The sequence below is a fragment of the Platalea leucorodia genome (assembly GCF_965183815.1).
Source record: "Platalea leucorodia genome assembly, chromosome: 8".
NCBI lineage: Eukaryota > Metazoa > Chordata > Aves > Pelecaniformes > Threskiornithidae > Platalea > Platalea leucorodia.
The window spans coordinates 27763330-27885225 of NC_138830.1; the positions used below are offsets into that span (position 1 = coordinate 27763330).

Consider the following 121896-nt stretch of genomic DNA (forward strand, 5'->3'; position numbering starts at 1 on the left):
GGTTTTCCTCCAGCTTTTGTCCATCGTGGTTTTTTTGATACACACTCACCCTGTTCAATCCTAACCTTTTCTGCTTCATCTTGCATTCTTTAATCATAGTATTTTCTAAATAGAAATAATTAATAATGGTCATTTTGCCTGGGAAGGTAAAATGTTCTCCAGTCTCAAATGACAAGGGTATATGTATACCACCATGTTGTACATATAAGCTATTAAAGTTTGCCAATTTGTGACCACAGGTTCTCAAAAAATCTGAGTGACTTCTAAAGAAGTGTTCTCTTTTGAAAGCATCACCTGCTCTTCTCCCTTGCTTGTGTGTGTAACATGCACAGGCATCAGGATTGCAACAGATTAAACCTTGATATGATCCATTCATCAGTGCCCACCACAAGAGATACTTGCAGCTCAGTTGGCTACAAATACCTATTAATTTTTGAAGCACCTAATGTTTGGCATTTCCATAAATGAGTTCAGCCAACTTTCTTTCCCCATATTAACCATGTAACATCACCGTAAGACAGTGTGAGATAAGGTGGCAGGCTGGCTGGGCCGGTTCCCACTGCAGGTCAGCCCCAGAGTTTCTTTTCACCTTAATCCCATAGTATGTGAGGTTTGGGTTGATGTCTCTTACTTGCCTTTCTGAGGTCAACGATTTGCCTCCCAATCTCCTGCCTCCCCAGATGTTGCCATAACTTCTAGATTATAAGGAAGATGTTGTGGCTCTCAGTTTCTCCTTAAAATTTTTCTACTCTGCAGTAAAAACGAAACAAAGAAAATTGCTGAAGCAGAACTTTCTTCCTGACCCTCTCTGATCTCACCTATCACTAAGCTAAATCTCTCTCTGCGAACATTTAATTAGTTATGGAAAGCGGGACAGCTTCCAGTCACTGCGTTTTACTCCTGAGCCTGATGGCAGGCACTGCCTTAAGCTGTGGGAGAACCTTCCCCTTCTCTGGGGGGGAAGTTGAACCAGGCTCTTCACCCTGGGCTCGAACCTTCGTTTCTCCTCTCTCAGATGAATGCTGCGAGAAGTTCACAGTGTGAACTGACAGTGGAGAATCCTTTCCTTTCAGCTTGGAGTTAGCTGCCCCACACATTTCCTACAGGTCAGCTTAGGAGAGCTAAAATGTAAAATAAATATAGAGCAGTCAGTTGCTGAACTAATGGGGTTAATCATGTCCAGAAGAATATTTTGTCCTAGGTTGTTTTCACATGGGTTATCCCAGTTTATTAAGTCAATCTTTTTAGAGTATGAGACTGCATAATAAAATAAAACCTGGTGTTGCTCTTGAAGAGCTGCACTTAGTTTACTACTGTTTCCTTGTGCTGCAATACACAAATCATATCAAATGCATTGCTGTCTACTACTGGATTTAGATGGTATTAAAACTACAGCCTTTAAGGTACTTACATGCAGATAAGTTACTTGGTGCTTAAGTTGATCAGGGTATATCTTTAAAAGCAATTTGTTTTTCATGTTGTGTGACATTTTTGTTTTAAAATGTGTGTCAGTTATTAATTCTTGCTCATATTTTGCCTGATCTGAGACAGTGAAGTAGGATTTAATAAAATTAATTTTAGAAGAGCTCCCACTTCAGGTGCATGTCACACTAATGAATGAGTAATGTAGCATTTTATGTAGCTGTTTTTATTACAACGATTAATGGATTTTTTTTGTGCACATACAGTGAGAGGAGACAAGTTGTGGAAGGGAATCCAGAAGACGTGTACAATGATGGATGTGATTTAAATATCTTAATCTGAAGTATGGCCAGACACAAAACTTGAGGAGATAGATATTGTCTAAAAATAGCCAACTCAAAATTGTTAGTGTTCTCAGTCATAATGCTGCTTTGTGTTTGTTAGTCCCCAGATGCAGATATCTTGGTTGGGCCAACAGAAGCTAGAAGATTTAAATCGAAAGGACAGGACAGGAATGAACTACATGAAAGGGAGAACTGGTGTAAGGCATGCAGTGTAAGTGTTCAGAGCATCCTCATCTCCAGATCAGAACCATTTTAGATGACAATGCCACATTTTACATGTTACCTTTTCTGGGTTGTTGCCAGTAATTTCTGTGACATTTTAACTCTTGTTAATGAAGGCAGAGTAACAGCTTTGTAATGTTGGAATGGACACCGGGCCATGTGGCCCTCTAGCCCAGCGCTCTCCCTCTAGTTGTGGCCATAAGCAGGTGCCTAGTGAACAGGGCAGACAGACATGGCGCAATTCCCCATTATTCTCTCCCAGCCTTCAACTGTTTCCATTTCAGGGGTTTTCCATGACTTGTCTGTTAAGTAATTCCCCATGAAGTCTTCCAATTTATTGTCCAGTCTTCCTTGTGAACCTGTTTATGCTTCTTTCATCCACATCATCTTTTCCCAAGGCGTCCCACTGAGCAGCTAATGGAGGGAACACGCGTGGGCGAACGCCAAAGCATTCTGTTGTACAAGGTGCTATGTGCTCTGGTGCCGATCCAGCCAAGTCTTTCAGCTCATCTTTCAGGATGGGGGCCAGAGCCTCTACCGAGACCAAGTCCTTACAGTGTTAGAAACTGGTCTTGGATTCCCAGGGATTTACCAGTGATCCTGGCAAACAGTGTAACTCCTTTTAGAAGAAGGGCAAGCAAACACACTGAGGTTATTGCCCTTTTCTTGTTAGGGACAAATTTAATTACTATTTATATTGATATTACACGGGACTTCCTGCTTCAGCCTCTGCAAGTCCTAGGTTTGTTTTTATGTATGATTTTTTTCCAGTTAACATTACAGAAAGCATGCTGGCTTTATTCTCAGCACAAGCTTTTATGTGAAGGCATTAAGGGATAGAATTTGTGCATTCTTTTTAATGTCTAAGATCATGGTTGGGAAATTTAAATGCCTGGAAATGACTTTTTCTTTCACTTTATTTAATCAGACGAGGTCTAATGGAAGATGACGCTGAGCCCATCTTTGAAGATGTAATGATGTCCTCACGAGGTCAGCTAGAGGATATGAACGAAGAATTTGAGGACACAATGGTCATTGATCTGGTCAGTAAGTCTTATTAATAGCAAATTTTAAATGGATGAAAGATAATTTAAGAGGAATTTTAAAAACACAAAAATTTCCAAAATTTTGAGCCTGATTTCCTATTGTCTGAACATTAAAGAGCGGAAATGATCTGAATACTCCCTGGAACCTACAGCTGCAGACTTGGACCCAATTGATTTTTTTCATAGAAAGACAAGGAGCATTGTTTAGCACTCTTCCTCCCTAGTATTCTGGACTTGGGCCTTAGCAACTGCCTGAAGTACCGTCATGCACCTGGGACTTGTCAACCTGTGAGAATCAGGTTATGATTTCTAGTGTATCAGGTGTAGCAGTGCAGCCCTCTTAGATGAGCGTTAAAGTAGCTGATCTGACTCACCATGCAGTCAGCCAAGGGCAGGAGGAGTGCTGGAGGGGGATGGAGGTGAGACCAGCTCACCCCATCTGATTGAATGTTACACGAAGCTGCCGGCTCGGCCTCAGGAAGTACAAATGGACTCCCTAAAATCCAGTAACAATGTTTGATTCCAGTTGTTAGTTGGCATTATCATGAGTTCAGAAACAGTGTCATCTAAAGGTATTCTAGGTGTTGTTGCCTTCCCTATGCTATTGTCACAGCCATCACTCACTCTTTTGCTGACATGGCTCTTTATGCAGCCACAGGGCAGTCAAACTGATACAGCCAAGTTGTTTCTCATTTTCTGTTTCCTGGTTTGTTTGGTTTCTGGGAGGCGGGGGGGATAGGTCTGGTTAGTTTACAGCCATACAGAGTTGTGCTGGCACAGCAGAATGGAGAGCAGGCAGTAGTGGGTGGGCGTGAGGCAATACCTTACACTGGAATTGCTCCCAAACAGGTTGTATCATCAGATGGCAACCTCAGGTCCTTTCGTGGTAATGTACTGACTACAGGCAGGATTTCCTTTGTAAAGATTATAACCTTACTAGCCTCTCCATTCAGAATGAATACTTGCCTTGTAAAATGGGAAAAAGGATCAGCTTGCATTATACACTTCACCATTTTTATGCTTTCCTATTTCTCCTTTCATATCCAAACAATAAGGCATAGGTTACTTTAGGACTGGGCTATAATGTCTTGGAAAGAAAATTTAGGCAATAATTCAGTTGCTGCTGCTGAATACTGAGGTTATTACTGGCATTGAAATGATTATCAAGTAAGTAAAATCTCTCTCTTACTGGTAATCCAAGGCAAGGAAATGAAGGAATTGATCAAGCCAGTGAAGCTCACATTTACTCTTATGTTCCTAGGGTTTAATCCTCAAAAACATTATGAAATCTTAAGTACCTTTTTTTTTCTAAATCCATTTTTTGACCATGTCAGAGCTGAAGTTTCACCATAAACTGAAAAGCATAAGGACAGTTAAAAGACAGGTTTTTATGCAGTCTGGCTTACAGTCCTAATGCAAGAACATCGTTAAGTCAGCAAGAGCCTTAAGCAAGTCCTTAGCTATGACCACAGACTTAAAATTACTTTAGAATCCATCAGTTTTTACCCCATTCCTTAAATAAAACGTGAATTTAAGAAGTACTCTCCTATGTCAGGGCCTACATTTGTATCAGAGCTTTTATGAAAATCCATGCAAAGCTGCTTTGTAAAGGAACGGGTAACCATGTTAGCAGCCATCAGCTGTAGAGCCACATGAATCCTTTATACCCGGGTAACTGATGCGATGTTCTAAAATGGCTGACTCCTCTTTTTAGCCACCTTCAAGAAACCGGCGAGAACGGGCTGAACTGAGGCCAGACTTCTTTGACTCCGCAGCTATCATTGAGGATGATTCAGTAAGGCTTTACTAGTATTGTTTGCTGTTTACCTGAGGTTCTTTTTGATTATCATTACACCTAATTAACTACTGTCTTTCAAATCATTTTTCTAGGGATTTGGAATGCCTATGTTCTGAAGTCTGGTGAAGACATTTTACAAATTTGGAACTCTATTGTTTAGAGCTAGAGGCCTATATACTGTGATAGCTTGTATGAAAACCACATTTTTGATGTGATACGGTTTGATTTTTAACCAAATGATTGAGGTCAATCCCTTTTTGTAGTGACAGAAAGAAGAGGAACTTCTTAATGACACAAAGGAATGTTGGCCAATCCAGTCACCTCAGAAGGGCTGACCTAAAAAATCATTTGTATCCCTGTTCTTGACTGTCCTAATACAGATTTTTTTTTTCTGGATGAGGAGGAAGTTTTAAATTGTTAAGACAGCTGTCAAAATAAACACTGTTCTACATGTTTTCTGAAAACAACATTGAGTGAAAACAGAACTTTTTAACTTTATTTTTCTGCTGTACAATTTAAAACAGTTTTAACATTTGCCTTTTTATGTTTTAAAAGCTAGCCATTTTTATTAAACCTATGCCTATCAGCCATTGACTAGCAATGATGCTATAAGCAGGTCATTCTGGCTACAGAAAAGTGTTTTTGAACACACTGGATTTGATTAACATTATGGTACGCTTATATCCTCTCATAGGCATTGAGAAGAACACTGTTATAGAAGAGGTTAGAATTCTAATGACGTGCATCTCTGCCAAAAAAATTTCAGATTCTGATATGATAAACCCAGATTTTATACTCTTGAGAAGATTTATTTTTATTTATAATGGGACATAAAGTAAGAGATGTCCATGAAGCCACTTTTCCAACAGATGCTGTGTAACATTCATTTTATATAGCACATGGGGACACAAAAACAGTAAATTTTCTATTGGTACTTGCTCTGTGCATTTTTAGCAACTTATACCAGCAAATAAAGTATTCTCAGTAAAACACACAAATGGTTCTCAAGTAATCACTTTGCTGTTTTTACTACCTACTTCAAGCCCTGCCAACCCAAGGTACATAAACAGCAACTTTCCTATTAAAAAAAATAATTCAAGGGTGGGGGAAAGGAATCACTTTAGCATACTAAAAGCAATTTTAACTGTACCATAAAAAAAGTCTACTTTCCATGCCGTAAATACCCTTTTGCGCTATTTTTGTAAATTAATTTTGCCAGTTAGAAGTACTGTATGTGCTGCATAGAAATTTGTGCTTAGATGGTGAAGTTCTTAAGCTTACAATGGAATACAGCTACATTTTCAGTGTTAACTGTGCATATTAAGAGTAATTCTTTGGAAAAAAATTATGATTTTTCAAAAAAGTTAAAAACATCAAAAAAAACCAAAAAACCCAAAACATTCTCAGCTAATTCATTGTAATAAGAGATTTTTCAATGTCTTCAATAATTTGGAATTTCATTATACTTCAATTTTATGACTCTGCCTAGTAGCTGCTACTTAGTTAAAACTGGCCTGATATCAGAGGTGCTGGCCATCCACAACTTGCACTGACTCTAGTATCTCTAAGAATCAGCCCCAAAACGTTAATCTTCCTTTCTGCATTCTAATATTAGCATTTGAGATACAAAGCAGATTGACCCACTTGGAGCACAGCAGTTTTAGAGGTGCTTTTTTTAGCAACTGCAAAATAATCATGGAGCTTTTTTCTGTTACGAGCTTATTGAAAAACAAAACATTAATGCCCAGTGCTTACTTGCTGGGAGGGAAAAGAATCTAGTTTTAAAAACAAACCAGCGTTTCACTCAGCTGAGGTTTGTTTCTTACAACACGTGCAGTTCTCAGACATGGTTGCCAAAAATGTTTGACTAGGTAATTCAGCCATTCCTTAGACGTCAGTTGGGTAACGTATAAAACCTGAGAAGTAGCTGGAACTTTATAAAATAACGTTACCTCCCTTCCTCTTCTGTCCGCCCCAAATGTAATAGGGGTGGACAGGAATGGCTGCATTAAATTGTCATCACAATAATTCTGTGAGCATAGTAGCATAATAAATGCTGCCTGGTTTGAGTCATAGTCTCAGACGAACCTTGTGCTTCACAGTCCTCTGTGTGGAAAACTGATTCCTAATTTAACATTGTAGAATACTGTATAACAAACATTTATTATCACGGTACCTGCAATGGGTTTCCAGTTCAGTTTGCAGTCAATAGGTTTTTGTATTATGAGTGTCTCCTTGATTGGTTTTGCTAGTAATTCTGTAAATTGTACATTTACAATATGAGGTTTTTTTTTCCTTTTGTACAATTTAAAACTGATGCTTCACCTTTCATTTAATAAACTATTCAAAATCATGAGTATGATGAGCACCCTCTTCACTATAACTTTCTTTTAAATGCTCGTTTGGACCATCACATCTTGTCATCCCATTTATTAGTAGCCAAAGGAAATACTGAAAGGTAGTTTGCACATAGTTCAGGCTTCACAACCAGATTCCATACAGCTACCTTACCCATTCAGCCCCAGAGCAAAGGAAAACCCTGTCTGGTCTTTTTTTTTTTTTTTCCCCTCCACTGTGGTGTATTTTTGGTTTTTGGTTGATCTGGGGGGGGGTTATTGTGAGATTGCTGTAAATGTGGTAAGTCATCACACAAGTTGGGAGAGTTGCATTGTTAAAACTTACAATTGTTTGAATTGTCACAAATTTTGAGAAAAATTTCACTCTCCTATCCTGTACGTCTGAACTGAACTGGACCACGTGGGAAGAAATGGTCATGGTAAAGGCTTGGAAGGTCTAACAGCCAGATGGGCTAAATGAAGTTTTACAGATTCCTGAAACTAAATGTCCTCCTGTTATTCCCATGTCTCAGAGAGAAAGGTGCTATTTTTGTCCATCCCATGAATGATTTCATCTCTGTAGCGCTAAAGAAAGAAAATTGACTTATCACCTGGCTCGCTTTCTAAAGAAAAATCATCCGAGTCAGAAAACGTAGCAAGATGCAGCAGGTGAGGAACAGGGATAGAATTCAAGGTCTGAACTGCACTCTAGGACTACTCCTGAGACACAGCCCGAACGCTGAATCTCCAGCTGCTTCTAAGTTATGCTCAACTCCTGATGCACTGTGGAACGCAGTAAGTAACTTATCATCCAAGTTCAAGGGCTGCTCTCTGTTGAAAGGATTTTATTTTATATCTATTGTTTCTGCAGGTGACTGGAATTCAAGTGAGTCGTGAGCAGTGTGGCCAGAGCAGCTTTCCAGTGTGCTTCCAAAGCGTTGTGCTGGTAGAGCAACTGACGGCTTGGAAATCGAGAGGCTATAAGTCAAATTCTTGTGCTGGCAAGGGATAGAAGAGAGGATGAAGTCTATAGAACTAATGAGGTTAGGAAACAATTAAGAAAGGTTGTACTTTTTTTCTTTGTGACAATAAGGACTGGGTTTCTCATTTAGTGTCTCCTGACTCTGGGCAGGCTGAAGAAACTGTGCATATTGCTTCACTTAACACAGCTCTTGCCTCTAAACTTGGGACAGCCACCAGCCACTCTCTCAGCTACTCATTACCTTTGACAAATCCTCTTGGTCCTTACAAACTCCGACTACACCTTTTCTCACAATTAACTAAGAACTCACTTCATGGCAATGACCCCCAACGTAATAACATTTCAGTTTACCTTCCCACGTTGTTGCAGCCAGCTCTGTTCCCTGGGGCAGTACATACAGGCACCTGCTCAGGGAGGGTTTCTGCTGAGATACAACCAGGTATATTCATGCAGCTAGCTTAAATGTGTTTGCAACCAGGACAGACAGCATTGCCTCTAGCTATTACAAAAATCTGTGCAGCTGGGACTCATACTTGAAATGCGCCTTCTGTACTGTGTTTTCAGATGATTTTTAGTTGTTGCCTTTTGTTTATTGTTGGGTTTTTTTCCTCCCCCCTCCCCCCCCAGGTACAGGCTCCAAGCTCCATGGCTGTACTCACTAGGGCACCAGCTGCACCTGTCTGGGAAGAGATGCTAGCTGGAAAGTCACCATCTTATCTTTTTTCCACTTCAGGCACGTGCTTGGGGAGTGAACAGAAGCAGCTGCCGTGTGCAGGTAGGGTAGTTCTCTGTCTTATAATATAGTGCCATTAATTACTGAGGTTACTTACAACAGACAGGTCATTACAGGACTTCACGTGCTTGGTAGCTGTTTGCAGTAGCTGTTACTCACTACCTTCTAGTTACTACTACACTGTAGTTAAAATGCAGCTTCTAATGAACAGAGTGAGCACAGGGCCCAGGGCTGATCAGTAGTAACATCTACTGCAGTGGTTCCTTGCAAGTCTGGCGTATAATCGTGCAAAAAAATCAGGCTGGAAGGGGCCTCTGGAGGTCTCTGTTTAACAGCCCTCTGCTGAGGGAGAAAAGCCCCCTGTGCTCAGGGAGAATATTTATGTCCCACCAGAATTGCCCTTTTTCCAATTTGGGTGCATTGTCTCTTGTTCTTCAAGAGGAGTCTGGCTCCATCTTCTCTATCCCACCTGCGCCCACAACCTGGAGGTCATTGATACCAACTTGAGACCTGGAATTGCTGCAGCCAGCACATAAAAGTTGCAACTCAGGACAGTCTAGCAGAGGAACAGAACAGAATAGTCTGAGATTGGCAAAGCCTGGCTTGCAGTGCGCTGAAATCCAAGCTCAGGATTTTTCTCTCTGCGCATCTGTGGTGCAGGAGGTAGAGTCAGACTCCAGAGGTGGACCAGGACTAGACTTGAACTCCACAGGGGTCTGACTGCTCAGCGGTGAGAGGTCGTAGCAGCTCTGCTTGTCCGAGCCACCTCCAGGGGCTACAGAATGAAGGAGCCAAGGGAGCATTTGACCTTAAGCAATTAGTAACAGCTCGCCTGCAGCAGGCATTGCAGGTCGTGTTGATTATTAACCCACCAAAAAGGGTTTATAGAGATGAACTGATAAGACCCCAAATTAAATGAGATATGTACTATGATTTATTGATGGTCATTAGCAAAATCAAAAGAAATATTTCCATTGCAAAGTAGACCTCCACTTCAACAGAGAGTATTTCTGTTCAGAATACTGCCATGTCTTCCAGCATGGCCAAGCCCCTCCTCACGCTCACAGTGGGATATTAGCATGTTTCTTCCAGGGATTGGACTGTGTTTTACTAGCCAGCACATCTAGGTCATGGCAGATGCGCATGCGGGTGCTTGAAGGTTGGATGATATCATCAACAAACCCTGTAAACAAACAAACAAACAAACAAACCAACCCCTGACCAACCACGAAGTGTTTGCCCCTCAGCCTTCCATATCTAGGTTGTAATGTAAATTAGCAAAATCAAAACAATATTAGGAATAAACAGTTCAAAAGTTACAAATTAACTTAAGAAAATAATTTAAAATAGCCTGAAAATGAAATATTCCTGGGTCAATAGTTTTAAAATTAGAAATATTTACTTTTTTAATTTTTGCAAAAGTTAGCAAGACAAAAAATGTTAAGGAGGGAGCTTTACTCACTGAGTACTGCACCTGTTACTGCAAAGTTTTAGACATGCCATCTCCTTCCACCTACTACTATTAGTCTGATTTAAAGGTTCAGGAGTGTTGATTAGAAGAGACATCCCTTGACTTTGCACGTGCAGGAGTCTGGGTTTTTTTCTGGCTCAAACAGCAGTATTAGATAGTCTACTGCAAATCCAGAGGGAGCAATGCTGTACTTAGTGGTTGTGGTGGAACACAGCTTGGCTAAGTCTTCCCAGCTCTGTGGCACTATTAACGGGATTTAAATGAAGTACAAAACCAATCAACAGAGTAAGCCAGCGTGACTGGAAACAGAGAGAGCTGACTCTAGATACAGAACTGCCTTCTAGAGCACACTTAATGATTCAAAGCTAGAAGTAAAATTCAGAAGTAAAAACAGTGGAAAAATTTACTCCAAAGAGTCCTGGGGAAGGTCACTGAACTGAACTAGACTCTGACTCTTCAGGCCACTGGACTATATCTAGGACTGTCAAATAGATTGTCAAAGCACCTGTACTTTTAAGGAAAGGCTAAGTTTTGAGATGCTTTCCAGTATCTACAAAATTGAAAACATGCTTTCCAGTGCAGTCCCCACATCTCACCAGTCTCTTTCCATCTGAAGATGTCTTTTGTGCCCAGATACGTTCTTCCTTCACATGCACAAGCTATGGTCAAGCATAACCTTTCTGACTCCGATCTTGCCTAAAGAACTTATTCATTAGCAAAAAGTTTACTGAATAGCTACAAATGTATCTACGTGCAATGGCAAACTCAAAACAGGGGACACAACGTGTGAGATAACCATACCTCTCACGGCTGCGGGAAAGGGGTTTGCAAACTTATCCACATATTCTGCCTCTGCATCTGCCTCTTTTCCTCTGAAGATGATCTGGACAGCACCCTAGAAAGGTAAAGCCTACAGGTCGGTGACAGTAATTCAGCCCGTACAGAGGAAACCTTTCTGCTCTACCAGCCCCTTCCCTCCACCACAGTACACAAATGTGCATTCAGGGGAGCTGCTGCAAGGAAAATACCAGTTGTCGTCATCTTGCTAGGCCGCCTCTGTGCTGCTGTAAAGGCGCTGACGGCTGCTGCACACCAGTGTGAGAGTCAGCCTGGATTTACCTTCGCACCCATCACTGCCACCTCTGCAGTAGGCCAGGCATAATTTGCATCTCCTCTTAAATGCTTTGAACTCATCACATCATAGGCGCCCCCGTAGGCCTGGAACAAAACCCAAGGGATTAATTAGTGTGAAGTGACCTTGCAGCAGCAATAGCCTACATTCCCCTTGCAGCTTTTACTATTCCAAAGACAAGCAAGCGGGGCTAAATTTTACCTGGAAGAGAGCATGAGTGTCTACGTTTTGCTACAACAATCTCCTAAGACTAGATGTCTCTTCAACTAGAACCACAAAAGAGCAAGGAAGGGGGCTGCTGGTAACTAAGACCACTCTTGATGGCAGATAAAGAGGATTCTGCATATACCTGGAACACCAGGCCTCACCCTGCACATGCACACAAACAAACAGTCGGCGTGCTTCTGGAATTTGCTGGCCAGAGAATGCAGCACTCGGACTCCGCAGTGCTCCACTCTGGTACTGGAAGTGGTCCAGACAGCAGTGATGAACGGATACTGCAGAACTGCAGAGCAAACTGCAGTAGAGTCTGTTTCAAGGCATTACTGTAAACTACAGCAAGGCTGCAAGCTTGGGAGGGACGGTAATATTCAGAAGAATCAGAGAAGGCAAAGGGACAGAAAGAGGGAACGTTCTTTTTTCTTTTTTGCTGTGATAAGTCAAAAGCCTATCAGAAAAACAAGCAGGAGGGGCAGACCGGCAAGGAAAAAGCTAAGGCTTTTAGGACCCAGAAGGTCCCTGGAGCTTACAGCAGCATGGTGTCAGGTACCTTATAGAAAAAGAGAAAGGAATAAAATATAGTAGACTATAGAAAAAGTATATGGAAGAAGAGAAACCACGCAAGCGTTAAATCTGCAGACAGAGCAGAAGAAAAATACAGTCAGCACTGGTTTTGGAAAAAGAGACTGAAGCGGCAAGAATAGAGAAAGAAGATCGCAAGGATTTGCTGTGTGCAGACAGATGGCGTGTCCTCAGTGAGACAAGCTGGGTGACAGGGGACAAATACTTGACTGAAGGCATTCCAGGGAGAAAGCAAAGAGCAGAAACATGCGATTTCAGGAGTGCAGAGACAAAAGGAATGAAGGAACTGAGGTAATAGTCTGAGAATAGAAGAAATGGCCTCTTGTAACCTGACATGAAGAGGTGTTACCAGATGGGACAAACGGAGATGTGACAACGATAGAAAGCAGAAGTGGGACAGATGGACGAAGCTTCGCATATCTAAAATTGCTGCTAGTGAAAACAGGAACTCTAAAAGAACACCACGGCATTGTGCCAGCTTACCTTTCTGGTGATGACAGTAATTTTAGGCACAGTTGCTTCTGCAAAGGCAAACAGTAGTTTTGCACCATGACGTATGATTCCACCGTACTCCTGAGCTGTACCTACAAATGACAAACAAGTTTTTTCACTCCAGGGAACTCACAAAAACCCCATATGCAGTTTGGCAATTGTCATCATCCATTACCAGCAGCAAACCTAACAACCAGAGCCATGTTAATACCCAGGAGAAGGTAATATCCAAGCAGTGTTCTCCACAAGATGCTGAGCAACTCTGAAAAAAAAATCTCTCGCCAAAGGCGGCATATATTTGTATATAAGGTCACAGAACCTAACACTCACCAGATGGTATCTTCCTAGGAACAAAATACAGTGACATCATTTTCAAGACTCCAAATGTGACTAGCAGGGAAAAAACACAACCTAGATTCACTTCCCCAGAAAACCACTCTTCCAACCCCTTTTTTTTCTAGACCATACTGAAAGGCAGCTTGGCTACCAGACCAAAGACCTATTCTGGTCTTCCTTCAAGCAAGCCCAAGATGATGGGTCCTGAAAGGCAGAGCCCAAATTCCTCTATAAGGATTCTCACAGCAGGTGCTTCTGGAGAATGGTCACACATGCAGCAGATACGAATGCAAGCCATCCATTTTATAGGATGTTCAACAGAGTTCTGTCCCAAACACACACAAGCCTAGCTGACTTGCACTTGGAAACAGCAACCCCGTGCACTTTGTTTCTAGGACTTCTGAATTTCAGACCACTGGATATAACTCTACAATTACTTTCTAGCAGTTTATCCACCTACTGTCTCTTGCTTTCAGCACCTGAGATAACCTCTTAAGAGTACTTTGGGATCTTTTTAATGGATTAAAAAAAAAAAAAGTAAGATTTTAAGTAAAAATTATTTTGTGAGACTTTTTTAATAACTTATTTGGTAGTCTGTTTGGTGGCTTGACTTTAATGCTTCCTCTCAAGTGTAATTTGAGTGTCTAGTAATTTATGCCTACACTTAAAAATGTCGGTTCTCAACTGCAATTTCACTTCTGGTTCTTGTATTTCCCTCCAGCCAGTGGGACTTGCCAAGCCTGCAGAACCTTCCCAGCAGCAGCAAACAATCGAAACAGCCACATCTTCTTATCCCAAGCAGCAGTCTGAACACAGCTGGGATGCTCAACCTAGTCCCAGAAGCTGGGAACACTCACAGACCTTATATCTAATCACAGCCTTAGTTTCTAATAAGCACTTAGAGTAGCCAGTCACTTAAAATGCTTCAAGTGTGAGCTCAATTCAACTGTTATTTGAACTACTTACACTGTCATCCATGGCCAATTAACAAACTCTTTTTCTGGCCATAGATTCAGTCCTGAAGTTGTTCTAAATATGTGTTTTTATCCAGCTACAGGATATGAATGCCTTAAATGTCATCTCTGTGCACACCTATTACATTGGGGCTATTTAAAGTGCTTGGGTCACTAACACTGTGAGATGTTTTGTACACCTCTGTGAGCCGGTGTGACAGATGATTGTTTCTTCTTTACTGAACAGGGAAATGAGGTGATCAACACCCTGAGAATTTATTACTTGATCTGAAATTTCTAATGCTAATGTACTTATCTTGCCAAACTCCTTAAGATACAGCAGTTTAGGATCACTATCAAACCTCAGATCTCATAGAATCATAGAATCGTTAAGGTTGGAAAAGACCCTTAAGATCATCGAGTCCAACCGTTCACCTACCACTGCCAAGTCCATCTATACCATGTCCTCGAGCACCACATCTATCCGTTCTTTAAATACCTCCAGGAATGGAGACTCAACCACTTCCCTGGGCAGCCTGTTCCAATGCCTGACTACCCTTTTGGTGAAGAAGTTTTTCCTAATATCCAACCTAAACTTCCCCTGGCGCAACTTGAGGCCATTTCCTCTCGTCCTATCACTTGTTACTTGGGAGAAGAGACCGACCCCCACCTCGCTACAACCTCCTTTCAGGTAGTTGTGGAGAGCAATGAGGGCTCCCCTCAGCCTCCTCTTCTCCAGACTAAACAACCCCAGCTCCCTCAGCTGCTCCTCATAAGACTTGTGCTCCAGACCCTTCACCAGCCTCATTGCCCTTCTCTGGACACGCTCCAGCACCTCGATGTCCTTCTTGTAGTGAGGGGCCCAAAACTGAACCCAGCACTCGAGGTGCGGCCTCACCAGTGCCGAGTACAGGGGGACGATCGCTTCCCCAGTCCTGCTGGCCACACTATTCCTGATACAAGCCAGGATGCCATTGGCTCTCTTGGCCATCTCCTCTCTTTACCTTTCTCTATTTTTATTTATCTTCCATTTATCTACTTTTAAACCAACATTCTATTATGCAATATTAAGTTACTACTTTTTATGGCCTGTATGGAAATATCTTTGTTCTTGAATTCTCAGCAACTGTCCAAATCTCGGTTCCCGTAGTGGCCCCTGAAGTGAACTAAGCTGCTGCTTGGTCCACTTCAGGCAAGCAGGAGAGAAAGGAGAGAGGGAAGAGGAAGCTTCTGTTAACGCCTTCTGTATTGCCTTATTGTTACAACATACAAAAACGTTGTATTAAAATAACCGGAATGTTGACTAGTGCCATTTTGATGCTTTGTTATCTGTAGAGGCCTTGAGGTAAACCTTGGTTTATACAACAGTTTTAACCGTATATCCAACTGTATGAAAGATGTAGCATGTTTATCAGCATAACAGTTGTATTCCTCTCTCAATCTGTTTTCTAATAGGTCATTTTAACATTAACTGCCTATCAGCCTATGCTGTCTAATCTCAGACCTTTCCTTACTGATTTATCCAAAGCTTCTAAATCATGGGCATATTTATCTGAAAAAATGCCATGGAGCATGAAAGAACCTGAGCTTTCAAAGATACAAGGAGGGGGTTTGTGTACAACTGAACCAATGTCAACCAGGGACATACATTTTTCCCCCTATAGCTTCCTCCTTTTACACATTTGGGCACAAAGTACAGTAGATGATGCTGGCGGATGAGGTAGTTTCTCTCACTGCAGCAAAGCTTGGATAGCAACACAGGCCTATGTCAGTTCAGTAACTCCAGTGCTGAGCAGATTTTCTTGGAACGCATCTTCACGGTGCCCTCGAGTGCCCCTCCTAGCGCTGCTTTGAGCAGTGGCCTCCCTGCCCGCAGGAGAATCAGCAGTGCTGTGCTTCCATGTAATCCTGTCCAGAGGGCTAAGAAACTGTGTGGGACAGCTTTCCACTGCAGCTCAGGAAGCCACAGTCTCTGCAGGGCCTTCTGGTACCACACTATCCAGCGTATAGGCATATAAATAAGACAGCATCTAAATAAAACAGCTGAGCATTTCAAGGGACACAGAGACTCGTTATAATAAAGAAAACAGTGTAACTTCCACACCATTTACAACAAGGGCAGCATCTCCAAGGAATGCAGGGAATGTTTTTTTTCTTGGACAGGCCACAACCAACAGCTTTGCAATTGTGCAGGGATTCCAGACAGCAGGACATCCAGAGCATGACATACCCACACTCGGCGCTGGCAAACATCATCCCAGCGTCTCCATCAGACCGCCGAACACTTCAGCATTCACTTACTGCATGAACTGGCCCTCTCCTCAGTGAAGCCCAGCAAAACTTTGTGATCACGGAGCACGCTGATATCAATATCAGTGGCATAGTTAGGCACTTATTTCATTTTTCTGCAATTTCTTGCACATTTCAATATCCTTTTGTGATGACAGAGCTTCTGTCCCAAAAAGTGACATTTTAAAACCTGGCTTAAGTCTAATACAGTAAAGGTCTTCTCAGAGAGCTTTTAAAATGGGCTTTTAACACCACCACCCACCCCCGGATTAGCTGAAATATAAAGGCAAGGCATACCTGGCAAAAATCCAGGAACATCCACAAAAGTAATCAGAGGTATGTTGAAAGCATCACAGAAACGAACAAAGCGGGCTCCTTTCACAGAAGAATTTATGTCTAAGCACCCTAAAGTTAAGAAAACAGGGTAAGGTATTAACCATTCCAGTGAGCTGCTGATGGCAGTAATTCAAGGCAACATCAAAAATCACATTCTATTTTAGCTGTATTGTCTTCTTAAAAGAAAACAAAAGCTTATCTGTAGATAACGTGGACATAATCTGCTGTGAAGTTTTGCTGATTTAGATCTAAGATTAGAGTACAAGCTACATTCAACAGGCACTCATTTAATTTTTCTGAGCACTGTGCATAGAGGCTTTCTATCCCAAAAAGTAGCAGTTTAAATTATATTCTTGTAATTTAAAGTATTTTTCTGTAATTTTCTCTTTACTGACATTTTTTCAGATCAGTCATATTGAAAGGCTAGAGAGTTCTCCATTTAAAAAAAAAAAAAAAAAAAAAAGTAGTCCACTAATATTTTGAGAAAGATCAGCATTTTTGGTAAACATGCTGCGAAGTATTTATGCTGTGTTTCAGTGCCATTTAGAATTATAGCAGGTACTATTAGATTAAACCCAAATGCATTTTGTATAAGATCATCTATATCTGAAACATTAAAAATTATTGTTAAAATTGAGAATATCAAATGAAGACTAAGGTAATATTAAAACCTGCTGTCTCGTATCTTGATAGTCATATCTTGTAAAGATTATCAAAAGAATAAAACATCATAGTAGGTCATCCGATTTTCCCAAACAAAAAGGCACAAACCTTAAAAGCAAGGAGCAAAACAGAAAGTCGTGATTAGTGAAAGTCACTTCAGTAATTACCTAGTTTGGAGAGAAAGCAAAACCCCTCGACAGTTAGAAATGTAAGGATGATCTTAGCTATATCTCTACATGTTGTACTTCATATCTAAATTATTTGAAGTCAGGAGTCCCACGCTTATGTGTCTGAAAGCTTGGCATTTTTCTAGCTATAGCAAAAAACCATAAGTTACCTCACCCTACAGAAGAGTTTTAGGTGTTTTAATGCTGTGGCAGTAAGTATGGAGTTTCCATATTATGCCTAGCCCAGTTAATTGCAGGCTGCAGCCAAATAGGTCTTCTGCCCACCCTGCTTACGTGCTCCTGGCACTCCTCTTGCGCCGGATACAGCAGTCATTTAGTTACCTGTGAGCAAGATCACCTTGTTGATCCTCTAAAGAAATGAACTGGTTTTCAGTTAGTTCTAACACATCACAGCTGCATTACAATGAGATTCAAGATGAAGAAAGTGGTAGAAAAACATAGTGAGAATAAAGTGGAGGACCATGCAAAACAAAGCGTTTCTCTCATAGCCAGCCAGCCTTACAAAGCATTAAAAAAAAAAAAAAAAAAAAAAAGACAAAACGGAGAGGAGGCACAAACACTGTTAAAAACTTTCACATCAGGCTTGTACAGCCAGCTCTAACCTGATGCTACTTTGGGTTGGTTGCCCACTATCCCAACAGTTCGTCCATTCATCCTGGCAAATCCAACAACAATGTTTCTGGCATAGGAAGGCATGATCTCGAAGAATTCCCTTTCATCAACAATCTGCACAGGTGAGAGTTAGGCAGAGCCCTTATGAGGACATATGTATATTTATGGATATATGTATATATATGAGGACGTATATGTATATTTATATACACAGGCAAACACAAACCAGTTATGTTAGTATCAGCTCTTTTAAAACATTTCAGAATTTGCAGAATTAAAAAAAAAAAGAAACCTTTTAGTCGTCTTTGCAGCCTTCATTCCAGGCAGTAACTAGTGCTGCATTTATTATCAAAACTGCCACTTAAGCATTCCATCAGAGAACACCTTCATGACATTTCCTCTGTAGAGAGCCTTTTTTCCTAGCTCATAACAAATTAAAACTTCAAATCAGAACTTTCTCACAACTTAATTATTGGCAGACTACACTTTTAAAGAACAATTTCCAGTGATAAAAAGCAAATAATGCTTTCTGGAGCTCAGAAACTCTCCACGACAGGTTTAATATATACTCTATTTCTTTGCAAGTTCAGAGCACTTTGTTAACAGAGACCAACGTGGCACGCTGTGCTGTGCGCGTCTCCCCCAGAGGGGCATGCGGTGGAGGAACTTCCCGCTGCACTAGAGGAAGACCCGCAGTACATCAAACGTCTGTCTGGAACCACGAGTCCCTGGTAGCTGCGCTCCTCTCCGGGGCTGAAGTTCCAGCGTGTGCTCCGCAAAGTGACATCCACTGGTGTATCACGCAGCATCAAAATTCACATGTTCAAAAGAGATCGTAATTATACGTGGAGCAGTAGCGACACCTATACATGGCTGCCTGGCGTTTTCCACTACAATTCCTTGTTTTCAACTGTTTATGACAACTTACTTTGCCTGTACAGACTGCAGTTTGCCAGTCATTTCTGAGACTGAGGCAAATGAAAAGTTGTGAAAAATATAAGTGTTATTAAAGTAGGTTTATTTCCTTCCTTAATACCCCTCAAAGTCTGCGGGAAGGATTTTTTTTTTTCTCCTAATTCATTTAGCTTTTTTTTTTTTTTTTAAATGCCACCTTTTCACTTGGAACAGGTAGTACCAAAATTCAGAATGGAGGAATCCAGAGATTAAAAACATCCTGAGCTTGCTTTCTCCACTAAAATGAGTCTAAATGCAGCCCGTTGCAAACTGAAACGTATTAGCTGAATGAGCATGTGGGGAGAGACGGTCAAATAAAATAGCAAAAGGCAGAAATTTGTGAAGGTCCTACAAAGCCAGCTGAACTCCCACCACCACCACTTGTATGTGCTGCCTGTGAAACGGAGTTATTCCGAGCTTCATCGTCCGCCTCAGAACCCTGGGTCATCTGCTGCTCAACATCCCAGTGGCCGAAGCAGCAGCTGGAAATTTTAATATGCAGACTTCAGACTCTGGGGGTGCTCTGCAGGGGGCTGTAACAGTCTCACGTGATAAAACTTCTTACAAGCACGTTCTCTGCCCAAGCGTTTATCGTGTGGTAAGTTGTTACAACTGGAGAAGTGAACTCAAAGTTAGGGAGGAGAATTATCAGCATTGCCTATGCTGCTTTAATAAAACCTCCATTATTTATACATTGCAATACTGGCTTTCAGTTTTTTTAAAAACCAGTAAGATATTTCCTTCCCTGCCAGCCTCCCAGGAGATCTGCCTCACTTAATGAAACTTTAATATTGGAGTTTCCAAGCTCCTGAGTGCTTGACTTGAAATTAAAAAAAAATATATATATTCTTGTATTCTCCATGTACATAACCGTCTCTTAGAATAAAGAGAGAAGGGTAAGTCTTTGAATGCACTCTACGTAGTTTATCACCTTCTATAAAAATGTGATAGAATTCAAGACAGTCGTAACAAGGTGCAGGGAGGGGGGCGAGTGATACAACTCAAAGCGGGAGCTTGTTTTGAGCCCAGAAAGAAACCTGAATTACAGCATCTTTCGTCTGTGCAGTTATGCATGCAGCATAAGAAGATGTATCCTGAAAACAAACCTTAGGATTCCTTTCATCTGCTAAAATCTTTTTTTTTTCCTGCAGTTTTTGTTGTCCCTTCATTCATGGCTACTACACAGGTAAAAACAGTAACTTGTGAAGACTAAAAAAAAGGTATCTTCAGTGCCATTCTATTTGTTTCTTTCAATTATTTACACACAGAACATAATATATCCATATTAATCTCAACCAGTGCTCACAGTAGCAGACTTACGGAGTGTATGATATCCAGCATATCGTAGGCTTTAGTAGATTCAGTTGGGACAACCGTGTCCAGCTCAGGAACCAAGCGGTCACTGCAGAAAGTAAGTAAGTGTGAGCAACAATGATGAATGCCAAGACAAAAAACTCGGGCAAGGAATGCCACCTCTCTGAGGCTTCATGGGAACTGCTTCCCAAATATGGGGAACAGAAACAGGCCTCTTCGTCTGAGGCCAGCCGTGCCTCAGGCCACGCAGCCCTCGCACACCAGGACGACAAGAGCCTGACCGATCTTCTCCTGAAGGAGACATCTCTTCTGTAGGCACCTCTGCTTATGAAACCATCTCCTGGAGTACTATTTCTCCTCTCTGACTAGAAGAGCCTAATATTGCACATGCTGAACACCAGCAGGGAGCCGAGAGGCAGGCGATGCTCCAAGTGGCAGTCTGCAGGGGGCACGGGAGGCATGCTGGACACCGCCTTGGGGCACAAGTCGGCAGCGGGGGGGGGGGGGGGGGGGGGAAGGATTTGGTAGAAGAAGCCTCAAGCGGCAGAAGAGCCTGCTTAGCCAGCGGCTCCGGTCCCTACAGCTGGGCGGGCAAAATGGTTTCTCCCAACGGCAGAGCAAGGTTCCCTCTCATACACCTGGATCTACCGGGCGCAGACAGTTTAGGAGCTGCACGTTTACAACTCTGACCCTTTCCCTGCCCACGTTGTGCACTTGCGATTTTGAAAACACTTAACCATAGGAAACCTCTCCATACTTATTTCCCCTGCCACCAAACGAGCAGAGATTCAGGGTGAGGAAAATACATCTGCCCTCAGCTTCTCCTTTTTACTGGCTGTGCTTACAGAATCTTTATTGCTACTCCGCTTAACTCAACGGTGATGCACTTCACATGGAGCTTTACATTTAACAAAAATGCTGCCTCCCTGTTAGCAGCTGACACCATCGGTGACCTCCATCTTTGATCATATTAGCTTCGTTAAGGACCTAAAAATGTTAGCATTCACTGAGTCTTTGGCCTCATTCACAGTCCCAATGGGGGGTGTCAATTTTTGCGAGTCACCACCGAGACGACTTCAGGGAGTATTATATTTGTGCTACTCCATAAAAATACTGATCTATATTTGTTATAAATGGTGTTCTGTGGAGTTCTTACCGAATTGCTATTTTAACAAGGCCGTGATTTAGTACATTTAAAACAAGACAACACAAGGCTCGAGACACCCCATTTAAAACTGAAGGAAGTGATCTGCAGTTTGCCAAAATCAGGCAAAAACAAATACCGCAAGCCCCAGGGCTGTGTCTGTGCTCCCTCACGCACGCAGGACTAGAGAGGCACAACTCCTTGCTGAGATAGTAAGATACATCTATTAATAGAATAAAACTGACAGCAACACTTCACGTATTTTTTCCACATGATTGATAGTATTGCATGCAAATGTTTCCATAAAATGATATGAGACCTTAATCTGATGAAAGCAAACAATTTTAACATACTAAACCCCAAGCTACAAAAGACTGTAAACCTTTTTCTTGTCCATAGAGTAGAAATGAATGTGCTCTAAGTTCTGTCCATTACCTGTGGTATCCCAAAGGATACGTAAAGTGGAAAAATTAAATTATTGCTCCCATAAATTCAGTGCTGTAGAGTGCTGAGGGAAATTATAACGGCATTAAAATGAATAGCCACCATCAAAATGAAGACATTACCCAGGATATCACAAGTTTCAAAATCTCCTTCAAAGCACCACAGATAAGGGACATCTGGAGCTTGCTAGCAGAGTCACTGGACTTAAGGGGCTGAGAACTGTGTTTCTTACAGCAGGACCCCACTCATCAGGAAGGAACCGCTGCTGCTCATCATCATCAGAGCAGTCACCTGAAGCCTGCGACAGCTTGAGACGCTCTCACCCAGATCGATACTGGTTTTCATTCAATACAAAAGGGAACCTGTACTCGGTTACCAAGAATTGATCATAACCTCCTCCAGAAATTTGTATGCATACTTCAGGCTTTAGAAGGAATGAAATTTTTTTTTATAGTCAAAGACACATAAAGGTAAAGTCACATCACACAACGTACCAAATGCAATGAGCTAGACACCCCTCAAAGGCAGAGTCAACTTGGTACTATAAGGAACCTTCTAACTCTAGAACCCAGGCCACTGACATCAAAAACTAACCGACAGAAGTTTCAGCAACCAAGACTGACATTTTTCAACACCACAAAGAACCTACCCACCTAGAGGGGAAAAAAAAAAAAACCAACCAAACAAACAAAAACAAAACACACAAAAAAAACCAAAAAAAACAAAAAAAAACCCACCAGCCTCTGGACTTCACAATGAAGACAAAAGTATGTTACATTTAATTTGCATTATTCGTGAGAATTTTTTTGTGGTGTGAAAATGATGCAATAAGAAATTAAATTACTCTAGAGGAATGGGCTTTGACTGGAGCAGCAGTAAGGATCAAACACATCAATTCAAAGCAAAATATTAAGATGTCGGTATGTCCAGATGAAATATTACTAATGTAAGCATTAAGACCACAAATGGGAGAAATATTGGAGATGCTGCTATAAAAACAGGCAAATTTAACAAACAGGTCTGCCTTCACATGTACAAAGACTATTAAATTGAAGTTCTTAGTACAAATTATTTAGCATTTACTATACTGTGATCCTCTAATGATGTATCTGCTGCTACATAAAAGATTATCTCCCTTAAGAAAATAAAGAACTAATCTCATACATTAGCAGCTACAAGGTAACTGACAGCTTCTCACAAGAAAATAAACTGCCTATTATGAGATACATTGATTTAAAAAAAGACAGTTGTTTCTATAATGAAATTAAAATATCACATTCAAGTCTATAGAGGGTAATTATCCCAGTACAACTTGTTGAATGCTTAAAAAGAACACGATAACCTCAGAGATAATCCTCCAAATTTACCAAATAATACAAGAGTTTTGTCTTGGTTTGCCACTATCAAAGCAGAACAGTCTTCCACTTTAATAAACTCCTAAAGACCAACATCTTAAAAGAAATTAGGACCAGTAACTAATTGATCTGTCTGACCATCCTCTAAAAGCAATTGGCAAATTTATTTCTCTAATAGTGAACAATGTATTTCAGGTACCAGAGCAGCGATTTGTAAAACTGATCCAAAAAAACCTCCCCAAACAAACTGTTTCAAAGACATTGCAAAGAACAGTGAAGCATGAAGAGAAGATAACCTTCCCAACTCACATGTTAAAATCTTCATGCGTGTAAGAACCACAAGACATAGATCACACACATCTGTAAAACTGAAAGGAACAAATTCAGGAGCAGCTCCCATACCGGAGAGGGCAACCACCTCTTATGGGCTCCCTACAGAAAGGGCTGAACTGGGGGTGCAGCTGGATCTCAGGTCAAAATGCTTTTACTCCATTGACATTCTGTCTTTCACACTAGTAGCAAGGGTGTCTACTCACAGCCCCGTGCGTGCTCTCTGGCTGTCCCTCTATCTCTTGCAAAAATTCTCTGATAAAAATCCAGACGGTCGCTGTTTTTCCCCTCTTGAAATGACTCAAGTCCTTCCTTTGTTATGTTGCCAACTACACAATGAGCCTGATAAGACAAGTACCTAAGCATAAAACTTTCTGCCCCCTTTGCCTCCTTGTTGCTTCCCCACCTCTAACCTTAATGAGCAGAACTTACCCAACAGACACATAACTGACAAAGCAGGGCAAGTTCTCCCCGCTTTTGTTCGCTGTGCTATCTTCTGCCTCACTTGCTTGTTTCAAGGGACTGTGACAGCCCATCTGTAGAGAGATTACTTTTCCCCCTATTCTGTACACAGCCTGCATAACATTGCTTTCAGAAAATAAAAGAAATAAATCTATCAGTGAGCATGCATGTATGTACACATGCATGTTGAAACACTTCCCATATTCACACACCACAATGCAGAATTATCAGCCAAGATCCCAGGCACAAAACACTCATTTCTTTACACTGCTTGAGCCAGAGAAGCCATGAAATTCGGTGGACAGAGACCACAGATCTCAGCCAGTCTCCTCTTACCTGGGATCATGGCATTCACAGACCGGAGCTGGATCACGGTTGCTAAGAGGTAAATAATTAAAGAACTCTCGGAGATTAAGCAAAGCATCTATGTCGTTCTCAAAGGCTCTGTGCGCAACTCCTGGAAAGAAACAGTTAAGCAGTTATTGAAATTATTTTGCAAAGTTTCATTTTCACGTATGTACCAATAAAGATACAAAGAAGTAAAAGCAAGAATTTTTAAACCCAAGCTATTAACAATCAGGAGTTTTAAGCCACCAAATTTGACCAACTAAAAATATCTAGAAAATGTGTGGCTGTATCAGACTTCCTCCTTAAGAGATCTGGATTGTTGATCTCACATTTAAAATAATGTAAACTGGTGTATCAGCTGTCACAGACCTAGCTGGATCCCAGCCTTCTGGAATTCAATCCAGGTTACGGTGCTACACTCAAGCTTTGGACTACAAGTTCTTTTATAAATGCTGGACCTGAGCAGTGTCTGTGTGTGTGGTTTTGGTTCATCACCAGTTCAGTTCAGATAGAATTTGAGATTCCACAGTCACTTTGAGCCTCAAGAAGATTCATGAGTCACCAAGTCTTCCCAGAGGGGAAAAGAAAAAAGCGCTTAATCTTACACTGCCACTCAGTTATAGTTAAGAAGTTCAATCAATCATGTTAGCAAGCAAACAAGGGATTGTTAAGAATCTTTCAACCCATGCAAATTTCTGGACAACAAACAGACAACGTTACACCACCCCAAGCCTGCTTTGCTAAGCCCTGCCCTCCAACAACCTTCCCACTTCTAGAATCTTTTGTGGATTTGCCACTTCCTCTTCCAAATCCCAGAACTCTCCCACACTCCCACTTTTCCTGTTTTGTTTTCCATTACTAAAAAGAACCAGCAAGAGAGCCCTACGCAGAGTAAGACCCTGTGCTTAAGTAGAGTTTTATCACTTAGACTCACGAGTACAAAAATCTGTATTAGACAATCAGCTCTTTAGCTAGAACAACTATGTCATTTACTTTGAAAAATGATGAATATGTTAAGTAAACTACGCAGCTCTCACCAGATACAGCAGTGTGCGTCTTCGCACCCCCAAGCTGCTCTTGGGTGACATCTTCATTGGTAACAGACTTAACTACATCCGGGCCAGTGATGAATAGATAGGATGTATCCTGAGGGAGGGAAAAAAAGCAAAAACACATAGTAAATGCTAGACCCAGACTGCAAAAGCACCTAAGGAAAAGCCACAGTCTCTAGAGACTTTCCCCAAAACAAGAAAACAGTAGAAGTTAGGGACAAAGTTCTTAAAAATCCTTAATGCATTATATTTAAAAGCCACAGAAAATGCAATTATCCACAAGTTATTTGGGAAAGTTTTTCTTGACTTTTCATGAAAAATAAGCTTAATGCAAAGCAGAAGACCATCTCAAAAAAAAAAAAAAAAAAACACAAAAAAAAACCTTCATGTGGGGTCAGTTTGTGTCTGATCAACGTTACCAGCAGCAGGTCAGGATATACTCCACCCTTACCTTCACCATGAATGTGAAATCGGTTAAAGCAGGTGAATACACAGCTCCACCAGCACAAGGACCCATAATGAGGGAGATCTGTGGAACTACCCCAGAACACAGAACATTTCTCTGCAATAGAACAGACAGATATCTAGTTTTACCAAAAAAGTGCATCTTTAAGTCCGTCCACAGATTCTGCAAGAATTCACAATCACAGACAGGAGAGGACAGCTTGCTTTATTTACTGGAAGACAAATATCTGGACAGAATGTCTTGACGCAAATAGAAGCAGAATAATTTCATTGCTACTGTCTTGCTTCTTTCTGTTCCCATACATTTGATTTCATATACCATGCAACGACTGCAATGGAAGATGGAATGTGCGACCTCAACAGATGCTGCAGGGGCAAAAACTTCACTGAGCCTGGAGTGGTAAGAAGTGTATGACCTGAAATTTAAACATATAGGTATGCTATCGCTCAGAGGTAGAAGTAAGCTTTACTAACCAGCTGTGGCAGAGATTCTTTTAAAATCAGATTCCTGCACTGGCTTGAGTTTTACACAATGGTGAATTACTGCTGTCCAACAATATAGATGGCATGTTGTCCAAAAAGATGTTTACGTTGCTCATTGCTCAACTGGATTACAACTGACTTCTGTAACTGTTCAACTGCATCATCCCAGATTGCATTAATCCAAAAGGTTGTTAGCATCTAACCTGTCATCCCACCTGCTTGCATTCCCACTGAAAGCACAATCATGTTTATGTTCTGCACACTTACTTTAAAACTGTGTGTTTTGTAGGCATATAAAATAATGTCGTCTCGGGGGGGGGGGGGGGGGGGGGGAAGATCAGTAGTGTGTCTAGATGAAAAGTTCTTGCATTAGCCACAAAAATATTGTAGAAATATAAAACTTTCACCAGTCCAATCAGTACTGGGTGTCCCTAAACAGTAAGGTTAACAGGTTCCATTGTACTGCATACTGTTCTTTGAATAGAAACCTCTGATTTGCATCTTCTTTTCTTTTTTTTTTTTTTTTTTTTTTTCCCCCCTCAAACCTTATTTTCCCCACTGACCTACCATCTGGACAGGACAGGCACTTGGTGCTTCTGATCTGAGTTTCTCAAGTTTTCTTCAAGTGCACAGTGTCTGATTTACTTTAAGTCCCTCTTTCTGCAGTGGAAATCTTTCACTTTTTATCAGCCCTATTGAAAACAAATCTGCTGTGTGAAATTCTCAACACGTCTGTATTTCAGAGGAGACGTGGGGACAGCTGGTGGTGGATCACAACCATCAGTCACCTAACAAAACACCCTCTGAACTACAGCATGCCCACCTGTCTCAGACAAACAGATAAACACTCAAGAGAAATTATATCCCAACACTGGCAATCTATACATTAGTGTGAATCAGAAAGTTAACTGAAAGAAAACCCTAAAACAACTGTTTAAGTAAATTGCCTATTCTTTCATTCTTATGACAAAGCTCGCTATATAGCGCAACTCCTACAGAGCTTTTCATTGGACCAGTGTTTTACAAGGCTCAGCATTACCCTTGTTTAACAGATGCGTAAATGGAACTAAGAGGTACAGTAATCTGCCCAAAGCCAAGAAGAGAACCAAGAGGACAGTTCAGGTCTCACAAGCCCTCATGTATGCTGCTTTATCCACCAGGTAACACTGGCTCAAACAGGATGACGATAACCTAAAAGTTTACTTACAAACACCAACTTAAGTAAAGAAAGACTTTGTCCATCTTTGTGGATGCCAAGCTTCCTGGTCATCCAGCAGCCTACTTACCAAAAATATATCTGCATAGCCAGCCAGGGACTCCACTCCCTCCTGGATACGGGCTCCTCCAGAGTCATTCAGCCCAATCACGGGTGCTCCAACCATGGCAGCTTGATCCATGACCTGGTGATGAATACAAACTCCTCATTATTGACCTAGTTAAGCTAAAATCCCAAAGCAACCAACCCCCAAAATGTACATCCCTTAGAAAAAAATCTGTACATGCCAGAATTTGAACTGCCTACATAGTGCTCAGCTTCTCCTTTATTTGTATTAACTATCACAGTCATTAACTGCTTACTGGGCTATCACATGTTTTGACTCATTCAGACCGGGGACTAAAAGATACACATTTAATCCCTCTCATGACCTTTAATATTTATCTGCCTTACTAGCTGTGCATCTCCATACTCACACTGCATTATCCAAACCCTGTGCCAAGTCACACAACCACAGGAGTTTGGACCAGAGAGGTCCAATCTATCTCTGTTCATAAGAGGTCTCAACTGCACCTTAAACACTCCCTCATATATGTCTAATCTGATCGTAAAAGTCTATTGCAGTGGTGATTCTGTAATCTCCCTAAGCAGTATATTCTAAAGCTTGATTATCCTTCCTAGAAGTTCTTTGAGAAGACTAAGCTAAATCTTTCCTCCAGAAATTTAGAAACATTACTTCTTTCCTGATATATAGTAGACGGGGAGAGCAATTAACTATTTCTTTGCCTCTGCCTTCATAAACATTCAGGTACCTCAAATCTCCCTTCAGTCTTCATATTTCCCTTCATGTCTCTAGACTAAGCACCATCAATTCAGTCACGCCATTCTTTCTACATCCTACTTACTAGCCCTCTGATCATTTTGGTTACTTGCCTCAAGATCATATGCAATACTCCAGCAGAGGCTTAAGTGGGAGGATTGAATTCCTTACATTCCTCACATAAAATATTCCTGCTTATTAGATCCCAGTAAAACATTCGCCGTTCTCAGAACACTACAGCACTGGCATATTACGTTAAGATCTGCTTTAACATTAAGATCTGCTTTAGCTCCTAAATAGTTTTCTGTAAAACTACACATTGTCAGTCAATCCCCATTTTGAATTTCAAAGTTACTTTTCCCTGCCTGGTATTAGCCCTTTCAATCACTGTTACAGAATTATATCTTATTTCAGACAACCTTTAAATTATTAAGATTTTTAAAACTTCAGTCCTGTCTTTCAGAGCGCTTGCAGCATCAGTCTTGAATTTTATATTGCCTAGAAACACAGTAAGCATACTCAGTCCCATCCAAATCAATAGTATCCCAGCAGTACCAAAATTCCAGCCTGAACGTGAATCAGTGATAACTCTCTCTGTAGAGTTCTAAAGCGGCTTTGCTCCTACTTGCAGCCATTCAATGTAAAACAGGGGTTCTTCATGCTTTGTGCCTGGACATCCATTTAAAATTTGAAATATCCCTGTGGCAAACATGCAGAATGACTTTACAATTTAAATACAATCCCACATTTAAAAACCATCTGTGTGGATTGCAAACAAAGGCTCTGTGACCCATGAGTGGCCTCATTTGCTTATGTGAATGTTACATGAGGCATTATCAAATGCCTTATTAAAAAGGAGTTGAGTTGACATTTATTGCTTCTTCCCAGAAGGCCTGTCATCCTAGGAGGATAGGTTAGCGAAACAATCTCACTGACACATTTTGCTATTTTCCAGGGTCTTATATATGGAATAATTATTTATTTCAAGGCTTTTCCAGACACTGAGGTTCTTCCTAAAACACACATCAATATGCACATTCAGACTGCTGAAAATGCGTTCATATATTTAAGACCAGACATTTTTTTGCCATACCAGTGTTTGTAGGGAACATTTCAGGATTCCTTCTCAAGAACACTTTTCTTCATCTCATGGACTCAACAATTGTCTTGAAACATGACATCATAGATGCACACATAGGCTTTAAAAAGTGTTCCCCACCACAAGTGGGCACATACTATTCTCAAAGGAGCCACACTGAATCTCTACCGCTTCAGGGGAACCATTACAGGCATTCAATGTGGTCTGAAAGGCCACAAGGCTCTTCTGCAAAACAGGCAATCTGTAGCCCAGACCTACCTAGCTTGGAGCTCTGCTGCAAGAGGCCGAATCTTGCTACCTCTCTGCAACTCCAGGACAAAATCCCAAATGGGAAATGATTACCACCAAAGGGGCAGATCTCCAGGGAAGTCCAGCTAAGGGAAAGCAACTTCACTTCCATGTTCCGTGACATTTTACATCCCTTAAGCCACCAATAAGGTTTGCAGGAGCCAAGTTCACCTCTCTTAGAACAGCTTTCTGCTTCCCAGAATTCAGCCCAATAAGAACAACTAAGAGAAGTGCGACAGATACCGCACTACCCAGCCAGTCTTTTTTTGAGCTCTCCACTGCCCAGGCTGCAGCCTCAAAGACTCTGAGCCCCAAAGCAACTGATGCATCCTGAGCCTTCAAACTTTGGAGCCTACCACTGACATTGATGCCAACCAAGAACAGTACCGACTAGGAAGGACTCACATTTTTCCTAGTTCGGCTACCAGCAGTCCCCCTGCTTCTTTAGAAACAAGAGATCAAAAAAACACAAACAAACAAAACAAAAAAAACCAACAACAAACAAACAAAAAAACAAACAACAAAAAACAAAAACAAACAAACAAAAAAAAAAAAGTAGAAAGCATCCCAATATTCCAGTACCGTTACATCCCTCCCCAACACAAAGAGACACTGCATAGCTCCAATGTGAAAGGGTAATATCAAGTCTTTCCCAATATCAAGACTTGGTAAAACCAAGTAGTTATTATCCAGCCCAAAGTCTTCGTGTTTTCTAGTTTTATACCTTCTCACTGCTGAGGAGCCTATGCCAAAAAGTAGTTATTTCCATCAGGAGAAAAGGCCTTGCACACCAGAAACCTTGTTTCTGATTCCGAGAAAATTCAGGAAGTTTTCACCAGCCCACACCACTGAACACACATGCATGAAACAGTTCTTGTCCTCCCCACCCCAGGGATCCAAACACCAGCTTTTCCAGTGAAACAAGCAGACAAATGAGAATAAATAGCCACAAGTGCCTGATAACAGAAGCTCTGAGTATCAAGTTGACCTCCAAATTGTAAAACCGTTTATCTTCAGAATGTTTACTTGTTACATTTGTTTTTTATAAATATTACACACTTCCACATAGCGCTGCTTGTAGGAAAAAGTTTCTCCCAAGTCATTTCACATTTCTCCAGTAGGCAATGGCTAGTTAATTTATATTTGTACTTTGCAAGTCTCTCTTGTCTTTTGTAGCACAGCAGAAAAGGCAATTTAATTTAAACAAAAGTATGTATTACTTGGAAAAGCTCTCTTATACTTGAAAAGCTTCCAAAGGGTACCTCTCTGCTCACCTCTGCTTTCACATCTTAACTGACATGAACGGGCAGGCATGTTCAGGTTGCCATGACATACACCAGAGTCCACTAAAGTCAGTCACAAATCATTTTCTCCGAAGTCATTAACAGAACAGACTGAAAAAAAAAGGATGCTGACAATTTTTTGTTTTATTTTCTCCTGTGAAATATTACCTTGCAGATCTTCTGGGCATGAGCTCCAGATAAACTACCTCCAAATACAGTAAAATCCTGGAGGGAAAACAAATTTTCAGGTTAGGGAAAGAATCATTTCAGTAAAATGTTGTAAAATGTTGCAAGTAAACAGTATAATCCTACAATGCTCCGTATTCGGTATGCTGCTCCAGAACAACCTGACTCCCTTAGTGCAGCCTGCAGATCAATCCTGTTCAATGCAAGCCTTCTTTACAAGTAAAAAGATCTTTTATATGCATTTGCCAGTGGATTCTGTGTTAAAATCACAAACTTACTATGTCACATTTGCCCCCCCCCCCTTCTCTCTTTCTACAAATGTATGTTCCTCTTTCACACACGCTATCAACACTGGAGTAGCCTTGAGAAATTTCCCGTGAGGAGGGTCCCACTGCAAGGGGCAGCAGTAAGATATGCCTGCAAACAGGCAGAAATAAAAAACTGAAAATACACCATTGTTCTATATTCATGAGTTATGCTCCAAGAGTTGATTATTCTTTTATGGGTGCTGTAAGGACTATGTCAGCCAAAACTGACTGTTGGTGCTACCCCTGGGCCTAAGCAGTAAGATCTTGAACAAGCAACACGAGGCCCTGGGACTAATCCAGAAGAGAAAGGGGTTATTGACACCTACTGGCACCACTAGAGCCCAGAGCCAACTTCTGATGAGCTTCACTGATGCATTCCCACTGAGTCTTACTCTCAAATAAGTCCTAAAAACTGTGTGCACAGGGAACAGCATGACTATGAGCAGCAGTATATATATATATATATATATATATATATAAAAATATATATATATATATTTTTAAAAAAGAGGTGTAACATGAAGGTGCACATTTAAATTATTTTAATACAAAAACATTTAAATTATTTTAATATAATATATGTGCTCTTCTAAAATTAAGGTCTGTGTTCAGCTCCTATCTTATGTTCAGGCCCACATAACCGTGCCCTTCCTTGGAAGGACTACATATCCAAGACAAAAAAGGCAGGGTGTACGACTTGCTCCAAGGTCACACAGCAACAATCATTTTAGCAATGATAGCAAATTGAACAAAGGCTACTTTGTGGCCCAGAACAGAGAAGCAGTTACCAATGATCTGAAAGAAAGCCTTTCTTTCACTGTATTAAGACTAATCAAGATAAATCTCTACCTATGGTGTTTCCTCTAAAATATTTTTATTTTAATACAAAAATTGTATTTTAACATAAAAAAGTATATTTTATCTATCTATTTATATGCTATCTATCACAATCCCTTCAACTAATCAGAGAGTTCGAATCTGAGAAACAATTCAAGGTTGCTCAAGTGCCCTCTACCATGAATTTCACTCATTGCAATTCCAGTTGACATCTCCAGCAAACAGCCCCCATTCTGCAGCATGAAACCCAGAAGATGGTTCTCAGGGCTCACAAAGCCCTCCACTGACACTTGCAGGTCTCCACACGCCTGCAGCAGCTCATCCACACACATCCAACTGCAGGGACCGAGTCAAAGCTTGCAACTGGATTAAGTGCTCAGTGACTTCTCCATTACTTTACTTCTTGGTTATCAAAAATGTGGTTTTGGGGGACTTCTCCAGTCTCTCAGCATATCAGTATCCAATGATAATATAATACTGAAGTGCTCAGTGACTTCTCCATTACTTTACTTCTTGGTTATCAAAAATGTGGTTTTGGGGGACTTCTCCAGTCTCTCAGCATATCAGTATCCAATGATAATATAATACTGAAGTAATAACAGTTTGTTTTTTCAAAATATTCCCACTGTCTCTGCACTCTTCACTCTTTTCATCTCACCCTTGTCACAACTGCATCTATCACCCAACAAAGTTTTTAGAAATGCTTTTTTGCTGGTTCTTGTCTGAAGGTGCCCTGCTTCCTCCCACAGGATGTTATGCCCATCTTACGCTTACTGGTAGAAGGTACACAGGTACATTACTACATGGCCACACTGAACTACTGTGAATTTATTTCAAAGAACAAGTTCATGCAGTTTAAAAAACAACAAGCAAAACCATACCTGACTGAAAACATAAGCCAGTCTCCCATTAATCCGTCCACGGCCAGTCACCACACTGTCTCCAGGATACTGCATTAAAAAACAAACAAATTCATTAAAAATAATAATTTTAAAAAATCAAAGCAGCAATGATGTCCACTAAAAAACCCACAAACTTATACTAAGTCGAGGCAAAGTTTGATTCTCTGAGAGGACTGGTCTTTCACGATTGCAGTGGGGGCTCCACAAAGATTTCCCCCAGCCCTGGAAAGGAAAATTAGAGGTAATATCACATATTTGTTGTGTATTAGTGTAAAGATTAGTGAATTTTGCAGTTTCCCTTCAAATTTCAGCACATCTGGAGCCAATCATGCAAATCAGCAAATCATGTCCTTAGAGACAGGATGTACCTTTTATTAGGACCACCTGATGTTTTTGAAAGAATGGACACAGCACACAAACCTTTCTTGAGGTGTTGATACAGGGAAAAAAAAACAACCCTGGAGAGGTCAAAAAATATAATTACAGCCACCTCAAATACTTCAACTTGACCTGTCCCATTTTTCACCCTGTAAATAAGGGAAGAAGAAAGAGCTGGAAGAGGAAATGGAGCCTGTGAATCTTAAAATCTGCTTATCTATGTTGTCTCACTTTTTAGTAAAGGAAATAATATCTAGAAGTCTTTCAAGACAACAGTAGAAAAGGAGCTTTACTGGGCTGTCATAAAGGAATTCCAGGCACTTAAATGCTTTTTGCTGTTTGGTATTTTAAAAAAAAAAAAAAAAAAAAAAAAAGAGATATCGTGCAGGGCCCCCTCTAAGAGCCATTTATGCTCAAGGTGATCTGTTCTCAGGAAGGTCATACCACTCTAGGGACTTTTCTCAGGCTGCACAGACAGCACTGCTACCAACTCATGGTTCTTGGCATACAGAACAGCAGGAAACACACCTGTAGTTCCAGCCACTGTCTCACACAGATGACTCCTAAAAGCCCAAGCAGCCTGCAGAGTGTCCTGTTTGTGAGTACAAGTCTTACCCTACCTTCAGAAAGTTCCAGGAACTCAGAGAAATTCAATGCTAAGCTAATATTCCAGCTCACTGGCCACAGTTAGGTCATCTGTTGTGAAACTGTGCTCTGTAAACACAATCTGCAGCTCACTGAAAGGTGAATTCTGAAGGACAAGGAAAAAATTAACCCCCTTGTCACTCTCAGGACTTTGCTGCTCCTCATATCTTCAGAAACAGCACTTTGTCGTCAGCACTGTGGGATGCAGCGTTGAGCAGCATGATGAGAGGCAACACAGTAGTTATTTGAGTTTGCTGGGGAACAGAGTAAAAAATTACTTAGAGAAGAAAAGATGTTTGCTCCTACACTGATTGAGAGGGGAGAAGGTCTAACACGACATCCTTCCCAGCACCAAGTCCCATCACTCTCCTGGCTACCAGAATGAAAACAAATCCTTCACCGTTGCCGGTTCATGGTGGAAGCCTGCTGATCCCTTCCTCATCCGTAGGATGCAGCCCTGCAACTTGAAGGACTGAAAACTGATGAACTGATTTAATAACCGTATAAACAGAAGTTGCAGTTGCTGTACGCAGCATGGGGCAGTGGCACATATGGAGCAGCTTCTCACCACACCCCAAACCAGAATACTCCACAGCAAATATAGCCTTTTGCTACAGGAATATTCACATTGAACAGGTGCATCTGCACTAGCCACCTACACATCCCAGCATGTCCGTTGGTCCTTTCTGTACTAAACCACAACAAAATGCTTTAGCAATTTATCAGGCATCAATGTTATGGTGAGAGACTTTGGGGAGCCACAGATTTTTTTCCTCTATGTGATGAACTACATTTACCATGCTGGTTTAGGATACATGGCCATATATCTGAAAACTGCATAAGCAAGCAGATTGCAACTTGCTAACAGACCAGTATGAATGCTTGAATTTCCAAACATATCAGATTTTAAGGCCCTAAAGGATTTTATGACTCTATAGTTTGGCAGGCATAAATATGTATCTGAGTTATTTCATCCTATAACTCTAATGTTACCTGTAAGGAGGCAGAAGTATCTACCCGTATTTGTTCTTCATATCTGACTTGATTGACAAAGTTGTAACAACAAAGCTCTGTAGCCTCCTCTATTATTTAAAAGACAGACCTAAGACAATATCCGGGGAGGTATTTGAACAAAACAGGTGACCTTATAAAAAAGGTATCAAGTTTAGACAATGTAAAAGTAAATCATGTAAGCTGTTAAATGGAAACCGAGAGCAATAAAAGGAAATTTGCAAAACAAAAAAGAAAGAAAACAAAACAAATAAAAGAAGTTACATGTGAACAGAGGAGCCTGTTTTCAAGGAGCTGGCTGGCTAAACAGCTGAGGACAAAGAAACAAGAGTTGTTATATGAAATAAAAATACCTTATTCTTATCAGAGTCCATCCCAAAGTCAGAACATCTGTGTTCCACAAACATGTCATATTCATCAAAACTGTCAGGGTCCAACAGCAGAAGTATTCGTTCTCTTGCCGTCAGCTTTCCCTGAAACGAAGCAACAATTAATATAGCCATTAGGTGGTTCTGGCTCTGTTTACTGACCACCAGCGGATGTAGTTTAATCAAACATAACCTCACTTGATCTGCTGCATTTGGCCCATTAAGCAACTGCATGCCCCCAAAGCTGGAAATAGCCTATATAGTGATTATCCTCCTTAAAAACAAACATAATGCAAGCCAGACTTTGAAAATAAGGCCAACTATTGGAACAGCACTACCATAAGATCAAGGAAACTATCTCAGAGTCTTTTCAACAAGATATAATAGCATCACAGCTATTTTTGCCTACACATTTAAATGCCGCTATTAAGGCCTTTGTTCTATTCTTAAACATGGAACCCTTCCACAGCTAAATGAGTCCTTACCAACAGTTCAAGGCTCAATTCACCACGCTCGATATTTGGCTGCAGCAAATCAGAGGAAAAAGGAAATATGACAGCCTACAAGGATTTTCTGAAAAAATCCTTTTGTTCCTTTTTTCTGTTGGACACTGGTATAGGCAAAAGCAGAGTAAGGGCCAAGAACATAACCAATTGACCAGATATGCATATCCCTTGCTCAGTACTGATAATGCCATGCAGTAATAAATGACTGCAAAGTTCTTTTTATCTTAACCTTCCAAACAAATTTGTTATTTCCAACACAGGTAAGCATCTGTCTACAAAGGTCAGGACACCTCTCTTGTCTTCATAAGGGGATAGTGTGACCCTACCTCAACATGATGTTAAAACACAGTTCGGCTTCTCTACAAAACTTCTGACCAGCAGGTCAAAAAGTTCACGAAAAATCAACAAGTGCAGGAAAGACTAATGTAAGCCATAGATTTAATTTATATAAAACATAACATAAGCTGCTTGGGGCCCCCAGACATGCAGATATGGTTGCATATTGATATGTCAGTGTCCTAAATGTACCTCAGTGAGCCTGTAACTCTTTTCAGATGGTGTATAACTGGGGGAGGTAAGCTGCTGACGGGCGAACTGATCATTCATGTAGTCTTCATGTGAACGGCTATTACTATCTCCTTGATGCGTACAAGTCATCGTGGTACCGCTAGGTACTAAACTTCAGGCACTAAACTTAAAAGACATCCCAGCACAAAACAATAAATAGGGAAACTATGTTGTCGCCCCCCTCAGCATTGCCTAAATTCTGAACAATAGAGGCAAGAGACGAAAAATCCAGCTGCTGTCATCCTTCCCATTTGTCTTTTCCTCCGCCTTATTTCCACTCTCCTAGCTCTCTGCTCTCCGAGAGCAGAGAGACCAGCTCAGATTTCCAACAGCAGTGTAAAAGACGAAGCTGTGCTGGATGGCATGCCTCCAAGCCCAGTGCAGTGTTAAGCAACCTAAAACTTACCATCACACGACAGGCAGAAGTTGCAACTTTTGCCTATGCTACCCCTCGTACACACGCATTACAGCCAACCTGGTGACAAAGCTGAGGTAAATCAATTACTCTTTTTCCTGCCCGGCGCAACAGGTAGCGCAGTCTCTAACGCCGCTTCAGTAAAGCTCCCCCGCAAAAGGGCCTCTGCAGCTGAAGCGCAAAGCCGCCCCGGGCTGCCAGCACTCCCGGGGTTTCCGCCTCCGACGGCGGGAGCTGCCTACCCTGCCCACGGCGGGGCCGGGGCCGCGGTCCGGGCGCCGCTGGGACCACCGCCCGCCGGGCCTGTCGCGAAGCGGACGCGCCCCGTTACGGAGCGGGGCGGCGGGCCGGCCGGGCCGGTGCCCCGCCGCGGGGACAGCGGGGAGGGGGCTCACCCGCTTGTGCTGCGCGTCGATGCGGCCCCGGCCGCCGCCGAGCAGCGCGGCGCGGCGCTTCTCCTCGATGCGCTCGGGCACGGAGGGCGGGCGGCCGCCCGAGGCGGCCCGGCACAGCGCCCTCCCCGCCGCCCGCCGCAGCAGGCGCAGCGCCGCCATCTCGCCCGCCAGCCGGCAACGGCGGCAACGGCGCCTGCGCGCGGCCCGGGCCCGCAGCCGCCGAGCGAGGCGGCGCTGAGCGCCGGCCTCGCTGCCCGCCGCCGCTCGGCTTCGAGGCGACCGCGGCGGGTCTCACGCGGGTGACGGGCCCCCGGGGGCCCGAGAGCACGCTGCCCTCCCGGCCGGGGGGCCCGAGAAGGGGGAGCCGCCGGCGGCTGGCTGGGCGCTGCCGTCCTCGGGCCCTGCGCACAAGCAGGCCTGACGCTGCCGGGGTTCCTCAGCCCAGTTGTTGATCGCTTTTGTCTTTGCGCAGGGAAGCTCCCCGACAGACCGCGGCGAAAACGCATCGGCTCTTCCCAGTCTCGCGTCCTGTTTTGTTGAGATACTGCTTTGGCTTTGGAAAAGGCATTGGGACTTGGGAAAACTTGCATTTCGGTAGGGAGGGCGGCAAGCAAAAGCGTTCAACTCTCGAGATCAGCTGCCCTCTCTTGCTTCTGAGTGCTAGAAAGTATTTGTTATGAAAACACCATCCTTGCGATACACAGGCACCGACTCTCTGCCGCCTCATATTAGCAGGCAGTTTGGCTCTCGTCATAGCACACTTTCATAAGGATGAAGAAAATAAAGACCCCGTAAAAACGGAGTGGATTACAGTCTTTGGGGAATACACATTGCACAGACTAAGTGACCCAGCTGCAGCGTATCTGCAATCCAGAGATGTGATGTCACCAGTTCCCAGGCAGTTCTCTGGTTTGCAGACACAGCCATCTGTATATCAAACCGTTTGTTACCCCTGTAGCCCACCTCAGATGCTGACCACCAAGAGATAACCGGTCAGTTGAAAAGAACTGGAGTAGTGCCAGGTGAACACTGCCTTATGTGTCCATATTCTGAACACGAAGAAGGACATGAGCACGGCCCTGTAGATATCACAAGGGTAAGTCTGAAGAAGAATCTCCAAGAATGGAAATTCTTGGATTACATATCATATACTAGCTGTCATATAATAATTAATTTTGGAAGGGCTCTCAGGCTCCAGTCCAGCCTCCTACTCAGAACAGAGTCAACACTGAATTCATACCAGTTTTCTTAGGGCTTTGTCAGTTGGAAGTCCGCAAGGACAGAGACTGGCGCACCTTTCCCAGTCCCCGTTTCAGTGCTTGACTGGCCTGATGGGGAAACTAATCCCCCTCCCAACCCTTCTATTAAGTAGCAATCTGGCCTGTTTCAGTTTAGGACAACGGTCTCTTGTACTCTGACTATGCACTTCAATAAGGAGAGGTTAGTGAGGAGACAGACAGGCTCTTCAGTACCAGAAAGCAGCCATTAGGGGGGGTCCCCAAAGTCTTCTCTTCTCCAGGCTAACAAAGATAAAGGCAGGTCTCTCAGCCTCTTCTCCTGGGGCAAGTGCTCCAGCCCCTCACCATCATGTTATCCCTCCTCACCATGATATCCCAACCCGCATACAACTGTACGGTAAGAGATCATGTCAAAAACCTTGCCCGAGTCAAGATAGACGACATCCACTGCTCTTCCCTCAACCACAAAACTAGTCATCTCATCATTAGAAGGCACTGAGGTTGGTCACACACGATTTACCCTTAGTTAATCTATGCTGGCTATTCCCAATCACCTTTTCCTTCATGTGCCCAAAAAAGGCATCCAAGAAGACTTGGTCCACAGTTTTCCTGAGAGACCAAATTGAGGCTGACTGCCTTACAGTCCCCCAGACCATCCTTCCCATTCTTTTTGTAGATGAATGTAACACCAGCCTTTCCCCAGGCATCAGGGATCTCCCCTAATCCCCATGACCTTTCAAAGATGATCGTGGGCTCACTATGACACCTGCCAGCTCTCTCATCACACTTGGGTCATCCCGTCTGGTCCCCCAGACTGCATGTGTCAAACTTTCTCAGTAACTGCTGACTCAATCGTCCTCCACTACTGGTAGCCCCTCTCCTTGAACCCTGCCCATAGGCACAAAGGCCTGGGGAGATCGTCAGTGAAGACCAAGACAGAGAAGGCACCAAGTACCTCAGCCCACACTCCACCTAACATCTCATAGAATCATAGAATCGTTAAGGTTGGAAAAGACCCTTAAGATCATCAAGTCCAACCGTTAACCTGTCACTGCCAAGTCCACCACTAAACCATGTCCTCAAGCACCACGTCTACCTGTCTTTTAAATACCTCCAGGGATGGAGACTCAACCACTTCCCTGGGCAGCCTGTTCCAATGCTTGACCACCCTTTTGGTGAAGAAGTTTTTCCTAATATCCAACCTAAACTCCCCCTGGCGCAGCTTGAGGCCGTTTCCTCTCGTCCTATCACTTGTTACTTGGGAGAAGAGGCCGACCCCCACCTCGCTACAACCTCCTTTCAGGTAGTTGTAGAGAGCAATAAGGTCTCCCCTCAGCCTCCTCTTCTCCAGACTAAACAACCCCAGCTCCCTCAGCCGCTCCTCATAAGACTTGTGCTCTAGACCCTTCACCAACTTCATTGCCCTTCTCTGGACACGCTCCAGCACCTCCATGTCCTTCTTGTAGCGAGGGGCCCAAAACTGAACACAGTACTCGAGGTGCGGCCTCACCAGTGCTGAGTACAGGGGCACTGTCACCTCCCTGGTCCTGCTGGCCACACTATTCCTGATACAGGCCAGGATGCCATTGGCCCTCTCGGCCACCTGAGCACACTGCTGGCTCATGTTCAGGCAGCTGTCAACCAACACCCCCAACATGAGGCTGTTTCAGCCTGTAACGTTTCCAGCCCCCAGCCAGACTAACTGCAAGATGTTAGCTGCTTTCCTGCCTATCTGCGAGACAGCTGCTCCTCTGCCGCAGCTAAACGGGCACTTGACACTCCCCAGTCAGGCTCAGCCAAAAATCACAAAGCGCACAGGTTCTCACTGATCACAAAATAGCCCAAGTAAGAAACAGACAGCAGGGGATGTTTGAAGCAAAAGCCTCCACTGTCGCTCAGTGGGAAATACTTGTATGCTGCAGGTTAGTTAAGTATCATTCAGGCTGGCTACAATAGCTTCTTCACTAAAAAAAAAAAAAAAAAAAAAAAAGCGAAGAGCAATTCTGCAACTTTAGAAATTAAAATGACCACTATTCAGAACACGGGTCACGTGTGAAAAGGTTAGAAATCTGCATTCTGGGAACAGAGATGTTTCAAAAAGACCCCATCCTGAAAGAGAAAGTTGGCATGCCTCAACAGCATGGCAATGGGAGTTACTAGAAGCAAAAAGGCATTCTTCAAATAGTTGAAGTTCCGCCCAATAGAGGGAAACCCAAATTGTAAACTATTGCAGGTTACATGTAAAAAACAGAGTGAAGAGGCTGAAAAACACTTTTAGGAACAACTCGCTAGAAGTATGAAAACTAGTAAATTCTTTTGTCAAATACATGAGGTAAAGGAAGCATTCCAGAGAATCTGGCAGTGAGACAAATCAAGATTAAAGGGATTACTCAGAGACTATACAACTATTGCAGAAAAAAAAAATTGTTTTGTTTTACATCTGAATTCAGTGCAAAGGAACTCGAGAAGATTTCTGTGCCAAAAAAAATTGTTTGTTATTTGATGAAGGGATACATTGGAGGTTCTGTTTCTCCCTGAAGAATAGGAGATTAAGTTATAGCACAAATCGTTAACACTAATACTAACAAGTCTCCAAGACCAAACTGTTTTCACTTCAGTGTTATAAGATAATTCAGAGATGAACTGGCTTAAATATCAAGTCTCTTGCTAAAAACTCATATGGTAGGTGGCTATTGCAGTGCCAATTTTTAAGGCAGGCATTAAGGGATTTAATAAAACTATAAACCTGTAAATCCAATATGAATTATGAAGTAAAATAGAAAAAAAAAAAAAAACACCAAAACACTACACCAAAAACCTACACCCAAAACCAGTATTAGCGAGCACATAAATAAATAGGGCATACCAGGGAGGAGTTAACACAGGTTTTGTACAGAAATTCATGCCATGCAGATCCAGCAGCATTATTTAATGAAGTCAAACATAAGCAAGGGAGATTCAGTTCATATAATTACTAGGATTTCCAGAGGCCTTTGAGAATGTCACTTATTAGAAGCTCTTGAAACTAAGTTGTCATTGGATGAAAAGGAAGGTCCTGTCATGAATGAACAGGTTTTTTTAGGAAATAAAGAGTAAAAAGTGAATTTTCACAGTGAAACAATTTTGCCAGCAAGCCCCACAGGACTCTTGAGCTGGAACATCTTCTCTTCCTCAAGTTGGGACCTATTCTGTTCATCACGATTGTGAAAGGTCTGGAAAAGGGAATTAGTACAAACAATCCCAAGAATACATACATGTTGGACCCTTGAACTATCTGTTACCAAAAGGAACAAGTTCACAATACCTCTGCAAAAACATCAGCTCAATTTTCAACAGCAGTCAAAAAGCAAACAATATTAGCAAAGATTACAAAAGAGAACAAAACAGAAGACACATTATGGCACAGAATACCTCTACAGTAAATTTACATCTCTAATACTGCGTGCAGTTCTGGTCTTCCATCTCACTTTGTGCCCCACTCTTGAAAATGAGATACATATATGATTTTATATATTCTCTAATGTATGTACATACCTATATATACACCCAGAAAGACAGAGAGAGAAAAGAACAGAGTTGATTGAGTGTATGAAGTGACTTCTATAAAAGAAGCAAATGAGTAGTCCTCAGCCTGGAAAAGGGACAGCCAAGGTAGAATGACGGACACCTGCAAAATCAGGAGTGGCATGAAAGGGGTGGCTGGGGACTGACTGTTCACCAGCTATTCCAACACAAGCATTACAGGCTTCAGCTGGAACAGGTAGATGGATCATCTGTTACAAAGAGGTACTTCTCCATACAACACAGCTGAACTAAGGAACTACTTACCACAGAACACCCTGTGTGCCAAAAGGGTTTGGAAAGCACCTGGACAAATCAATGGAGGAGAAATCTACCCGAGACTATAAAACACAAAGGTATCACTGCTGTCTTTGGAGATCCCCGAGACACAAATTGGTGGAAGCTGGGAGACTATGCTAGAAAGATAACACTATATGCTTACAATATTATTAGTGTTCCCTACATATTTGTCATTGCCTGCTTTTGGAAGTGGGATACTGTACTTAGTTCTGACACAGTCATTCTTACAGTCCTGTATTACTAGAATTGTTAAGTTAGATATTGTCTCAGAGATGCAACAGAAAGCAAAACTTCACCAGGCAGTTTCTCAAGAAGCCCCCACAATGCAATTCAGTGAAAGAGGAAAAAGGATTTTAAGGTCAAATCCAGCTTACAAGAGGACTTTAAACCATGAGAAAACAGTATCCTGCTATTCAATTTTTCCATGTTCAGTCAAATAGTAATTTGCGTATATGTTTGGTAAACAGAAGTAGTCAATAAAAAACAATTCCATCATCAATTTGTATTCCTGTAAGAAACAGCCCAAGGTCATCAATGTTGGTTGATTTGTTAAGTCAGAGGAGTAACCTAGGTGTATAAGAGGCAGATTCTTGTTCCCAGAAAAGTATGTACAGCAGCATTCTCACTAAACCCAAATTAAACTGGGATATGTGCAGAGCTGAACCAGTATTTCTACATTAGCAGTTTGGCTCAGAATCAGCTTGAATATTTAGGGCTAATCCCAGATCATCTCTACTTGGTTTGTGCTGTTCCAAACCGAACTCAAGTGAAAGTCCTGTTCTGACAAAACTCCTGGAAGCCCAGGTGCTGAACCGACTCACACCAGAGTGAGCTGGGGAACTCACAAAAATAAGCAGACCTCAGACAAGATATAAAGCCAAAACTGGATTCGTAGATACTAAAGCCAGAAGTGACTGGTGTGATCACATCAGACATGCTGTACAACGAGATTATCTCGGTAAGATATTCTCCGAATTGCATATTTTAGTCAACTATCAAAGACTGGTATTACATTGTTTTTTTTAAAAAAAAAAAAAAAAAAAAAAAGAGCACTTTATATTCTTGGTCTGATTAGTGAAATGATCAGTCTGTACTGGTTTCTCAAAAAAGCCTGTCAGAAGACCTCTGAGTGAAGATAAAGTGTTTGTCAGGGGAGTAACTACAAAGTATCTATTGAAAAAGGCAGTTGTAGTCTTCCAGCTTCAAAACAAGAAAAAGCAGCAAGAGGATTAACAATCTATCTGTCACCAGGCAGAAGATTTTTCATTACAGAACGCCGGAAATGCTTTGGTCAAAGAAAAGCTGCACTGAGGACAGACGGATGGATCTAAGAAGTCACCTTTAGGAAGTCACAGTAATGCTTATTTGCCAGGATGGGGAATGAGGCAGTCAAGAAAACAAGACCGACTAGTGTTTTCCAGCAGTTTTTCTATCCCACTTACAACTAAGACCCAAAGGAGAGAGGTCAGAATATCCCTGCTTAAACAATAATAATAAAACAAATTGCCAAGCTAAAAACAATCTATTTTTTGAAAGACGGGCTCCCTGCATGAGCTTCTCTAGTACTTCTCAACCCCACAGCTCAGTGGGCAGTTGGGAAGATGACCAAAGAGGAAGGGAACGATGCTCCTAGAAGCAAAATTCAATGGCCAGGTCTTATGCAAATGCAGAATTTACTTCCCCCCTCCCCGCGCCCCCCCTCCCCCCCCCCAAATCATTACAATTTAATAAGCTGCCCAAATTAATTTTGAGGTCTTGCTACGTGATTTGGAAAGAGTCATCATCCTGAGCTGGCTAGCATATGTAAGAGCTGGAACAGGAGTAAAGTGGTACTACATCTGAATTGAGAGAGGACCTGAGATTTTCCCAGCATGCATAGAAAACAACAAGAACCCGCAGACTAAACAAGCAACAGTTGATTTTGGATTTATGGTACTATATCCAGGGACAGTGAGCAGGGCGGGAAGGCTGGAAGAGCTTTAATTTCTTTGTTTGGCAACACCATAAAAAAAGAAACAGCTTCAGTGAGGAGATGGACTGCTGTGAGCTCTATCAATACCCTTCTGCTTCTAACCTGCATGCTGGAAATCTGTTTTGTGACACTTTTGAAAGGTAAGGTAAACAGATTTTTTACATTAGCCACAATATAAAGTCTACTCACACAGTTCATGTAAATACCACTACAAGTTAAAAATAACTGAAAAGGGTAGTTTCGTAAATATAAAGTAGGTCAACATAGAACAGGTCTAGCATCTGGTAAAAGCTGCCAGGTTCGGTTCTAGAAAAAAGGAGGAATCCATCTCATCTGACAGAACTTAAGAGTTGCACAGATCAGCCCCATGACTTCTGCTTATACCTACACAATTTAATAACAACAGGAGGAACTTGATTACCAAAGATCTAATATGATATGCAAAATGCATGACCGTACTTGATGCTGATTCAAATAGAACAATTATTAGGCTAGGCATGCTTGCACAGCTGGAGAAAATCTATTGCAGCTACACCCACCAGCCTGTTTCAAATGGGTGAAGCGCTGGGAGAACTAAAGGAGAAAGTTGTGCTGAATAGTAAATGCTGGGGAACATGTCCTACAAATTCAGGCTATGAAAATTCCCTTTAAACATATCACCCAAATGAAGTAAGTGAATTGTGGGTGACTGGCTTGTAGAGAACAATAAGCAAACCCGATAACAATAGTGACTTAGTGGGTGGTTTTTATACCGAGATATTTGTTGGGGAATATTCATTCTCAAGTCCTTGTGAATCCAAAACAGGAACAGATTCTTGTTTATTTGCTGGGTATTTCTGAAAAGCAGCAGATAGTTAAAAAAAACCAAAACAACCAACCAACCAAACAAAAAACCGCACACAGCTGCAAAGAACGTAAGAAACTTTCTGGCTTAGAACTGAGAACTCCTCTGCACCAGTAAAGATACAAATTGTACTGCAGTGCTCCAGGTCTTAAGCTTGATAGTGTAGATGTTTTTTTTTTTCCCCCAAAAGGCTACTGGCAAAAATAGACCCAAATAAAAAAAAGCAGTAATTGGCTTCTTCATATGTGAATATGTACTTGAATGAAAGGGCTGTTGCAGCTACTCCTATAATCTGTAAAAATAGGATAGAATCATAGAATCGTTAAGGTTGGAAAAGACCCTTAAGATCATCGAGTCCAACCGTTAACCTAACACTGCCAAGTCCACCACTAAACCATGTCCTCAAGCACCACGTCTACCTGTCTTTTAAATACCTCCAGGGATGGAGACTCAACCACTTCCCTGGGCAGCCTGTTCCAATGCCTGACCACCCTTTTGGTGAAGAAGTTTTTCCTAATATCCAACCTAAACTTCCCCTGGCGCAGCTTGAGGCCATTTCCTCTCATCCTATCACTTGTTACTAGGGAGAAGAGGCCGACCCCCACCTTGCTACAACCTCCTTTCAGGTAGTTGTAGAGAGCAATAAGGTCTCCCCTCAGCCTCCTCTTCTCCAGACTAAACAACCCCAGCTCCCTCAGCCGCTCCTCATAAGACTTGTGCTCTAGACCCTTCACCAGCTTTGTTGCCCTTCTCTGGACACGCTCCAGCACCTCGATGTCCTTCTTGTAGTGAGGGGCCCAAAACTGAACACAGTACTCGAGGTGCAGCCTCACCAGTGCTGAGTACAGGGGCACTGTCACCTCCCTGGTCCTGCTGGCCACGCTATTCTTGATACAGGCAAGGATGCTATTGGCCTTCTTGGCCACCTGAGCACACTGCTGGCTCATGTTCAGGCGGCTGTCAACCAACACCCCCAGGTCCTTTTCTGCCAGGCAGCTCTCCAGCCACTCCTCCCCCAGCCTGTAGCGTTGCATGGGGTTGTTGTGACCCAAGTGCAGGACCCGGCACTGAGCCTTATTGAGTCTCATACAGTTGGCCCCGGCCCATCAATCCAGCCTGTCCAGGTCCCTCTGTGGGGCCTTCCTACCCTCCAGCACATCGACACTTCCACCCAACTTGGTGTCATCTGCAAACTTACTGAGGGTGCACTCGATCCCCTCATCCAGATCATTGATAAAGATATTGAACAGGACCGGCCCCAGTACTGAGCCCTGGGGAACACCACTCGTGACCGGTCGCCAACTGCATTTGACTCCATTCACCACCACTCTCTGGGCTCGGCCGTCCAGCCAGTTTTTAACCCAGCGCAGAGTGCACTTATCCAAGTCATGAGCAGCCACATCCCTAGATGTAGTAGGGATGTAGAGATGTCTCTAGACATGGCATTGTAGGCATGAACTTCTCAGCTCAAAGATAACAATTCTCAGAGAGAGATCCTGATATGAGATTAGTAAGCAACTGGAATACCTTTTAGAAAACGTGGCTACTCTGGAATAACATACGAGAATACTTTTGAACACAGAGGGAAAAAATTGTTATAATGGGAAAGTCTACAGTTCATTCATGAGTATAAAATGAGGCAAAAACAATGGACTGGGAGGTGCCAGTATGCTCTGTTTAACCAGGATCCTGAAGCCATGTCACAGTTGGACCCCCCCCCTTGGACATTTGGGGGTTACAAAACTAAAAGGACAATCCTATGAGACAAAATGCAGGGAGAATTAAAAATAAAAAAGGCACAGACCAGTTAATTAATGCAACTTGTATTGCAGGAGAGGTCCCTGCAGCTGTGTCTCGTTGGGATGGTAACAAGGATGAGCAGGTAGCCATGGATCACTTAACAGAAAGGCCCACAGGCTTTGTAGAGTAATGCTAACAATCTTCAGTTCCTTCTGATTGCTTTGTGGCAAAATTCAGTCTTTGTCTTTTCTAGAAGCTGTGGGGAGGTTTGTTGTTTTTCCTTTCTTCTGTGGTTACTGTCATCTCGTATTTATTAGTGTTTGATTTGTTTTGTTAATCCATTAATAACATCAGCCCCCAAAACACAAGCACCCCTGACTATGTTAGAACTGTTACAATCACTCCAGTCTTACCCTGCCTCTCTTTTCATGATATTCAAAATGTAATGACACAGAGGAAAACACATATCAAGTCCAACAAGCAAGCAATTAGAAGCAAGTTTGCCATTGGCATTTTTCTTCTATCTGTCTGAAGAAAAAAACCAAACAAATGCCACAGCAAAACAACAACAAAAACCCACCAGTTTCTTCGTGTCCAAGCTTTCAGAGGCAGTATGTGTGGTGACCATTATTTTTTTTTCTCTCATTTTTTTCCTTTCCCTTAAAGATGCAGCACTGTAGGAATTATACACTTTAGGATGCACCACTTCTACAACAGAAGGATTTCTTGACACAATGAGCTCCTTTATCACCTCATGTTCTATATAATACAAAGAACCATCCATCGAGATCTACGTGGTTGTTCTGTTGAAGCACTATAGTAAAGAATCAAAAACCTAAAACTATCACCCAAGGACTTAGGACATTAGTGCAGTTATTTGTGTTTGGCAGAGTTCATAGGCCGTATTCTAACCTAATCTAAATGAAATGTCTAGTTCTTCCCAAATGCAGCCATGGGCAGAACGTTGATAGGAACTGGAAAATGAAATAACATCCCTATTCTACCATATTTCAGATTCATTTTCCACTGAAAAGATAAAGGGATATAAATCAAAAGATTAGCACTCAAGCTCAGACTGTAAGTGACTGAACTGATCCATGGCCACAATCATCAGACAGACAGACAGCTCTACTGAAGGGCAGGGATAGGTCTGCAATTGTGGAGTTAACTTAAAAATAGTCTGTAACCTCCAGAGCAAAGCGAAGGCACCTGTTTGCTGTCCAACACCAAGGAATTTGGTATGTTGAAACAGCACAAGGTTTGAAATGTTGAACTGATTTTCAGGCACAAGGAAAACACATAAAAAACTTTTTGCCTCTTTCTTGGGTTTGTTTTTTTGTTTGGTTGGTTTTTGTTTTTTTTATTTTTTTTGTACTATTTGCCTTAAGCTTTCTAAATAAATGTCTCATCTGTCCTCTTTTGTACTCTCCCCACCCCCTTCTAGATCTCTGGAAATACCAGTTCTTCTTCACCAATTTGAAGTAGAGTCTTTGCTTCGTACACAGGTCTCTTAAAACGGTCTCCGAAGGCAAGTAGGTTCAGGGAGGTGAAAGACACGGCATGGAAGTAGAAATAAAACCACAGCAGTTGGAATGTGAGAGGAATCACACATTAAGCCCTTCTTTCTGCCACTCTCCCAGCAGAGGAGAGGGGATGCCTACTGAAGGTTACTTGCACTAGCATATAAAATAGTTTATGGAGTGTTTCAGGGCTTGTTCAATATTAAGAACACACCACTGGCTGGAGAGGTAAGCGAGCAGTGAGAATGCTTGTGCTGCAAGGCTTTTAGTGTCAGAGAGCAGCAAAAGTGGGTGCTGCACAGAGGAAGGTGAACCAGGAGCAGCATTTGTCACTGGCAAGAAACACAGTCCCACAGTACCTGAACAAGAAGAACAGAGCAGGTCTAGCAGCACTACCAAGGATGAGCCCAGTGATTGCCAGATATCCACAGCAATAAGGCAGGTCCAAGGTCAAAGCAGGGAGTCAGCAGGCCAGACACAGTGTAGTTCAGGAAAGGGCAAGGTCTTGTGCTTAAAGGCAGCTCCTAAGGCACAGCAGAGAGGACCCAGATGAAACTTCTCACAGCTTGGCTATTTCTCAGCAGCCTGATCCAAGGTCACACAGCTGCACCACATCAGAGCTGGCCTGATGCACAGGCAGGCAGCCAAACCCCTGAGGGCAGGGGGAAAAGGCTGCAGAGCCTGTTGGTGCACTCAAGACCCTAATATTTAGTCTTACTACTCTGTTTGTTCTAGTGATCACAAACAGCTGAGGACCTAACCAAATCTGTTTGGGTAGTGGGACTCATTCTCCAGAATAGCAATGCTCATAGACTAGAGGAAACAATCAACAGATCTAGGAAAAATATCTGCTTCTTGGACTGCACTATTAGAAACATGGACTCTCAACTCAAGGGTCTGACTAGAAGAAAAGTAAAATTCAGTCAGCCAGCAATAATGAAAAAAAAGCACTATGGGCTTCCTCCGGTCAAAAGGGTATGACCTAGTCAGTCTTGCTACTCTTGCCATTTCATATTCAATTATTCAATAATTAGCGTAATTTTCAAGAGTAAGATTTACTTGCAGTTCTAGAGAGTTTGTATTATCTGTCCTGCTAGGATTGCAGTTGTTCTTAAATGGAATCCAAACCTACTTATTTAGCTCTATCAGGGAATGTAAGAATAGTGCAGCTTAATGCTGTGGATGGGAATGTTGAGGTTTGGTCCTGGAACACTACAGATTGCAGCTGCTGAATCCAGCTCACGCACGACACCCCAAACAAGTATATCCCAGAAATTAGACAAGACTGGTAAAACCCTCTGGATGTCAGGTGTCAAGTTAGTTCCTTGCATAACAGCCAGAGAAGGTGAGATAGAGTTGGGAGGGGTTGAGATGACAGTGTTCAGGACACTCTTTGGAGTTTGGCAGAGGATGTGGTGCAGGGAGGTGTACATGAGAATGTGTACTTGGTGGGAAATTGCTTGAATGTTATTTCAGTTTGTTGGCTTGGTTCAGCACATAAGATGTTTGTGGCAGTAAGCTGGAGAAGGAATTGGGCATTTTATAGGCAATATACATGTAGGCTGAGAGTGAGAATGAAGATGCTGTGCCATGAAATGAAGTCAGGTTAGGGACTGAACGTGTGCAAGGAGTTATGGTCCAGAGATGGCATACTGCGTGTTTGCTGGGAGGTCAAAAGGGAGATGGGGGTGTTGTAGGTATGCATGTTAACATGGGAGATGCACTGAGTGAGTATGCAGGGGCGTGTGTGAAAACAGTGTCAGGTGGGGAGTGAGCTGTACAGCTTGATGAGGACTAGAAGTGCTAAATGTGTATTTGGACTCAAGACCCAAGTTCCTGTGTTGCATATGCACACTCATTTTGAGTTGCGCTGGAAAGCTGGGGAGTTTCATGAAGAGAACAAGGAACAGAAAGATACAGGTGGAACTCCTTGATTAGTTAAACATGGGTAACTCTAGGTGAACATAGAGAGGGCTAAGTGGGAAAAAGGAGAGGTTCCATCAGACAGTTCCCCAGAAGGCCACAGAGAAGCAGGGAGAGGGCTGCCTTGATGGCACCAGCAGCATTGCAACACAGGACCTGGAGGTGTGTGGAATGGCAATTTTCCTCAGTGGTGCTTACAGTGGAAATATCAGAAGTTCCTGCCGTATGTCCCCAGTGATTTAAAACCTGGAGAAGGTCAAAAATCCCTCCTGCACCCATGTCTTGGTCATACCTGCCCCAAGCCTGTAGACCCACTGCTGTGTTACACACTGTGGTCTCTAGAGCGCAGGTACTGGCAGCGAGAAAGCTTGTGACAAACTTCTCACCTACACAGCCATGCGTGGGCAGCTCGTGCCCACTGGGGCACCCAAACCGCATCTGAGAAGGGTGTGCTCTGCAGCTCCTGTGCCACACTTCTAAGCAGCTCACAGGCCCTGCAGCTCTCCGCTCTGAAGGCAGACACCCGGGACTTGCTCCGTGCCGGGTGAAGGGGGGCCAGCTGGTGCCCCGGAGCCTCGAACCCAGGCAGGAGCCCGAAGGATCTGACAGGCCTGGCTGCAGGTTCCAGGATGGCTTAAGGCAGAGGCGGGGTCCGACTCCTCAGCCTGGGCGGTGAGCGGAGGCGCTCGCCATGACAGGAGGACGAAGCAGCGTCCGTGCCCAGCCGCTCCAGAGGCGCGGCCGCCCGTGAGGCGCAGGCCCCGAGCGCGGGAAAAGCCTCAGCGCCCAGCGCACGGGGCAGCCGACCCTCCGGAGAGGCCCTGCCGGCAACCGACTCCGCCCGCCCGCCGAGGGAGCGGCGGCGGCGGCGTTCCGCCCTCCGCGGAGCAGGCGCGGCGCTGCCGGCGTGGCGGCGGCGCTGAGGCGAGGCGAGGCGAGCGTTGCGGCCGGCGCCGCGCCCAGGCCGAGGGCGGGAGGGCAGCCCCGCTCCCCGCGGCGGCGCGCCCGGGCCCCGCTAGAGGGCGCTGCGCCGCGCTCCTCCCGCCCCGCGCCGCGGGATGGGCCCCCGCTGCGGGGAGGGCAGCGGCCCGGGCGCGCATGCGCAGTGCCGGGCGCTAGACGGCAGCGGCGATGGCTCCGCAGTGACGGTTGGATCTAACGGTTGCTATTGACATTGCGGCGCGGATCGGGCGGCGGATCCTGCCCCGCGAACGGCGCCCGCCCCGCGGCCGCCCAGCCAGCAGCCACCGGCCCCGCGGAGGAGGCCGCGGCGGCGCCGCGGTGATGCGGCCGCGCTGAGGCCCAGGTGCATCCGCCTCCCTCCCCCGCCGCCGGATCGGGCAGCGCGGCCCGGCCCGCCGCCGCCCTGAGCTGGCTTCGCGGTTCCTCCCTGCGGCCGCCGCCATGCCGGGCCGCCGCTGAGGCGCGGCCCGCAGCGGCCGAGGAAGCGTCCGCTCGGAGAGGAGCAGGGCCCGGGGGAGGGCGGCCCGGCATGGCCCGCAGCCTGGAGTAGCGCCGCCGCCGCCTCCCTGCGCTGTGTGGCTGCGGGCGGGCCGAGGCCGCTGCTCGGGAGCGAGGCCCCGCTGGAGGCGGAGGAGGAGCCAGCGCGGCCCCTCTGACAGGGCCGCCGGGCCGCCGCGGCCTCCGCGCTGCCGCCGCCGCCGCGCGGCTCCAGGTGGCCCCGGACCAAGGTGACACCCGGCCTGCCCCCGCCCCGGGGCCACCTGCCCCCTCGGCCGGCACGGACTCGGCGCCGCGCTTTCTTCTCACCCCGGAGCCGGCGGCGTGCGAGCGGCTGCGATGAACCCGGTGAATGCCACTGCTCTCTACGTTTCAGCGAGCCGCCTGGTGCTCAACTACGACCCTGGGGATCCCCAGTCCTTTACAGAGATTAACAAGCTCCTGCCCTACTTCAGGCAGTCCCTCTCCTGCTGCGTTTGCGGTGAGGATCCTTTCTTTTGTTCCCTGCACAATGAGCCCCCCCCGGGGCTCGCCGCACGGCGCTGCGGGGCGGCCCTGGGCCGCGCTGCCCCGGCGGGCGGGCGGGCGGGCAGGCGGGCCGGCTTCGCCCCGGCACGGCCGCCGGAGGAAACGCCGCGGCAGGGCTCTTCCCCCGGCCCCGAGCGCGGGGCTCGCCCACGGAGGCGGCCCGGGAAACTTTTCCCCAGCCTCTCCCCGCGGAGCCCCCCGCTGCCGCGGAGCCTCTCCCCACGTGGGCGAGCCGCGCTGTTCCCGCGGGGGGCGGCGGGCGGGCGGGGGGCGCGGGCAGCGGCGCGGCTGTTTGCAAGTTGGGAAAGCTGGCGTGAAAATAGTCTTCGGCTTAGACCCGCCCCCCCCGCAAAAAACAACCCAAAGTAGGGGGAAGTCTGCGGGCAGTACTGGTCAAAAAGATAGGCGTTAGGGGTCTGCGTTTTAATAGCCTGGCAAGCTGTGAAGAAAATATTCTGTTGTTTTGGTTGAGAGAGAGTGCTTTGCCCAAAACGCAACACTTTATTATGGTCGCTTTATTTCATAAAGGGTATGGTAGTTATTAGTGGTTATTGGAATACCCTGGTATAGTGGAGTTAATTGCTTTAGAAAAAGTGATGACTAAGAGCAAGCGCGGTAAAAGATACTCAAAACAATGTACAGACCGTAGAGGCAGGGAAATAAGAACTTTTTACTTTTTTTTTTCCTTCCTTAAAATGTAAAGAACAAGAAGTAATTCAGATTGAAAGCCAGGAATTTTAAGCACACAGAAACAATGTTTGGATTATTTTTCTGTGTGTGTAGCAGGTAATTGTCCTATAACAGTAATCACCATAAAAAGCAAATAGGCTGAAAGTCTGCTAGGATTTCCCTGCTCCCTCCCCTCAAAACAGAGCATTCTGCATTTTGTGGGCAAAGGCAGACATCTGGAATTTCAGTATTACAGTCTGGGGAACATTGGGAAGGAATTGCATTCTGCTCTGTTTATGAAGTGGGGGCATGTGTCCGTTCCTGGTAGGAAGCTCTGGAATAAGTTGTCAACCTTTCTTGAACTTTCCTTTGAAGCCTTGGTCAGTGTTGGGAGAGGGGGTCTGAACTGTTAGACCTTTCAGTTGATTGATTTTGTTAATTCTCCTTTTTTTTTTTTCCTCTGGTAGTTTTAAGTTCTGGCCCTGTGTGTGTTTCTATTAACAGAGTGGACTTACATCCACTATGTTTGCATGTGTTTATCTTTACTAATGTGTGTGGTCACACTAAGATTTAATTGAATTACTGGGGTTTATAAAGCTAAATATTTTATTTATTTACAGGATCAGGATTTCAACTGTTGAGGCTGCTAAACTAGTGCTGGATGCTTCCTATCCTGTAGCCTTTGGCTCCTCCCACTTAAAGTCTTAGAAAATAGAGATCTGTTTGTACTGGGAAAGAGGGAGCCTGTTCCCAGGATCACTGCATCGTCATTTCCTGAAATAATTTGTCTAAGTTTTTTGTTTTGTTTTTTTTTTCTCATGTAACCCTGATGTCAGTATTGATGCACCTCTGCTCTTTATCTCTTGCTTATTACCTTAGGCCCTGTTAATTCCAATCCCTAACTGCTTTTTTTTCCATAAATCCTTCTTGCTCTTGGTCAATCATCAGACTGCTTTTGCCTAAAAATATGCTAATATTTTTCTGATTTTGTTTTAAAAATAAGATATTTACATAGGGACTACGTGTTTCTAACTACTGTGCTATCTGGCCTCTCCATTTTAAGACTGGTCTTCTGAAATGTATTCTTTGTTCTCCTTGCCCTGACTTCTTCCCTTCTTGGCCTTTTGCAGTCTTATTTTCACACTCTGTGCTATTGAAATAATCTATCTTTAATTTGTCCCTGCCCAAATTCCTGAGCTGTTTTCCCCCTCTTCAACTTTTCTTGCTTGGCTTTTCTGTCACTCTCAGTTTGGTAGAGCAGACCATGCTTTTTAGTTTGTTTTCTCTGTTGACTTGGGCTTTCATGGATATTCCTGCTTACAAACTGCTGCTTGATGGTTCCATTTTCTTCATCCCTTATTTTCTTTGAATTTTAAGGTTATTGCTTTGGCTTATATTTTTTTCTACCGTGGCTAGCTTTCAGATAACTGTAGCTGCTGTTTGTTTCAAATATTTTGTCTACAAGTGATTCCCCAGTATTATCTCTGTGTCTTGGGCTCCTGTTTGTGGTGTGGTAGCATACAGAGGTCTCAGTAAATACCAGGCTCTTTGTGAAGCCGTACAGTAAAATACAGTTTCTGTCCTTCAGAGTTAGTAAAGTGTCTTTCTGGAACCTGCAGGCAGTTAGTCATGGGAGAGTGGTCCTGCCTGATACAAAACTGTCCACTCTGGTATTGACCAGCAGTCATAAATCTTCAACTCAGACTGGTAAAGGCAAATCAACCTTCTTTTTGTTGTTTGCTTTTTGTGTTCCTTTTCTCCCACTTCTGTCATGGGTGAATATTGGTGCCTCTTTCTCTCTTTGGCCCTCTGACCTTGCTATGATATTTGTAAAATACTTTTTTCTCTTGTACATGTTAGCACTAAGAGCTGTTGTACCTTCTGCATATTTAAGGTCATTTAAAGCCTATCCAACTGTCAAAACCTTTTTAACTTTAATGTTTTAAAAGGTAAAGTTTAAGTACTGAAGTAAAGATTGCTTTGTGAAATGTCATGATCACAAGAGTGAGTGCTATGACCACCCAAAACTTCACAGTGTGGTTGTTTTTTTTTTTTTTTAAATATCTAAAAGCTTTTCAGATGCTCACTTCTTTCTACCCTATTTGTCTGTTTAGACTGTGAGATCCAAATATCTGTGTATGCGTTCATATACATGGAACTTTGAGTGTCTGGTACTTTCCTTGCACAGATCTTAGTAGAATGAGATCTTGACTGTAAATGTTTAAAGCCCATGCTTTGTTGGAGAAATGCTGCATGAATTCTCAGTAATGCATAAAACCCCTACACTTGGTTAAAGTCCCAAGCGTTGGACTTTTAGGACTTCCCTTGGGAAATTACTCCCCAAATCAGTGCTCCTTATGTCATCAGCCTTTCCTCAGTATTTAATCTCTCTGAATGCATTCTGTAATGCCTTTTTTATGCTGTAGGTATTAATTCCACAGTCAAGATTGTCCCTTTAATTTTAGAGAATTGTTTTTAGAAGAAATTAGTGACAGCTATATAAATCAACTAATATTATTGTGCTTTCACTATTTTCTCAATGCACCAGGCATAAGCCAACTGATTTTCTTCTGATCATCAGACCACCAGCTCACATAGTAGGGGTGCCAGAAGTTTTTGGAAATGATGAAATTCTGATTGAAGCTCTGATTTTGGATTGAAATTGGCACACATGAAGATCCATCAGTAGAAAGTCATAATGTAAATACAGTATGCCATTGTAAATTAGTCAACTAAATCTGTTTTAGGTGGATTTGAGGTCTCTGTTTTACCTAATGGCTTACAAAGGTTAAATTATGTTGATCGTATGGCGGTGTATGTTTCTAGGATTTAAGTGTGATCATGTGATAGTTTCCTAGATGGTGTTGTAGGTAATGCATTGTCCTTTTACAGGGATGTATAAGACGATATTTCCTAGAGCTTTTAAAACCTAAAAATAACTACTCCCGAGTGTGCATTAGACAGAAGGTATATGCCTTATGTGTTTTGAGGATGTGAAGTCCAAGTGCAAGTCTCAGGACTAAAGTGATTATTATTAAATTGCATGTTAATACCACATTTAATTTAAAAATAGTTTAGTAGGATTTATGCAACAGACTTCAATGTTTTAAAAGTACTGGTTATTGGGATAAAAATCCTAGAAGTGCGTTTCCCTGTTTCAAATACCATGTAGGTTACTGCAAGTCATTCAAAGGTTCAGTTGGCTTTTCATTAACAGGCTTCTTTGAAATTCAGTTAAAATGCTTGTAAGAGAGATTGCCAGTCAAATCAGTTTAGCTTTTTGCTTGTGGAAAACTTCATCCTGGAACCTCTGAAAGATATTTTAAAAGTGTTTGAAAGATTGTTATTGCTGATTTAGAATGTGAAAGTTCTTGAAAGGTTGCATGGCTTTAGGACAATGCTTTACGTTTGGCCAGGAACCCAGCTGTAGCTTGTGCTGTAGAAATACAGGATAAGAATATAGTTCTTGCCTTAAACATCCTGTAATCTAAGTAAGGGGATGTAAGACAACATGTGGCTTAAGGGAGATTAAGGGGTGGGAAGGAACAAAGAAACAACGTGACAGTACTGACCGGTACCGGTACAGTGCCTGTCAAGTGTTTTGAGATAGCTCTTGATAATTTTAGTTAGAGGGTCGAAGGCTAAATGGTAAAGTAGCATTATGGAAGCAACTCCCAAGCATGGGGAATGGCATGGATTACCAAAAAAGTAAAATAAAAATTGTAGACTTTCTGTTTTCCTATTTAAAGATTAGTATAGGGACGTTATTTCCATCCTGCTCTTGTGTAAAAGTATTAGCCCATTTTTTGAAAGTTTTATACTGTTAATATAAGTTGAGTCTTACGGAACTCATTCTGCTAGCTAGGTTTGAAATTTCTCCCTAGTTGGTGGTATATTGAGTTTTGTAAAATTTTCCATCTTTGTGCCCACTTGTCCATGTTGTTGGACCTGTGAAGGCCCCTCCTCTTCTTCCTTGCCCCTCGCTGAGCTAATTCTTCATTGGTTCTGCAGTTCTGACTGCTACCCCTGCTAGTGCGTGGTGTGACCTCCTCTGGGCCCCTTGTCTGTAGCTGTCACTGGCGTCGTCATGGATCCCAAGTAGAGCTTACTACTTTAGGCCCTACTTTGTCATTGGGAAATTGTGAATTAGACCTGTACAGTACATTAAACTTTCATATGAAAATTTCTACAAGTATCTAAGGGAAGAAGCTCCACAAGCAAGTGGAATGCAAGCGAATTATGGCTCTGGAGTAAGCAGTCTCTTTTTTCAGTGATGGTATTGAGACAGTCTGAGGCATGCAGCAGTTACGTGATGTCCTTCAGAGAAGAGAAGATAGTTGGGTGACACCTAAATAGATTGAAACTTTCTAGAAAATTCAATTTCCGGTCACAGAGATGGAAGAAGGCAGAAGAAACAAATTCCCACTACTAATAAAACTTAATTATATGCATGATACTGGATTTTCTGTTTGGGATGTGAGCCATGACTAAGTGAGTTAAGCCTGGATATCAGAGTTTTGAAGTGAAGAAGCCTTTTTAAGTTTTGTGATGGAAAAGTTTAGCCTAGAACTCTCATTCCCTGTACATTCTCCTCAGATTAAGGAGAATGAAGGCTGATTCATGATCCATGCTGCTAGATCAGAGTTGTCTTTTATGTTTGAAAAGTGATCTGGATTGGTGCTTTTTTTTAGGTATTTTTTAATTGACATTTTCTTCTTTCCTCCATTTTCAATGATGAAAAATACTGTCCAGCTATCACATATTGGTAGTTTTTAAAAGTATGTTATTTTCCCCTTAAAAATTACATGAACGGTTGCCAAAATACTTCTGAATTTCTGAAGCATGTGCAAAATAACTAGAATGTCTGAAACAACCATCAGGGAGCATGGACTAGGGGACTAAGTACCTATCAAATACCTTCTGCTGCAGGTATTCTTTTTCCTGTTGTCTTGGAGATAACCAGCATGGGCAGTTGCCTATAAAATGTCCACTCAGACATCTCTGAATACACCAGTTTTTAGCCAAGAGCATGTTGGATGATTTCTCTTCCTCTTAAAATCTCCTTACTTAAATTTACTGTTTCCTTTTCCTGTTTTTAAATCCTGTGTGTGACTCCTGGGAGAACTGCTTTTTCAAGGTTGTCTGCACTATACTGCATACGTTTTGATAACATAAAGTTCTACCAGTTAAATTTACATTGGTTTGTAAACTTAAAAATACTCCCCTGTCTGAGAACAAAATTGAGAAGAGGAGTAGGGAGAGAAGTAACTGGTTTCCACCTCAACAGCTGGCTGATACTGGGCTTCAAAAGAAGGTTGCAATATTGTCTTCTGATGTGATTTGACTCTGTGTGTTCCTCATTGAGGCAATGGGAGATGATGGACGGGTTTTGATGGTCGCCTGAGGATATTGATTAAACCAATGGCATTTCAGAGTGTTTAAAGAAAAGTTAATGTGTTGCCAAGAGGCATCCTTATTGGGACAACGTAGTTGTCTGGGTCTATGGACATAGTGCGTTCAAACACAGATTTCTTTGGTTTTGTTTTCTTACTATGTTATGATTTACAGATTAGTCTGACTAAATATGGAGTAAGCAGTTGCTGGATATTACATCGGAGTTCTTTGTGAGGCCAGAAAAGATTCTTTGCATCTAGTATATGACTTGAGTAATAATGCACAGCACAACCTTTCTTGAGCACTGTGCTTTCCAGATAGTAAAGATTTTCCTGCTCTTACGGAGGAATTCACTTTGAAGTCCTTCAATGATGTAATTTGTTATTCTCTGTCTCCTCAGCCTTGCACTCACAGCACAGGGCTTGCTCCTTCTCCAGTGGTCTTGAAGAGCACAGTTTATTTTAAGATTGCGTGGTTAATCTTGATGATGTGAGCATTTTTGTTTGGTGGGGAAAAAATAGTTTTCATTACTTTTTTGTTTGCTCGGAGAATGTGATCAACTTGATCTATAACTTTCGAAATAAGTTTTAACTCTTATGAGTGTTTATGCTGTATAGAAACATGTTAAATTAATCTTATACCCATAGGACAAATGTTGACTTTGCCATTTAAAACATCTTAAAATACAGCAACCTTGACTTCCGGAAAACATCATTACATGAAAATTTTACATTGGATGGTGAAAAATATGAACTTATCTTTTTAAAGCCTGTTAATTACAAAGTTTGAACTTTGCCACCTAGTTTGTTAAAAATACATTTAGAATTTTTCCAGTCAGTGATTTTGTAAACACAAAGACTTTCAAACAGAAATATAACTTTGACATAGGACTTGGTAAAATATGTTCTGTTGTTTATTATGCAGGGGGTGGAGTCGGAGAACAAAGCAGTCCCTTCTACAGTTAAAATGCAATTTGTTGTCATATTTCTGAGGTTTTTTTCTTGAACTTTAGCTAAAGAGGTTGACTGTATTTCTCTAAATATACAGAAAAATAGTCGAACTGTATTCTTATCATGGTTAATTTGGGTTCTCATGGTGTTCAGACAAAAATAGCGCGGTTTTTATTTTTCCAAAGACTTATACAATCGTTAATTCTTTAGTCACAACCATCCCTATATGAGGGTAATAATTTCTGTAGCTAATTATTCATAGTTGTTTGTTGATAGAGGATGCTCAGAAATATTCAGCGGCCAGCAGAATGTTTTCTCTGATAAAATTTTGAAATAAGGTTGTGGGTTGTGGTTTGTTTTTTTTTTTTTAATGCTTTTTTGTGTGTCCCCCATGTTTCCATTTCACCTGATGAGGAATCTGTCAATGCTTGTGAATGTCTTTGGACAAATTCTAGCGGCACTGTTGTTGTAGTGATCTAAGAGCAAGATGGTATTTTCAGGAAGAAATACTATCATTTAGTTCACAGGTAAACTCTTACTGTTTCAGATCTGAAAAAGGGTTGTGTGCTCAAAGTCTTGGGCAATTTTTCCTATTTCTAGTTTTTGGCTGAATAAAACTATTTCTGTCTATGAAACCTTGTCTCACAAAAAGCATTAAAGGATAAGTACGTTTCTAGTGTTGTCATTGTGAGCTCCTCTTACTTACAATCTGTGTTTTGTAGACAGAGGTTCAAAGTTTTGTGCTAGTAATATTGCAAACATGTCTTGTGTCTTCATGCCTCTCAACTGAGTGTGGTGGCTACAAATGCTGATTTGTTTTCTCAATACTGGGAAGTGGGTGTGGGATATCTGGGTGATAGTCGGCACCTCTGCCAGGTGATCCAGTAGGTTTCTGTGTGATGAGAAAAGTTGCCTAACATTTTTCTAACTGGGACAGTTTGTCAGGGCAGGGGTAGGATAAACCTCCCTCTGCTGAATCATGGAATGGTTTGGGTTGGAAGGGACCTTAAAGATCATGTGGTTCTGACCCCCCTGCCATGGCCAGGGACACCTTCCACTAGACCAGGTTGCTCAAAGCCCCATCCAGCCTGGCCTTGAACACTTCCAGGGATGGGGCAGCCACAGCTCCTCTGGGCAACCTGTTCCAGTGCCTCACCACCCTCACAGTGAATTTGCCTCTTGACTTCGGTGCGATATTTGTGAAAAGTATCAACCAGACCACAGTTCAAGCCCACCATCTTGAGTGTGTGGTTTGGAAGGGGTTTACGTGAGGGCTTGAGATCTGTGGAAGGAAACCTTTCACTGTTGTCTTGTCCTTGGTAGTTGTCCCTTGCACTAACCTCTCCTGAAGTTTGTCTGGTTTTGAGTGTATTTAGTAATCTTCTAGTAAGTATCCAGATCTTTCTCCCATGTAAAACAGATCTTACACATTTGTTTTATTTTTCTGCAGATGGTTAACAGACCTTTTCACTACTTATCATATGCCTGCCTGTCTATCGTCAAATAGTTTTGCAAATAGTGCTTTTAGGTTTTTTTATCAAACCCTGAAAATGCTACTGCTTTTATGATCGTATTTTTCTTTTGCATGTTTTTGCTTTGAAACCTCATTGAGCTACTTATTCTTCAGTCGGATCTAGCTGATAATGTCTTAGATGAAAAGGTGCTGTGTGGGGTGGAAGAAGGGAGCAGTGCAGGGAAGGCGGTGGGGGGAGCAAGCCTTTTCCTTTCAGAGGCTGCTTCAGCTGAAGTGCTTGAGCCGCAGGTAGATGGATGAACTTCAAAAAGCCTATGAAGTGGTATTGCCAGTCGGTGAGAACTAGCTCCCATCCTTCAGGAGCTAGTTAACTCTGAAGCTTGAATGTAGCAATTTGTTAGAGCATACTGCCTGTTGCTAATTATTTTAGTAGAAACAATCAGATCATGTTTAATCCAGAAATGAAAATGCTGAAAATGTAGCAGTCCAACTGTTAAATCTCCAGCTTCTGGTTATTACTTGGAGGTGCTTGCCATATATTAATTTTAAGTGTAACATAGAAGTATATGTGTGCTTCATCGGACTGATTATAGCTTCCCATTTTTTAAAACTTGCTAGATTCACAGAGCTGTAGAATTTCTGTCTGACTAATCCAGAATTCCCAGAAGCTGTTTGTAATCTTGGTTTAAAAATTAAATCATAGTCATTGCAATGTTTGATGTTAACAGATTCACTGGTGCAGATGAGCTTCCTCCCTACCTTCCTTCTTACTGTCTTCTTCCCTGCTTCATGGATGCCAGTCCTACTTTTGTGTTGCGTAGCAGATACGCCGCTTCAGTCAGGTAGAAAGTGAAAGGAGTAGAGGGCTGGGCTGTTGAGCTTTCCACTTGTTTGCTTCGCACTGTAAAACGAGGGTGATTTCTGGTGATACGAATGCAACCAAGGATTAAAGACTCTGTTTTGGCAGACAAGTGTTAGAGATTAACCCCAGTGATACATTTATTTCTACTTGTAAAAAATTTGACACAATTTTTTCTAGTTTACTTCATCAAATTAAGATTTAATAGTTACATCATTCCTAAAACTTTGAGTTGTTAAAAAAGGCAATATATTATGTTTCAGTAGGCTTTTCCAAGGGTGCTAAATTAGTTACTTGTGTTTATTCCCTTTTCTGGGGCATTATATTTCTGCCTTTCCTGAGGATAGATGAGAATGGAAGGAGGTGACCTGTTTGGATTCAAGCCTTTCTTCTCAGTGAATTTCATCCATTTGAAGCGCATTTGCTGGATACATATACACCTAACAATTGCTTTGATTCCCAATTCTTCTCCTCCCTTTGGTCTCTGAGATACAATTTGCAGATGCTTCCCCTCTTCCTGCAGCTGTGAAGTAATAGTCATTAAGGAACACAATAGGAAGTATTCCTTGTGGTTTAAATGACCTCCCTCCTGGTAGCAGCCTTTCCAGGACAGCTGTGATATTTTGTAAATAACATATTAAAGGTCTTTCTTCTGTATATGCATCTTATTAATTGTTAAGTGTGCATATTAATGTAGATGTTTAGTAAACCTTTCTGAAAGTAGGATAGTTACGAACTGTTGTTGTTCAGGGAAAGCCTCTTATTGGAGGCTTTATAAGAACATGATTTTGCTTTTGGTGTATTAATATACCCCTTGCAAAAGAGGAGGAGAACAGACAAGGCAAAGTTTAGTAATACCAAGCTATTTAGGTAGTAAAAATGAAGGCCTGCATTGAGTAATTGTGGAAGGATCTTATGTGGATGAATGACTGCACAATAAAATGAAAAATTTAATTTAGTTTAGATAAATATTAAATGATAAACAGGGGGAAAGTATTAACTTCTCAGAGCCCACCATTTTATATCTTGCAGGTCTATATACATTTGTAAATTTATAGAAAGGGGTAGCACTAATGGCTACCAGCCAAAAGTGAGATCTTGGCCTTACAATAGAAAATTCCATGAGAATATCAGCTCAGTACTGAGTATCAATCAAAAAAGTGAAGCAAATGCTAAAAATCAGGACTGCAATAGAGAATGGAGAACTTTATTGTGGCACTGTATAAAGCTGTGGTTCACCCGCATCTTACATTGTTGCAGTTGTGGCCCCCCCATCTCAGAAAACAACTGTGGAAGAGTTAGGGGAAGGGTGATCCAACATAAGGAGCAACTTCTGTACAGTCTGGAAAAGATACAACTTAGAGGGTTATGTAGTAGATGCAAAACGATGAGTAGTGCGGAAGAAAGGATAGGGATTGACTGTTGCTTCATCCAACACAAGAACCAGAGATTGTCAAGTGAAACGAGTGAGAGTAATGTTCAGAACAAAAAGGTCCTTCTCAGCACAACACGTAGTTGACCAGGGAACTTCTTGTCAAAGCCTGTTGTGACTGATGACATTTGAAATAGTTAAAGAGGAGATGAGGCAAGCCTAAGGAGAGAATCTGAGGGTTACTGAGTACATGGAAACCCCATCTCCCATGAGAAGGATCTCAGCTAATAATGGTTAAAAGCTGGGCAAGTATTAAGAGTTCACTTGCCTTGTTCTGTATGCCCTAGGCACCTGCTTTTGGACACTAGTGAGACAGCCTGCTAGGGTAGATGGATCTTTGGTCTAACTCAGCATGGTCATTCTTAGGAGTTTGAGGATGGTCTAGGTAACATCTTGGAATCCTTCCTGGCTTTGTTTTCATGGTGGAGTTCATAATCTTAATCTGGGAGGATCTGGTAATTTGCAGCATCAAATGAGTGTTATGCCTTGGGAGCCTGTACAACCCAGCAGTTTGGAATGTCCTAGAACTTAGTACCTCCAGATTCTGGGTAGCAGCTTGGGTGCTGTCTTTCTGGGATAGTGTTGCTGACTTAATACCATTCCCTGAGTATTAAAAGTAATGAAACTTAATTTTCTGTGAATTTGCATCTTATGGTTGACTTTTTTTAGCTTAACAATACTAAAGCTGAAGAGAGTGATAGGTGCCACAGAATCCATATGAGAGAGGAACTTTGACTGAAGAATGAATATTCAATGAGATATGAGCTCAAGCTGAAAATATTCCCACAGCTCAGGCATTCCTAATGTCTCTCCCGTGTAGGTTGCCTGGCATTTACTGAGAGCAGAACTTGCTCTGTTCTTTCCTTCAGTGAGAGCATGTAAAGTGTCTGTGTTTTTTCATCAAAGCTTCTGGAAATTTAAATTTTTCAGTATCTTCTTTTAGCATTCATACCCTTTCAACAGTTTCAGCCAAATTTATTTTGGGAGAAATAAAATGCACAGTTGGTGATGACTTTTTTTTTTTAATCTAATTAAAAGTTAAATTGGTATATTGTTTATTTGGTTCCATCTCTGAAGTATTTTAGTGCTTCATAATCTGTGAAGTATTGATCATCATAACTCATACTTAATCATCATAAGAAGCAAAAAGAGGCTAAAGATGGACCGAGGAGCACACCCAACTGCTTTGTTTCATTGGGTATTAATGCTGGTGGGCTTTTGGTCCGGGAGGTGCTGTGGATGTATGTGGTTTCACAATGGCTTCTGAAGTCTCAAAGCATTAAATGAATGTTAGGTGTGTTTGCCTCCTGTGTTGGTCCCGGCATGGCTTTCTGCCTGGCCTGTTGGAAAGACTCAAGAAAAGAACTTTTAAAAAAAAATTTGCACTGCAGGTTGGATTGTGTGACTTCATGTTCCAACTGTTGGCTTTAAATCTTCACTGCTTAACTTGAAGAGTGTTTTGCTATTGTCTTCTCATGGTGGAGTCTCGTGGAGTCACCCTTCCTCAGTCAGTCCTTCCTCGTTAGATTAGCAAAGAAAAGTTAAATACCTAGTCTTTGGTCATGAAATGCATTTCCCGTCAAGTATTGCTGTAATTGCGCTTTGAACCTTTCTCTGCTCTACAGCTTCTTCTATTCAATGTTCGTCCCGAATGGCTTTCAATTAGCTGTGTTCAAATACCGCGCGTTTCCCTATGGCCCGTGTTCCAGTCGTGCTGTAATGACAGTTCTCATTATTTGACATTGTGTAGATGTGTGCCACCTGCCAACTTTCTAAACAATTATATTTTCTCTCAATTTATTAAAAAAATACTACATAATGATACTTGTTACTTGTTGCTCAAAACACAGTTTACATCAAGCTACTTTTACTGGAAGACAGCTCAGATGGAGGGCTGGAGCAGCCCTTTCCCAAAGAGCTACCAAGGGATTCAGATTTCCAAGGGAAAATGGGATAGTCTGCTTACTCATGGAATTCAAGACTGTTGCAGAATTAACTGTGCTTTTAAATTTCCTATTTAAACACACACAAAAAGTTGAATTTCCAAAAGTTGTTTGAATAGTGAAAAGTATGGAGGGTTAGGTTAGGCAAGGGGGTGGAACATTTTGACAAAAGCTACAGAGTGAGGGACAAGTTTTGTAATTTAAGTGCAACTACAGCCAAGGGTTAGTATAGCATGTCTTGTTCTTCTACCTGAGGGCTTGGATTCTTGACTAAGGTAGTACACGGTAGAAAGGCTGGGTTTTATTCCTTAGTTGGTAACTCAGTCCACTAGACTAGGTCCTGTTAATTATATTATAATTATATATAATATATGTATTATATCAAAGCACTATCACGAGAATCAGTAACGAAAAGTCCATGTGATTTCCTTGGCAAGTGAGTGATGAGAGAAAATATCTTTATATTTTGTAAGATTTTTTTTTTTTATCTCAGTCTGTTTTAATATATGCACATTGCTTTCTCTTCCCAAATTGTTTAATTTCATTCATTTGTTCGTTAACAGCACGTTTTCACTTCGGAAAATCTAGGTGAGAATTCCCTGATGGTTGTAACTCATCCAACAAAGGCTCTTCATGGGGAGAAAGGTCTCATCAAAGCTGAAAACCTGCTGCTTGGAAAGGAGGGGAAACCTGTTGCTGTAGATGACTATAGATACTCTGAAATTTAAGTGTTAGAATATCTTTCTGGCCTGGAACTCCCTAGAAATAGCAAAGCAATACTGTCATTTTCTGGATCTAGTTATTAGTTGGATTATTTCTATGCAGAATTTCAGTTACCTCGGTTCTTCCATATTTTATGCTTATGTGTTATTTGGTTTGTTCTTAAATACAAACAAAAACAGTCTTCCAGGTTTTTACTGTTTCAGAGATCTGGAGTCATAACCTTCCAGATTGTCAGTACTGGGTGTCTGAAACTTTCTGGGCTGTCAGGTGTGTTGATTGCTTTAGCAACTGATTTTTATTAGTTTTTTATTCTTAACAGTAAGATCTCGGAGAAAATCTTTTCTTCTGCTTTCTTCTCTCCTGCCCAGCACATGAGCTGTTGTTGACACTTTAAAGTATTTACACATTGTGGTTATGACAGTACCACTATTTTAAGTATTATTTCACTGATATGTGTCTGAATTGGAGAACCGGGAGCCACCACTCCCCAGGATATGTTAATAGTCACCTTGTTGCAACTTCTCGTTTGGCACAAGAGTAATCTATCAGACCGCAATATAGTGTCGCCCCCCTCCCTTCATTTTTATTCAAATACATTACTAGGTGTTTTATTTAACGTTTATAAGAATTCATGGGCTCTGTTTAACTGTTTTTGTTGCTTGCAAAGTTAAAAACTTTGTGTTTTATTCATGGCATTGACTGTCACAAAGCTAGGCTCTATTTTTAGTCCCAGCTAAATGAAAAGTAAAACAAAGTCTGCTGTGTCTTCTTTCCTTTTGGGGTTGACATTTCATCATTTTTACATTCCTTTTAGGGTTTCCATCTGCTCCGTTGACATTTGTTTTCACTAATTTCATTAAAATCTCTGCAGTAGCTCTCCATGGGAGTTTATTCTTGCACTTTTGGTAAATTCATAGAAATCTTGTGTATTTTGTAAGTTTCGGTGGAAGAAACTGCCCAAGGGGACAAGGGGGTCGGTAGTGTTTTAGTTGAGAGTGTTTCTAAAGGCTGCAGCAGCACAACAAATTATGGTGTGATGGTTTTCTTCTGTGAAAATTTTTACAGATTATTGTCTGGGTGGTATGTTTTCTTGTGACTTACTGAACTTTTTCAGGCAATTTTTTTGATAGTACAAAAAATTCATCCCATACTATCCTGGAAACTTGCCTTGAGTCCATTGTAATCCTTCTCTTTCTTTTTTCCTTAGGAAATTTGTTACAAGACCCTATTGCTCCTACCAACTCCACATGTCAGCATTATGTCTGCAAAACTTGTAAAGGCAAGAAGATGATGATGAAACCGTCATGTAGCTGGTGCAAGGACTACGAACAGTTTGAGGAGAATAAGCAGCTAAGCATCTTAGTGAACTGCTATAAGAAACTCTGCGAATACATAACGCAAACTCCACTGGCACGAGATATTATCCAAGCAGTTGATTGTTCTTCAGACCTTTTGGCTTTGCTCAAAGATGGATCACCACTCCATGAAGAGACAGAAAAATCTTCCGATACAGCCTTGGCTTTGTGTTTGACACATTCCCCAGTACCTTCAACCTCAGAACTCACAACTGATCCTCCGGCTAGTTTTACGTCAATACCTGAAAGCACACACAACATTGATATTAGAGGTTCTGTTATCAACGGGTTGCCTAATTGTAATGGGCTTTCGGTAGATAAACTTGGAGTGAATATTCCTTCTCCTGAACACGCAAACACAATTGATGTCTGTAGTACTGGAGAGTACATAAAGACTGAAGATATCTCTAGCAGCCTGCAGCCTGTGTGTGATACAGTTTCTACTAGTGACTTGTGTACAACAGGCATTGACATCTGCAGTTTCAGTGAAGATATAAAACCAGGTGGCTCGCTTCTCCTTAGTGTTGAGGAAGTTCTCCGGAGCCTAGAGACCGTTTCGAATACTGAAGTCTGTGATTCTAATTTGCAGCCCAGCTTGGAAGCAAACATGACTAACGGCCCTTTCCTGCAGCTTTCTCCCCCACCTCTTAGCCATAACATTTTCATGTCCACAGATGCTTCTCCTCACGGAATCTCCTGTACAGCGGCGACGCCTAAGGTAGTTAAGTTAAACAGAAAGCGATCTCGATCAGAAAGCGACAGTGAAAAGGTTCAACCTCTACCCATTTCCAGCATCATCTGTGGCCCAACATTGGGAGCATCAGCTCCTGTAACAGTGAAACAGGAAAATAAAATGTCTTTGCAGCCTATTGCAACTGTACCTAACGGAGGCACTACTCCCAAAATAAGTAAAACTGTGCTCCTGTCTAACAAAAGCATGAAAAAGAATTTAGAACATGCCCCTAAGAAATCCCACCCAAAAGCCAAACCAGGGGTGCTGAAAACAAAAGACAAAGCAAAGGAGAAAGTTCCTAGCAGTAACGTTATGCCAGGAAGCCCGACAAAAACTGTGTATAAAAAGCCACAAGAAAAGAAAGGGTGTAAATGTGGTCGTGCCACCCAAAATCCAAGTGTTCTTACATGCCGTGGCCAACGCTGCCCTTGCTATTCTAACCGCAAAGCCTGCCTTGACTGCATATGCCGTGGCTGCCAAAACTCATACATGGCTAATGGGGAGAAGAAGCTGGAGGCATTTGCAGTGCCAGAAAAGGCCTTGGAGCAGACTAGGCTTACTTTGGGCATTAATGTGACAAGCATTGCGGTGCGCAATGCCAGCACAAGCACCAGTGTAATCAATGTGACAGGGTCACCAGTAACTACGTTTTTAGCTGCCAGTACACACGATGATAAAAGTTTGGATGAAGCTATAGACATGAGATATGACTGTTGAATCTTTCTTTCTTTTCCCTGCCATCAGTAGGGGAACTGCTACAGTTTTAAGGCAGCTATGGTTCTGTTTAACTTGCTGGAGCTCCTGCGTTTAGATCACTTGTATCAAGTGTTTTTCATTGCTATGTTATGTGTATTAGTGTCTGGGAAATAGTTGCAGATAATGGAGGAGTTACCCTAAAACTGTTTTTAGTTCTTACAGCACCTCATAGTTTGAGATCAATTGCTGATGTAAATGATTTTATCACAAGATCTTTGGCAAGGAATATATTAACCTCATTGTACTTGGTCATGCTTTGTGCTCAGTCAAAGCTTCTGCTTAAATGTAGAAAAGTGGTATCTAGTTAGTCCATCTAAACTGTGCTAGGTTATGATGTAGAAAAGTAATTATCGATTAGTTACAGTCACCATTACTAGAAGAATCACCTAATATTCCTCTAGGAAATTCTCCAGCATTGAGCTGGAGAATACAGTCCAAAAAGGGTAGATAATTTCTTGATTGTGAGAATTGGTTATCTACTCTATGGAACAGTTTAAAAATAAAAAGATTAGTAATATATTGAGAAAGCTGATAGCCCAGAAAGCAGCTCAGTCTCCAGACAAGGGTCAGGAAGATCAGTTGGTTAGATATGAACGACGAACTGCTGACTCGGATACACCATCCCTGTTAACAACATCATTCATTTTTTTTGTTTTCTTGATAATTCCAGAGGTCACGTTCCTATGTTCCTGATGTGCCAACTCTGCTCGTTTGACATGTTACTGACTATTTTGGCTGGGGCGAGAAAATTACTTGTACACAAAGAAGGCTCAAGTTTTGTTAGCACCATTCTCCCCCCTCCCGTTTTTTTTTTTTTGGAGTTACTGCTGATTTTACTGCTGTTGCTCCTAGAAAAGAGAGGGGATTTTGTGGGTTACAGAGAGACTCCTTGGCTGATTCCTGCCCCCCCAGCTGCCGATCAGTGCCTGGGATACAGAGAGACTTCCACAGCAGTTATCACCATTGGGGGGTTGTGTTTGTTTGCTTGTTTTATTAAGTTTGTACCACAACAGACCTGGGACCCATCCCCTTGAGGGTAGTTCTTCCCCGACAGGCATCCTTCAGCTGGGGCAGAGGACTGATTGTTATCTAAGGTCAAATATTTTGGATGTTTGTTAGACAGAATAAGCTATGTAACTCACTCCACCCAGAATCTATCTCATTTTTCGCTAATATGTTGAAAGTAGCTTTCGAAGGTCAGTGCTTTTCAACCTGGGCTGAAAGGCTCTAAAATGCAAAAATAACACAAAGTTGTCAAAGAGCTTATCTCAGAAAGTGTTAAAACGAAAGCGCCTCTGTAGGAATTCAGCTTTATGCAAAAATGGTTTATTTCAGCGTAATCCCCAATATAAGAGTACAAGCGGAAGAATTTAGTTTTGCATTTAGGGCTTCATTGACAGCCTAAAAAAGTCAGATTACTTTGTGAAAGCAGAAATTTCTCTTCTTTGAATGATACAGCACAAATTAAACATGGGCTGACTAGAACACAAAACATTACCTTCTAATTTAAAAGGCAGTTCCTATTTCAACAGCATGTTAAATAGTATGTGAATTTTTTGAGTTACTTTACTGCTTCCATCTTTCCTTTTATTCATCCAATGAACCCCGCAGCGCTTTCTGACCTAACGTTAGGTGTATTTTGATTTGGCACAAAGCATGTACAATGATGGTTCCTCACCTAAGAAATAAGCAAAAACCTTTGGACACAAATGACACCTCCTTTTGTTTTGTAGTGTACCATGGTGTCATTTTCTGTGAATGTGGTCAGATCTTTTTGTTGGTTTTGGTTTGTTTCTCCCCCCGTCTTTTTTGTGGGGTGGGTAGGGTGGGGGGTTAAAGCCATAGGAAGAAAAATGTGATGTACGTGTCCAGTCTGTACTTTTTTGTTTTTGTTTTGCAAGAAGAGTTGAAAAATATTTTTGATAATGAGTAAATGGTGGAAAATGCTTCTTAGTATTCTTGTCTTTATTTGCCAACCCAAGTACCTAAGATCTGTGTTTTTTAGCCCTCATGAGATTTAACGATGTCCTATTAAAATGTATTTAGTTAAACTTGTATGTGATTTTTGTGTTGACCCAAAAGGAACCTACCATTTTCTGATTTGGTGGTTTGATCGTGACCTACTAATGTAAATCTGTTTATTAGTCCACTACATGTAAGAAAAGTAGCCAAACCAGAGTCTGATTTAAGAGGAGTAAAATGCACAGCATGGGTTGTTTCTGAATGCTTTTGCAGAGCTGTTAAGTTTTGCTGAGATTGTTGATGGTACATTTATTAGGACTTTAATTAAATTAAATACATAGTACCTTTGCTCCAGAAATGTGGGAGTACTTGGAATCTTTACTATCTATCTCACTGCTGCATTAAATATGGTACCAAAAGTTGGAGGCTTAGGTCAAGCGTGTTTTGGAACCGTCGACAGGAAAGCCCTGATCATTAATGTAAAATTGCAAATGGTAGATTCAGGTTGTTTCTAAAAACATTTCCTTTTATGCTGCCACGTTCTTGAAATGTATATTAAAATTCAAATTGATTTAATAAATGTTAGTTTTCTAATTCTATTTTGCAACTGCTAAGGGCATCAGTGTGGCATATGTTGAGCTTATTGTCTAACTACTACTTAGTCCGTTGATGACTAATTCTGTAATTGTTTAAATTAGGGTTGGCTTGGTTTGGTTTTCTTAACCTCCTGGCTAGTTTTTCTCGAATAAGCTGAGCAATGGAAAGGATCATAGCGTTGCTGAAAATAATTGCCGTGGTTCTAGTTTGAAAAGCATCAGTTTCCATTTTATAGCGATGCGAGCAGCACACTGTTCTGGGACCTTCCAGCATTGGTTGTGGTCAAAGAGAGTTGAGTGAAAACTCGGTCCAGCGCAGCCCACAGCAAGGACTTGCTCTCTGCTGGCCGCGTGTGGGGAAGCTGATGGAGAGCAGCCACAAGGATCGTTTTTGCTCCAGCTTGGCCTGGGCTGGGCTGGCAGGGTTTCCTCCTGCGGTGCTGTGGATCTGGGGAACTGTTCTCAGTGTTAGCATAGGGGAAGCTGCTTGGGGATTTCTGTTCGAATAGGAAGTGCCCAATACTTCAGCTTTCTTCCCAGTCCTTTTGAAGACAGTGATTAATTTCCAAACTATTAAAATCCTGTAATTTGTAGAGCTGCATCAGAAAGAAGAAGCAGCAGTTCATCAAATGTTCTGCTGTGGGCGTCTCCCTGCCTGAAAACATGTCGCAAAGGTGGAAAGAACAGAGCTCCTTCTGGAAGGGGGAGACTTTTGATCATGTGTAGTGGTACAAAATTAGTCTAGTGCTTTTGACCATCCAGATCTGAACATGTGGAAGATGCTCTTTCAAGAAAGAGAAGACATCTAAACTTTCATTTTGAGTGGAAAGGCTCTTTCCACATATCATACATCAGTGACATCACTGGTTGGGATTAAATCCCGGAGGGAGGAGGGACAGGGAAACAAAACTGGAAATGAACACTTGGATTGCGTTGACCTTGCTGCTCTTCTAGCGGTTCATTCAGGCAGGTGATGGTCTCGCTCTCTGGCTTGTCTGACCCTACAGTACAGTGCCTGTGAACAACGGGGTCGCAACAGACGCTTCTGTTCCCATTGAACTCCCTGCAGATGTTCTTGTACGGGCACCCGAGTGTTCAACCATTATCACAAACTGAGGCGGCAGGTAACAGATGTCTTCTTGCGCAGCTGCTTCCATTTGTGTCATCATTACATCTGAGAGGCTGCCCCCTGCAAGCACCATAAAATTTTGTGTTGTCAGAAAAAACCTGTAGAGTCACAACGTACCAGCAGTCTGAAATCAAACCTGAAAAGCCTGCTTTCCAGGGCAGGTACTTCTGGCACAGCAGGGAGCTGCTTGTTCAATGAAACTCTGATAGACTTTCAAGAAAAAGATCATACAGATATGGCACATGAATTGTGCAAAGATTCTGGCGTGGTCCAGAATAAAAGCATCTTTTTACTGTATGCAAGCAGCACACATTCCCAGACATTTTTATGTATTTAATTTTTATATAAATTATAAACAAGCTTTTGATTGCTAACTAACCTTCTGAAAAGTGAAACAACAAAAAAAGAGGAGCTTTGTATGTTAGAATCATTCCAGGTATGTGGCACAGCTGTTGAAATTCACTCTGAAAGGTATATAATGCTATTTAAAATAGTACTGGTAGCATTGCAAGCACACCTTGTTCAGCTGATGTGAACAATTTAGTTTTTCAAATTGAAGTGCCTCTGGTATTTTAAAGAAACACAGAGGTTCCCACCAAAAAGTGACTGTGCTATATACAGATTTAGGCACACGGGAACACTGACTCGCCAGTCTCACAGATGAAGTAATAACATAATGCAGTGATTCTGCTTGAGCATTTGCATATAATGAAATTAGAAGAGGCATTACTCCCCCCCCCCCCCCCTTTTTTTTTTTTTCCTTCATTCCACTTGCAGAAGATCCAGGAGATGTCTGTTTTCAGAGAGGTTAAAATGAGGGAGCTTGGCATTTTGGCAAGTCAGCATACAGACAGTGCTCCATGTTGGGGGATGAACATGTGAGGAAGGTAAGTGGAAGGATTGCTTCTCTTCCCCAGTATTTTTGAGAAGAAAGCCTGGAATTTTGGCTTTGGCAGGCTTGCTGACAGGTAACTGGATGGTGTGAGCTTAGCAGCAGCAGGGAAGGCGATCCTGGGACAGCAGCTGGAGATAAAAGTGAACAACAACACTCTACCCCACCACTACAAGACAGGTTTTACTTTTTAAGTTCAAAAGTCCTTTATTTGCCAAAGAAGAAGAAAATACAAAGTGAAAATACAAAGATAAAACCATGCCAGCACAAAATGTCTCCAAACTACTTTGTAAAAGTATGAGAACCTTTATTATTAAATACTCAGTTTCTAAGACCATCACCCAGTGATACAAAGAAAAGATTAGAACAAAAGGGTCAGCACTGTTTACATGTTTTTCTTACAGTAGCTCATGCTCTTTATTGAGGTTCAGTTTTGATTGCATAGACCTAAGATGCTGTGATTTAGAAACACCGTACTCCAAAAATACATACCATTAAAATGACATTTCAGTGACCTCTCTTTTTGGCCTTTCAGGCATATTTTGTTTTGGAAACTAAGCACAGTACCTTGGTTAGAGAATCTCAAGTCAGCTTTCTTAAATCCTTCGTTCAGGGGAGCAGGAAGGTTTTCCGCAATGTTTTCTGTAAACCTGAGACTGGAATTTCTTTTTTGCTGTCCATGTCTGTTTTGCAACACTGCCGCTTGGTGGCAGACCGGCAGAAGGGGAACTATGTCAGTGCCTGGGTTTTGCTGACAAAAACTAATGTAGCAATTACTACTGAAATTTTAGAAGAATGGGAAAAAAAATCAAGCTAGTACCATTCCAGCAGTAATTGCATGTGGCTGTATCGAACCGTATCTCCAATCTTAGTACTGCAGAGAGAGAATATTTGTGAATATAAAAATAAAAAGCAAGGGTTTTGTAAGGACACAGGACTTAATTTTGCTAGACAAAAGCAGACTAGAGAGAACAAATAAACACAATTTTTTTTTTTTTTATCATGTAAAACTGAATTTTACTCACTTTTCGGACTACTCGTAAGGAAAAAGGAACCCAGCTCATAATAGACTTCAGTCTGAGCTGGATTTACAATGAAAAATGCACGCTCTGTCTTTAAAGGTATGCAACATCTAAAGTGGCATTGACAGCTGGAGATGGGAGGCAAAGTCAGAGCCAAGTGGACTCCTACAAGTTTACTGCGCTGTGGTTCCTGGGTTGCTTCATTCTAGAGAGCTTGCTGACCTCTGAGGCTGGTGTGTGTTGCAGCTGAGCAGGTTCTGGTGTCTGTAGTCACAAAAATCCTTGTCTTCCTACATTTTTACTGTCCCAGAAAGAAAAGCCAAGAAGTAGGACAAGAGTTCCCAAATTTACCTTTCTTATATACTGCAGATTTAGAAACCTTCCATCCAGAGAAGCTGTGGACAGGGCTAAGTCACAACTGGGGTGTAGAATACCGCCTTTACTAATTCATCTGTGGTTGCTGAATTATGATTCTTTTCAAATGTATTAGTGAGAGAGAATGGATTTCTACTCCTGGAGTAAATAATACAAATTACTGCAAGTTTTGCACCAATATCCTACTAGCAGTGGCTTCTGTAGCTTGTCCTTATATTCACATATAAGGCAAAACATTTGCTCTAAGTTTTTTTTCTTTTTTTTTCTTTGATTAGCTTGTTGTGTTGACCTGCTAGAAAGCATGAATTGGGTTTGGAATCACTCTACTTTGTCACAGCAGCAGTGAACCTCTGTTTGTAAAAGAGAGGGCCTTGGGTTTGGAGGCCAGAGAGCTCAGCAGAGCAGCTACAAGCTTCTTTCTCAATTTAGTGAAGTCAAACCTTGAAAAGGTAACTGGTGATTTTTACCAGGCTCAGGGTACGACTTCTTCAAAAAAAGGCACCAGTTCAGGCAGACTGGTGTGGTGTGAGATGGAAGTCTGAATTGATTTGCTGGGTTAAGTTAAAGCCTCTCTGCAAAAGGCGTATGAGGAGAAAGACGAAAGATCCTGAAGTGGTGGGTGAATAGAGAGAGCAGGAACAGCAGAAGTAGGCTTGAGGTATGACCTAGCAAGAACAGAAATGTCAAACCAAAAGAGCGATGCACCAAGGGTTGCCAGAGTACCAGCTCTTCACAGTCCATCATGGGCTGCGTCTGCATCCCAACATGCATCTGGTGCTTGAGAACAGGGTGTCACTTGCTCAACTGGCGAGTCCTTGAGTCCTTCATCTAACTCCCTCCTTGCGTGAAAAAGAAACTGTGCATTCCCGGGAGTATACGTCCTTCCTGGAAAAGGGTGTTGCTCTGAACTCCCATAGGGAGGAGGAGGAGGAGGAGGGAACGTAGTATGTAGAGAGGTTGTAGAATCAACATCTATGGAGATCTTCCAAAACTCAGCTGGATGAGGTCCTGAGAAAGTTGCTCTAACTTTGAAGCTGGCCTGCCTTTGAGTGAGGGGGTGGAACAGAGACCTACAGCGGTCTCTTCCAACCCAAATTATTATATTATTCTGTACAGCACTAGGAAAGCTTCTTTTCTTGAAGGTGCCAGGGCTATCCCAGGTTAAATCCTTAAAAAGACAATCACCAAGTTATTCTGGAATGGGACTTTACATAATTGGCAAACTGGACACTCCAGTACTGCTGCTTATGGAGTTAAAAGCTAGCAATGCTGAAGTAACACAAAGGTTCAATTTCAGCCTAGAATGGGGTCAGGTTCTTGTTCCTTTGAGGAATCTTTGTCTTTGGAGAGATGTAAAATTTTATCAAACTAAAAGATCACTCTGGACCTAGACAGTGAAGAGGTGAACTGCTTTGTCTAGGTTCTTTCAGGTAAAAAGTGGACAGAGCTGGTTACAATTAGTGGTTGTGCGACTTTCATTGTATATTCATTTCCGCAATCATTTCCTGGTTTCTTCTGCATTTGGGCCTTTTGTGGAATCATCCCCAGTAAAGCTTTTCCCTTCAGAGTTATAGCAATGATGGAGATGCGATTCAAACAACCTGGTGTTGAACAGAGCCGCTCTTGTGTGGTTGTTGCATTGAAAGAGGCTTATCCTGGTTTGGTTAGAGTGCTCCCTGCTTACATCTTTTATTATGGAATGGAAGTTACCTTGCAGTGCCTTTGCTAATAATAACCTGGACATCCAGAAGTTTCCCAAATATCAAATCCAGGATGCTGGGGTGTGTATATGCATCTGGATAAAACAGCAGCTTTGTTCAAGAAAAAAGAGAATAGATCTCCAAGGCCAGTATAACTGAAAACTTCTCTTTTAGATTTTCATCCTGAGGAGAGAGTTACTAACCTCAAGGAGGCAGCAGTATATGCCACCTGGGCATCGGGAGGCAGGCATTATGCTTCAAAGGCTCCTGGAAAAGCTGAAGCTGCATTGTAGTGATCAGCCAATTACTTATTTGGTTATTAACAGTAGCACTTAGAGGTATCATCTAGGGATTAGTGTTCCATTGTGCTACGTCCATATGTACAAAATACACCAGGCTAACAGTGCGCGTGTGTATATACAAGTTATCTATTAACTGGCTGGGTTCTGCCTTTAGTGCAGGCAAGGAGGTGTCTGCTTGGAGATCCGATCCTGGCATTGGCAGTTGTCTCTCAGGTATTCTGGCAGGGATTCACGCAGGGATGTCCTGAGGAGGCACGGTCTGATATTCTTACAGTGAGGTAAGAGGAAATATAGTGTATACATGCCAACCAAGCATTACATATTTGGGTGCAATTACAATAGTTGAAATAAAATATGACAGCTGAAACCTGTCCCAAGCTGGAGAAGGTAAGTACCAGATCTATTTGTGTATCTACGAAGGCTAAAATTGCAGACAGGTAACAATATGTTATAATCACCTCTGTGTTGAATCACAGACAGCTACTAGGCAAGGAGGAACAGCTCTAGCAGCAGAGCATGTGCTATTACTAGAGACACCAGTTGTGGTTCTATGGGGAAAGTCAGTTTAATTTTGCACTTAAAGCAAGAATTCGTTACTTACAGTGTTTACTCTCTGAGACTAGGGCCTACTTCACAGGTGGAAAATAAATTTTTGCCAATATTACAGACTAATTCCTTTACCAGTTAAAGGATCCCTCTGGTAACAGAAATTCAGCACACTAGGTTAGGGTTGGGATTTTTCTTGATGATCTCAGCTTAGTCTCTTGGAGAAGGCTACAGGTTAGCAATACAATAGAGGGGAAGAACACAGGGAATGGACAGAACTGGTGCACACAAGGCACAGCAGTTTCAACACACCAGCTGAACAGCATATATGTCTTTTTTTGTAAATATGCTAGAAACTACTTTTACAGAGACAAAACACTAGCTGGAGGAAGATCTTCTTATGCACAGGAGAATATGTAGAAATGTTAACTGTATCTCAAATTCTTAGAGAAACATTACATCATGTGGTGCTTAAACTGTCCACAGATTCATACAAGTAAAATATGTCCAGTATCAACTGTAAGAGCTTGTGGTTTAAAGCACAAAAGGGGACTTCACTCTCCCCACATGCAGGCATGTTGCCTTGGTTTCCAGGACACTAAGAAAAAAAAGAGAATTTCATTGACTTACATTTTAAAAGATTTCTAGACATACATTTAAATTAAGTTAATTTGGCAGCTCTTTTGTCACTCCTGTATAAGTCAAGGGGACAGAATGGCACAGGCTTGAACCGACTGAGAAACGACCACTGTAGATGTTGCATGCAGTTGTTACAGTTAATCATTAGATGCTGGCATTTATTGCACATCTGGGGACATAACAGAATTTATATATAAACAAAACAAGGTGCAATCACCATTTTTAATGAGTGTGCACAGTAACACATTGTAAAAAGCCTTTTTATAGAAATTACCTTATTGCAATTACACAGGAAGAGAAAAAGGGTTCTCAAGTTACAGTGTACAAAATAAAGCACATTGCTCCAATGATGGATTTAAGAAAAATCCCTAAGTGTCTTGGGACTGAATGCTATCCAGTTTGAAAGATATTAATTAAATGTCTTCCATTTGTCTATGCTGAGAGATCTGAGATAACTAGTTTGTCTGACTTGTCTCCAGTTTCAGGGGGAGATAAGACTTCATCTGTGTCATAGTCTTCTTCAAATGATCTGCAAAGATAAAATGTATGTCTTTAAAAGCCATATTTTGGTGAGAGCATTTTCAGGTAAGTTATTTCAGTGGCTAATAAAGCAGCTGGCTAAAATACAGTAGCATGCAAGATGTTAACCTCGAGGAGGATATTTCTAAGGCATTGAAAACAGTGCTGTAGTAATCAGTATTCTGACAGCTGACATCCATCCTCATTTGTAAAGTTCTGAAACAACTTTTCACTGGTGTTCAGCATTATAAAATTTGAGTCCAGTTTCAGTAACAATTGCCAGTAGCTCACAGTAGCTTTAATAGTTCAGTGTAGAAATAAAGTCTTCCAGCCACACATCTAGGCCCTAGAGGATATTTGGCTTGCTCAGAAACACCTGGTTTCCAAAGCATCTTCTGGCTTAGGATATGTTTTGACATCCACAGAAGAACAATTGTGGCCATGCTGTCAGGTTCCTCTCTCACTTGGTTTGAAGTTTAATATCCAGGTCTCAGCATTTATGGCCTGGGGAGGTTTGGCTGTGAATTCTCAGCTACAGCCAGTTGCACTCTTCAGGCTGGCTGGGTTCTGTGCTCTGCAGCAGAGGATATCACTTTGGGGCTCTCATCCCATTCCTATTCCTGAGAAATGATGTTTTTAAGGTGTTTTCCCTCCAGTCTCAGCACACTACAGGTTAGTTTCTCAGGGCTCCCAAGAAATTAAAATTCTTCCTTTTGTTCTGAAAGCAATGCTGCTTATGAAGGAAATGTTGCAGTAGGTGTTCCAATGGCAAGCACAGGAATAGCTATAGTTTGTTCAGTGATAAACTGTGCTGCAAAAAGGTTAACTCCTTTGATACCCCAGCACGGATGGTGCCAAGAAAGAATTGTCTACCACTTCTTGTGCTGTTTGTCCCTTCACTAACCCATATGCAGGCACAGCAAATCCTTGGGAGCCTGTCACTATGTACATCCTGCTGTGGGGAGGATTCTGTACTATAGTCTGGTGATCCCTATGTGAGGAGGAGACAAACAGCATCGAGATCTTCCTGGACAACATTTTCATCTTCTCTTCCATAAAGGAAAGCACCTGCTTAGTAATTCTGCCACCTTCTGGATCCTTGCATAAGTGGGAGAAGGGAAACAATGGTCTGAATCCTACACCAGTAATTGTTCTGATCATGCATGCAAGGATACAAAAAGTACGCAATATGCACACTTTTTGCTTAAGCAGTACCTGTTGGGAGTGTGCGTGGCCCTGCCTCCCCCCACCTGGGAAGGGACAGTGCATGTTTGTACATGCCTCAGTTTCTCTAACGTCTCCTTGGTTTAAGATGATGCAGCTGAGGAAAACTTTTTATTTCCATTTGAATGCTGTTCTTCAGAATGTTCCTTTTGTGTCCCCTTTTCCTTCAATTTTACCAATTTCTATTAGCTTCCTTTTTTTCCTATACATGGAATGTAACCTTTTCCCAGTATTGTTTATCTTGCATATTCACCAGCACTTGGAGCTCCATTATAATTTTTTTTCCAGTACCTTTTGAAACCTTCTCATGTCTTCTTCAAAAGGGGCTTCCCATTGTCCTTTCCCATGTGAGTTACTTTTCCACTTCACTCTTTTGCTCCTTAAGGCTCAACAGTGCCTGCCTTTCCCATCTTGGAAAAAATGCTTTCCACCTTTATGGCTAGGAAGTATCCAAGGGACAGCTTTTCCATGAGATTAGCACTAAAGATAATCACCTCCTCTCCTTCTAGGCCAGTTTCAAAACTTCACAGTCACATAAATACACATATGGGCTCACGTAGATTAAACACCCATTCCTCAAGACTCAACCATGGCAACTCTAGCTTGTTCAGAGAAGGCAAGTTACTCCAGGAAATTCTTTGTCCGTCCTTCTGGCAAACACACACGTTTTGTCACTATGTAGTTCAGCGATGTACTTCTTCCCCCTTTCCCTTCCTTGTGCTGCTGGATTCATGAAAGTGAGCAACTGAGCCATCCGCCGACTTGAGGGAGACAAGAAGAATGGTCTAAGCTGCCTAAACCAACATCATCTGATCCCCTGTTTTTGTCCCACCTATCTGCCTCTGAGCAGGATTGCTCTGCCTTGTGCCCTCACTCCTTGTTGCTCAGGTGAAGGGGATTCTTTCCTATCAGCAGCTGATAAAAGATGGCCTCTTTCTCCTTATTTCCCTTACTATGGAGAAAGATCTCTTTCCTTGAAGGCAATTGTGGCTTCCATGTACATCAGCTGGCTGAAACTGGTTTCTGGAACAGTGAAAAAAACAGTGCCCACTTCTGCCAGGCAAGCCATGGCTTATACCTGCATTAAGGGCTTGTGTTGGTCAGATTCAACTATTGCTTCTGCCTTCAAACAACGTGTGTATACATTCACCAGGGAACAAACTCTTATTGAATCTCATACACAGATGTATAAAGCAGAGCATGGCTGAGAAGTGTTCAGATCAGTTTAAGCTTCCAGAGAAACATGATGCTTCATTGTTGTCTTGAGCAAGACAACATCTTTCTCTTATCTTATTTTTGGTGATTGTAGCTCTCAACAGAGTCACAGCATCCTTGAAATCACTCTGCGTATCCACTATGTCTTGAGAAGATTCCTCTTCCAGGAGCAGTGCTCTCTCATGGGCAAGCCTGCAGACAGCCACTGACTGGTTTTAGAAACCTTCCATCCAGAGAAGCTACGGACAGAGCTAAGTCACAAATGTGGTACACACTTACTAATTCATCTGTGATTGCTGAATGATGGCTATTTTCAAATGTATTAATAAGACAAATACCAGATTTTAGATTCTGCCAGCTAACTTAGCCAAAAATCTTCCGGTCTCTCATAGAGCTCATAAATTGTCTTGGTTTTGTCCCTGCTCCCTGTTTCCGTCATCCTCAAAGGACAGCAGAAATAATGTATGTGCAAAAACTCAATGCCTGTTTCTGGCAAATTTGTCTGGGCATCCAGCTCTTTGTTTTTCTTTTTCCCTTCCGTTTTTCCTGCGTGGTCTGTTGCTATGCTCCACAAATGAGATCTAATCCTGCTGCCATGACTACAGAGCTTTTCAGGGGCTCTTAAAAGCAAGCAGCAAGGTTGCTGACATGCTCTTTACAGGAAGACACAGAGCTGTTTCAGACAGACTTCAGAAATCTGACATCACCTGCCACTTTTCCTCTGGTTTTGGTGAGTTTGGAGATTCATGGTCCTGCAAAGCTTTTATGGCAGACTCCTATTTCTTTTCTGTGCTGAGGACACAGGTGTTGCAAAGCAGCTGCAGGGAATACAGCAATTTTATCTTCCATCCTGTGTTACCTCATCTTCCATTGTGAAGACCACAAAAAGGCAAGGCAGCTCAAAGGAGATGAGGGAACAGCCCATAGCTGTTTGGATGCACATCACAGGGAGAGAGGGAAACATAGCTCTCAATAGCTTTGCAAATCTCTATGGCTAATTAGTAGGTGCTACTGTTATCCCAAGCAATTTCCAGTGTGGGAAGTTTGAAAATTACGCAATATTCTCAGCAGTCTTACTTTAATGGCTCTACAAATACTGTTCAAGAATGGATGAAATCCTGAATCATGCAAGGTTAACATGGGATAAGCATTCTTTGGATGTTTGTTATATTAACCTGGAGACTTCCAGAGAGAAATATTCTCAAGAAGATACTAACACAGACACAAGTCTAAAAGATAATTATACTGAGTCTCCATTAGGAGCCTCTGCCGGAAGCCCTTGCACACAGAGAGGTTCTGGAGCAACTGCTCTGCCTAAATTCATTGACTCTAAGGATAGCTGGAGTGTCTGTCCATAACTCTACAGAAGAGTGCAAAAATGAGTGTAGGTATTGCAGAAACTAACAGTGTTTTAAAGAGAAAGTCTCAACAAACTTAGTAAATAATGAAAACATTGAAACACAGCTTATGAAGAGTACAGATAAATAGGCATAAAGTTTGGCAGAAAGTAAAATTACTTGACTAAAGAAAGTCTCCACTAGGTATAATAAATGTAACAGAGCTACAGCTTCTAATCTATGATAGTGTGACATGGTCAATACATGGCCAAGACTAGCAAAAGTCATTTGATCTCTTTTTTGTACAGCTGCCAAAAGAAAAAGGCTTTGTCCTTTTTCCCAGCTATCTTCATTACTGCAGCATGTGTAGCTGATTCAAACGGCTCCCCACAAAGAAGCCCATTGTGACAAATACACCAATACTGCCTTTTGGAGCAACTGTTTCAGGCTTCACATGCTCCAGTGTTGAGTCCAAATGATAAGTCCACTAATCCACTACCTCTGTTAAAAGTGGCATCCACATGCTCCTACTAAACCTCAGCTGGAGCCAAATAGTGTGTCCCCAGGGCAGTGCAATGCCTATGCTTACCCTTCTTGTAACTGTTCGTTCCCAGACTCCTCAGCCACAAGAATCTCGTACTCTTCAGCAGCATATCTGTCCCAGTCAGAGGGTTCAGGGCCATCATTTTCAATGTCCTAAAGAGATCAGACAGTCAAGCACACTATGTCCATACCTCTCTACAGCTGTTTACAATAGGTCTCAACATGTGAAACAGCAATTCTAGGAATAGTAAGCAACTGTATAGAAACAGCTAATCAAAAATTGCCTGAAATGAAAGATTCACAATTATCTTAAACTATTTTAAAATCTGCACATAAATTGATGATCCAGTTTAAACAAACAAAGTAGGGTGGTTCTGGATTGGGATATATTTAAGCCTTGAATCATGGAACCACAAAGTTCCTCTTACAAGTTATGTGAGAACAGCTGGGAAGGAACCAGAGTTGGTTTTGGCAAGCCCATCACTTTACTGTACTTGACCAGATAAGAGGCTTCTGGGAGATAGTCTTTAATCTGTAGACACATCTGGTTTTACTGGATGTGCAAGGGGAGCCAGAGGTGAGGGACTTTACACCAACAGCTGACAAAACTCAAGTCTCTGAACATGCCACAGTTAGTGGTGAGCAATGACTGCAAAATACAAAAGCTACAATCTCCTCCTGCTCGGGAAGAGAGGATGGTGAATGACAGTGCAGCCAGGCTGATAACCAGGCACAATATGCAATATCCAAACCTTCCATCTAGTCTACCACCTGTGTGGCCTGATTATGGAGCTGGCATCTCATCTGCCTCATCCCATGTTGTAAAGAAGGCCTGTCTCTTTGGTTCTGTTTAGGCTATGGCAAAATTCCTAGTGCTGTTTTAAGGATCAGACTCCAACCTGGATGTTTAACAAATCTTCACATGTAGCCTACTTATTTATGACTGCAGCTGTGTTGGAGACAGGAAGAGACAAACAGGATCTCAAGTTTTGAATATCACAGCTGCTTTCTAAGCTGAGCGAACCAGGTTCCCTTCTGGTGCAGCTGAGCCCCCCTCTTTAAGGCTGCTGAATCAGTGCAACTCAGCAGGCTCTGGTCATTCTCTCTAGAATCACACACTGCACTGCCACTGCTGGTGTAGTAGGGTCAGTGATGGCAACCAAATCATAGAATAGCAGTATAATTTGTGTTGGAAGAGACCCAGGAGGCTTCTAGTCTCAGCCTCTGCTCAAATCAGGGTTTGCTATGAGGTCAGATTATGGGGCTCAGGGCTTTGTGTAGTCACATCTTGAAAACCTCCAAGAATAGAAGCTGCACAACCTCTCTGGGCAACCTGTTCCAGTGTTTGACCACCGTACTTGTGAAAAAGGCTTACTTATATTCAGTTGGATTTTCCCTACATCCAGTTGCATTCCAAAGATGGGTTTGAGAAGGCCTGTATTTAGAAATAAAGGTGATTTATACCTTTTGCACTGCAAAGGGATCCCTCTGTTCATTGTCCAGATATTTCTCTAAATTAAAGAAGGTGTTGTAGAATACATGAGCCATTCTGCACCTCTTCAGGTCTCGCAGGGTTACTCTTCCTGCAGAAAAAACGCCCACAGTATTGTGCTGAGTTCTTAGTGAAAGATTGGACCTGTTCCTTGTCAGTCTTATCAAAGTTTTAATTAAAACACCAGTATGCTACAAAAAAATTCTTATTACAAGATTTCTTCCCAAGACAGTCACGGATTTTAACATTATTCAATAAATGGGTATGTGTATTAGGCTTAAATCTCACATACATATGGAGGTCTTTCACATTCATGTGAAATATGAAAGAATATGAACAGGGATAGTCCAGTTTCATAATCTAGACTGTCAACACATCCCACAGCTGGAATATACAAGACCTGTTGCTCCAGTTCCAGCAAGTTAATTCACAAGGTCTCTTGTTTTAGAATTTCAAACCTCCTGATGCATAACATGACACAATAGCCACTGTTCAGACTTTTACCCTGTGCAGTAATTTCAGCCCTGTGATTCTTCACCCACCTATAGATTGGTTTCACGTGACATTACTTTTCCGATCCACCATAGATCAGAGAGGATGGAACCTCCCATTAAATAGGTCTTACCTTCCCTCTCTGGCTTAACGAGATCAAGCATCTGACACAGTAAGTCATGAAATGGCAGTGGTTCTATGCCCATCACTTCCATCCGCTCACACTGCTCCTCATAAAAGTACTCCAGTTCATACATGGAGAGCACTCCATCCCCATCCAGGTCCATGCACCGAAACCAGTACTCAATGCTAGGAAAAAGAGACAGGACTAGTGAAAGCACAGCACTAGGAAATCCATACAGCAGAGATTGCAGCAATGCACATCCCCTTTCCCCAACCCTCTAATGCTCTTCTGGCCAAAGGCTGGCATAAAAGCAGGGATGAAAATACCCTTGGGAAAAGGCACAGGCTAGCACTCGAGCGCCTCCTGTTAGTTTCCTAGGTGGCTTGTGAGCACAGCCATGCTCATGACCTGTTTCACCTGGTAGCTGTAGCAAGCATCCGCTGCGCTGCAGCTCAGGTAGGTTAGAGTGTCCCTGTCTGATTCAGCAGCCAAAGTTAGCCAAATACAGGCAACTCTGACCCCAGGACACTGGCCATCCCTGAGTGATGCTGCTGAGTGATCAGGTAGGCATGGTATGCACTTATTTCCTCCACTCCTTTATACAGAAGGCAATGCTATCAGGCAGTTACACTCTACATCATGCCTTCACCTCTGGATAGTCCAACCCTGGATTTATGAAGTCGTCTTCTCATTTTTAATGATAAGGTTCCTTGTCCTACTAATCGCATGCAAATCTAGTTCAGCTCTGCACAATAGTCTCTCATTGGCTGTACAAACCAACCACACAGGCAGGTTTACAAAATGACACAATGAAGTTTCCCTACAAACTCTTCTTACGCACTTGCTACATGCACGAAGGGAACATGCCTATCTGCTGCAAACATCTCATGGGTTTACCCCAAGAGCCAGTGCTCCATGGCATGGGGTAACCAAAGGCATTGATGACTACCAAGACATTTACAAAAAAACTCTGCTTCTACACAATTTCTCCTCAAGAAAGGCAAATCATTTGACCAAATGTGGACAGTAAGTTGCTTTCTTCCTAGTAATCACTGGAATGCAAGCTGCCATCACTTGTAGGAAGCAGTAGGTCACAGAAATTTCTATAATCTTATCTGCTCATCTCAACACTTTTACTAAGACATAGAAATCAGTCAGACCTTGTAGCACTCCTTTTGTCTTCCTCTGAAATCAGGAGCCACACAAAATCGGCATAACTCATGCGGCCTTCCTTTTGAACTTCATTGCCTCTGGAAGACAAATGAGGAGAAGGAAAAAAAAAACCCACAAACCACCAGGCTCCTAAATACTCAGAATGTTATCAAACATATTTTTCAAAAGCCCCAAATCATTGGTGAGAGAAAATGGGGCATCGTCACCCATTTAGCCTGTACTCCCTGCACTCCCCAGCACCAGTCCTTGTGCACTTCCCCACAGGCACAGCATTTGCTGCCTTGCTGTCACTGCAGAGCCCAGGCTCATCTACCACATCCCCTCCCACAACAAGTGCTGGGCTGTTTTACTTTTCAGAGACTTTAAAGCAGTGTTCTCCAGCTATCCCTGTGCCACTGTGGGGCACAAGCACAGAGTGCTTGCTTGTTCCCTCCATCTATGCCCAGCTTATTCTACAATGAGGTCTATAGGTGGTCATCCTGTGGGATTTTTTAATTTGTTTTCTTAAAATACCCAGAAGTCTCACTCCATTTTCAGGCAGCTCCAACTGGAGCACCATGTTTGAAACCATTCTGATCAGTGGGGATTTTTGAGAGTATCTTGCATTTCTAATCAGTCTGACAGAAATTCCCTTCACTTCTATCCCCAATCAGTATGCTATTCCTCACCTCACCACGGCGCCACTGAATATTCGCTCAATAATCCTGTTTGATAAAGCTGGAAACAAAGAAAACACAGAGAAAATTAAGCTACAGGTCACAGGAATAACTACAATCAGTTGTTTATGCTGAATCCACACAAACCCATTTCCCATTGCTAAAAGAATGCTTTATCTACATTGCCTAACCACTTTACTGGTCTCTGTTTAGCACCATTTTGTAAAAAACAAAGATGATTCTCCCAGTGTGTCTGCCTTTGTATCCTCCCAAACACCATATTTCCCCACAAATATGGCAACTATGTGTTATCTGGATTCTTGGACATGGGCAGTGTTACTCCTACTTTGCTGCAGTAGGATTTGTCACATAAGCAAATCCTGATGATAGAAGGAGACTATTTCAGTGTGTATTGCAAAAGAATTTCAGTTATCAAGCAAAAATCACACATCTAATCCCTACAAAACACTTCTTAGCAGAGCACAAGCTGTGGCAATCCTGCTGCAGGGAAGGACGATGAAAAACAAGCACCATTTTAGGTGAGTGGGAGGGCTTTGCCAGCCAGGAAATGTGTGGCATGGGATTGTTATGGCAGAGACACACCAGCCAAGCAGCAGGTACCAGTCTTGAGCAAGACTAGCACCCTGACCTCACCCTCCCAGACTGCTACCGCATTTCCTTTAGACCCTCACCTGAGCTCCTTCTACATGTTCTCCATCACTTCTGAAGTCCTGGCACACTTCCGCCACAGCAGCCAGGCAGACCCAACCTGCACCACCCCTCAAATCCCCCTGGAACAGTGCTGCCAGACTGCTGTACCACTGCACTGATGGCTTCTCCCCTTCACCCTGCCCACAGCACCCCTTCTATCTTTAGCTCTCCAGCACCCAGTGCTCTCAAGCCTCCTGGGCAACAAATACTCCATCCCCACACTCCAGCATCCCAGCAGGGACCAAGTCTTCCATATCACCTATGCTAAGTCAGGCACTCCTCCATCCTCACCCCATCCAGCCCCATTATCAATGCTCCTGACCCCTGTGACTGCCACACTCACCCAGAACCCCCGTGGCCTTTCCATAAATGGCTGCACTCAGAACACGTGGGCCACCACACCACTCTGACACACACACATACCTACAGCATTGTTATTCTCACACCCCTTTCCTTCTTTCTTACTTCAGCCCACTAGGATCTTGGCTCCTACAAAATGTTGTCCCCATCCCGAGAGCTCCAGCAATGCCTGGCAACTTCTCACACCTCCAGATCCCTGTAGCCCTACACACTACAACACCTTACCACACGCTTCACCTTTCCTGCCACTTCCAGTCACGCATTGTGTCCAAACACCCCATTTCCCCAAATCTGATTCTCTGTCCCAGACCTACTTTCCCAAAAAGTGCAGCAACCACATGGAAGAATCCAAGAAGGCTTTACCTTCAGGATTAAACGTGCTAGTCAATAGCTCAAGCTCTTGACTAAGACATTACATCATGAGTCCTAACAGGTAAGCACATAGGCATATCATGCTCTCAGAACATGGATAATCCTAAAAACAGCCAACCTGAGTGCTTCCATCTAGCACAAAGCATACAGAACAAGTGCCTTTGGATTTTTTTAGCCCTTTATCGATTTGTATTCCATTAACTTATCCATGGCCCTTCAACCTTTGAAAACTCATAGCATCTGCTCAACTTGTGCAACGGAGTTCCACACTGAACTCAAGAGATATTCTCCAGAGTGCATTTGCAGACTGAAATTCACCAGGCTTCACTGGACTCCAGAATTTCTCTCACGCATAATAAGATTGCACTTCAGCAATCTTTGAAGTTCACATGGGCTTGTCCTTCTTGTCCCTACTTCCAAGTTCCTGCAAAACCCTTAGTAAATAATAAGCAAGTTTCAAGACATTATTTTAGCTTGTCCTTCTGGCAGTGACCCACACGTGAACAGAAGCCCCCTCTCTAGATACTCATGCAGAAAATAGCATGTACTGCATTCCTCTGTGTCTAAGCCCGTACAACTGGCTCTGTAAATCAGCATTTGTATAAAAGATGGATGGCTCCATTTAAATTATTTTGAGGCATCAAATTAACCAAATTAAAGCCAGGCTTTACTCTTCAGTGGGAACATTCTATTTTCAGCAATCCCCTTCGTCCCACCACAGCCTGCAGGCAGCATACCTTGATCACTGTACCTAGCCAGATCCTTCTGGCTGATGTAAAGATCATGGTCAGTGTCCAGCTCCCAGAATTTACAGTATATAACATAGAAGTGCTCGTAGGAGAAATAATCTGTGATCTGATTTATGTCATCCTCTTCTTCCAAGAGAGCAAGAGTCTGAAAGAGTACAAATAAAGTGGGAAGTTAAACCTAGACAAAGAGGCAGTTCAGCAGCTGAAGTCCTCCAACCTCTGGGGAAGTTGGGTGAACGCAGCTCTGAGAGCTAATCCAGAATGTAGCCTCTCTCTCCTGTAGGAGACTTTGATGCTGCATTCCTTAACAGGCACTTACAGAGCATCTGGCTTGGCTATCCTGGTTAGCATATGTATGCACAATATTTCTGCCACTCCTGTAAACAATTTCTGCTAATTTTCAGCTATAGTGAAGAATGAGGCAGAGAAACAAGAATACAACTGCTGTCTCAGCTGGGATCCATTATTTATGAAACATTTCTGACCTGCACCAGAGACTCTTATAGCCATTTACAACAGCAAGTCCACAGTTCTCCACAGGAACTGAGATATATCTTTACACATCACACATCCTTGCCTGGCTCCTAAAGGGCAAAATCAAGTCTTCCTCCAGACTCATGCCTGGACTGGAGAAGGAGGCATGGATCCCAAGCAGATCAAACCCATCACACTGATTTTCCTGGGCTGTTGCTGACAGGAATTAGTCTGGTTTAACTGGGAGGCTTAGACAGATTTCCCGCCGTGACATCTGTTAACGTGTCTTGTTAGAAAGCATTTAGTGACAATGCCCTTGTTTCATTCCTACTTCACACCTACCTCTGTCCTGCCCTCCACTCTGCCTTTCCACCTACAGGAGAGTATTGCGTGTTTACCAGTGCCACCTCCCTGCTTGCCTTTCTAGTGCTGAGGCCACGGGACACCAGGCAGCCTTTTCAGTCTAATAAATTGTGGCTGCAGGAATGAGAAAAGGCTAACAGACTCCAGTGAGCTATAGGTCTGTCCTCCCCTGCCCTCACAGCCTCTCAGAAGGGAGGAGGTGAAACACAGCCTCAGCTATCCCAGGGAGTTGTGTCTCTACGCAGGCAGGCTTAGTGGCCCTTCTATCCATAACCATAAAGACAGATGCTGTGCTATATGTAGGCACTGATAGTTCAACGTCAACTTTCAGTCATCTCTGCATCCAAGGAACCCAACTGAGTCTCAACAAAACTCTCACATCCTGCTCTCCACCAGGTTCAATAAAGTTTCAGGCAGGGACAACAGGACAGCACTGCCAGACCTGCGCTATTCTGACTTGCTGACACTCAAGTCTAAAAACCTCTGATCACTCACTCACTAGCCTCTTCAGATTCTTTGCGGGTTTATCCATTTCTTTGTACATAATAATCACTTGCGTAGGTTTTTCAATAACTTATTTTTTTTCTTTTATAGCTCATACCAAAACACGCCATTTACACATGCAGCAAAGAGCTGCCCAAACGAAATTACAGTCCCAGAGCTGAACTTCCCTACTGCAGCAGATGAAAGGCAGAGTAGATACGCAAGGAGGAAAAGGGGAAGAGTGTATAAAGGGAGAAAATGAGTGAATAAAGATGCAGGAAACATTGGGAGGATGTTTATAACAGAGGCTAGGGAGGAACTGGGATGAGACAATCTAAGGGAGCACTGATTTTGTTTTCATTAGCTGATGTGATCAGTGGGGCAGAAGATGTCTGAAAGGAGAAGGAGTGTTAATTCATGCTTGAGGCTTTTGAGGAAGACAGCACGCTACATCTGGAAGGGAGAACAGAATGCAGCAGGGAAGTCTCACTGCTTTAGCTGAGTCCTTAACCTTTCAGCCTAAAGACTTGCTGACTTTTTAGGTTGGGCTGGAGTTGAGCAGCCTTAGCCAGTTTTAACCTGGTGCTCTTTTGGGCAAAACCTAAAGAGAACAGAGATTCAAATCCTGAAACCTCCGCCCAACATAAGGATACATCACAGGGATTGTAACAAGAACTAGGCTTCATTTGTTAACCTTTCTGAAGTCTACTGCAGAAGTGGGAATCAGCGCCTGAGATGCACGGTCTTACAATTGCACAGCACAACGGGCCTGACCAACTGTCAGTGGGCTGATTGCCGGTTGGGAGTCGGGAAATTGGCTGTCCTACCCACTGCGTATTGTAGGCAATCCAGCAGCTATTCTTGGCTGCTCAATAAGCCACTTAATATAGGTACACTGCTGCATTTTGCTTCCCTTCTTCTTTGGCTAGATCAGGACCCAAGAGCCAATCTGCCTGATGCAGCTTCAGAGCGGGTACAGTCGCCCCTTGACCTTCTATCAGTGCACTCTCAGCTACTCCAGTCCCTGGTCTTCCCTCATCTCCACTCAGACACAACTCCTCCACTAGCTCCGGCACTCTCCTGGCACTGAGCATTTGGCCTACCTCACTACAACCCAGGCACAGCTCCCCTGCTATATAGTATACAGCCACAGGAACAAAGGTATGATGCATTCTATATCTGGTTCAGGCAGAAACCAACATACTTGCAAGAAGTTGCTTTTCCTCAGCTCTGTTAGAGTGATCTTCCCAGACCAGGATCGATTGACTGTGTAGAATATTCTCTGTATAACCTGCAACACATGAACAGTGCTCTTGAAATCAACTCCTGAAATACACCAGTTTAGGAATTCAAATGCAGTAAACTTTATTTTGCTTATTCACTCATTCTAACGGGAATTCTTTTTGAAAACTGTTTTGTGATCTTTTTTGTAGGTATTACTATCCTTAATTCACTATGCAGTCTGAAAGTAACATTTGTTTCTGAAACAGTATTATCCATTTCCACTCTGCAGATACTTCCACTGCTCTTAATTCACATCTTTGAGCAAGCAGATGCATTATTTATGTCAGGGAATATGTTCAAAGTGCTGACGAATCATTCTGAAATTGAGTTTTTCAGGTTTTAGGCACTGTAACTTGCATAGTTCTCAACTGAAACAGTGTTCTGCACCAGAAAAAAAAATAATCAGGACTTTTGAAGAGGAAACAGGATATGTAAATGAAAGCCACAATTGATGTCTGACCTATTGTGCCTGTTAACAGTGCCTCATCCTCTTGGTGGCTCCACTGAAAGTAAGCAATAGAGATTATCTGTCTGCACTTATCTTAGGTAGGTGTTAACCTCATTTGTCTCCTTTACTGATCTGCCTCTGGTGAAAGTGAGCAAAAAGCAGAGGGGGAATGCAGAGACTTCTGAGAACCCAAGAGAAACAGTTCACAATATAAGACTGAATACACTCCCAAGTACCTAAAAAAAGCAAGCTGAACCCTCCCTAGTCCGCTCCTTGTTAGCTTGTCAAATATCATCACAAATTGGGGAAAAGGCAAATGTGTGATCAAGCACATGCAAGAATAAACTTAACAGGAGAAACAACAACAAACAAACATCTGCAACAAGAGAAATTAGAAATATAATTAATTTAGCTATCAGCACTGAAATCTATGGAATATAATTCTTGTCAACCAAACCTAATACAAACAAACCTTTGATGTCTCTGACATCATGTTGACATATTATCCTAGAATTTTGGTAAACCTTAATAGTGCATGCTATTCCAACACAAAAATTAACTTTACACAACAATATGGACATTATAGGGATTAATCCAGTTAACAAATTAAATGGGATGGGTTTGTTTCTTAGCTAGAACTAGTTTCGAGTGGGCAATCACCATTTAAAGGCCATGCTCTGACTCAGTCACACAAGCGCGGGTTCTTAGTCCAGAACAGATCTGGAACCAAGTATGAGATTGTTGTTAACAGTCTGCTTTGGGACACACAGATTAGTGAGACAGTAAATGCTGATGAGCACAAATAATTTTGAGAGCAATAAGAATGATTTGAATACTCAAAATGTATCCTGAAGGGAGAGAACCAATATATTCAACTTGGCTGAACGTGACACCTGTTGGTAGCTATCCTGGTCCTTAAAAGCCTACATGGGGAGATGTGGGACAGCATGAGGACTTTTTGTCTCTCATGAAATACTAGAAGCTGAAACCAGCCTAATTCAGACGGATAAGAAAGCACTTTTACACTGCCATTGATTAGCCACTGGGACAACTCCCAAAGAAACACTGCAGGCTCTTTATCACTCCAGACTTCAAAGATGGATGTCCTTCTAAATTTGGGTGTCAATTCAATTAAAAACAAAGAAACAAAAAAAAAAAAATCTATCCTAACCATAGCAATCACTGAGCAATGTTCTATGGCCTGTGTAATGCAAGAGGTCAGACTAGGTAATCACAATGATCATTTCTGGTCTTAAGCCCAATGAAAAAGCTGTATGTTTGTTTCTTTAATGCCTCTGGCAGCTGCTGCCATTCTGGACTCTATTTTTGGACTTTGTTTGGCCTTTGCTTCCAGATTGCACTACAGCTCAGAGGCTGAAGTGGTCTCACCTCATACATAACCATTATCACACCTAACAACTCTGTAGCAATTCTTAAAGATACAAGGTTTTCACACCATTCCAAGGACTCAAAAATAACATTCCCAAGAAAAAGGACCTCTAACCAGCAATCTTTTTCTTTTCCTCTGCCTGCAGGGTAATAAAAGACAACAAAATATCCCCCTGTTTGTGACATGTAAGAAACTGTTCCTCTATCAGACCATATTGATAAAAATGTTCCATCTGCTCTCTCCTCACCTAGCTGTAAAAATAAGGCATTCAGAAGTAAAATGGTATCTCTTTTCATCTCTTTTACCATGTCCAGTCACTCAGTGCAGGTTTTATTATTCAAATAATGGTTCAGTTTGAATGGATAGCACATAGCGTATATATCAGTACAAAATGTCAATACTTCTCTCTCTCTTTTCCAGGTTGTGAAAACCAAGCTGTCAAAAAAAGCATTTGTGAAACATCCTAGAACATGATTACACAGCCTGAGATGATTTGCAGCATTCAAGCCACACTTGTCAGTTATGCCTTACTGAAAGCCATAACTGGCTTCGTTTTCCCCAGCATGGAAGATTTATTCTGAATTCAGTACATAAGCCTTTGGAAGGGGGAGCCCCTTCCTATTTGCCCATTATTCTCATGTAATCTCCCTCCAGGACCCAAACCATTGACGGGTCAGTTCTAGACTTTTCCCCAATCTTCCCATAGAAGAACAAAAGCAATACCATTTCTGGAAAAAAACACAAAGCTTTATTAAACCCGGTAGGCCATCCTCCCCTTACACATTCGCATTGGAAACACTGCATAAGCTGAAGCATTTTTCAACAAGCAATACGTTTTGCCAAGTTGTTTTTAGTTGAGTCAGCTTTTTGACAACAGCATGCAGTGCTAACTCTGAGCCTTGTTTGAACACTCTGGGAGAAGTCACATTTTAAACCTTTTACAATAAATGCTATGTGATATTCTTCATCATCTTCATCAGCTTCAGGAGTCGTTCTCTGTTGAAAGAAACAAAAGTAGTTTAGTATACTGGCAATACAACAGCTAACAGATACTGATACAGATTAAATTACAGCCTATTGTATCCAAAAGGCACCTCTAAAAGGTGCAGAGGTAGGCAAAGAAAAAATCTGAAACATGCATACACGTCTTACCCATACTAGACTGTTAGCTTACTCTCCAGTGATTTCAATCAAGTGATGTTGTATCCAGCAATGAACACAAAAGCCAGTGTCTCCTTACAGCCCTCATCTGTAACACAAAAATAAAATTTAATTCTTGCACTTGCAGCAAATACAGCATTCTATCACTGTAAGTAGGTATAAGGCACTCTACCTTGAAGGGATCAAAAGGATCCAAGTAGTCTCAAAATCCAAGGACAAAGCTGTTTCCTTCATTACCTCCTGGTGGAAATACTGAATTTTGTAACATTAAAGAGAGAGAAGTGCCAAACCATCCGTGAAAGGAGATATGAGAAATAGGAACTCCTGGTATCAGAGAGGAGAACCACTACTGCAGTGGGCCAAGTACTGCCACTCCAGATGGGAACAACCTGACCCAACAGACTGGCTGTCTCCTGAGGTCTCGACTCTGCTCCAGCTCAGTGACCTGGCCAAGGCCAAACACACTGAGCTCAGAAAGAATCTGTCTGACAGCACAGACACTCAGAACAGCATTGTCCTGCCAGTGTGAGGAGTCTGTGAAGGACACCACAGCTTTGTAAAATTTGCCACTACACTCTATTCGCCTCAACCACAAGCACCACTGCTTCCTGGCTGCCTGGGAGCAATCCTAGGAAGCCACCTCTGTCAGAGTATTGTAAGGGTGCCTAAAGGCTTAGACTGAAGTAGGAAAGCACAGAGGAGCACTGAGGAGCTTCATGTACTCATGAAGGGTCCAGTTCTGTAACTGCTTTATGGTGGTCACACAGGACCTGGCCCAGGCACAAGGGAAGTTGTAGAAAAGGAGAGAGGAAGGAAAAGGTGTTGCCCTTTTTAGCAGCAGCCTGCACTTCAGTTATCTCGAAGTGGAACCTCAGCTTCACACAGCTGCTCTCTCAGACCGGAACATGCATTGCACCCCAATGAGGTCCAGAGTGTGCAGCAATTGCTGCTTCGGGACACCAAGGGTGATCATTTGGGGGATTACTCTACAAAGACATTTGTTTCTTGCCTTTATTCCCTCCTTTAGACCCTGAAAAATACAGGAACAGCATGTGACTTGAGAAGAGGAACCTGGAAAGGCTGATGCACAGAACTCCCTTTGTCACCACCCAACAGCCAGCACCAGGACAACACCACACTGTATCTTGACCTGCTCACCAGCAAAGAACAACTGGTTGATATTGCAGTCAGAAACTAATGCTAGTGTGACCTCAAATCTTTCGGCTCTCACTCCTCCATGTACTTTAAACACCAAATATCAGGGTACATGTGCCACAGGCACCTTCCACACTCACCTGTTCATGTGCCTCCATAATTCCCTGGCCATTGTTATATTTATTCTGGCCAGTTACTATGCTTAATGTAGCTTGTCTTGGTCCATGGGAACTAAATATATTGACAATACACTGATGTTCACTTTAATGTTCAAGTGCATCTAAACATTTAAAATTGGTTCTTGTTACACATTTTCATATAATGTTAGTGTGACACTTCAGGGTTTGCCCAGAGCAACAATGTCTTTCTGCCATCCGTTCCTTACAGGAAAGGAACAAGCTTGTGTCTGCCAGTAATCTCCCAGCTGCCAGTATGTGATGCAGCTGGCCCCCATGCAGACCCTGACAAGCAAATAGGAGAAACTTTAAGCCCTTGGGCCCTGTTGCGATACAACTCCCATCATCAGGTCTGTCTGAACTTGTTACTGCTGCAGAGATAAAACATCCTAACAGTTATACCTTTTATCCAGATTCATACCCAACATGAAACACACTAAAGGCTTAAAAAAAAAGTACAAACTTATTCAGGTAAAGCACCAGTCTAACTGCTGACTGCAAAGCTGGAACAAAGCTACAGAACAAAACCCCACAAAAAATAGTAGTCACAAAAGCTCAGAGACTCGGAAAGACTAGATAGGCTTTCTGGCAAGAGTGAGAAGCAGGGGAGTTGGACGGTAGACCCCTGTGTGCAATGGATGCTTTGTACCATGGAACAATCACAGATTCTCCATGTCTAAGTGACAGAAATCTTCAAACATACAGCCTTCCATGTCTCAGTAGCCCAGCAGAATTAGGGGTAACTTAGCAGCTCTCAAAGACCAAACAAGAACCTCTCATTTTCCTTCATCAGGATTGAATGCCAAAAAAGTTGTGTTTATAGATTTGCTTAAGACCAGAAAGAATCATTATTAACCTTTTGAATAACCTCTTGTACACATAGGCAGATTCATTTTTCCTTTGGAAGTAGTTCTTAAAATAACTCATTGCCAGTAGTATTAAAAACACCTATTTTTTGAAATAACTGAAGGATTTGCTGATGGGAACAGTGACAAATCACAAAGAGAGGGTTGGTACAGCAGTGTCACAGGAGATCAAAGGAGCCAGCCTACCGTTGTAATATACCGGGAATGGAACTCAGGAGCATCCTTCAGGAACGTCAGGCCAGGATGCGTTTCCACCACATCCTGCAAGATAAGACCAGATAAAATAAAATAGATTTTCTTCTCCTTTTAATGTTTAGAAGTTACTGGGTTTACAAACCAATACTTTTGCTTACTTTTGAAACCGTATTTGCAGCATTAACAATAAAACTGAAATGACATCTTTTTATCTATAAAGTGAACCTTCTAGAAGTATAAGTAGAATACATTTTCTGGGCAATACGCACCTGTTGGGCCATTTTGATTTACTTAAGGACAGAAAAACAAAGGAAGAGAGTTAGTGAGTAGATGAAAACTCATTTTCATTGAATGAGACAAAAAATTAGTTAGCTGACCATGCAACTATCTTCTCTCCAAGATCTTTTTTTCCTCCATTCATTGAGGATATTACATTTATCAGAGCTGGGTGTCAGAAATAAACATTCCTTGAAAGGTTGAGAAAGTTGCCTTTTATGTCCTCCACAACAATGAAAGCTCTTGTGAGCCTCAGAATGCACACAGATATGATCGGTGCTTTTCTAAAAATTACTTGAACCACCTGTGGAGATGCCTCTTTCTCAAGATCAGCTTTTTGCAAGCCAAAGACTGGCTCATGATGCCAGATCTGCCAAGAAATGTGTGACCAAAATCGTGGAGAAATTGCTCAGATCCTGTATGAATCAATGTCTGTGTAATTTCTACATGTCTGACTCCTCTACCCTTTAAAAAAAAAAGTGTTCAAAGTTTTGCTTTGTTTATACCATGACATGGCAAGGGGATAGAATGCCCTTAGGGGTGTGACATGACCAAATTTAGGCCAGTCTAATTTGATGTCTAATATGATGGTGTAATATGGTGTAATATTGCTAGTCTCTGGTTGACTGACAAACAAGATTGTACATGCCTTTGATTGCACCAATAGCTAAAAAGCACAGCTGCAATCAATCAGCAAAGGCAGTGTGCCCAGTGGAGAAAAGATGAAAAGGAACATGAGAAAATTTACCCATCACAGTCCCAGTTTTGTTTGAGACACAGAAACATCCAGTGCAGACACAAAATCTTTCCCCAAAGCAGCATCTCCACAGAGGTTTTGCACAGAGGGCAACACAGTGTAAGAAATCTAGGGATATGTAGAAAAGCTCAGAAAAAGTATCAACAGATGATCAGAAGAGCAGATGGACCCTATTTATAGAGACACTATAAAGAAACCCTAAACCTATCCAGAATCTGCCTAAACAGCCACAAATAATTAAAGAATGATACTTTGCTTTGTTAAAAATATCACATGTGAATAAAAGGAAAAGAAAGAAATTAAATCAGGATGCACAGATTTAGCCTGAATATTGGGAAAAAAATAAATCAGCAGTGAGACTTGTGCACTAGCAGGTTTAGAGGCATATACGGAACAATTGGAACTGCAAATTTTTTTTGCAGAGATTTCCACATGATATTGTATCTGGTAGTCTTGCTAGACACATTCAATTATAATTGTCTTGTCGAGCAACTTTTACAACTTTTCTAATAATCCTTTATGTTGTGCTTGAGTATCAACAGCACCATGCATTTTTCCCAATAACCACCTAGAGAGATGGGGCAAATTTCAGCCTGGTTACCAGGCACTGATAAATACGAATCCTGACAAGAGACTAAGAGTTTTGACAATCCTCAGTGACTTTAGCAAGATATGTAGCTGGTTAGCACTTATGCTAAATAGTCCACTCAAAATGCTTATTTCTATTGCACTCCAAAATAAACCCCACCCAGGTGCCGTTCAAACGAAAGGTCTGCATGCCCTTGGGAAACATTTAAAGACATGAAAATAAAGAAGTTACAAAATAAACATAGTACGCTCTCCCCATCCATCCACTGCTGAGCTGTTGCAGGTACCTGAAGCAGCGGTATGAAGTCCTCCTGTTCTAGGTAGTCACAGCTAGGCTTCGCTAAAAGGTATGTGAATCTGGATGCATCATCATGGCAGTTACATAGGATTCTACGAGAGAGAGGAAGAGTTACTCCAACCACGTTGTACCTCACAGGACAATCACAAACTACAGATGGATTATGAAGTGCCTTATCACATGTTACGCAATACATCTACATCGTGAAATGTGCAAAATTGACCTCAGGCTACTGAGCACCCATTTTCTTCAATACCTTTCAGCAGCACCACGGTACTACCACCCAGTGGAGCTTTTTCCATGTTTATATTGCTGTGGTAAACAAGGTTTCTTACTGAAGACTGTTCTTTCTTTGATTCCACAGCATCTTAGTAAGTAACCTGACTTTTCAAAATGCTGCATGCTCACGAATCCCATTTGAAGTCAATAGGATCAACCTAATGGGATGCCATAACAGACATGCTCTCCAAGTTAATCCTTTACTGTATTTCGATATATGAGGATATTACCAAACTACAGCAACTAAATTTTCAACCAGAAAAATCACTCCCCAGAAGGGAGAAAAGAGCATCCCTTGTTAATTATGGCACAGGTGGCTGCTGTGCACTGAAGTCATGGAGAATAGCCTAATGAAAGAATCAGTAGGATTCAGTATTTAGAGAAGCATGTCAACTCATTCCTTAGGTTAACAGTTTGCAACTATGACACCGATTCTTGTCTCTGCTTTCTTCTAATACGAAATACTATGCTGGTCAAAGGTATCACAATTACTTAATTCACTCCAAACAGAAATACTCATGAAAACGGAAACTCCATGACATTTACCAAATCACTTCTGGATACCTGTAACAGAAGAGAGCATTCAGATATATCAAACACTAAGTTGTTCAAATAGTATAAGGGAAACAATAAATTGCTCAGAAAATTACCCTGTATTCTTTAGTAACTATGAAAATGCAAATGCACTGTTAATTATTTGCTATGAGTAAATATTCACCCCCCTCCTCTCCTGAAAGTGTATGAACTTACATTAAAACATAGTACTGAAACACCTGTAGTTTTCCTGCAGAGATCACCCTGTAACTGGCTTGCCACTACTTCTGGCCTCATCACTCTTTACCAAAAGCAGACTTTACAAACAAACAAACAAAAAAAAAAAATGTTTTTTAAGTCAATCTTCTGGCAAGGGGCAAAGAAAGATTTAGTGGCTGACAAGCAACCCTGTTAGCTGCACATTCATATCATGCTAACTGTCAATTAACAGATACATTCTAAATCAGCTGTAGAGAAGAGGTATGAATGTGTTAGCTTTTTAAAAACATAATCAGGCACATAAAGATGAATCCTAAAGCCATGTTTTAGCAACAAACTAAAAGATCTTTCAGAAGTATTCTATACCCAGCAATTCCTATTGACTTCAAATGAGATCAGTGAGCATGTAGCATTTTGAAAAGTCAGGTCAGCTACTAAGATGCTTGAAAATAGGCTTCAGCAATTAAAGAGAACTGTTTTAAAATTACAGCTGTGTTCAGATAGCTGTAGTCTAACTTTACCAGGAGCACTACACTTATTTCCGTCTATCATGTTTCTAGAAAAAAATTTGCAACTGTCAGAGGGGAAGAGAGAAAAAAAAAATCTTTCTAAAAGAGCAATTAAAGTGAGAAAACCATACAAAATTTGGCTTGGAAATGGCGTGGTTAAAAGAATACAGAAGACAGGCATGACCACAGTCTGCAAATATCTGAAGGATGTGAAAGTCAGAGGACTGAAAATATGTGGTATCATACATGAGGGATTAATTAGGAGTAATTGGAGGAACCTAAGGAAGGAAAAAATGTTGTCTGTGTCAAGAAAAACTTACTGATCACAGTCACCCCTAACATTTTTGCAATTTTGCCAGGGTAACTAGAAGCTGCTTGGACAATATCATCGCAGGAAATACTTTGGGAACTCAGGGTTAAAGGGCACTTTAAGAATCTGAAGAGCAACCATTAAGCCAAAAATTAGAACTCTCTCTGGATATGAGATGGAGACATTGTTCAGGTGTTTCACAAAGTAGACTAACGCCTGAATCACCCTGGAGGGAAAAAGATTAGACAAGAGAGCAAGTCTGTTCTATCTCACACCTGTGACTCCAAACACAACATATCCAGAGCTCTCAATTTCAAAAAGAAGCCTTGACAGTGATACGTAGAAGTAACTGTCAAATCCCACAGATGTATTGCAGAGCATGCTTAGGGAAGGTAATAACTGTTAAAGCTCCCAGAGTATCCACTTGTATGATGCTTCTTTATTTAACGTTCCTTCTTCCTGTCCTATAACATTATCACATGCCTCCTCTCCCCATTTTCAAATGGCACTCACTTAGCACACTAGTGTGACAGCAATAAGGCCTCAGATAAATATATCCAAAATCCACTGACACATCTATCAGCTATCTCATGAAAGGCTGACATATTTCTAGTGAGTGTGTTAATATATTTTATATGCCAACCGGACCAAAACATAGAATCATCTATACAATTGCTTCCAAGTTTGTTGATGCAGCATGGAAACAAACGTTCACATAGTTTTGGGGAAGAAAACTTAAGCTGATGCAGATTTTTAAGCCATTTATTTTCTTCTAAATAAGGGACAATGATCTGAAAAGGCTGGTGGGGGGGGGGGGGAAGAGAGGCTTCTATGGCAGACTGTTCTCTTTTTCCAGAAAGAGAATTTTACATTTGCTATACTCACTTTCTCCACATAGATACAAATGAGTGTACAGACACACATCCTGTCCTTTCTCCTCCTGATGCATTGAACATAGGTGCTTTCCAGTAGAGTGGGCAGCCACATATCTGTAATGAAACACCACAACAAAGAGGAATACAAAAGCAGTCACAAGAAGAGCCTACTTGTTTACACATAGAATTCACCATCGAGACTTTTACATAAGGGAAATAAAGTGGTAATGACACACAGGTTAGTCAAAAAGCTATTTACTGTATGCCAAGGTTCAGAAGCCAACAATAACTTTCTACTTTGTCATATGCCTTTTTAAATAGCTGAGAAATACGTCCTGTCAGGCTAGGAAAAGGATCAGAGACTATCAAGCTCTTAAGCTCTGTCTTTGACTGAGCTGTTCAGCAAGATTCCCAGCAAAGTGAAGTGGAGAGAGACAAGCACCTCCTTCTAGAAGGTCACTCAAACCAGCTGCCTCACTGACCTACCTTAGAAAAGTATGACCCATTCTCTACATGGACTGACTTCTTCTCATTGACAGCAAGGGAACTTCAGTTCTAATTATAGACAATTAATGATTAAATGCCTGGAGGTAAAACTACAGGATGGGAATTGTTTTCAGTGCAGTGCCTTCCACCCGGAACAGTCCATTTTCCCAACACTGCTAGAGCATGGCAGGATAGCAAAAAATGAAAGCACAAATGGAAAGGGGATGATTCCAGCAAAAGGACTCCCTGAACACAACTTTTTAACTAGCCTCTGCAGAGGCTGCTAGCTTTCAGAATGGTAGTCAATGAAAGCTCAAGCATTTTGTACACTCATGCCTCAGAAACACTCATGTACACACTAGTGCATCAGAAAAGCAGGTTTGAAAATGGCTTTAAACATTCAGCTGCTGACACCTTCAAGAAAGCTCCCCTTTACCGCAAAGATCTTTCCAGCCACCTTCATGACTCCAGCCAAGGTATCAGAACCTTTGGCAAAACACAGGCCTTGGAGGGAGTGCAGCTGATTCAGGCCAGGCACAGGTAAGAACGATATCATACCAAATGGAAGGAGGAATATTTTGAAGGTATCACTTCTGCTTTCCCCACAAAGCCTCTTTTACCTCTTCTATTAAGCAAGACTATCCTGCAAGTCCATTCTGAACTTTTTGTCTGGGCCTGCATGTTTCTTTGGGAACCCCAATCAGCATAAGAACTGCTTTTGGATTTAGCCATCCCTGCGTCAGGCAACTGTATTTCTACAGGTGTTTAGCTATTCTGAGGAAAGAATGACATTTACTTTTTGCTGCTTTCTTTGTGTAGCTAGTTCTTTCACATTTATTTCAGAGCCCCAAAACTGGTACCATTATCAATAATCCTATGGAACAGAAGCAAGCCTTACAACAGCTAAATGGCATGGAGCAAATCCATGTAGAGACAGATGCAGAGACCAGACAGAAAGGCAGAGGTCTCTTCTACACCACCCTTCTGCTTTTCCCAGTTTGAACATGACAGGCCACACACAGTTGTCTGTCTTGTCATAAAATCAGTTTCAAACCTTTTTTTGGCCAAGAAAAGAAGTTTTTCTGTTTATGTTTTCAGAGACAGTTTACAAATAACACCACTCAATTCCTCTAAAAGCAAACAAACAAAAAACCAACCTAGCCTCTCCTTTCAGAAAAATCTTCCTTCTTGGAAAACAAGTGCTCCTCTTGGACAGAACATCATTGCTCAATCTACAGTGCCAAAGATGCATTCAGGGCAAACTGAACATATGAGATGCGTCTGACAACTGCTAGTTTTAGATCAGCATTACTGAAAACCATGGTTGAAGGAGAGGAAAATAGAACCACCCATCTGCATCGTGCTCCCACACAAGTGCTGTGTTTTGTTCCCTGAAGCCAGGAACTCATTAGCAGACTGTAACAACTCCAAGTCTGCTGACACCTGCATTATGGATATTGAACATATGCATCTCAGTGGCTGAGGGTTGACTAAGCATTTCCCTGTTCTGTGTCCAAGGAGGCGTAGGTTGGAAACTGCATTCCAAGCAATGCTGCAACAGTATACATAGATCACGTCCAGATTAGTGGGACAGCTAACCACAAAGAAGGTAGTTGGCACTACCTGAAGCCAGAGAGGCAGACTAAGCTTCTGCTATCTTCTGAGCATAACTATGGATGAACAGAAAAACAAAAATGCAATTTGTATCTGGTAAGAAATGTGAAAGAACCATTTGCAAATCAAAGCAAGAAAAAGCACACACGTCAGATGTGACAAATAGCAAACCAAACTCATTTTTGTTTACTATTTTCTTAATCTAAACAAAAACATTTAGAGCAAGAGAATATTAGTTCTTTTTTCACTATAAGTGAGAACAGCTGTGAGATACTTTATTATTTTTAGATTCAGTCTCTCTCTCCAAAAAATTAAAAACCTAGAGAATAGTTACCTTAGCAATTTTCCCCATTTCACAGATGTTTGCTTTCTCATCTTCAAACTCTGTAAAGGCTTCTTCAATCCTGGCAATGATTTCTTCATGATTAGTGCAGACATTCGGAAGTCCTTTAGGGAAGTAGAAACGTGGAATGTTTATCGACAAAGGGGTACTGCTGGTGGCTTTATTCACAGGCAGAAGAGTGCAAGGGCTAACCGCGGAGTTCAAAGGGACTGGGGATGAAGTTCCAGGTTTCTTCTCTTGTTTACTTTGAACCTGAAAATATATCGAATAACAACAAATGCTCTTTTAACAACATGGCATAATGAGCAAGAGAAAATAGTTTGCGCTCCCAGTGAGCAAGAAAAAAATTAAAAACACCAACAATAACATATATAACAACTATAGAACAGGGATAAAAATGCATGTCTTAAGTAGCCAATTAAAAAAATTCTGCAATATCAGACATTGCAAATTTAGGATACATCCCATCCTGCTTTTATGTAGTTCCTGTGCATTTTATGTATGTAGCTGTGGATTATGACATACTATTGAACCACAAGAGAACACACTGCAATTCAGCAATACCACAGAACAAGGACAATGCTATTTCTTCTCATGCTGGTCACTGTGTTGTCATTTTGCCCCACGGACAGCAAAGTATCAAAATCTGGTCTTCTGTATTTCCCCTTAGAACTACAACACCCACCCACACAAACGTCTTGCCTCATGTATGAGCAAACTTACATTCCTAACATCGACATTTTCTATCTCTTGGGAACAACATAATTAGTTTTGCCAAAGTATCGCTTCACAGATAAATTAAGAAAAGATTTGCAAGACTGTCTTCTGAATATCAGGAAGCCTTTTATTCTATGCCCAACTTGAGCAGTGCAAGACCTGATTTTGTTTGAGGTACTACGTACTGGCAAAACAATTTTTACACTAGGAATTATGAGCAGCCAGCAGTTTGTCATTGGGTACCCACATGATACAGCATGCCGGGTTAGCGCAAAATGCAAAAGGTCTGCTTACAACTCCAGTTGGAAGAGTCCTTTTGCAGGCAAAGCACCCAAAGTTTTCACTCAATCAGCACCTACATCTTTTGCTGAAAAACAAGGAGAAAACTGGGAATTTAAACTAAGCCTTCTGCATGCCTGTTTGAAGGTGGTCTTTTCTCCCGTGCCTGCCACCTCTTTTTTCATTAGCTCTACCACCCTATCACTCCTCTCCTGTCTGTAATAAACATATAGCTGATATGGTGCTCCCCACTAGATCACCTTTCTAACGGACCTCTGCAATCTTCTAGTTCTAGCTATACATCAATACTTTTCATAAAAGCCGGCATTTGTATTTAAGTACATAACAAGATCCTACAATAGGTAATTTTCTGACATGGGAGGGAATATTTTTTAAACTTTGAAAAGTAGTTACAGTATAAGCAGCAGAATTCAGTTGTTGGAATGCCGAGGGATGACAAATTCCCTACTCCCCCATGAACATACACTTTCTTGTGAAAAGGCGATAGGCTTGCCTATTGCACAATGGTTTGAATGCAAGAGTTGTTATTAATATAACAACATATGTGATAAGAGGCTAATAAGGCAACAGTCAAGTAAATACAGCTGCAACTTTCAGTTTGTTTATTCTAACTATTCCAATATTCCAAACCAAAATGGGTTTAGGATAAAGTAGCCAAGTCTGAGTTCACTAAATACAGAAGAATGTATATGATGAACTAAACTCTTTGCCTTATTATTTTCCAGAAACTTAGAGCTTTTTTCTTAACACATACTGAATACCCCAACTTGCCATTGGCTTGCTCTCCAGAAGGTGAAGAAGTGAGAATTGTAAAAGCTTCCTTCAGCCCTGTTTTTTCTGCATTTTAGAATACTTTATAACCCATTCTTCAGAGACCTGTAAAATAAGAGAAGGAAGGACTTTCCTCCTCTTCACTGCTCTTCTTTAAATGGGGAGGACCTCTTCCTGCTTCCAAATGCTGTCCCATTTCAGAAGCAGGAATACATGTGCTTGCACATACATGCCAGCCCAAGCATACTTTTGTACTGTAACTGCTCTGCACAGAACACACAAATGAACCCAAGCTCCAGGTCAAAGTCCTCCTCTCCCACATCTTGCAACACAGGAACAGCTGAAAATCACTTTCAGCCTTCAGGTTTTTCGAGTGTATCAGTACTAGTATTCAGAGTCAGTATGGTCCTCAACATAGCTCTCAACCTTTGGAGAACAAGCCTGATTACCACCATCTGTTCTTCTTCCCTTCCTTGACTTTTCCTACTCTCCCACATACCGCACATCTTTGTGTCTGATCCTGAATGATGCTGGAGCTCAAAGTAGGCCAGGAAAGAGGGTCAAAGGGTCTGAGGCTCAAAATGTTACTGGGGCTGAAGGGGGCTATGGGACAGAGTAAGCTTCAACCCAGGTTACTCTGTCCCACAGTATGACACTGCAGGTAGGGGACCTGAAATGGCAGCAGGGGCTAAGCTGGGGGGAAAGTTGGTTACTCACTTTAGGAGCGACAGCTCACTGGGTGAATAGAAGACAACACTTCTCCCGGCCTCCTTTTTCTCTTTACTCAGTAGAGTAACAAAAGCAAAACCCAGACAGGCCGAATATGTCTGGGAAGCGAGCACAGAGCAGCCACTGCTGCATGTTAGAGGTAGATGAAGATCCACCCCCCCCCAATGGCTGCCTGCTTCAGTAAGGGAGGCTAAGCAAGATGGGGGAATAGAGCTCCCTGAGACAGGCCTTCTCAAGAAGCCTCCAACTGATTGGGAAATAGCGAGTTAGTGAATCGTGCATAAGTCAAGCTAGTAATTTGGCTTGGAGGACTCCTCGCGCACATCACCACTTCTGCTTCTACAACCTGCCTCCCACCGTATCTGCCCTGCCTAGCTCGTGACTTTTCCAGCCACGACCCAACTCTACTCAGTAGTTTTCACTCTCTGGATTCCAGCAGAGGGAAAATCCCTGCTGGTCTCTCACAACACCATATTCATACAAACAATGCAAAGCTGGAACAGATAATGAGGTGCCAATTCCAGCCATTTGACTTCTATAATAGGACTTAACATCAGTTTGTCTTGAAAACCCACTTCTCGGAAACAGGTTTATTGCTCATTAATCTCTTCAATGCACACATACACTCGTAGCTGTCAGGACTGTGAGGAACTAGAAGAAATGACCCAAATTTAGCAAAAAGGTCCACAAACCAAAAGGAAGCAAACCAACATATTGTTGTCTCAAAGGACACTGACTCTTCACTTTAATAATATATCCCTTCCCTTACAGTACAAGAGAATGATAAAATTGGATTTTTTCTTTTTCTTGGAAGACAAAGAGGCATCCCCAAAGTAGATCACCACAACGGCAGTGTGCCATTTTCCTCCTCTTCTGCATACCACATACATCCCGATATGGCACAAGGCTCGAGCTGATCATCCTGTAACGCAACTCATCCGCTTTGCCCTGGCCTCTACCTTCTGAAAAGCAGAGCAACTCATTTTCCTCCAGGTACCACCAGAGTCAGCAACGCTTGGTACCACATAAGCCATAAGTCAGGACCCCAGAATCTACGTTAATTTCCTGATCTACAACCACAAGCCAGAAGGTTAGACATCTACAGGAGAAATATGGGGAATGCTGCTAAGCTTCAAAGTAGGGAGCCACTTCAGACATAGATTTGCAGCTGACCTTCCCGGTAAGACTGAATCACTAACTCCTTCTCAGTCCAAGGCAAACAAGGTGAAAGTATCGCTCATGGATGGCTTCTTTTCAGAAGATTCTTCTTCAGGAATAGAAGTACAATTTTTGAACTTTGTCGCCTTCTTTCTACTGTAAGAAATGAGCTGTCTACAACACAAAGAGGAAACAAGCAGCAACTGGCTCTTGAGGATCCTTTTCCCTAGAACAATCTTGCAAGTTAACACTCTGGGATGGGTATAACCAGATACCAACCACTATGGAGACAGCAGGGAGTCAGTTACAACTATTTGTGAAAAAATAAATTTATATGAGGGGAAATTCTGGGGGAATTCCTTGGAGAAAACAGTTTCTTATTGCAAAAAGTTAACCTTAAATGCTGTTTGCTTAGTGGAACACATTTCTCCAACAGGGACATACATTTTCAGAAAGGACAACTAAGAAAAGAAACTACAAATACTATAATAAATCTTTGAGCTTTGTTACCAATAGCTAATAGACCAACCTTTTTTTTTTTTTCTTTTTTTTGCTAAAGAAGAAGGTGAGATTTAAGCCCATTTTTAAAAACTGCTCTACAGTGTAGTGTAATTTATCTTAACTAAAATCTGTCTATCCACTACATCACCTTTTGCCAGTCATACAATTTATTTATGGACAGACTAAAATAGTGACATCTGCATTATAAATAAACCAGACAGAACTACAGTCTCACTGTAGCTATACAAACAAAGCATAGAGACGAAACCTCTGCCATCCAGGCCTGTCTCTCAGGGACTTCCCAGTCCCAGCAGAAAACTCCACGGAAGGAAGCAGTATCACGTCAAATGCTCAAATATTTTCTACTCCTTCATCCTGGCCCCAGTCTCCAACAGGAGCCTAGATAATAAATTTACCAGTTTCTTGTTTTTTTCCAAATGAGATTCTGTAATCCTCTTTTCTAGGGTACAGTGACTCAGCCTGGTTTCTCGCAGTCCACAGTGCTGACTTAATGTCTCCTTCCATTTTTTACAGTTTCTGTCTTACTGAAGTCTGATGGTAACTGGACACAAGCCATTCTCAAAGATCATCGGCTCTCCAGAGCTGATTTGTATCTTTCACGCAAGACTTTCTCTTCCTTTCCTTCCCTGAAGCCCTTTCCCATCATTGTGTCTTTCTGCTGCCTCTTTTTTACCCATTTTGAAGGGGAGTAAGAACAGCAAATGTTCATCTGCACATGGCTCCCAACAGCACAAAGAGGAGAGGCTATGAGAAAATGCATTTCTGGAGAGAATCTTTTCTACTATAAATCGTAAACTCACCAGCAGAAGCAAAGTCCAATCGCAGCAAAACACAAATGAAAACAAGCTTTATCTAAGTAACACAGAATCACAAAAGGACTTAGGTGGGAAGGGACGCAGGGCTAACTCTAAGGCTAGATCAAGTTCCTCACGGCCTTATCCAGTTAAGTTTTGAAAACACAGACTTCGCATGCCTCCACTGACAAATGTGCTTATATATCTTACACATGCCCTTCCCGCAACTGATATACTTCAGCCCACACTCCAAATGCTTCCCTGAAAACTCCATGGAGAAGACAACCAGCGTGCATCCAAATTAACTCAGACAGAAGGACAACGGTGGGCATAAACCCCCACTCCTCACAGAACCCCCATTGCAATTCTCATCTGTCCTGATTTGCAGATGACACTTACCTAGGGGGAAGGCTGGCATGATGAAAGGCAGAACCTTAGGTGTGAGACACCTTGACAAACCATTCAACTACTTCCATGAGAAAAGGTGCCAAATTCTCCACCTGCACACAGCAACCCCAAGCATTGGTTCAGGCTGGGAATCCACTGGCTGAGCAACAGCCCTGCTGAAAAGGATGTGGGGGAGATGGTGTGCACCAGGCTGAACAGGAGCCTGCAGCCTTGTCTAATTACACGGCAAATGGTGTACCAGACTGCATTAGGAGTAGGGCCAGAAGAACATGGGAAGTTATCTCCTCTACCTGACTCTAGTGAGGCTGCATCTGGATTACTGTGACCAGTTTTGGGCCTTCACTTCAAAAGGGATGGGGAGAGACCAGACAGAGATCTGCAGAAAGCAAATCAGATAGCTGGGATCAGAAGCATGTGGCAGGAGAGACTGAGGGGTTGGACCTGTTTAGCCAGGCAAAGAGGAAGCCAAGGGATGGGCTAATCACAGCCTACAGCTATTTGAAGCGCAGTTACAGAGATGGTGGAGCCAAACCAGCCAAGTGGTACATGGTGCAAAAGGGGCAACAGCCATAAACTGCAGCCTGGGAGGGTTAGGCTGGACAGTAGGAGGATGAATTTAACTGAGGGTAGCGCAGCCTGCAAGAGGTCACCAGAAGGGCATGGGAGGAATCCTTATCCTTGGGGAGTTTTCAAGACTCGGAGAAAGACAGCTCTGACGTGACCTAGTGTTGTGAACAGTCTTCCTACAAATGAGATGTTGGATTAGAGACCTTCCTGCCAACGCTGCTATGGGAGGGTCTCTGATCCTTCCATAAACAGTCCTGCAAAAGATGAGCATGAGAACTGAAATTTACAGCTCTTAAGAGAGATACGGGTTTTACAAAAAACCTTCTCCTCCCTTGCCTTTCTGGCCAACATCTACGTGTTCCACTAACTACTTATCATTCATCTCTCTGCTCCCTCTCACTGCCTCATTACCTTTCCTCCTGCTAGCACTTCTTCTGTACTTAGTGAGTCCAATTACCTCTACTCTCAGGTCATCTCACACTGACACACCCAAGCCACAAAGTATAGCCCCACAAGGCTCAAAAATTAACATCTCGCTGCTGCCAAGTGGGAAAACTCCCATCTCTGTCCTGCACTCCCAAATGTACATTGTCACTGCGTACCAAGTGCCAGCTCCAGAGCTTGCCAGACCCCTCTGTGAATGGATTTAACCCACTTGGAAAGGCAGAAAATGGACTTCGCTTTGTTGCTGGATGATATTGTACCGTGTTATGAGTTAAGCCAGCTGACAGAAAGGCCCGTGGGGCCCAGCGCAAGACTGGGGTGACACACAGTGAGGAGGCAGCAAAAGGGAACAAGTACTGGAAGAAAGAGAAGAGGAAGTAAGACTATCTTTTTTCAGCTGCAACTGCCCACTGCATTAGTTCACTTGCCTCGGATCTGCAGCCCCAGAGCAGTTATTCTCGATGCATTTAGCAGCGAAGGTCGCTCATCCTGCTTCAGACCAAGCAGAGGGCTCATGTACCAAAGGCTTGTCAATTTTTCCAGTTGGTCTACTCGGAGATCTTATCTCTCCCTGCAAACCTGACTATGTCCTTAGGTGATCAGACTTAACTCTGGAGAGTGAACTTAGCTGTGCTGCATGGTTCTTGTTAGTCTCTTCTAAATTGCTCGTGGTCCCCGCCAAGCTATTACTACACATCATTACTTCATGCAATTCTCCTCTAGGGACTGAAAAAACGTGTTCCAGAGATTAACATCATATATGTACTTTAACCTGTCACCAGAAATCATGAAAACAAGATGCGCTACAATATATTCTGGAGTGATTTGAATAGCTGTTTCTTAGGAAACAGCTGCACCGCTCATAATTTCAACTTTTTAACTTCCTCAGTGGGTCACTGATTATTTAAATATAGATGAATCTCAAGATGGGCTGATTTTGGCATATTGCGACCCCTGTAAATCTGGGGTGGCTACATGCCCATTTGGTGTCCTAGCATGAATTACTCCAATCCTTTGCCAGTTGTCCCAGAAAGTGAGCACAGCAGCTGGGATTTACCAAGAAATATAGCTGTGGCACAATTACCATTTCTTTGGCTACATCCCCATGATCTTAAGGGTCTTTTCCAACCTAAATGATTCTATTATCTCCTTCAGCCACAGCCCAGAGACAGGAGGAAACAGCACGGAGAAGCACCTTGTGATGGTAAAATCACAAATGCCAAAGTCAGGTAGGCTGGTCTATGCACAAGTTTGTACAGTAGATAGCACAACCCACTAAATACAGCAGAATGTTGTGGTTGTTCCACATGCAACAAGAAACATTCAGACCAATCACATACACAGACAGGGTTTTTCTTACAAAAAACAGAGAAAAGATTTAATAGTCTTACACTACCTCTCCCTAGTAAATCACTGCCCTTGCTGTTAATTTTTTCCCCTTGTTTACAAAGACATTTTAACTCTGCAATCTAAGCCTGGAAGGTTTATTTTTAAACCTGCTGGTATCTAGCTGCAAATAACTTTCTGCAAATAGACACGCCTAGAGGGGACACAGTTTGATTCTCTGATCCAATAAAAAAAATACAAAGCAACAGAAAAAGAAAAAGAAACACCAAGTGTTCAAACCTGGGCCTGCTGGAATGACTTCAGCCTCCTCTTGAATCGAGATGGAAGAACAAAATCACAGCCCTTCGCAAGGAAAGCTAGCTCCCCTCCTAAGTCTGGGTCCCTCCGCAGAGAACTCTCCTTGATCATCATCCTGGTCAGCTCCTAAGCAGATATTGCCCTTTCCAGAAGGGGCACAGGGACTCTGTAGGAGATCACGTCAATACCAGTACGTTGCTTTCTTGGTTTTGATTTTTACAGGCAAGAAATGGCAAATGGCTTCAACATACTATGTCTTCTCTCTCTTCACAAGGACAACATCTAGAGATTTTATCTTACTCCCGAAGCCAGACCTCCCTTTTTAAACTGATATTCAAAGTATCTTTCAGTACCACCAGTACCACCGCCTTCTTGTAATACTTTAATTGAGAAACATGATCTACAACAGAATCTATTTCCCTGCTGGCTACATGACAGACAATCTGTCCTTGGCTTGTAATAGGCCAGGGGTAATATGGGAAAGGAAGCACCCACCACCACTACCAAGAGTGCTAAAATTAGATGCACTGCAGAAGTGGCTAAATATACCATCTTCCCCAATAGTTCTTACTTTATGTGCTTCAGTGCTGAAACCTGAGGTACAAATTTGCGGTCAGACTCAGCCAGAGTTAAACCACATGCTCTCAGCCAAGGCCCGTGTGCATATGATGCTAGTGGTTTGAGGTCCCTGCCTCTGAGGTGATGAAGCAGAAGATCAGCATTAGTTCCCACTCCAGACCAAAGGCTGTAATTTTCAAAACCCATCAATTTTTCCTTCTTGCTTGGAAAAAGCAAATCATCTAGTTTCTTTAACACCAAGCAAGCACATAAGGATAATGTTGGATAATAAGCTAGGCATTCTAAAGCAGTTCTTAAGAAAACTGTTTCATGAACACACCAAAATGCATCACTCTTTATTCACTTTTCCCATAACTCTCACAAGGCAAAGGCAAAGCAATTCTCAGTGGACAATAGTCTACTCTTTCTCTGTGTGACCTTGAGCAAGTAGACTTCAAACTCTTGCTCAGACTTTGTTTAGGCTTGTTAAAAGCATATTCTCCCTCTCCTATCACAACAACAGTGCTGAACAAAGGCCTAAATCCAGTTCTTGCTCCACAAGATGAACAAACACCTAGTCCCATGGCCCGCTTTCCCTACTTGGCTTTAAAAGTCCTAGCTACTTTGCCTGTTTACTTTGTAAGCTTAGCAACACAGAAAAACATCCAATTTCTAGCTAGTAGGGCTTGCTTTTATCAAGCTTTATCATTGAGCCTCACCAACAGAAAGCTTTTATTGGACCACACGTGCCTCTGATATCCCTGTCTTCCTGGTTTCCGCTGGAAGGCGCAAGGTTACGTCACATACAGCATCACTTAATATAACTGGACTACAGATAGACACAGAAAGCCTATCCAAAAGGATGCCCTTACCATCATACATTTGCTCTTGTACAGTTAAATAGGCTATTTGCTAAAGGAGAGAGACCCCCAGCTGACATTCACAAAAGGAATTTTTTAAATGTCTTCACAAATCTTTATCAAAACCCCCAAGATTTTCTCCTCTCCTGTTGCTTCTCAATCACCAGGCCATGGTCCCACAACCTGGGCTGTGGAATCCAGTTCTTTATGAAAGATTTGAACAAGAATTTGGTTCTTTTAGGTCACTGTAGCTATGTCTAAACTAAGCAACCTGGGAACTGAAAAAGCTCTGAAGTCCAGGTGTATATTCACAGCTACAAGTCCGAAGAATCACAAGGTCATTACAATGTCATCAGCCCACTTTGACACATGCCTTGCAAATAAATATGAAGCCTAACAGAGTGGTAGGATGAGGATGGCAATGAGAAAAGGAGCTCCAGAAAAGAAAAAGGTGGGCAGGAATGTTTTAACTGGAATCGCTACTAAGTGATACACAGATCTATATGCAAAAGTTTTGGAATAAATTTTGTTTTTCTGACTCTGACAATTTTTTCTAAAGATTAAGGCAATACCTAAAGAGCCCACAAGGCTCCACTGTACTGAGAGTCCTGCACATCTCCTGTAGCAGCATGTCAGAAGGTGATTTATTTTAAATCATCTGTGGCAAGTGTAGTTACCTCATCTTCCATTGAACTCTCATTCTGCTTACCGACTGTCACCTTGTTTACAGACTGCAGAGGAAATGTAGTCCAAAGAACCTCTCATACCTACAGCTGCCTCCAGACCAGCTACACTGGGCTTTAAAAGATGTATGCATGGAAGAGACATACGGATCTAACAATCACTAGCTATTTCTTAAAAAAAAACAAACCCACACATTTTTCATTCACAAATCAACCAGTCACAAAAGATCCCAGAAGTTTGGGTTTTTTTGCACTGATAACCTGGAAAAATACAAGTAATTTGGAGACAAGGCTTACTGTGTCTGAATTCTAATTTTTTACAACATAGCAGGTTCCTAGGGTGATACTTCCTATCCTCAAAACACACAAGGTGGATATAAATAAAAACATAAATGTACAGTACTATCAGAAATTGACAGCAAGAGAATCTTATATCAACAATTTCAAAGTCAATTGGACAAAATCCACAGCAGAAAAATCTGTTATCAACAGCCTACAGATCAACTGAACAAACTGCACTCGAATTTAGAAATTCCTCTTTGCTATAAGCGACCCAGTTTAAAGCATGAAGGTGAGAGATATCAAATCTAAAGAGGTGTCAGGTTGCCTCGGTTAGCCATTAGAACACAGAAAGAATCTCACCTGTGCCTAAAGCTGGAGGCTTAGTCCTAAAAGATTTGGATGATTTAATCATCACAGGACTTAGCTGTACCCCAAAGCCTGGCTGTAACAATTCAATGCACTCTGTATAGCTGAGAAGGGCACCAGCTTCAACTGTTTTCAAAACAGATTAAACCTCTCCAGCAACAGTGTGACTTTTTCTTGGCTTCAGAGTTAATGAGGCTGAAAAACTCAACACTTATCACTAAGCTTTGTTTCACCTACCTTCAGATGTCTCCTTCAAGATATATCAACTTCACACAAGCAGAGACTGTATCTGCCCTGATTACAAAAGGTGCCCCCATACCATGAACACGTCCCTGAGCATTTGGTATCAGTTCTCTTAACTCTTTAGTTTAATCTGATCTAATTTTTTTCCTGTGTCATCTTTGACTCTCAGATATTTTAAGATTCACTTACTATTTTCATTTATTCCAATAACTATTACCAAGCAGAAAAAAAAAAAAAAAGCCCTTTTTTACTATTTGGGTTTAGAAATAATGAACAACTGATGTCTGAAAAGAGTGCAGATTGTGTGTATAGCTTAATTGACAGATATTATCAATATCTGATCAAAACAATTTCTAATATATGTAGATGAAAGCTGATTTTCCAGAAAAAAGTTTTCTATTATATTTTGGATGCATTTTGAGAAAATGTGATTATTTCATGACAAAGTTAAGTCACTATGATGTTATAGAAGACATTTGATACGGTTAATTGCCCCACACAAGATCCTTCATAAGCGTATCATTAAATTTGCAAAATGAAGCAGCACACAGAATTATGAAGTAGCATTTTGAAGGGGCAGAATTATGAAGTTGCTAGGTCAACCTTAACTTTATATATGATTACGAAACAATCTTAATTCCACTCAGCCATCTTTGGGCCACCTGTTTAAGCATGCAACATAGGCATTTCGATACATAAAAGCAAGGTGTGTGGCCTCAGGACAATGTTTTAGATCACAGTAAATTAGGAACACTTCTGAGACTCCCAGCCATCCCCACCCCATCAGTCATTCAGGTGAGGCAGGATTAGATAGATGCCAGACTAGACAGAGACAGCCCAGAGGAAACACGTGGCAGCAGGGAACGGCCTCTGGATACTTGACTCAGGGCTCTACCGTCTGAGATACAGTGTGGTTAGACAAGGTGGTCCAAGATTATTCCTCAACTCTGTAAACCCTCTGCTCCCAGATTCACAGTCCCTGTCCAGAGATAGTTGTACCACCCATTTGACCTCAGTGTGAGCAACTCCATTTACTAATCTAGCAGAAAACAAACATCACTAAAAAATTTATCTAGTATACAAGCATCATAGAAAGATTCAAAACCATGCAATAGGAAGTAGAGGCATGGGGGAGAGAGAAATGGGAAGCAGGACTGCTCTTTCTAGCTCACTACACCATGAGTAATCCTTTTGAGAAGAGATACCCAACTTAGGAAGGAGAAAAGAGAGGCCTCTCTTTCTGTTAAACCCTGGTCCCGGTCTCTGCTCCAAAAATTATTCACAAACTTTATCCAACAGCTCTTAAAATAAAACGCATGAGCAGGACTTGGAGCAGAGCCTTGCACTACTCAAATTTGATTCTGAAAACAGAATGAGTAAGTTTCTTACAGACTTTTCTAGGGTACTTTCACTAGACTACCGAGTATTCTGCAAGTGTTAACTGAATTTAAATACTCTGTCATCCTGTACAGGTGGTACACCAAGAGCACAGAGGTTAAGGTCAAAAACACCCACCACTGACTTTTCCAAGGACTTTGCATAAGGTAACATTTTACTCAAAAGGTAGCACCTTTTACCTTCCAGAAAAAACCCCAACCAACCAAAAAAACCCCCAAACCTGACACTCAGCACTCAGGTCAGGTCAGAAAATCTCCACCTTCTTCACTACTCACTGGTTGTAGTTTTCCCCATTTCCCTCACACCTGACAGTCCACCCAGGCTTCACTCCTTCTTGCCCTCCTATCTAGAGACAAAAATATAAATATTTGTGGTTTTTGCTAGCCTCTATCAGACAACTGAACTGTTTTCACTAAACTATTTCTTTCAAAAACAACATATTAAAAAATCAGCTTAAGACAGGCACACAGAACAGGAAATTTTAAAACAAGTAGTTGGAGTAGTTTAGAGATAAGGAATGGAAAACCGGATCTCAGAATGGGAAATGTCAGACAGCCTGAAAGTATGCAATGCTTCCTGGCCTGCCTCAAAGAAGCATGATGCACTCACTATGTGCTCTGTAAAACTGATGGACTTGAGTATTCATGTCCTGGTTTCTAAATATTTTGGTTTTGAAAATGAAGAGGCAAGTAATTCTATTGTTCTCTGTGGAGAATCATAATTGGTTTTATGATAAACGGAAAAGTCTGTTGCTGAGATAAGTTAGCACAGATTTCAACACAGATAGGCCAAATGAGCCAGTGAACAGCCTAGTCTGAAGTGGCTCTCCCTTTCCTTTTAAATTGCTTAGGATTTGAGGGATATTAAAACTGTCACAATCTTCATAAATGAAAGCTGCACTGTGTTTTCATTGGTATCAGATCTCTGGGGTTTTTGTGCGTGTGCATAACTATTTGATAACAGTTTTATGAGCCCTAAGAAAATACAACAAATACTTTACATATTATTCATTCAGGCACATGTGCGATACTGAACCAGAATCCACATGGAGCTCCAGCCAGATCCAGAGTTATCCAGGAACATGAATGTATTCCCTAGATGCTATACCTAGAGAGGGCCTTGTGTCCACAGACAAGTGCGTGGCCACATCAACACCACAAATGACAGCAAACCTCAGAGTAAGTGTAGAACCAGCAGTTGTGTCCACTCTGCTAAGGGCCAACTCCCTCTGAAGGGTCCCAGCTGCATCCACACTGCGCAGTGCCCAGCCCAGGCCCCCTCCGGCTCCTCTGGGTCCCCAAGACAGTTACTCTGTCTCATGATCTTTGGTTCTAGGCATCTACACAAAGCAAGGGTTGTGCTGCTGCATGGAAGAGAAAAGCTCTTGTAGTGTGGGTACCTGTTATATGTCCATAGAAGGCAGGCTGGGAGCAAACTAAGACACAGGCTAGGTGGGTGATTAGGGAAACAGAAGCTGGTAAGGGACCAGAACGATAAGCTATTTGACAGTGTACATGGATCCAGTTTTCAAGTATTGTAGAAAAACTGCCACAAAGTCAGTGTCATACTTTATCAAGCACATTTTTGTTTGAAGTTCACAAGTTAGAAAATTTTGTATATTAATATGCAAGGCAAGAATAGCTATTATAAGAGATCACTTTAGAGCTTTTGGAGCTGCTTAATTCTACACTCTTTGAGGAAAAAGACTCTTTCCCTTGCTGGAGATATCAGACAAGGTTACGCTCACCATTTTCTGTAAGCAAAGATGCCCAGAGAAACATCAGAAACACTTGGAGAGCTTAGTCTAAAAAGATCTCAGCACTGTCATTCAGGGTCAGACACACCCCACCCACCCTCTTTCAGAATTGCACCAAATACCTGTATTTTCAGGAAAATGGACAGTTTTGAAGACATGCACATCATGCTCCAGCTGGAAGGAGCTGTGAAAGCTCACTTATAATCTAGGCACTTTTTAAGTGCCTACGTGCAAGGTGGATTTTGGAAATTGAAGCCCTCTCTATACTTTCTGCACACTTGGAAGTTTGGCACCAAGTTGTCTTGAAACTTGTTATCAAATGAAAAGCACTGAGGGCTGGACAGACAGTCTTGGCTTCCCTCTAAAGCAGGCTCCCATGAAAACCCTTTTTCCTGGGAAAACGTACTCCTTGTTTGAGAGATACGAGGAATGCAGACTCCACAATGACACTATGCACTGGGGACAGGGAAAAGAAAATTAAATCTTCCTAGATTCTGACCTTTGTGCCATAAAGGATCTCTCTCTTTAGGAACTAGTGATGAGGAGGACAACAAAGGCTGTTGGAGTCTGCTTGGAGATGGGAAAGGGAGAGGGGGAGCATTCAGTTCTCACTGAACTGGTGAGAGGTAGTCCAATACCTGCTCCCAGGAATTAAGTAGTTAGCTGAAAAATTGTTCCTACCCTCTATTATATAGGACCCATTTAAACCACAAACAAACTGCCTACAGGAGCACCAGCAGGAAAGGAACAAGCTCAAAGGTGAAATGGCACGTCAGGGCATATTTTGTTTGCTTAGGTGTTTTAGTTTCCTTTTTTTTTTTTTTGTTTGTATTTAAATAAATGCTACATTTCTGCCAGGTTGAGCATCTTATTCCCCACTGCAGCATCCAAAGCACAAAGAATCACTTAGCATATGTAATTTTTTTTTTCCTCCACGTTTTCCCATGTTTGTTTTATTCACCATCCCATCAAAAGTTTGGTTCTCTTACCTTAATCACTTCTGGAGCCTGCTGAATTGAAGCTGGAACAGAGTCTCTGGAAGCAGCCCCAGCACAGCTTTTTTGCCCTGCAAGGAGGGACTGTGAAGGAGTTGTTAAAGTTTCCTGAAGAATCTGCATTACTTCCCTCTCCTTGGACAAACTTCCCTTGCCTGTCTGGAATTCCACCAGTTCCTGGGCAAAGTCCTCAATGCTTTCCAGGATACGCAGCAAGAGGGCTTTGTCATCCTCTTCCATTTTATGACCATTGGTTTCCATGATTTTTGACAAAGGGGAAGTGGGGTCAACGGGTTTACTTTTGGGTTCAAGAGCCAGAGGTAGTACCTGCCTACCCTGCCAGCCAAACACCTGCAAATGGGCAGGTTCATTCTCCTTTAGACAGGGTTCCCTCAAAGTACTCTCCATTTTCTGTGAGAAGGTCTCCAAGTCCAGCAGCAGTTTATCTATCTCATCCTTGTCTATCTTACTGCACATCTGTTCTCCTTTGGAGACACCAGCTTGGGAACCATGCAATACAGAATCTGATGCTAGTTTTAAAGGAGTAATTTTCTCAGAAGCATGGGAGAGCTCTACATCTCCCACTCTGGCACATTCTGCTTTAGCATCGGTAGTTAGATCTGAACAACCAACTAGCTGGTAGCTGCGCTCTAATCTCTCCCAGCCCCCTTTCTGTTCTGCCTTCTTTATTTTTCCTAACATTCTTTCCCCATCAGACTCCTCCTCAATGTACAGCGCCTCAGTGGAAGACATGCAGTCAGAAGGGCTTGTGGCTGGTAACTGAGGTAGAGCACAAGCATCTTTCACAGCTCTCACACTGTTCTCCTGTGGGACACTGTGAAGGGAGTTTGAGGTAAAGCTCACAGTATTTGTTTGGATGGACTGAGAGGTGCTTGTCACCTCACACTGATCACCTGGTAGTCTGAGAGGAACGGCACTTGAAGATGGCAGCTGAATAATATCTTCATACCTAGGTGGCTGCTCATCTCCAAATACTGGGGGAAAGGGAGTTTGCTGCAAGCCATGAAAACAGTTAACTAGTTCTGCCAAGTCACTAGCTTCCTTGTGTCCCGGTGGCTTGAGCTCAAAGGGTAGCTTTTTCAGGTATGTAGAAAATCTTGTCATCAGATTCATATATATCATTTCTGAATTGGCCAGGGGATCATTGCTGTTCCCTCCACTAACACTGTCTGCAGACTTCTTTTTGATGCAATGTTTTATTATGTCTGTGCACTTTTTCAGATCCTCTGAGCACTTGAGCAAGATGTCTAAGCACACCTTAATATCTCCACCAGAAGAACCATCTAGCTTGTGTTTTTCCAAAATCTGGGTAATGAAGTTTTCTTCAGAGAAGGAATGAGGAGAGAAGGGAACCATGGGATTCATGGTGATTTCTGGAGCATCATTGTTCTCCTGCCATTTCTCCACAGGTGTGGGACTCTGCAAAAAGCCACACGGAGGGCAGTTCTCATCATTGTTGAAGTGCCCATAAATCAAGTCAAAATCAAATGATCGTCTGCTGAATGATTCTGATCGAACTTTCCTTCCCTTTCTGTAGGCCACATGACTGGAAGAGTTTTTGAGCTTCTCAAAGGAGAATTCCTTTATTTTACCACTGGCAAGGTTTATCGCCTCACCAGTAATGTCTTTTAAACTGCTGGAGGCTTGCACTGAAGAGCCCTTTTTGATTCTTGGATTATTTGGAAGAATTTGCTGATAGTCCTCATTTCCAGGCAAGGCCAGTCCATTTTCAGGAACAGAAATTTTATGGTCTAGGTTGGCATCTTGGACACTGAGTTCTGCGCAGACACTGTGGTGGGCAACTATGCATGTAACTCCTTGCTTAAACACTTGGCAAGTCCCTGTGCAGTAATGCACAGTGTGCTGAAAGTGCTGGTCTATCACCACGCTGCTGTAGCAGTTCACAGAAGTGACCATAAGCCTGTAGGTTGCTGCCATAGCACGGATCACACTTGGAAGTGAGGTTTTAAAATTCACCATGAACTTAACAGGAAAAAGTTCACCCCACACACACTTTTCACAGCCACACCAGATTTAATAAAAAAAACAAACAAACAAAAAAAACAAAAACCAAAAACATTCAAATGTCAGTTGAAAACATTCAAACTACATGAGAAACTACTGCCTTGGAAAGCCCTAGTGAAGTCCAGAGTGGTATTAGCAGTACACTTAAAATTAGTGCAACTTGCATATGGTTTAACTTAAGGCAACTTGATTTTTGTACTCCATGCAGAAAGCTTTGATGATCAGAGATGCAGTATCAGCTGCTCCATTTCTAATGGTCCAGGTAGCTTCTCCAGCAGGTGTCATAAAATTCAGCCAGTTCTTAGGCAGAAGTGACAAGACAATGATTTTTGTTTG

At 42.2% G+C, this 121896-nt stretch overlaps 4 protein-coding genes across 4 annotated transcripts in view; 2 read left to right on the top strand and 2 right to left on the bottom strand.

The window, feature by feature from the left end:
- The window catches only part of STAG1 (STAG1 cohesin complex component), a 201993-nt gene extending 194808 nt beyond the window's left edge, over window positions 1–7185 (top strand). The window contains exons 31-34 of the mRNA XM_082320218.1: window positions 1867–1977; window positions 2917–3031; window positions 4749–4829; window positions 4925–7185. Of these exons, the coding sequence (XP_082176344.1) occupies window positions 1867–1977; window positions 2917–3031; window positions 4749–4829; window positions 4925–4948 (331 nt within the window). The 3' untranslated portion in view covers window positions 4949–7185. The remainder of the gene's footprint in view (window positions 1–1866; window positions 1978–2916; window positions 3032–4748; window positions 4830–4924) is intronic.
- A 2635-nt stretch (window positions 7186–9820) lies between these two features.
- Window positions 9821–37890, bottom strand: PCCB (propionyl-CoA carboxylase subunit beta; the record flags this gene model as incomplete). The annotated part of the gene is made up of 15 exons (XM_082319553.1): window positions 9821–10066; window positions 11156–11249; window positions 11474–11572; window positions 12771–12871; window positions 16655–16762; window positions 18147–18270; window positions 20431–20512; window positions 24496–24616; window positions 25545–25653; window positions 26011–26121; window positions 27794–27907; window positions 31382–31438; window positions 33426–33494; window positions 35834–35953; window positions 37732–37890. The coding sequence occupies 15 exons, from the start codon at window positions 37888–37890 to the stop codon at window positions 9945–9947; spliced, it is 1590 nt and encodes a 529-aa protein (XP_082175679.1). The 3' UTR covers window positions 9821–9944.
- Window positions 37891–52004: 14114 nt separating this feature from the next.
- Window positions 52005–70930, top strand: MSL2 (MSL complex subunit 2). Its single transcript, XM_082319133.1, has 2 exons — window positions 52005–52771; window positions 67470–70930. Exons 1-2 carry the CDS (start codon window positions 52630–52632, stop codon window positions 69065–69067), a joined length of 1740 nt encoding a protein of 579 aa, XP_082175259.1. The 5' UTR covers window positions 52005–52629; the 3' UTR covers window positions 69068–70930.
- A 7771-nt stretch (window positions 70931–78701) lies between these two features.
- Window positions 78702–121515, bottom strand: PPP2R3A (protein phosphatase 2 regulatory subunit B''alpha; the record flags this gene model as incomplete). Its single annotated transcript, XM_082318981.1, has 13 exons — window positions 78702–78798; window positions 83154–83260; window positions 84572–84690; window positions 85225–85400; window positions 86376–86465; window positions 87057–87105; window positions 89225–89381; window positions 91761–91847; window positions 97223–97297; window positions 99140–99242; window positions 101887–101990; window positions 104311–104571; window positions 119509–121515. 13 exons carry the CDS (start codon window positions 121513–121515, stop codon window positions 78702–78704), a joined length of 3432 nt encoding a protein of 1143 aa, XP_082175107.1.
- Between the last annotated feature and the right edge of the window lie 381 nt (window positions 121516–121896).

Bases quoted from the DNA above. Each gene is read 5' to 3' on its own strand.
- MSL2 (XM_082319133.1), top strand. From the start codon at position 52,630: ATGAACCCGGTGAATGCCACTGCTCTCTACGTTTCAGCGAGCCGCCTG. The intron at 52,772-67,469 runs GTGAGGATCCTT...TTTTTTCCTTAG, and splicing joins CCTCTCCTGCTGCGTTTGCG to GAAATTTGTTACAAGACCCT.